Below are 144179 nucleotides of genomic sequence, written 5' to 3'. Positions count from 1 at the left end.
CTTCCAGCCCGTCTCCTTTAATTACTAGAGACTGACTGTTAGACTCTCCGTGCAATTATGGCTGGATGGAAAGCATATGATGCAGCCATTTCGGCTCCTGGCCAGTAGCCATGACAACACCGAGTAATAAAGCTTGCAGTGAAGGACAGGCATGCAAAGAGCAAAACATACAAAACAAAGGTGCATCCTTTCCCCATGAAAAAGCTCCATTGTTCGGGAAAGGTTTGAAGTTCTATTTTAAGAAACCGCACTAATATAAGGCAGGGGGTTATTACTTACACTTGGTTTTAGTTGGCTTGGTGGCTGGCTGGTAGCCAACAACTAACAGCACATTAATAAATATTGCTGGGCTCAGAGTTTCAAGCCATTTGTTTTGTTTTGTTCTTGTGGGGTTTTTTTCCACCCAGTCTTAGAAAGCCTTGAATGATGTGTTTTGGTAGTCAGCATCAGGTGTTTCAAACAGGTACCAGGTGGCTGGGCTTCAAAACAATAATGTTAACCAAGTCTCTTTCCAAATTCTTCTTCCAGGATGCCTATAAAAACCCAGTCTTGCAAAACATTTTGACTTTGTTTAAATACCCAAAGGGTCACATATTATGGTTGGACTTGTAGTCAGTCACACCTGCAACACACCAAGAACACTGCCCTTCTCCTAAAGGAAAAGAGGGCAGTCTGAGTATTTCCTAGGCTCAGTGTGACCATGGGGCACAAGAGCCTACCTTCTTCCCTCACTCTCCAGTTAAAGCTACCATCTTTGCCCTGGCCCACTGAGATTTGGAGTGGTTGAAGCTGTGGATTGCCTTTCTGAGGTTCAGCATGAGTTTCCACTCTTCTCCAGGCTTAGGGTTGCCAACATCCAGATGCTAGCTGGAGATCTCCTGCTATTACAACTGGTCTCCTGCCGATAGAGATCAGTTCCCCTGGAGAAAATGGCGGCTTTTGCAATTGGACTCTATGGCATTGAAGTCCCTCCCCTCACCAAACCCTGTCCTCCTCAGGCTCCACCCCAAAAACCTCCCGCCAGTGGCGAAGAGGGACCTGGCAACCCTATCCAGGCTCCAGCAAACCAGTGCTCTTTTAGTAAAAAAACAAACAAAAAATTGCCTGCTCTCCTATATAAAGTTGTGCCAATTTTCACCAATTCCCCTATCAGGACTTGGGAGAGCCCCCCTTCCCAAAAAGGTGCCAGTACTCAGTACCAGTGAGTACCACCACAAAAAAGCCAGGCAGAGAAAATAAGAGCATGAGTAGAGCCGGATGGATCAAACCACTGATCCATGCAGTCCAGCATACTGTTTCATGCAGTAGCAAACCTGTTGCCCTGGACAGCTAACAAACAGGGCATAGAGGTCAAGGGGTTCCCTGATATTTCCTCCTAGAGCTGGTACTCATTGGTACCTAAGACCATTTTCCAATAAATTAATTGCTTATATTCCCCCTACACAGTCTTCTTATGGAGAAAAAAATGCTAGCAGCCAGTAAAGAGAAGATACCCATGTGTAGCATTCTACGTTAATCTGGATGCTATAAAATCAGATACAGGCAATAGGACAGTCTGTTCTTGCATTGCCCTGGCTGATCATGAATGTCTAGCAACTAACCAATTTTACAAAGTTTCCAGCTTCCTTTTTGTGGCTCCTACTCTTTGCCCTTTGCTTCTGTTTTTCTTCTGTTTTAAAATTACAGTTCCTTCAGAGTGGGCAGATGACATGGGTTATGTCCTCTGCTCTTCCTTGGCGGGAGGTTTGTCTAAATTAGAGACTTTTGTGTAAGCTGCATTCTCTTGGGTAAAATACCTCAGCTGAATTCTGATTGGTTGCCACCCTAAAGCCATAATCCTGAGAACCTTTACTGGCAGTAAGCACCATTGAATGAAAAACTTCTGAATAGACACATTTAAGATTGCTTTCATAAACATTCTTTTTTTTCCCCCATCTGGAGAGATTTCATCCAGTGAAGTCCAAAATATGCAGTAGATACTAGCTAGATACAATGCCAGTGCAGAGAATTTATACTGCATGCTTTATATATCACTTTGTATGTCACCATCCAATCAAGAGGCACGCACAACAATTAATTGGGAAATACAACGGGTGGGCTGCATCCAAGACAACTCCTTCCTCTTATTCTTGCTCAAAACAAATGTGACACGCTACGTTTTATGGCATCTTTGGAGAAATTTTCAAATTTACACTTTCAGTTGCAACCAGTTTTGCTATAATCATCTGAAGGATGAGCAATCACAAAATAAACTGGAAATGCATGTTTTTCTATAGTAAGGTGGCAAACTTTTAAACTGGTCCCGCTAGCTGTCCCTTTAATGTCAGTTACACCTGCAAGCAATTATCAGCGTGGTGTAGTGGTTAAGAGCGGTGGTTTGGAGTGGTGGAGTCTGATCTGGAGACCTGGGTTTGATTCCCCACTCCTCCACATGAGCGGCAGAGGCTAATCTGGTAAACTGGATTAGTTTCTCCACTCCTCCACATGAAGCCAGCTGGTTGACCTTGGGCTAGTCACACTTTCTCAGCCCCACCTACCTCACAAGGTGTCTGTTGTGGGGAAGGGAAGGTGATTGTAAGCCAGTTTGAGTCTCCCTTAAATGACAGAGAAAGTCGGCATATAAAAACCAACTCTTCTTTTTCATCAACATGCCATGAAAAGTTTCAACTGCCCATTTCCACATTAAAGGCACAGGATTTTTTGTTTCCCTGCCAATTGGCAACCTTATTCTTTATACCTTCTAACTTTTACCCTGGCTCTTGCAGAAGACGGTGGGGAGATGATAAACAAAGAGTTTACCGTTTGCCACCAACGTGTTGTGCCTGGTTGTTACATCTATTCTGGTGTTTGGAGTAAAAGGTGCTTTCCATTTTAATGTAGAGAAACAGTGTGCCTACGATGCAGCTATAAGCAGTTTAGGGAACACAGTTTTAAAGAGAGAAAACAGACTCTTGGTTGTCGTTTGCTGTTTCCAAGGTGCCTCTTCTTCCCCTTACTTCGTGAGATAACTCTTCTACTTTGAGACCATAGTTGTGACAATATGAGGGCTTGCTTTGAACCCAGAACTTTCAGATGATCGTGCCTTATACAAAGTACATATTGTACTGTTTTCTTGTAAAAAAAAAAATCATTACATTTTCTGCTGGAAGCATTTTTCAGCTAAACCCAAGAGGTGTTCCTCCCACCCTTCCAAATTAATATCATTTAAATAATATCTCTTTGACGCAGCTCATCTTTATCTAATCCCCAAGTCATTCAAAAATAATATAATAACCAAGTTAAAGATAGATTTTTTTTTCGAAGGGGGAAGAAGTCTTAGAATGTACGCTTGCTTTTTCTTTCAAACAACCGTTTCCTATCTGAAATGTCATTACCGTGCCTGAAGTGCCATTGCTTAACACATCGCATGGTCTTGTGAGCTGTTTCTAAGGAGATTTTTCTATTTTCTGATGGTGCATTTAAAAATCACATTGCTTCTCTTCTCTTGGATGAAAAACCTGGAAGCCATTTTCTTATATAGATCTGAGATATAATGACCTACTTTGTAGCTCATTGGTTTCTTAAACTCCCCCTTCATGGTGCAATTTCTCAGATTTTTGCAGGGTCCCCCCCCCCAATATACAGCTGTTCATTCACAGCTAACCAAATCAATTAATTCTACCTACTTGAAATAAAGGCAGCTAATTGAGATCTGATGGGGATGGTCTCTGAGTATTGTTGATGACTTGGCCTTTATTCGGGCTGAATTAATTCTCTGTCACAGGAGATTTCACCATCTCAGGAAATAGATGGAGTTGCATGCAAAATCAATCAATTAATTACAAAAAAACATTTCTATGCCATCTTTCCACCCAAGGTGGAAAACACTAAAACATTTCAACATTAAAACAGCATTTTAAAAAAAGTATATATAAAATAGGAACCCCGTGGTGCAGAGTGGTAAGCTGCAGTACTGCAGTCCAAGCTCTGTTCACGACCTGAGTTCAATCCCAACGAAAGTCGGTTTCAGGTAGCTCAAGGGAGAGAGGAAGAGGAAGAGGGAGAGGGAGAGGGAGAGGGAGAGAGAGAGAGAGAGAGAGAGAGAGAGAGAGAGAGAGAGAGAGAGAGAGAGAGAGAGAGAGAGAGAGAGAGTTTCCTGTTTTCATTTCCATCACCAGATTGTAATTACATTCTATTACTTCACTTTGCCTGTTAAGTATAGAATAAAAAGGATGTTCACAAGAAAATGGCACTTCTGTGATGAGCAGCTTGTGTGCATTTAGACAGGAGGTGAAGGATTAGTTGAAGTGAAGGTCAGAGATTAAGGATTTGCCATCAGGAAGACAAAAAATATTCATTTTGCCTGGAATGCTAGGAAATCCAAGGAGCGTTTTCCATAGTGCAAAAATGATGAATATTTCCTGAACCATGGAGAATGCACAGCCCATCAAGACATACATTTCTAGACGCACTATCAAAACTTACAATTCATGTAATGTTCATGTATTTACATGTGTCCAATTCATGAAAGGTCCATTGTTTGGGCAAGAATTACACTTTTTTTTTTGCAAACAACATTCTGTGTTATTCAATCTTATATAGTCAAGGTGAACCTCATGTTTTTTAGTTCTTATTCTCATATGCTTGTCTCTGTTCTCTTTGCAGAATTCCTTCTGCAAAGCTCGAATGTTAGAGAGGGGGGAAAGATACATACCAATATTTCAGATTAAAGAATCTCTTTCACATGAAACTAGAGGGCTGACGCTGGCACTACAAATGTTGTGTGTGCTTTCTCTTCCTTTTGGTTCGCACGCTGAAAAGAGAACACCGCTTTGCCGGAGGGATTAGCATCTTCTTCTTATCGAGAATTCCCCTGCCTGAAAATTATTCTTGTTCTGCTAGAATCCAGATGGAAGCAAACCTACCACAATTTCTGACAGCCTAGATTATTTTTTTTTATTAATTTGACAATGATGTCAATCCCTAATGAATGATACAGACAGTACTATAGTTCCAAGGCCTTAAACTCTGCCCAGTTCCTTTCTCCCCAAAGTAAAATATAATATCCAACAGCCAGTATTGTGGAAGTATGAGATCATTTATATTAGTGTCACTCTCTCTGTGTTTTAGGGATGTGTATTCAGATATTAACTAATCAAAGCCCAGAGCAAAAAAGTGCCTATTTGCTAACATTATTATTATAAGTTGGATCCTAGGATTCTTCTGCTCGCACAAGATTTCTGCTGATTGCTACACACAAACACACACACACAGAAGATTCCCCCATATTGTACCCCATGCTGTGCCCAGGGTGACTATCAATTAGGGTTGCCAACCTCTAGGTACTAGCTGGAGATCTCCTACTATTACAACTGAAATGCAGCCGATAGAGATAGTTCACCTGGAGAAAATGGCCACTTTGGTGATTGGACTTTATGACATTGAAGTCCCTCCCCAAACCCCGCCCTCCTCAGGCTCCACCCAAAAAACCTCCCACCGGTAGCAAAGAGGGACCTGGCAACCCTACTATCAATCCCCACATGCTGCATTTCAAGGACTATAACAAGCTGGGGGAAAAGGATGTTAGATTCTGCCTCCACTTTGTTTTTCTCTCCTCCGTCCAGGTGCTAGGATGAGCTTTCCTCTGTGGTTTTTCACCTAAGCAAGTAAACAAGTTTCTGACCATTACAGAATTAAAGGCCAATGGAGGAAGTAGGACCACATCTACTTTAATTGTGCTAACTGATGTCAAGTAGGCATTCCAGAAAGACCCCAGAAAAAAGTCTTGTCCAGTGCTTGGCATTCAGACCATTCATCAAGGACTGCCAATAATTGATCCAGTGTGCCTTCAGCTTCTAAAAGAACCTGTCCCAGATGGCGTTTTCATTACCTAAGTACAGGAACCATGCTCATATTGTCTCAAGTTTCATTTCCCATTTTTGGTCCATTTTTGGGTGATCTGAAATGTGTGATAAATTCCACCTCTTCCCTCAGGCAGAACCTGCTCCCAAACAAACACACAGTGTGGGATCCCTGGTCGGAGCTTCAGGGCCAGTATATATAATCTCTTTCTCTTTTCTCTATGGCATTGAAGTCCTTCCGTGACCCAAACCTCACCCTCCTCAGGCTCCGCCCCAAAAACCTCCCACCGGTGGTGAAGAGGGACCTGGCAACCCTAGTTCCTGAGGAAGGGGGGAGGGAGAGAGAAGTGAAGCAACAGAGTCAAATCTCTTAAACCTGTAGGGTGCATTGAGCATGCATGTGCTGGATTTGTTTGTGTGTGTGTGTGTGTGTTTTAACAGGCATCTCCTCTGTGGGCTTGGTCAGATGCCAACCTACTGGTACGATGGTCATACGCATACTGCAGATGAGTATTTTGGAGCCAGAAGGGATTGTTGAAGCTATTCTGTCTAATCACACAGCCAGGCTTCAGCTCCAGTGTCGTTTCAATTTTCCCTACTTTACATCTTTCCAGATGCTGCCTCAGACAGTTGTCAAATGACATTCATGGCCACTGATTCTTCTGTCTCATGGTGTTTTGTTTTGTTTTTCACATTCAGATGCCCCAGTTTATCGGCATTTCTTTTCCTGATGACTCCTCTGCAGCCTGGCCACTAACTTAAATGCCAGTCTTATAAGGGTTACCAGAAAATGTTGTTTCCCTTTAATACAGACTTGAGGTGTGCAAATGGGCAGGTGAAGCTTTTTAGGACATGGAGGTAAGTTACATCTGACAAATAATGTTCCATTTTTTAAATTATTAATATTATTATTAGCTATCAAGTTGCATTTGACTTATGGCAACCCCGTGGGGTTTTCAAGGCGAGAGATGTTCAAAAGGGGTTTACCATTGCCTGGCTCTGTGAAGCAACCCTGGTATTCCTTGATGGTCTCCCATGCAAATACTAACCAGGGCCAACCCTGTTTAGCTTCCAAGATCTGACCCCATTGAGCTAGCCTGGGCTCTGATGAAGGGACAGTACATTTTTTTTCCTCCTGGCAACTGGCAACCAACTCACTCTGGATGTCTTATATGATGCTGCTGAGCTTATTATTGTCACTTGTTTAAATTTGTTATTTGTTGCTGAAAATAGGGAGGTTGCCTCAAATGCCCTTTCTCAGGCTCCTGGCAATTCAAAGTTTTCTGATCAGCACCATATCTGTCTGTCACATTTCTCTCCTGGTATCTTACTGAGCCACCTTACTCTAGACTTACTCCAGTCCTGTCCAGAGTTACTCAAGATTGCAGTGTTAATTTATTTTTTATGACCCTTTCTGATATTCCTTTAGTGTATAGTCTTCCTTCCATGTAGAGCTGGATTTATAATATAACAGGGTGGGAAAGTTGAGGGAAAAGTTTTAGATTTAAACTTTTAGGAAAAGTTGTGAAACCTGTTGCTGAATAGAGGAAGGTTGCCTCAGATGCCCTTTCTCAGACTCTTGGCAATTCAAATTTCTTGATCAGAACCATATCTGTCTGTCACAATTCTCTCCTGTCCTTCCTCCAAAAACCTCAGGGCAGCATACGGCTTAATACAAAGAGCAGCAGGAACTTTTTATATAGCAGTCACTAAGCCTTGCTCTGGAACCAGCTGGAGTCATGGGGAGGGGGCGTGGCTCAGTGGTAGAGCATCTGCTTGGCGTGCAGAAGGTCCCAAGTTCAATCTCCAGCATCTCCAGTTATAGGGACTAGGCAAGTAGGTGATGTGAAAGACCTCTACCTGAGATCCTGGAGAGCTGCTGCTGGTCTGAGTAGACAATACTGACTTTGATGGACCAAGGGTCTGATTCAGTATAAGGCAGCTTCATGTGTTCAGTTCATCATTAGAGAAACCTAGCCTCCCTCTTAGAACAACTCTGTTGGGGAAAGTGGCCATTAAATTGGTATGAAATTGATTGAAACGTGTGTGTAGACTTGCCTTCGATGCTGTGCCCTCATTGTAAAACAAATCCATCCTTTGCATTTTCTGATTAGAAAACAATTTTAGAAGGTTGACTCAAGCCACCAATTGCAATTATAACTTTCAATAACATTTTTCCTGCCATATTTTAGTGTTATGCTAAAAATGTGTACCTTGTTCATGTAATCCAACTTTTTTTTCTCCTAGAGCAGGCTTTCCAAATACATCAGCACACATTCCTACAGCACACTGTTAGCCAAAATGCTCGGTTATGAATATTTATATAGGGAAATTAGCAAATCAATAACTGGCAAGGGGCATAACCTCGGGATCTAACCTTTGTTTACAGGAGTCCGTTCCAAGATTCAAACAAGAGGTGGAAGCAATGGTTTCTTTTAAGGCACTTACCTTAAAATATGTGCACAAGCAGTCCAATAACATGTACACAACACACAATCAGAGTCTAGGAAATAAAGGAAGGAATACATAGATGGCAATTTTCCCTTTGAAGAGGGGTAATACTACACCTGGCCTAGTAGCGGAGATGTCCTGGGTTCTGTGCGGCTAATAGAGAAGAAGGGGCCGGGGATTCCTGGGGCTTGACCAGCAAGTCGGGAGAGTATATTGGCTGGGCTGCACAAAACCCACACCAATGGAGTGACAGCAAGTATGAGAGGGGTAAAAGAAGGATGGTTTATGGCTGAAAACTACCCCAGTTATACTCTTTTGGGGATGGGGGATGATGGGCTTACCCCCCTCGTGGTTCCCGTGGCAAACAAAGGCAGTCAATAGCGTTAATGATTGGCTACCAGGATGGGGTGATGGGTGATTTAGACGGGCTAACTAGAACCTATGGACCTTGTGCAATTCCGGGAGACCCAGGAGACAATCGTTGATGGGTTTATTGAGTTTGACACAAAGACGTGAACAGCTGTGTCCGGGATGAGGCACTTCCTAGTTGCCTGAGGTGCGATCTTTTTGATGCTGATACCTTGGGGGGGTTTCTGATGGATCATTAGTCATGTAGATGGAGAGGGGGGGCTGGCTACATGTCTAGTTGTTCCTTGCGAAATGGCATCTGATGGACACTAGAACGGATTTGCAGGAAAATGGATTCCCTCTGGTTCACTTGGAAGGGCCGTCCTGCCCGTGAATCTGTGCTGCCTGTCTCGCGGGGTGATGCATGAGTCTCTCCCTTAGCGTCTTTGGCTTGCTGCATGTCTAGAACGGTGGCGACACGTATCTTTGGGGTGGCCAGGTAACACAGTACGGTAGAGGGCCACTGCCAGGTCACACACTACCCACCAACACAGATATCCATATTGGGACAGCAGCCTCTTCCTCAAAGCACATCCCAGTTCACTAGGGAGTGTTTGGGAATGAAGCAGACATGCAGGCAGAGCCGTTATATATATGGGTCTTTCCCATGTAATCATCGTTTGGCCAGGAGAGATGGACACCCAACAGGTGGGTATTCTCTCCTCTAAGACTTGGGCATAGTAAATCTGGGTCCTAACATGCTCTAGTGAACCACTCTGAACCAGTAAGGAGCAGAGACTCAGTAATTTAAAACAAAGTAAAATGGGTTAGAGGAACAATATCCACTCCAACACAAAAATGAGTACAGCAGAGTTGTGGAAACTCAAAATAATATAGCAAAAAGAACAGACGATTAGCAGAAAAAGAAATCTAAAATGCATCTCAGACAGAAGAGCTTATAAGAGTACATTAATTCATAAATGCTAAAAGCAAATGGTTATGTGACAGGAACATTCCATTTCACCTCTAGCATTCTGCTCTTCTAATCAATAGTCCTCCAAAAGAGCTAAGCCCTCTAAATTGCTCTTGAGTTTCAGAAGCAATTTTCATAGCCACCTGTCCGAAGAGCAGTCAAAAGGTCCACTCCAACAGCAGCAGGGAAGAGTGAAGAAGAAGGAAGGAAACTCATTCCACATCCGTTGTATTCTACCTTTTCCCTTGGACACAAGAGGTATCCCTGTGTCCAGGAGGTACAACTATGCTACACTTAAAAATTTCCCACTTCTTTTCTGCGGGGGGACAACATGATCAGCACTCTCAGAACACCCACGTTCCCTTAAACATCATCCATTCATGCTAGGTTTTAAAATCCTGGATTAATTGTTAGCAACTTTTAGTTTAATTGTTAGCTAATTTTATGGTATGTTTTTAATTATTGTTTTACTTTGTAAGCCCCCTCGAGCAGGTTCTTTGGAGCGGCAGCATAAAATTGTCTAAATAAATAAATGTCCCCTGCTGCAGAAGATCATCCCAATTGGCTTGGCTGTTCTGCTTTGATATGGCTATGCCTTTGTAGCACACAGGTGCCATGCAGTATGAACAAAATAACATATTTGCTCAGCAATAGCAGATACCCATGTGCAGCTAATGAGCACAGAGCTATGAAGACTTTGCATTACGCAGACATAATATACGGACAACCGTCCTGGTATCAAAAGCAGGTCAGTGATTCCTAGCAGAAATCCTATGCCGCTGCACATATAAAGCTGATCCATGTGAAAGGACTTTGTGATTTACTGAACGCAAAAGAACAGATCCTCATCTCTGGCTTTCTCTCCCCATTGCATGTGGAAGTTTCATTGTGCAGGAGTTTCATCTGCACATCAAAAGTGACACAGAATCCAGTCAAGAACAATTCATTTGCTGGAGGAGTGCATGCTAAAGTTTATTCATTTTTGTCTTCATTTTTTTCTTCTTTAAAAAAGACTGTTTACATCCTCGCCCATTTCGAGAATTGACTGAATTCGAATTGACAATAACCAAGAACGATGTTCACTTATTAGGAAAAATCTACAAACTCCTCTTGAAATATGACACAGAAGAAGAACAAGTGAAAATCAATATGATCAAGTGGATGCAAAACTTTGGTGAAATGGTTACAATGGAATCATGGGAAAAACTCTGTACGTCTGAATTGAAATATACTGTGTGCCAAGAAGTGAAAGAAAATTGGTATAAAACATTCTACAGATGGTACATGACCCCAAATATGATTTCACAGATGACTTCCTCCGGAAAGAAAGGCGCTTGTTGGAAATGTCAAGAAAGGGATGGTTCTTACTTTCATGTTTGGTGGACTTGTTCTAAACTACAAACGTTCTGGAAAAAGATCCAACGAGAATTACAGATAATAGCAAAAACGAAGATAACACTAGACCCTAAATATTTCCTGCTCAGTATGGTCCCGTCAAATTTGCCTTCGAGATTTCATGATGTTTTTAAGTATGCTACAACGGCAGCCAGAGTGGTTCTGGCAAGAATCTGGAAGCAAATGCAAATACCCGAAATAGAAGACTGGAAATAAAAACTGCTAGACTACGCCAGTATGGCCAAAATGACTTTTATGCTGAACCCCAATCATAACGAACCTACAGAACAATTTGTGGGAATCATTTTACATTTACATGACTTCCAGTTAATCAAATGATTGATATATACCGAATAGTACTAGAATGAGTAATAGGCAATGTTTTATCCATTATGTTCCAACCATTCGTCATGTAACTCCTGGGTTTTCAAATGGTATAATACACTTTTATTATGTAATAGGTAGATAATCTGGTTGATTTTTATATTTTTACAATTAAGTATTCAGATATATTTTATTTTACTTGATTAATATTCATGCTTGTTATATGGTATTGTATTCAACTAAGTTTATTTTTCTATTGAATCTGCTATATTGTTTTTGTATATCAAACGGTTTTTACCCTTCCCTTCTTTTCCCTTCTGTATCCCCTTAATCATAAAAATAAACATTTAAAAAAATAATTTTATTTTTACTATTACAGAGGTTCCTTTCCCATATTTGTTTTCATTTGTTTTAATAGGAAACACATTTCAAGTTCTAGTATGATTGATTGTTTTCCACCCAGTTTAGGCAGACGTTGTGCTCCTACCCTGTGGGATTCTGCCTGCCAAATTTCAGGCAGGATTTCCATTTTATAGGCAATTAAAGGCATAAGACATCCCCTAATCTAACTTCTCCCCCAAAGATTTGGGTTTAAATTCTCAGGAATGGTATCTCTCACCCCTGGGATCCTGCCTGATAAATGTTGAGCAGAGAGGAGAAAGCTCTCACCTTACAGGCAATTAAAAATTCTCATTTGCACAGCAGACACAGGGAGGCACTGGGCAAATCCAGAAGGCAGACAGGAGGAGGACATGGGCAGAGGTGGGTGTTCAGTACTCCATGAAGGGCAGGCCAAGGTAGCATGGCAGAGAGGGCACCGGGTGTTGAATTATGAGGGCTTCGTTATGCCCAAATCCTTGTTACTGTTAGGAGATTGCACAAAGGCTATTGTGAGCAGAGAAGTTCATCCAAACCTCTGTGTGTGCCAGAAACAAAATTGCTAAGTGCCTTTTCTCTATTTAACTAATATACTGCATTTATTGTAGGAAATCCATTTCTGGATAGGATAAAGTATAGTTCCCTATCTATTCTAACTAGCTAGGATGGAGGGAGATCCAGGACATGCGTCCTTCCCTCATGGTGGCAAGATGGAGAAGAGTGCCAGTGTGTGTGAGGAGGTGAGGAAGAAGCAGGAAGGAAGGAAGTTTCCCTAAGAGTAGCAATCTACACATAAAAGGGATAGTTCAGAGCAGTAGGGAAAGGATGCTCCAGTGTCTTGTCCCCTCTATCTCTCTGACTCACTAGTCTTGTCCCCCTCTGGAGTCTGAGGTTAAGAGACAGCACAAAGTCCTTCACTTCCAACACAGGAGCCTGTCTTTGGAAACCCAAGAAAGCTGACAGCTTTCTAGAGCAGGCGCAGGGAGGCCTTTGGCACCCAATAAGTCGGGCCATGTTGCAGAGTTCTGGCATTTGGGAGGTCCATGACAAGCATTCCATCATATACAGCTCAAGTACCCAATAGCAACTGCGCTAGCAAAGTAAACCTCAGAAGAACGTGTAAACAAATTGCATGTCAACAAGAAAGAACGTTCATGGGTACAGTAAAAGGGTACTGCGGTGGTGATTTTTACAGAATCCAGAAAGCCCTCCCTAGGCCACTCTGATAGCCCAACGGCTGGCACATAAACGTATTAAAGTGGGAATATTGGTATAACTGCTGATTAAACAATGCTCCCCTTGAAATATTGGCTGACTCTGTTTCCCCTCTCTTCCTCCTCCTGTTCCTACAGCCCTGGTTAAATCAATGAGCTGCCCATGAACCAAAGATTAATAACCCTTTCTGATTATTTCACTCTGATTAGTTATAATAACCATATTAAAGAACAATTGGGGTTTTTTAAATAAATGACCAAGTGCATGTCATACACTATCGATCCCCCATGCCATGGGTGTACATATCACTTGATTCCATTTTGGTCATTACTCAACACCTGGTGGCTTATGGCTGAATTTGTGAAATCCTACCAAAAAAATGTGTCTTGGGCCTTTTATGCACAGGTTGTTTCTGTTGGATAGCAGCTCTCTCGATGAACAGTATTTGCAGTCAAATTCTCAGATCACTCTATGCAGGGGTATAAAACTGACCAACGCTCACTGTGAAACTGACCAAATAAACAGCCTCATAGGTAGTTTGTGACTATTTCAGCATTCTTGCTAGTTGCAAAAAAAAAAAAAAAAAAAAAAAAAGCCTGTTAGATCAGGCTGAGGTCTGGAACTGACCAAATAAGCAGCTGCATAGGTTGTTTGTGATTATTTCAGCATTCTGTCTTGTCGCAAACAAAAAACCCTGTATGATCAGGCTGAGGTCTGAAACTGACCAACACTCACTGTGAAACTGACCAATAAGCAGTCTCATAGCATTACAGCTTCAAGGGGAGGGGTTTGTTGCGGAGGAAAGACAAGTGGGGGGAGAAGCAAGAATGGGTGTGGGAAGAAAATTCTGAATTAACAAGTATTTGGGCTTGATGGCAACGGAAACAACCTGAGATGATGTGGACAATAGTTCTTTCTGTGACATTTTTATCTGCAATGCCTCATTACCCACAAGACGTGACTCATCAAGTGACAAGGAGATACGGAGCCTGCATGTGTGAACCAGCCCTTTGTCTCTGCATATAAAAAATTCTCGGAAATACTTGAAAACTTGAAACATTTGGCATGTTGCTTCCAACTGAACCATCGCTAGCTATCGACAACTAATTACGGATGAGCTTCTCCTGTGAAGATAGGTGACCCTGACACAACCTTCAGTGCAGCACCTTCTTCTCTGTGTTTTCTGTTCCACTGTGCCTTCTATCCTCCAGAGACATCCTTGTCACATTACACTGGAAATGTAAAAGGGATTTTTCATTATTCTGTCTTATCTAGAGTGCAACAGACATCAGAATACAAATGGACATCTTGCATTTAATTAGCTGAAAGTCTTGTTTATGAAGGAAGGGCATCTTCCAGTAAACCCAGTACAGAGAGAAACTTCTTCATGACTGTTTGAGATAAAAGCCTCACATTGCAGCAGCTTGTTATCAGAATACGTTTGAACGATTTATGCATATGTATGACTGAATAAATAAGGAAATATTAAACTATGAAGTCAAAGCTATGCTGGCTTGTACGGGCTTTTGTTCTCCCTTGGAGTTTGAAGGGGTCATACAGGCCATCTAGTCTAACCCCGGCTCAGGGCAGGATCAACCTAAAGCACCCCTGACAAGTGTTCATCCAGCTGCTATTTGAAGACTGCCACTGAGGGGCAGCTCACCACTTCCCTAGGCAGCCAGTTCCACCGCTGAACTATTACAGTAAAAAAAAAATCCTAATATCTAGCTGGTACCTTTCCACCCGTAATTTATACCCGTTATTGCGAATCATATCCTCTGCTGCTGTTCTCTTAAATGACAGCCTTTCAAATACTTAAAGAGAGCAATCATGTCCCCCCTCAACCTCCTCTTCTGCAGACTGATCATTTTCAAGTCCCCCAGCCTTTCCTCAGTAGGGCTTGTTCTCCAGGCCCCTGACCATCCACATCGCTTTCCTCTGTGCCTGCTCCATTTTGTCCACGTCCTTTTTGAAGTGAGGCCTCCGAACAGCATTCAATACTCCAGGTGTGGCCTGACCAAAGCAGTGTACAGTGGGAGCATGACATCTCCCAATCTGGATGTTATGCAATTGTTGATACACCCCAAGACCGCATTAGCCTTTATTGCCACTGCATCTCACTGACTGCTCCTATTTAGCTTATAGTCCAACCATACCCCAAGATCTTGTTCACACACACAGGAGCTAGAGACTGCAAGCACAGGACTCACCTAACGGAACACACCTCTAAGTTGTGCAGCCATGTATGAGGCTCAGCAAATGTTTTGTTTTTTCTTTCTGCTTGAGATTGCACAAATAACGGGATTGTCAAATACGTGGCAGGCCAGTGTGGTGTAGTGGTTAGGAGCGGTCATTAGGAGTGGCAGACTGTAATCTGGAGAAACGGGTTTGATTCCCCACTCCTCCACATGAGCGGCAGACTCTGATCTGGAGAACCAGGTTGGTTTCCCCACTCCTACACATGAAGCCAGCTGGGTGACTTTGGGCTAGTCTCAGCTCTCTTAGAGCTCTCTCAGCCCCACCTACCTCACAGGTTGTATGTTGTGGGGAGGGCAAGGGAAGGTGATGGTAAGCCAGTTTGATTCTTCCTTAAGTGATAGAGAAGTCGGCATGTAAAAAGCAACTCCTCCTCCTCTTCTTCTTCTAGCAGAATTTGGCTTGGTAGGGCATACATTATGCATGCCTTAATGGGGGGGGGGAGTAGATTCCTTTTTAATCAAAATATCTACAACTTAAAAAATTATTTTGATTAAAACAGATCTCTGCAATCATCATTATGAAAACTTGAATATAACTGAGGAAAAGTAGTTCCACAGCAGATGCTTTCCTAATAATGCCAATCCCCACTAGCAGTGGATGTAAACAGGTTTTTTTTAGAAAGATTGCTTTTAAAATGTCATGAGGCTGCCATCCTCTGGTACAAAGTGGTACTGCAGGCTACGTGTACACAGGATATTTCATCAGTCACAGATTAAAAGGCATTTGTCAACATCCAGCAGAATTTATATTTATTGGAAGGAGAAGTACAGTTAATGCTTGCCAAACAGGATGGTGTAATACAGAATGCACACTGCCTATTAGTGATATTCAGTTAAAGGCAGATATTAGAAACAATTCTGCCCTGTTTCAACACTGACGGAGCAGTCGTGAAATGATTTTGAAGTCTGGATCCAGCTTTCACCAATGTTTTGTACTTTTTGTCCAATATATTTTATTCAGTTTCCTGTCTTTCTGCACTTGGATTCACATGTTGCTTCACAATATGGCAAATTAACCACAGGCTTCTTTCTATCTCATTATTTTCATATTGTGAATATTTTTGAAGATATGCCCCCATGTGATGACAGCTAGTATTTACTGTGCCAGGAGAAAGCCTTGGAAACGAGCAGAATTTCTGTGGCACCTTTGAGGCTGACATTTCATTCCAGCATAGGTTTTTGTGGACTAGAGCCCACGTCTTCAGATACTAGACTCCCTGATATTACTTGAGATCAGCACCAAAACATCCACACAAGGCTGCCAATCATGCCCCAATGACTTTTTCCCCAGAAGATGAGGAAGAGGAGTTGGTTTTTATATGTCAACTTTCTCTACCTTTTTAAGGAGAATCAAACCGGCTTTCAATCTCCTTCCCTTCCTCTCTCCACAACAGACACCTTGTGAGGTAGATCGGGCTGAGAGAGTTCAGAGAGAACTGTGACTGGCCCAAGGTCACCTAGCAGGCTTCATGTGGAGTGGGGAATCAAGTCCGGTTCTCCAGATCAGAGTCCACCGCTCCACGCTGGCTTTCAACACTACAACCATCTCATAAATGGCTCATCTCCTCTCCTCCATAGGACAGAATGCAGGGCTGTGAAACTTTGTCAAAGTCACTTTTCACTTTTCCAATGAGGTGCAGTGGACATGGCTCTTCTAATATTGTATTTAACCTTATCATCAGCAGATACAAAGGATAGAAGAGGGGTGCATAGCCTTCCAAAATTAAAATTTAAGAAAGTGTGAGAAATAGCAAGGTTATTTCTGCAGGGCAGGAAATGGTGGGGGGAAGACGGCAGTGCTGGAGTGTACCATTTCTTTGTGGTATCATTTAAAGGGCTAATTTACTTTTGTTTTTGGAATGTTCGAGAACTTCTGTGCTTGTTTATTTGGAAGTAAATGCTGCTTGAGTTCAGTGGGGTTTCCTACCCAGTGAGTGAGCCCAGAACTAAAGCCTTAACCACTGAGATATAAATGTATAATTATCATTTAAAAGGTACCCGTAATGGTATAGGAGATTCCCCCTTGGCCCAGATCATGAACACTCCAAAATGTTCACTATATCGAGTTCTAAACTGGTTTGCTTTTATATTTATGGGTATGTGTTTTCTCCCACTGATACTTGAGAACTGTAGTGTGGTTGCGTGGAAGGCAAATGCAAAGGTCAGGGTTCTTAAAATTACCAGGGAACCTGATGTTTTTACATTTTAAAAAAAAATCCTGCAAGACTGATCATTGCTTTGAGAGGTATGCAGGATTTGTCAAATGATTGCTTCACTTTTGTTTGAATCTTTAAATTAGTTAGTTGGTTAGTCCTGAAGGATTATTACCCCAGATCACTGAAATGGAAGATATCCCCCCTTTCAATAATTATGCACTTACTTTTGTATGTATCTCATTATGTTTATTTTGCCCTTGGAGCATTTTTTTTAAATTTCCTGACTTTTGTGATGATATGATTGCTGGTTTCAGGGTATTGTACAGTTCCATAAATTACACTCCCACTTGCAAAATGCATGAGTCAGCTTCAACAATCACAGTTCCATCAGAATCAAGTAAAGGGTTGAAATAACCAACTTCCAGAGCATACCTCAACAGTGTCTACCACCCTTGGCTACCTACTATGATGAATGCAGGCCCTCCATGCTCCAAAGTGATGCATGAGCTCATAATAATAAAACTTAGAACAGCAATGGAGCTTGATTCATAATAAAAACAGCAGGTATGAACAGAGGAAGTTCATACTGGAAGTTATCCAGTTATCAGTTATCTTCGGACTTTGACACCATCACTAACATGTATAAATAAGAGTTCTATTACTAATCTGCATTTATGTTATAGACCTGATATGACAGAAGCCAATAAAGGAAGCCACAGCCTTCAATTTGCAAGATCAGAGCAAGGCTGTCAAAGATAGGACATTTTTACGATACCATCAGCCATTTCACCCTCCTTAGGTATATCTGTTGTTGCAAAGATGGCTCCTAAACCAAAGCTAGAAGTGAAACTCAATTCTTTGCATGAACTCCTAACCAAAACATACCAGGAGGTTACAGAAATGAAGCAAGAATTGAGTCAAAATACTGCTGCCATCTCTCAAAACTCAATGACTATCTCACAAAATACAGCTGCAATATCAGCTTTGCAAGATTCAATTACGCCTCTGACTGTGAGACAGGATAAGTTGGAGACCAAGCTGTTAAAAAATGCCCAGGAGAATAAGGACATTAAAAAGAGGGTGGACATCTTGGAAATGTCACTGGAGGCATCTCAGGAGAGAGATGAAAAGCGAGATGACCAAATGGCAATGATTGAACTCAAGATAAAGGAAAATTTCATTCGCATTTGTGGTCTGAAGGAAAAAATAGAAGGAACAGATTTAAAAGGATACCTAAAAGTACTTTTGGCAGATTTTTTGCAAGAAGAGGAAGAAGTTGTTGAAGGGATGATTATAATGACCTACAGGATTAACTCTTCTTTTGCAACCAAAAACAAAGTACCAAGAGACTGCCTAGTTCAACTTTTTTCCAGGAGTCGTGATCTTATTCTCAGCAGCCACTATAAAATTCCACTTAAAATAGAAGGTACCCCTCTGAGATTGATGAAGGAAATTCCAGGAAGACTGCTTAGAAAAAGAAAAGATTTCTCAGAGATTGTAGAACGGGATTCAATTCAGATGGGAATTCCCACAAGGCATCTCTTTTCTCTTCAAGGCTAAAAGATTTAAAATTACAGATACCAGCAAGACTGAACAATTTGTAAGAATATATGACTCAAGAGCTTTTTAAACCAGCTAAACAGCCTCCTGCCAAAGAACCTACTGAAGAGGAAAAGGCCTCAGAAGCAAGTGGTGGGGTTCTGCCAACGGAGCCAGCAGAGGATATCCTGTCAGATGAAAAGGTTGGCTGAGCAGATATGAACTGAACTCAAAGGGATCAGGGGGGGAGGGAGGGGGTACGGGATAGAAAAAATATGGATAATATCTTGGGGATTAAAAAATTAAAATGGGTCTAATTGAATCTTAATATGTTACAGGTATTGTCATGGAACGATCCTATTGAGCAAATTGATAATTGGAATAGAATTTTGGAGGTTTATGGAAAGCTTGCAAGTTTTAAAATAAATAAAAATAAAAACTAAGCTATTAGTCAAAAATATGACTCTTTCACAACAACAAGTATTAACCAAAAAGACAGTTTTTAATATTGAACACAAAATAAAATATTTGGGCATATGGTTATCACTGAATAATCTTAATTTATTTCAGAATAATTATATTAAACAATGGCAACAGATAGTAATAGATCTCGAAAACTGGAAAAAAATATCATTATCATTATGGGGTAGAATTTCAGTTATTAAAATGATGGTATTGCCTAAGATGCTTTTTCTATTTCAAAACCTACCAATTTTGAAAGGAACACAGATATTTAAAAGTTGGAAGAAATATATTTTAAATTTTTATGGGGTAAGGAAAGACATAGGATAGCATATAATAACCTAGTTGAATTAAAAGAAACAGGAGGCCTGGGATTACCAGATTTGAGAATGTACTATCAAGCAGCTTGCTTTACCTGGTTAAAAAACTGGATTCTATTAGAGAATCCTAAAATATTAGAACTAGAGGGGTTTAATTTACGTTTCGGGTGGCATGCATATTTATGGTATGAAAAGGAGAAAGTAAAAAAGGAATTTAATTCCCATATTATTAGAGTTGGTCTACTGCAAATTTGGAAGAAATTTTGGAATGTAAAACCCCTGGTTGGATTAACCCTGTAGAAGCTTTTATGAAAAGAGGTACACAACTAAATTTGGATATTGATATTTATAGAGAAATTACGGAATGTAAAGAAGGGGTTGGCTGTTGAAGAGTAGAGAAGAACTGAAAATTAAAGACTGGTTTATGTATTATAAATTAAGGGATATGTTTAATAAAGATAATTTGAGGGGATTTAATCAAAATAAATCTAAACTAGAAATTATATTAACTAAGGGAAATAAAGGATTGATAGGAAGAATTTATAAGCTATTAATTTAGAACAAGAAAGGATTACACCAGTGATGGTGAAATGGATGAGGGAGTTAGGTTATAATAACGATTTGGAAATATGGAAAAATTTGTGGAAAAGGGAATATAAATTTATAATTACTGATGAAATAAGAGAAAACCTATATAAAATGTTTTATAGATGGTATATAACCCCGGCACAGTTAAGTAAAATGAAAAAAGGTGATATGGGATTATGTTGGAAGTGTGGGACTGAAAGAGGTACATTTATGCATGTATGGTGGTTTTGTAAAAAAATTAAGAGATTTTGGAGATTAATAGTAAAGGAAACTGTGCCGCACCCGGCACTTCGGGCGGAGAGTTCCATTTGGCCTCTTCAAAGGGGGAAGCAGTAAGGGAGACAGAGCCGGAGCAGGAAGAGAGGGGAAAACCGCAGGGGAGATCAGATGGAGAGGAAGACAAGGGATTGCGAGACAAAGGAAGGATAGTCAATAGGATAGAAGAAACACAAGCAGGGAGGGAAGGAGGAAAACAGAGGGTTAAACAGGAGGGAAAGGCAGTTCAAGCAGGTGTGATGAGACAACACCTGAAGGGAGGAAAGAAGGTGAGGCATGTTAATTGGTGGGTGGGGCAGGTCCTGGAGGGAAAAGGTTAAGAGGGAAAGTAGGTTTGCTGGCCGAGGAGGAGACGGGTGTAGGAGGCGACCACAAAGGATGTGTGGTTAACCTCCAAAGAAGCCACGAGCGACTAGGAGAGACGAGCGGTCTCTACAACTCGGAAGTCTGAGGCGAAGCAAACCGGGAGGAGGAGACCGCTATTCGGGCTAACGGAGGACAGGGCAAGGTTAGAGGGAGCAGAGAGGGAGAAAAGGGGAGTGGACGTCACAGAACAGTCTACGGGACAACAGGTGAGCCCTGACAGAAACTAATAATTTGATTATTATAAAAGTAAAAAAAGATCCTGCTTTTTGTTTATTGGGAATCCCTAAAGACAATATGGATAGATCTGATAGAGTTATATGTCAATATAGTTTTGTGGCAGCAAGAATTATAATAGCAAAAAACTGGAAGCAAGTAAATAAACCTTCAGTTAAGGACCGGAGAGAGAAATTGTGGATGTACATGCGGATGGCCAAACTTACAGATTCTTTACATGGTAAAGATATGGAAGAGTTTAAAAAAACATGGTTAAAGGCCGTCGCATATTGGGATAAACTGGCGAAAATGAATTTTACAAGCATAGTTAATGAATTATAGATTAAAAGGTAATGTTTTTTTATTATAATAATAGTATAATAATTTTACATACTGTCAAAACACTTCTCCGGAGGTTTACTGGTGATGGGACACATTGTTAAGGTGGGTGGTGGGTATTACAGCACTGTGTATTTTACATTTTATATTATTTGATGTAATTCTGATTCAAACTTGAATGTAATTTCTAACTTTTACTATATTTAATCCTTCTTCTCTGTACTTTGCATTTTTTTATGAGCAGGGAAAATGCCATTTTCCAGAAAAGAGATGTCGAGGAAAGAAATCTGGATCTCTTGAAATCACCAGATAGCAGCTGTCTATGTTTTGCAATTTTAAAAAAAATTGTAGCCCCTAGAAACATTAGCAATTATATTCTGGAAGAGAAAAATGTTTAAGTGAAGACAATCCCCAGGATCCCAAGTTTGTTAACTGAGGGTAGTTAAGTGTCATTTTGAGCTTAAGCAGTTTAAACGGAGACATAGAGGCTAAGTGCAGTGAATGAAAGAACTAAGTAATTAGATGGTTAGAACTTTTTGAATTCTAATTTTGAGCCAATTCAGGCAGTTCTCTCCCCTCCTCCCACCTACACACCCATGAAGTCTTTCTATTTGGTGTAGTATAGAAATGAGTTACTGACTTGGATAATGGGGTTGCCAACCACCAGGTACTAGCTGGAGATCTCCTGCTATTACAACTGATCTCCAGCCGATAGAGATCAGTTCACCTAGAGAAAATAGCCACTTTGGCAATTGGACTCTGTGGCATTGAAGTCCCTCCCCAAACCCCACCCCCCTCAGGATCTGCCCCAAAAACCTCCCACTGGTGGTGAAGAGGGACTTGGCAACCCTATTGCACAATCAATTCCATTGCTTATGGTTGGCACATGGTTCAAATAAGTGCAATACATCTGCCACCAAAAACGCATGGATGGATTCCACAGACAGAATGCATGCATGTAGGGGTGTATTCATTGATACACAGTCACATACTGTATTCTACATGCAACGGGGGCAAGTAGAATCCTGATACTTGATTCCACTTCCCAGTGTCCATAGAAACAACTCACAAGGAGGGATGCCTGAGCTTGCCCTTTTACTACTTACAATAGCCATTACTGACATGTTCCTTTTCTTTGCCAGCAAATTTATGGATAATAACACTGCTACTGTGCTCCTATCCCATAGAGCTGATCATATCTGAGATTGCAGAGTCGGTCCAGTGAAAAGGGGGCCCTCTGCACACACACAAAAATCCATCTGCAAAAGCTTTTTATCAGTTCATCACACTGAGACATATGGGAGCAGCAAAGGCATTTCCATTTGAACATTTAATACTCTGCAGCTTTTCCTTTTGTGATCAGCAATAAGATGAAGAGCTGCCAGTAAAGAGCTGCCGGTAAAGATTATAATGTCAGATGCAATTGATTTTCCTGGCCTTCTCCGTGATGTACAGCAATTTTACTTTACATTTTTTCTGCCACGAAGGACTGGATTTTGAAATAGTTTAATAGACCAGTTGTCTCAACCAAATACTACTGTAGTTATGAAAAAAAATGGCATAACTTGGGAATATGCAACCAATGCATTATGCAAGATGATTTATTGCTTGCAAGCCCATCTTAATGTCTGCTTACCTGATTCATGAAAATATAACTGTGTTATTTATTTTCGTTTCCGAATAGCTTATGGTGAGATTAATCAGAAGTTACCACTGAGCAGGATCTCATTTTAATTAAAATATTTATATCCTGGGTTGTTTGTGTCTGATCTTCAAAGCAGTTTACAATAAGTATATTAAAACACAGTGGTCTGATCCAGCATGGCTTTTCTTATGTCCTTAATGTACATGTAAGCTGCAGACTTCTCTCAGGTGCAGACCTCATGCCAACAATGGAAATAAATGTGGCTCTTTTGACTGGTGGAAATTGCGGCTCTCTGCAAGCTGTGTACTGAGTACCACTAGCATTGACAATAATTAGCACCATGACTTCAAAACACTGTCCTCCCCATAACTTATCAAAGTTAATGAACTCATGGTTGTCTACAGTGCAAACATTTGCAGCTTGATGGGGTGACATAAATGCTTGATCATGTTCCCAAGTATGAAAACTGTCAGCCAAGCTTATCTTAGCAGCTCATTCTTTATGGGAGCTATAAAAATTATAAAAACATTGCTAAAAATTCTACAAGTATATATTTAAAACTTACATATATGACTATAGATAAAAAAGCATAAACCTCCCAGGCAAACTTGAACATTTATGGGCTTTATCCTCTACTTTTGAGGCTGATGAAGCTATGCTTATGGTGAAAGCGCTACAAGTATCCGGAATAGCGTTTCTTTGATGTAGGTCTAAAGAATCGCTACCATTGACTTGGACTTCCTTGTTTGCGTCCTCTTGGAGACAGCCATTGTGCTAGATGTATTACTGTCTGTCACATTGTTGACAGTGTTGTATGATTTTTGTATATAGCATATGTATCACTGATTATGTCGTTGTGTTGCACTTTTTGTAGTAATTTGAATATAGAATTTTGATATCATTGAGCCTGCACTGTTTCTTTATTACAACCTCCAGGTACTAGCTGGAGATCTCCAGCTATTACAACTGATCTCCAGCTGACAGAGATCAGTTCCCCTGGAGAAAATGGCCGCTTTGGCCCTTGGACTCTATGGCATTGAAGTCCCTCCCCTCCCCAAACCCCGCTATCCTCAGGCTCCACCTCAAAAACCTCCCATCGGTAGTGAAGAGGGACCTGGCAACCCTAGAAGTGAGTGGCACTTGTAGCACTACTAGGACATGGTTCAGTTTGTTCCTGGCAATCATTGGCCCTACAAGACACGCTTGCTGGTCTTCATTGTTTTTTTTTTTTTTAATGCTTTAATTGTGAGCTGCCTTAAGTAGATATGTGAAGGCGGCAGAAAACTTTCTTAATAAATAAATAACATGTGATTGATGCAGAAGTACATATGGCCCCAACTGACTGACAGCTAGGCTTCAATTGGATGGAAGCATTATTGTATGAATCGGCGCCTCTGCTGAGGTGCTATATATAGTTGCTGCTACTAGAACTAGAGCTACTTTAAACCAAGACCCTTAGTCCTGGTAGTCCAGTACTGTCTACTCTAGCAGATCTTTCCAAGATCTCAGCAGCAGCAAAAAAGGGTCTTTTCTGCTTCTGCTACTTGAAATCCTTAATATGGAAACAGATCCTGAGGGCTTCCAAGTGCAAAGCATGTGCTCTGTCACTGAGCCATGACACATGGATTAAATGCATTCAAGAGTAAATGCCCACATGAAGAATAGTCTCCTTTGCAATCTACATATTTAATGGCTATTAATGGGTATTATCAGGAGTTAGTCCCTGAGGTGAAAGCGGATTACACAATGCAAGCCAGTGCAATCAATAAGATGAAGAGACATCTACTAACCAATGTAATAGGACTAGGTTTGGAGAAATAGGAAACAAGGCATCAGTATTAAAGATAAGATGTTAAGCAATGTGATAACTGGAATGATATAAGTAGAAATATAATGCAGTGAGAGCAAGCTAGTTAAAGGAAGGTTTAGCCAACCCGAGGTAGCAATACTAGGCACCAGGTGAACTTCTACTGTGAAGGAGTTTCATCCACAGAGAGCCACTATCGAAAAGGCCTTCTCTCTTGTAGCCGCTCACCTTACTTCTTCATATGGGAAAAGGTGATCCTTTACATAGCCTGGTCACAGACCCTTTAGGGCTGTAAAATTAATGGCCAGCACCTTGAACTGGACCTGGAAGTAAACAGGCAGCCAATTACGTTCTTTCAGAATTAGCTGCATGAATTCTATATAACCAGTTCAATTTAGCAAACTGGCAGCAGCACCACGAATAAGCCGAACATTTGAATAGGTTTTCACAGGTAGTCCCATGTACACTGCAACAATCCAATCTGGGTGTGATCAGAGCATGGATATTTGTGGCCAGATCATGCCTGTTCAAGTGAAGTATATTCTCATTATCACATGTCGGGGATAAATTAGAAGGTGTGGTTGTCTTTACCATGTCCTTCTTGAAAACTATCTGGCTGGCTACTGCTGAAGAAAGCAGTACTGAAAAATAGATGGTCATTTGGTATGATCAGGCAAGATGAGTGTTTCTTTCTTGGAGTTAGTTAGTGGGGTTGACCGGCAGTAGGTTTAGCACAAGCAGATCCTTTAATTGTGAAGGCCAGTATGAAACAGATGCTAAATATATAGCATGAAATGGAATTTCGTTTAAAGAAAGCAACTAATACTTTTAAACACAGCAGATGCAGTCATCCTTTCTATGTGGTTTGTACCAGAAGGTTGGGGAAAGAAATTCCCACTTTGCCCTGGACAGGTTGCAGCAAGTTTTAATAAGGCACTTTATTTTATACCTTGTTAATACTCCTCATGATGACATTCTTGAATAGCAGCCAAACAGCTGAATATTTTTATTTGCAGATTGCCAACAGCTGCAGAAAGCTTCCCGAAAAGCTCTTACAGCAAAGCTGACAGTGCATCTTGCATCTGGGATCCCTGAATTATTTAGCAATTTTTATATACACCTAAGACAAGAGACACAAGTGTTAATGTCTGATTAATAGTCTTCTTTCTTTAGTTGTGTTCCCTCCTTAATCTTTATTTATGACTCAGCTGTTAACTCACACCTGGTTTCTTGAAAGCATACTTTTTGAGACGAAACCACTGAATTGGAATACAAATAAAACCCGGTTGCATCATCAATGCTACTAAATATGATGTTTAGTCTCCTGAACATAGAAAAGCACATACATATTTACCGCTAAATCTCCTCAGCCCATTTCTTCCAGAATGCAATACCCTGTGTATCTTGTGCTTGCATCTCATTGGCTTATTCATGAGGAATCGTTCTGTCACCATCAATCACATTTCTATCCCAGCCTTCCTCCAAGGGGTTTAAGATGGTATATATGGTTCTCCCACTTCTATTTTATTCTCACAAAACGCCATGAGAGAGAATACAGGGTAGTGCTTGAGATAGCCATATGGGACGACCAGTCTGTGCAATTCCTGTCCACCCCCATTTTCTTTACAAAACAATGTCAGTGTCTGTACTAATATACACTTTTTCTTCTAATGAAGAAAATCTTCCAAGGAATCCATGTGAGAAATTGTGTTGTTTTTTGCCACAATGTAAATCAACATGGACATTTGAAGAAGAAGAGTTGGTTTTTATATGCCGACTTTCTCTACCACTTAAGGGAGAATCAAACCGGCTTACAATCTCCTTCCCATCCCCACCCCACAACAGACACCCTGTGAGGTAGGTGGGGGTGAGAGAGCTCTAACAGAGCTGGAACTTGCCCATGGTCACCTAGCTGGCTTCATGTGGAGGAGTGGGAAAACAAATCCAGTTCACCAGATTAGTGTCCGCCGCTCATGTGGAGGAGTGGGGAATCAAACCTGGTTCTCCAGATCAGAGTCCACCACTCCAAACCACCACTCTTAACCACTGCACCACGCTGGCTCTCTGTGAAGCATACTTTTCACATAGGTTTTCTTCATGAAGGAAAAGTGTTATATTATAAACAGCATTTCAAGTGAAGCAGACATTTGTACCTTTTCAAACCAGCATATTTCCCAGGAGAATCATACATCAACATCTTCACAAAATGATATACCACAATAAACTTGCTAGCATTTATTTATTTTTGAGCTTGTATCCCGCCCTCTCTCCCAGCCAAGGCCAGTGTCAGGGCAGCTAACATAAAATCGTAAAACACAACAGATACAAATTGATTTCAGTACATATTAAAACCAATTTTAATTTAAGATGCCAAAGGACTCTACATTGTTATCTCTGAACTGAGATTCACAAATTACAGTATACACAAATTGGGTCTGGGGTTCCCACCTAGTGACAGGGTCGGTTCTGGGTTGCAGGTTCTCCTCAACTCCCATACATGTGGGAGATGACTACAGCATACTTAGGGAAGGGGCATCAGCATAAGAAAGAGGCTACAGATTTAGGGTGCAGGTTCTAAGAAATAAAGTAAAACAGAAAAAGATTTCTAACCTAACTTGGAAAATAGTTACCTGGCATTCCCTTCCCCCCCCCCACAGCCATTATGGGATGGAGCAAATGGGTGTATGCATAGAGGATGCTTCCCCGGTGTCACACACAGAGAGAACAGTTCCTTGTCCATTTCCCCTCACCAGGTGCGTCAGAGGTGCTGAGCCCATCTGGCTCTGAAATTCTGGTTCCGGGAGCCCCCAGACCATAGTGGCCCACAGGCTGATGTGACTCACCTCAGAGAGATTCCTTATTAGCACCCCGAGATGCAAAAATATATCAATCCGGTGCTGATGAGACCTTCCCAGCTGGTTCATCTCCATCCCACTGGTTCATCTCCATAAATGTCAACCCTTCCAACGATGAAACAGTTTTCCCTGCTTTCTTCCACAACAAAAGGTAGGGTTTCCAACTCAGACATGGGTGGTTCACTCTTTCTTATATTACAAAAGCAGGTGTACATGGACGAGAAGATGTCAGCACACAAGAGTTCATCTGGATATTGGAGGTCCTTGAGACCATCTTTGTAAATTAATGTGTTTAAGCTTTAATATATTTGCTGTTTTTCACTTATTTTCGCTCCTGTATTGACTACCTGGAGGTTAGCAGCAATAGACACTTCTGTGTATACAATAGTTACAACCAAATTGACACAGAAACAAGAGCTTGTTTCTGTGTCAATTTGGTTGTAACTACCTGGAGGTTGGCAACCCTAGCTTCCATGCATGGCAAGCAGTCAAGAAGCTTACAACATATCCTTAAAAATCAGTCCTGGAAATAAAATCATCCCACTTTTGTCTCATAACTGTACCTGATCTTATTCTTAAGCATTATTCTTTCAGTACAAAACCATTATTTATACATTTTATATACATACACAGGATTTTAGGCTGTTTCTCCACTGGGAGCTTGATAATGAAACAACGTAAAGTGCATTTTGCACAGTTTGCTCTAGCTTCATACTGTTCTGTATTCCTAAGTACACTTAATAGACCATAGAATTGCAAGGGAGGGAACATGTTTAAGAAAGGTGAGGAGGCGGTAAATAGGGGCATTTTTTTTCTATCCTTGTTTAACCGTATAAGCTGATTGTGGAGCAAGTAGAAGAAAATCAAAAGAATCGCCAATACATAATTAAAGTTAAGGTATTCCAGACTGCTGCTAGCGTGTGAATGACAGAGAATTCATGGCATGGCTCTATCAGTGGATATCATGATGATCTTCTAAAGCCTCTATGCTTTGAGACAGTGTGCCTCTGATTGTCAGATGTAATGGCACATCGCTCTGCCCGTGAGCTTTCTATGGCATTTGGCGAGCAACCACTGAAAACAGAACGTTGTACCAGATGAACCCGTGGTATCAACCAGCAAGGCATTTCTAAGAGGAGCAATGAAGTGTGAATAAAGCTGTGAACCCTGTGAAATAAAACAAATTAATGTAATACATCTTATTTCGTTAGTCATAAATGTAACAGATTCCCCTTTGTTATGTTTTTTAATATTTTGTTACAAAAAAGCAAAATACAAATATAAATAATGTGACATTTGTGGAGTATTTGTTTTTGTTGTTGTTGTTCAATTCACACATGCATGTGCGTCAGCTGTCGTGTGTTAACTTACTTGTGTTAAGTGGTGATTACAGATCAAGCACCATAAAATAGACACAGTTTTCATAGCTATAAAAATACATGCAAAGTGGTATGCACAGGCTGGAAAGAGATTCCATTTGATAAAAACCCTGCTCAGGTGATGAGGCTCAAGAGTGGTGGTTTTTTTAGTCTAAACAATCTAATTTTTTAGTCTATCTATGTCCAAATTTATAAAGTGCCTTTGAAAGAAGGGCTCTCCCACCTAAAAAGAGAACATGAAAAGTGAAAATAAGGGAGGGACACAATGACTGGTGCCCCCATCCTAAGACTTCCTAAACAAACATCCAGGACAAAATGCACTGGAACTGCATCATGAAATAGGATGTTAGAACAAAGAGTTATAGCACCCCCTCTTAAGGAAAAAGACCTTCATACTATGGCAAGGAAGAAGAAGAGTTGGTTTTTATACCCTGCTTTTCTCTATCTTTAAGGAATCTCAAAGTGGTTTACAATCACTTTCCTTTCCCCTCCCCACAACAGACACCTTGTGAGGTAGGTGGGACTGAGAGAGTTCAGAAAGAACTGTGACTAGCCCAAGGTCACCCAGCAGGCTTCCTGTGGGGGAGTAGGGAAACAAACCTGGTTCACCAAATTAAGAGTCTGCCGCTCATGTGCAGGAGTGGGAAATCAAACCCAGTTCTCCAGATTATAGTCCACCACTCTTAACCACTACACCAATGGTCAAATAGCAAGAATCACACATGGTGGTCACACATTTTCACATTTGGACATGGGATTCAATTTGAATGAGCTGGCCTTTCCATACATATGACACACATCCTGAGTCCACCCATCCAAGAGCAGCAACAAAGTGATGCTGCCCTTGTGAACATTGGAATGACTACATATAGACACCCATGTATGTGAAAGCACCAGTTCACCCAGCCATGAATTCAGCAGCAGACCGATTTGTGATTATCTATGGCAATTGTTTTTCGGATGTCTTTATGCATGAACCTGTTCACAATGCATAATAATTGGGTAGCTACCTTAAAGCCCTGGCCTGGATAGACTAGCCTGATCTTGTCAGATCTCAGAAACTAAGCATGGTCAGCCCCGGATGGATAGGAGACTACCAAGGAAGTTCAGGGTTGCTATTCAAAGGCAGGCAATGACAAACATATCTGTTTGCCTCTTGCCTTGAAAACCCTACAGGTTTGCCATAAGTTGGCTGTGACTTGATAGCACTTTGTATTACCAACTACGTTAAGCAGAATCCATTGCACCCCTTCCTGCCATCTTTCTGTATGGCATACGTCTCACACTTATCTAGTTAAGTGCTATATCTAATAGCGGACCCCTGATGAAAGTAACAAAAGAAAGCAATCAACAAAGGAGGAATAGCAACAGCCTGATGAGTGTTGAAAATGCTCCACTGGGCAACTGTCAAAAGGAAAAAAAAAAAGGGAGTGGGAAATCAGTCTGCCCAAATTCCCCAAAAGCTCATAAAAGCCTAAAGAAAGATGGGGGCGGGGAATCAGATTTCCAAGTTCCCTGTACATGATTCTTTCCAGGCCCCGTTTGCAAGACCTAATTTGCAGAGTTGGCTGCAAAAAAGGAAATCTTTGTACTCTTGACACATCAGAACCAGATATCAAAACTTACACAAAGATATAAAGGAAAATTAGGATACACACCAAGTGTATACAGTGCAGTGCACTAAAACCTTGCTAGGAACATTTTGAAAAGAAAAAAACAACAACAAAAATTTACAGGAAGCAACTGAGTAATTTCTTTTGGAGCTGGAAGAACAGTCTGTGGTCTGCTATTACATAAACTATGAAAACTAGATCAATAGAGCAAAGAGCTATCAAGCACAACATCTTACCAATGGACCATCTATACACATCTGCAACTTGAAACCTCAAAAGAGGGAATATGAGCTTTCCTCACCCCAGTCGTCCACACTATGCTTCTCACTTTTAAAAAGTTGTTAAATTCACACTTGTAGGTAGTAACTATGTAATTCAAATGTTTGGAAAATCTATGCCACAGAGTTCTTCTATCCAGTTTTCACTGCATTTTCCTTGCTTCGATTCCCCCCCCCCGGGGGGGGGGGGCTTTTAAGGTTCTTACAATCATAAATTGACATAATACCATAACATTATACAAATGTATTGCCACCATCCACTAGTTTCTCTGGATTCACAGCTTTGTTTTTTTTTAAAGTATGTCTCACACTTTTGTTGCATATCTGCAATGAAAAGGGTTAAAGACTTTGTCTGAGGTACAGGTATATGTACAACAATAAATAAATAAGCATATTATCTAATCTAACATCCAAACACCATTAGTAGTCTGTCCTGAACACTGAAAAAAACAAGTGTTTGCGAGTACAGGGATTGCTTTGTAGACCAATTACAGTTTATATTAGTATATGATTTTAGGACACCAAGCCAACCCTATATACCCCAACCATAGTAGTATAATTAGCCAGGCTTAAGAACCCTGTGGCGCAGAGCGTAAGCTGCAGCACTGCAGTCAAAGCTCTGCTCACAACCTGAGTTCGATCCCTACAGAAGTTGGTTTCAGGTAACTAAATTTACTCAGCCTTCCACCCTTCCGAGGGGAGTAAAATGAGTACCCAGCTTGCTGAGGGTAAAGTGTAGACAACTGGTGAAGGCAATGGCAAACCACCCAGTAAACATAGTCCGTCTAATCAATATCAGGATGTGACGTCACCCCATGGGTCAGAAATGACCCAGTGCTTGCACAGGGACTACCTTTACCCATTTAAAAACCAATAGCTGCTTTCTACAATGTTGTTCGGCAATCTACTTATAATTGTTAGCGCCAAATCTCATTAGCAAGCAGCCTACAGGTCAGGTATGTACTGCAAGGTATATGTGTGTGTGTGGGGGGCTGTATCTGAGAGAAACAGATTTCACTTGGATGCCTTCTAAACCAACCACCCTTTCTCTCCCCCCTCCCAATTCAAACATGCACATCTTCATTTTACACATGGAATATCATCCCATGGAAATGAAGAATTTATACACTGACAATGCAATCCTAAGCAGACTTCAATGGACTTGGAAGGGTATAACTCTGCTTAGAATAGCACTGTGACTTAGTAGCTTCAGTTACTATTGCAGAAGCAAGGACATGCTTCACTTGCTATTAAATGTTGTGGTATGCCGATAGCCCTAGGTTACCCTGGTACACCAGGCAAGGTGTTCAGGACTGGAGCTAGTGTGCAAGGATGGAACACTGCTGTATGGCCAGAGACAAAAAAGGGTCTCCTGGCATTCATCTTGTTTGTGCCAAGCTACAGCAGCCGACTGGGCAAGTTCAGGCTTGCTTACCATATTTCCCCTTGGGAAAACATGTGGTGTTCCTCTCAGAACGCCAAGGGAAAGACAGACCTCTTTAGCATTTCTTTAGCTCTCCTGTAGCAAAGACACACCTTGCTAAATCTCCCCAGGAACAGAACTCCATTCAGAGAATCAGGATGGACACAAATAATCTCATCAAGTTGCTAGCCTAGCCCTGTGACTCACCCTGCCAGTTTCCCAAGCCTCGCTTTCATCTCCAATTCTATAGCCTCCGTGTGTGTGTTAAGTGCCGTCAAGTTGCTTCCGACTCATGGCGACTCTATGAATGTCCTCCAAAATGTCCTATCTTTGACAGCCTTGCTCAGATCTTGCACTTTGGACCTCGCTCCTCTGAAAGGTAAATATACTTTCCCTGGGAACCTCTTTTTTATTATTAGAAACATTTAATCTTACAATAAAAGAAAAAGGAAAAAAAAACCTGGGAACCTCTTATCCTTGTGTGCCTACCCTCTCTTACCTTTTATTTCCTAGTTCTTGAGTGTATTGCATTTTGTATGTTTTGCTGTGTGTGTGTTTTAAGTTATTTTTACAATAAAAACCAACTAATCTTAAAACAAACCTCCTCTTTAATAGGAGTTTTCCACTGGGATTTGACCTCTGTATACAAAGGGTAAACGGTCCTGGTTATCTCTGCCTCTTGCAAAATGTAGTCTCCCCAGCTAATCCCCCAACCAAAAAGGGGAGACATTCAAATTAGGGTAACAAACCTCAGCATATTTTGGCCTCCTCCCTGCTAGCGTTCAGCACAAATTAATGCATTTTGTTGTAGTTATCGTGCACTTATTGTGGAAAATCATTAGGCAAGGTACAGAAAACGTTAATGCATGTTTTTCATGACCTTGTACATGCTATCAAACTGTTACACTTTTAATAATTGTCCTAAGAAACATATTCACAGTAAAGTTGCTGTCAACACATGGTGGAACTAAAATAACTTCAAAATACTCCATCATGAAGGAGTTTACAAAGCTGTTCACAAAATATACATATTGAGAGACCTAAATAGGATAAGATCCAGGTTACTTTGCTGACTGGAATTACTTTGCAAATAGAAACCTTGTTGGCGAAGAGGTCAGCTAGATAGATAGTTTATTTGCAGCTCTTGGCCAGATAAAACAAGATACATGGACTAAAATGGTCTTACTGAGAAAGGTTTACAGTCCGAGTCTTAAATCACTTAAAAAAATAATAACAAATAACATCCAAGTTACATCTGCCATTTGGACTAAGAGACTACTCTGTGGCAACGAATTTTCATTGCAGCCATACAAAAGTTTGCTACCTGAGAGGTGATTGAGGGATTATCTCCTTGTAGGAGCTTTTCTATCTTTTCTCTTTCCCTGTCGGGTCCCATTCTCAGTATGAGGGGTATAGTGTAAAAGTTACAGTTCAGGAGAACATGTTCAGTGGTTTCTAAATCCCCGGATTTGCAGGGGCATAGTCTCTCTGCCCTGGGTATCTTCTTGAATTTCCCCTCTAACATAGCAGAGGGTAAGGCTGAGCACCTAAAAGGTAAAGGTAAAGGTCCCCTGTGCAAGCACCGGGTCATTCCTGACCCATGGGGAGACGTCACATCCCGACGTTTTCTAGGCAGACTTTGTTTGCAGGGTGGTTTGCCAGTGCCTTCCCCAGTCATCTTCCCTTTACCCCCAGCAAGCTGGGTACTCATTTGACCGACCTCGGAAGGATGGAAGGCTGAGTCGACCTTGAGCCGGCTACCTGAAACCGACTTCTGTCGGGATCGAACTCAGGTAGTGAGCAGAGCTTTTGACTGCAGTACTGTAGCTTAACACTCTGCGCCACGGGGCTCCTTAGCTGAGCACCTAGCCAAGGTAAAAACCCTCCTATATTTGTTTATCTCTAAGTAACTGAGATAGGCTGCTGATGCAAGGATAAATTTGGAGTGGGGGGAGCCATAAATAGGGGCACTCTTGCTAGATCTACTTGTCGCTCAATATCTTTAACCCTTTGGTTTATAGTTGACTTAGCTTGATCCCACCCTAACTGAAGTAGTGATTGGGGGGTAAAACCCAGGTTATTTAGTTTGTCTTCAATGGCTATTATCCACTTTGACCTAAAGGTATCACAAAGAATCAGTGGAAGAAGAACCTTGGGGTTGAAATTAATTTTCAGCCAGAGATAAAGCGAGGACAAGACAACCCTTGCCTCCACCTTCATCATGCCAGTTTCTAAACGGATCATAGCATTTGATACACATCTTGGCAATTGTAGGGTAGCTCTAAGAAACTTGGATTGCACTCGTTCCATGGGAATAAGACATGAGGGTGGAGAGTCAAGTTGTGTTCCATATAACATTTGTGCTAGAGCTTTCGCCTGAAAAGGTTTAAGGGTGGTGGAATATAGTGTGCCCCTTTGATCCAGAGAAAATTTATTATTGAACGGGCTGATCTTTCCCCAATTGTCAACATAGGTATTATGGGCCAGCTTGAGGTCAGCAATTGTTCTCTGTCAGACAGTGCCATTAAATAGTAAGTAAAGAGCCAAAGCAATGCAGGTGTTGAACTAAACCCCTGGAAATCATTACTTGCAAATGGTACCAATGACATAAATAGGACTTCAAGAAACGTTACCAGGACTAAGGACCCTGATGAATAAGCACCATCATAAGATATAACTAATGCTTTTTGTTCACAGCAAATGTTAAGTGCAACCTGTAAAGGGTAAGCTTAAGTTTGAAGACAATGGACTAGCTTTGCTGGTTTGTGACTCATGTCTTCTACAGCTAGTCACTGGTTAAATAAACAGGAGCCCACTAAACGGAGATCACTGACAAAGTGAAGCTGACCTATGCTCCTCAATAATCTTTTCATTATTAACTGATCATAGTGTTACAAAAAGGTGGTACTAAAAAAAAAGCAGCAAGCAACACAAAACCGTAAGAGCCAGAAGTGTACTTTATTGTTCTGAACAAACTAATCAAGATTTCTGACAAAAATAAGATTATTTGAGTTCAAAGTAGTTTTGTGCTGGTTCCAACCGCTGTGAAGCATTTTTGTGAGTACATAATTCAGGTATACAAATATGCATCTGTAAAGAATTATGGTACCAATACACAAGCACAGATAGGCTTATTCCAGTCTAGTCAAACCCACAAAGAAGCATCTCAGACTCTGCTATAACCATATGAAATATATTCTTTTAAAAATGTTTACAGATTCCTGAGCCTCTATGACATCTCTGCCCCTTTCTAATTTAATTTATTTTTGATGGAAAACATCTGTCTTTCCCAAGTCTTTTGCAAGTGTTTAAACAAAATGCAAAGAAGAAAGGAACAAGTACAATCTTCACAGCACTCCGTTGATAAAGTGTCAAAGTACTGCACAAAAGGTCTACCAGAAGAACATCATTTGACAGTTGGAGGAAAGTATACTAGGAGGGAATTATGTTGATTTTTAAAGCTTTCATTAAAGAAAAACCAAATGGCTTTCCATATAAAATAAAGGCCACGTTGATGCGTTAGTACCGTAGTATTCTCAAAGAGATTTACTTCCTCCCATTTTGTAAGTCTTATCATACACATAAAAGTGAAGCTGATCTGTGCGCCCCCCAAAAATTGTTTTATTATTAACTAGAAACGGGATTGTAATGGAAGAGCCCTTTTGTTACTGCCAAGGTTGGTAAAGCCGGAACAAAGACCTGCATTCAGCTTGCAAATTCTGTGTCAGACCACTACTTGCCACAATCCATCAAATACTCCACAGTTCCTTTTACTTTGCATATTGCACAGTGTAACTTAAAATTTTATATAAGAGCACTTCAGTCCCACAATGTAGGATTTAAACTTATGCGAAAAAATTATGAATGGCTCCACAACATTTCAGTAGCTTACAAAAATACATTCAACCAAAGATTTATATAAGGTTTCCTTCCCACCTCCCACCCCACCCCTTTAGCCCAAGCTGAAACAGAAAACAAGATAAAGGGAAGCCAAACGGTGCCAGAAATAGCAACCCCCTCTCCCTGGGTTTCTTTCCAAGAGGGTCCCCAGAGAGTACTCAGGGAAACCCTGTTCCCTGTCGCAGACAGGAAAATGACAGTGGGCACAGGGAGAAGCAGCTCCTCCTCAGGAACTGCTTGTCTTGTCTTCCCAGCCCTGGAGGAAAGGCCTTCCCTATATGCTGAGTGCTTGCCTATTCATGGGATATTTTGAAAGCTAAGCACATTCAAACGTACGCATACTTTACACTCATTCACCAGTACTAAAAGATCTATCGTATATTATTATTTAGCCTTATTAACAATGCTAAGCAGAAAAATATTTACCTCAGGGTGTTTTTCTCAGGTTTGTAAAGCAAACTCGAACAGAACCTAAAGTGCAGACTACAGGCCATGACAAGTAGAATAATAAAAAAAGGTGCAGCCAAACTTGGATCTATATTTACAGTTACTTAACTACCTATTGATTCTTTGCAAAAAGTCATCCACTGTGCAATTTAAGAAAAAACCCACCAGCACAGTTTGTGCCACAGTATATCTGTCAACTGTTTGAGATTTAAGTCTTGCTGAGATGCTCAGAGTTACGTCTAGGCAATAGGTTAGGCTAATTCAGGTTCACAACATCCTAATGTAATACTTTGGAAAGGGACGGGGCAGAGGAGAAGTCATACAATATTGATTCCTCCTCCAGAAAATGCAAGCGTCCTCTTGTTGCAAAATGCTGAACTACTGTTGCTTGAATGACTGCTTTGAACAAGCGATGTCTTCATTTCCATTTCACATGCAACAATGGCCGCATTCAGCTCCACTTGAGCCCGGTGGACAACATAAAACATGAGGCCTATACTTATTAGAATCTGTGGACAAAACAAAAGTTATATTGCTCAATACAGTCAACTGCAGTGATGAAAACAAGCAAAAAATTCAATGTGCAAGGAGAAAAAGACATTACTAAAAAGCTTTTCTAAGTCACTTTAGAGAAGCCGCTTTCCTAACTCGGGTTTTGGGAGAGGCTTTAAGGATATGCCCTGGCTGGAGGGTAGGCGGTCTGCCTCTTCCCAAGCGGCGGGCAAAAACACCCAGTAGCAATCGTCCTGGTGTCTTCCTGGCCCACCGTTCCGGTTGCTCACAGCGGGACCACTGTGGGCGTGTTGGCTCACCGGGCCGCATTGGGGTCGGCCTGGGTACCTGACACATCGTACATGCTGCGCCACGGGAGTCGCAGCTGTTGCCAGTTCCAAGTTGTGGCATATTACATTCCAATTAACATTTCAATCTTTCCAATTAACTGTTATGAAAATGTTGTTTAATAAAGTTAAGTTGCAATAAATTGCTAATCAAGAAGTTTATTACTTATAACTTTAGTGTGTCGGCATTCCCTCCCCTTTTAGCCCTGGGTCAGCAAGCTCTGGTTTCCGCTTCAACAGGAGCCATGTTTGCTGCCCACGGCAGGGGGGGGAGAGGCCGGAGCGCAGAGAGCGGGGAGTCAAAATGGATGGACGGCCCACACGTGCGTTTGCTCGCGCTCGTGGGGCTCGTGCCGGTCCTGGCCTTTCCGGCAACAGTATCCCATTGGCTGGATCCCAGGGCTCTTAGCCAATGGGGGCTGTGGGCAGGAGCTTGGCGGGGGCGGGACTAGCCTTCCCACGGATGTATAAAACGGGGAGAAGGGCCCGCCTCCAGCTCACTCCGTCTTTGTTTTTGACCCACCCACCCTCCCTAGCGTCATGTCACAACTTGGGGCGGATAGGCATGGAGATGTGTCAGTTCGGAGGGAAAAGCGACCGGGAGGGGTCGCTTTCCTAACTCGGGAATCCCAAAAGGGGGTTTTGGGAGAGGCTTTAAGGATATGCCCTGGCTGGAGGGTAGGCGGTCTGCCTCTTCCCAAGCGGTAGCAAAAACACCCAGTGGCGATCGTCCTGGTGTCTTCCTGGCCCGCAGTTCCGGTTGCTCACAGCGGGACCACTGTGGGCGGGTTTGCACACCGGGCCGCATTGGGGTCGGCCTGGGTACCTGACACATTGTACATGCTGCGCCACGGGGGTTTCAGCTGTTGCCAATTCCAAGTTGTGGCCTATTACATTCCAATTAACATTTCAATCTTTCCAATTAAATGTTATGAAAATGTTGTTTAATAAAGTTCAGTTGCAATAAATTGCCAATCAAGAAGTTTATTACTTATAACTTTAGTGTGTCGGCATTCCCTCCCCTTTTAGCCCTGGGTCAGCAAGTTATATTGCTCAATACAGTCAACTGCAGTGATGAAGACAAGCAAAAAATTCAATGTGCAAGGAAAAAAAGACACTATTAAACAGCTTTTCTAAGTCACTTTAGAGGAGCCCCTTGGCGCACAGTGTTAAGTTGCAGTACTACAGTCAAAAGCTCTGCTCACGCCTTGAGTTTGATCCCGACGGAAGTCGGTTTCAGGTAGCCAGCTCAAGGTTGACTCAGCCTTCCATCCTTCCAAGGTCGGTGAAATGAGTACTCAGCTTGCTGGGGGTAAAGGGAAGATGACTGGGGAAGGCACTGGCAAACCACCCTGCAAACAAAAGTCTGCACTGGAAAAGTCGGGATGTGACGTCACCCCATGGGTCAGGAATGACCCGATGCTTGCACAGGGGACCTTTACCATTTTTTAGAGGTGACTATATATATTTAGCAGTGACTGCACAGTGGTCTCTCCCACTCTTTGCACCTATTCATAAAGTTGTGTGAATCCAATTGCATGCATGACTTTAGTACAGTCTGGAACAAATGCAAACACTGTGCAATGTTAAGAGCCACACTGATGTCCAAAAAGCAAATTAAGACTAATGGAAGGATTTCACATTAGATGAAAGGGTATGACAAGGGTTTTAAATCAAAGTTCTAGCTAACCATTCAGAAGTGACAGACCTCTTCCAATGCAACTTTCAGCAGACTTGTATCTGCTATCTAGAGCTGACAGGTAAAACTTGCCTTAGTTCAATATGTTCTTTTGACTGAAATCTTATCAACAGAACCAGAGAAGGGGGATCTAATAACACTATGGTAAGACAACCCTATGGCACTGTACTATTTGGTATTCCTGTTAGCGTGTGATTACTTTAACACAAGTTGAGGCCTGAGCTCCGGGCCTAAAATAAGTAGCTTCCTGCCCATCTACTCATGAACCTCAACAATCTAGTGCTACCACGTAACACAGCACCAACTGCTGAGGTTGTGGGCAGAAAGTTGCTTATATAAGCTCAAACCTGAATAGTAAAGTATGGCATAGGGCAGTATTTTTATTATCTGCTTCGGGCTCTGAGTTGTGAGGACAAAGGACTAGAAAAATGCAAACAAGCATAGGTCAAGATTACAGAAGATCTTAGGTCAGACCTTAAGCAAACTTATCTGATTTATGGGAAAGGATTGGAAGAAAAAAAACTAAATTCCATCTGTGTTCTCTTTTTTCTTACTCTGGTAGAAATGGATATCAAAATTATCACTCTTTTTCTTCAATACTTTATAATGAATAAATAGCTATGAGAGTTGGTTTTGTCAGAGATACTTGTAACTGAAAAAAATGCAGATCTTCCTTGGTCTTAACTCTTACACAAGTGACAGAAGCAATGTAAATGTCTAAACCACTTCTATTTCAATACGTTTAAATTAGGATACTGAACACAGTCTGCAAACAGAGCTGTCAACGGAGGAAGTTAAGCATGGAACTGGTGCAAGAGGAAAGGAGGGAAGGAGAGTCTTTTCGATTGGGGTTGTGTCGCTGAGCAACGGTTTGAGTTTCAGCTGTGCTTCTCCAGTTTGCTGCAAGCGCATGGTCCTAGAGGGAGGGGCTTTCACTCTTGCTAACTGAGGTCAGTCTTCTGAGGGCCGAGGACCTGCTATTGTGTGGAGGAGCTACAGGTCCAAGATGTAAGCAGAGGTATAGAGGGCCAAACTAAACATGACAGAGAGCTAATGGCTGCCAAGAGTTTGCCATCGCCATTTTAAAATGATTTTAAAATGTGGCGAGGGCCTGATAGGGCCCGTGGTGTCGAACTCGTCCCCCTGCCTCATGCCTTTTCAAGAGCCAAAAGAGCTGTGTGGGGGTCAGCTCTTTTGACATTTGAAAAGACATGGCTTTGTGGTATTTAAAAATCACTTTAAAATGGCAAAATTGAACTCATGGTGGCCACAAGTTCTCCATCATGTTTTGTTTGGTGATCCATCAACAGTTACTAGCCATGGTGACTGAAGCAAACCTAATATCTCTGAACACCAGTGCCAGGAAGCAGCAGAAGAGGAAAGCTTTGGCCACTAGAACTTATTTGTTTGGCCCTCCACGTCAGCTGGTTGGCCGCTGTGTGAGTCAAGATGCTGAACTAGATGGACCACTGGTCTGATCCAGCAGGGCTCTAACTTATGTTCTAATGGAATTGCTGGAAAAACATTGAGCAACGAGGAACAAATCTGACTGAATTATTGATGGAAGATAATGCAACAATTATTGATGGAAGATAATGCAACGAAAGTATTGATAGTTATATAGTCTCCTATCTGACTCTGGAGAACAAGTTTGTAATTTTCAAAGAAAATGGAACAGAGATTTAGCAGTAAACGTATTAGCAGAAGTAGATTAGATCTAAAACCTGCTCTAAACAGGCATCATCAGATTTAATGGAAAACTTTTACACAAATTCTAATTTTGGCACTGCCACAGGTCTCCAGCAGATTCCCTGCATATATTTTGGCCATGTCCAAAAAAATAAAGATTTTGGAGGAAATATTTGGAATTAATTACAGATATGGTTGGACATAATCTTCCACGGCACCCTCAGGTAATTTTATGATGTATTTTTTAAATGTAGTTCATGAGGAATATTTATAAATTGTCGAATTTAATTACTGCAACTCCTATTTGCATAGCCGCCTGTTGGAAAAAAATCCTCCTACCATAGAATAGTAAAGAAAGCTTTGGGATATCGTGTTCATGTCAAAATTAATTCACCATATAAGGGCAGGTAATAATATACAAAGTAACAAATTTACTGGGAAGTTGGCAAAGTCTGTGATGCATGGGTATAATAAATATCAAGATAATGTTCAGCATGTTTCCTTTGCAGTTTGGAAGATTGTTTCTTTTAATCTGAAGGAGCATGTTATGTTTTTGAAATACATGTTGGAGATACATGTATTGCAATGACTTTTATCTAGAATTTTAAAAAATATACAACAGACAACAGTAAACACTGCAAAAGCAATCACAATTGTTGAATGAAGCCTAGCCACCAACCACTTACCTGTAAACTAAATATGAAATAACCACTAACACTTTGTTCTGCAATAACATCCTCCATTGTGCGCAAAGTGGTGCCCAAATAGGAGTTTAAGAGCTGAGTTGGAAGTAATCCAATGGAAGAAGCCATCAGGTAGTTAGGTAGCGAGAGATCTGTTATCTAGAAGACAAATAAAAGCAATGAGTAAGATTTGCCCAATTAAAAAATCTGTTTGATTACTTCCTACTCTGAAGGACATCATCTCCACTAATGCAATCTCATCTAATGCATCATCTCCATTTCTGCAATCATGGGGGGGGGGGGGAGTCAATTTTGCAGACAACTGGGCCATGCTGAATTATTTAGAAGGCTCAAAACTAGAAAGGATGACCACGTGCTCTGCAGCATCATTCCCTGACTCTACTTAGCCTTCCACCAATTCCAGAACTCCCATGTCCTTTCCTCATTCTTCTCCACCATTCAATGGCTACTATATATGAATATACAGAACTTCTTTATATTGAACGAGACCAGTCCAGGGTCTCATCCAGCATCTGCTGGTTTTTCTCAGCAACTGGTAGCTGAGATGCTTTAACTGGAGATGAACCTGGGATCTTCTACAAGCAAAGTATGTATTCAACCACTGAACCATGGCAATAAAAGCAGCAGAAAAGCAGCAGTTTACAGATACTGATGATACCCATGAAAATGTATCCACAATTCATGTGCAGAAATTAGATTTTTTTAAAAATAGCTAAAATCTTGAACTACCTAAAACTATATACAAGTAAATACAACTGCAATCCATGAAACAATGTTTGTAATTCACCTAATTGTAATTTTTTTTTAATTTGCACTTGTACCCTGGACTAGATCTGCATCAAAACCTAGTAGAGTGGGGTTTATAATTTTTCAGTCTGACTGCTCTGTGAACTGTATGTTGGAAACACAGCATTCTTAAGAAATTCAGATTTTTAAAAATGCAAAATCAAACAACGTTCCTTAAAACTAACCTACCAAGTCAACAAATTAGCCCAACAAAAACAGGTGCAGTGTCATAAGAACTTCTTGGGTCAAATTATCCAACTTCTTATCATGGAACGGCAATGGTATGAGTGTATATTTAGTTTGATATACATATTAACGGTGTAATAATTGGCTTAGCATTATATTGAGGCCTGAGACCTTGAAACATGACTTATTAAAGAAGCCATGTTTCAAGGTCTCAGGCCTCAATATAATGCTAAGCCAATTATTACACTGTTAATATGTATATCAAACGAAATTATCCTGTTCTAGCTTAACCTGGCTAATAAGAGCTACCTTAAAAGCAACAACATCTTAACCGCATTTCCTGAAAATGCCTAAACTTAGACCTTAGCAAGTTTTAGGGAAAACAGAGTTGTAAAGTTCTACATAGTGTGGACATGGCACATATAAGTGAACGGGATGGTCACAGATGATCTTGCAATAAAAAGTAAAGTAAGATGCGATAAAGTATGTAGTTATAAATGCAAGCTGTGGCATTTACATTAATTCCAAAGAATCAGATAAAACAAATTCAAAAATATCACACTCAAAACTAACAAGAGCCATCACCTATTCAACAGAATTAAAAGTACAGTCACAGTGTTCAAAATCTGAACATCTGGGGATTAAAATTTATTCTGAAGTGTGAATTCAATGACAGTACTTACAAAACCAAATAAATCCTTTGGGTGAGATTTTTACACATTTTAAATGGGTTAAATTTTTAAAATAGTTTATAAGTATTTAAAAAAACCCTGAGAAACAATTGACTGAACATTTAAGTATGTTGGATTGCTGTTCAATAAACCCTTTTTTCTGGCACACAGGGCCAAGTAAACAACTAGCAGCTGAAAACAGGAATTATTGAGAAGCACAACCAAAGAAGGCAAAAGATAAAATTCCAACAGCTACAAACAAGCAATAAAGGCAGCAAGAACTTAATTGCATAGGATTTTGATCTGAAAAGGGATGACACACACAAAGCCTTTCTTCAGTGCCTCAACTACCAACTCACTGAAACCCAAAAACAAGCATTAACACTCCATCTTATTTCAAACCAACCAATGGAAACCATACAAGGTAATTTTGGAGGCTGGTTACCAAGATGGGAAAAAAAATCCACCCATTGGATTTATAATGTTAGTTATCCTAGTTAAATCTCTCATTTTTGCTTGTACAGACAGCTGCAAGCAGGCGTCTCCATTTACTTTAATTCCAGGAGGGGCAGATATTTTGGCAGCCAGATCAGATTCCCTAACAATGCAAGCTGCTCAAAGCTGTGCAAACAGATTTAACAATATATTAGAAATGGTCTTTGAAACGCCCTCATGTTCACATGAACACATGCAGCTGCCTTATACTGAATCAGACCCTTGGTCCATCAAAGTCAGTATTGTCTACTCAGACCGGCAGCGGCTCTCCAGGGTATCAGACAGAGGTCTTTCACATCACCTACCTGCCTAGTCCCTTTAACTGGAGATGCCGGATACACAGAGATTTCAAATAATTCATATGTGTCCTTCCCAACCTGACTGGATTCACTGTCATCTATCCCTTACACAGGCAGCTGCCTCCTGATATGACCACGGGTTAACCTCAATTAAACATTTCACAATAAATGATGAAAGCTGAACAGGTTTATGTACAACCACCACAACTCTTATAATATTAAGCCAGCACAGTAAAATGAATAGAGAATTGAGGCTGGACCAGGAAAACCAGAGTCCAAATCACACAAAAGTCACTAGGTGACCATGTACTAGATAGTATCCCTAAGCCTACACTGTACTGATTTCTTTGGAGAATGATTAAAAATACAACAAACTATTTTCAGCACACAGGTTTGTTTACTTATTGAAGAAATTTTAAACAAACCATTTAACCCATTTTAAAGAGATAACGTGTTCTTAAAGAGACAAAAATTGGGTTCTTGGGAAGTTACTTAGAATTAAGGTAAGAGCTCCCCATTACAAAGCAAAGCACTACTCAATCCACATACTTTTCAACACTGCTGATAAGCTCTGAAAATAACTGAGCATCTTTTACTTAACAGCTGGCTTGCTTGGGGGGGGGGGCTTCTGTTTTCCATACCTATCTGAAATGGAAATTAAAAGCACCTATTTGTTAAGAAGAGCCCTGCTGGATCAGACCAATGGTCCATCTAGTCCAACATCCTGTCTCACACAGTGGCCAACCAATTCCTCTGGAGGGCATAGAGGCTGAGGTCTTCCCTGATGTTGCCTCCTAGTACTGGTATTCAGCGGTTTACTGCCTCTGAATGTGGAGGTTCCCTTTAGTCACCATGGCTAATGGCCACTCTTCTATCCTCCACGAATCTGTCAAATTCCCTTTTAAAGCCATCTGTGTCTGTGGCCACAGTATCTTACTACTTCCACTAAGGGTGTTCAGCACTGAGTGGTGGCTTTCTCACTCAATAATTAAGAGTTTTACATTTTTAAAAAAAGTTTAGTTACAGCAGTTGTACACTTCAGAAGTGAAGCTGAACAGGTTTATGTACAACCACCACAACTCCAGTAATATGAACTTAATTTGTGAGCTTGAGTGTATTTTATTGACAAAAATACAAAAGCAAGGTTCTATCCGATGACTTCTGTTGAAATCTAGGACATGACGGAAGAATACACAGGGGAGATTCATTGCCAGGAGTATGCAAAGTTGCACTCTCTCTCTCTCTCTGCCTTTTAAATATTAAATCAGAAACCAGATATACTAAGTAGGACACTCATTAAATTTTATCAGACTTGGAAACTACCACAAAAATAAGCTGAGCACCTCTGGACAACTTACTCTACCAGCAAGTTGTTATCAGCACAGAACAAATGAAAGTGGCTGAGAATTTAATTCAGTACAAGCTTTGTTATGCACACACACGACGAACAGGGGCTGCCAGTTAATCAAGCTTATTCCTCTGCCCTGTCTCATACTCTGAGGAATCCAGTATGAACAATCCCCACCCCCCTGTGAATGCCTGGTGTGACTCTTCCCCCCTCGCCACAAAGGCATCCTCTGCGGCAGGTAAACAAGCCAGTCAGCTGCTTAGAAGCCCTTTGGCAGAGCTGGCTCCCAACAACTTGAAACAGGCTGATGGGGAAGGAGGCACCAGAGGCTGCCTTCAACTGGAAGCCTGGGGTATTAGATGCCCAGCAACAGGTGGAAGAATCAAGCTAACCAGTTGGAGAGGCCAGATGGGGCGTGCACATGTCAAAAACCACAGGGGTATGATGACTGAGGGGGAGGAGCTTGCCCTCTGGGTAATGCATTCTGGATAATCAAGTGCCAGCTAACAATGCTTTTAATGTATTACATGGCAAGAAACAGGCCATATGGGGGGGGGGGGAATTAGAAAGATGCAGTTAAAAATCTAAGTTCAAGTCACTGATGTTTCTAATTACAGATTTTAAACATTGTTAGATCCAAACTCCCCCTTCTACAAGAAAAGCTTTGGGATAAGATGGGATAGAAATTTCTGACTTGTTGAAATTGTCCTTTCCAACTGCAGACCCTCATTCTGCATTCCATGCCACCCATGAACCACATTAAAAGAAATAACCTACATCAACCATGAATTTCACATAAATATTCTGTATTATTACTGCTTCAGAACTGCTCTGGAGTGACCTGTGTTGTTGCTCAATGTTTTCAGTTAAAATGATGCACCCAAAGTTAATAGGTTTGACCAATTAATAAATTAATCACATGTGCCCAACAGCCCATTCCTGGGGGAGGGGGGTTAGGCGGCGGCCGGAGGCTGTACAGCCACGCTGCTTATACAGCAGGATCCAGCTCCTCTGCCGAAGCCAGAATGCTGCCCTTACTTGTGAGCCCCGTGGAACTCCTCCATAGTGTGCCATGGGGCCACGCCACCTAGAAAGGTGGTGTAACTCGCGGTAAGGACAAAGGGGGTGTTTCCAGCCTGAAAGGGGTTAGGAGACTGCCTAATGCAGTGGTGGCGAACCTATGGCACGCGTGCCAGAGGTGGCACTCAGAGCCCTCTCTGTGGGCACGCGAGCCGTCGCCCCAGCACAGAGTTTGCCTGAGTTCGTTCCCCCGGCTGAGGAGGCTGGGGACCAGCGGTGCCTTCCTGGCTCCTCTGGGAAGCGCTGGGCTCCTTCCCAGTGCCTTCTCCGCAGTCGCCGGCTGCGCTCCGGAAGTGAAGACAACGACGAGCCTTCTGCTGAGGACTGGAAGAGGCAGAGCTGGGACGGCGCTGGACCGGGAGTGGGATGCCTGGGCGGCCGTCTGTGGCGGACTGGTTGGTGACTGCAGCGCAGGGGGTTGGCGGTGAGGGCCGAAAAGGGGCCAGCCTGGCATTTGTGCTGGAGCCAAGCCCTTCGTTTAGCTCGGGTTTCCACTCTGCTCGTTCATGCAACCGAAGGTGCCTCTGAGTGCATGAAGAGGGCTGTCCCCACCATCACCCCCCCTGCATAACAGTCTTTTTAAATTCGTATGAACAGTTGGAAAAAGAACCAAACTGAAGGGGTGGGGGCTATGCTCGAGCTGCTTTCCTTCCCCCGCTCAGCCGCCCATGCAGGGTTGCCAACCTCCAGGTAGTAGCAGGAGATCTGCTATTTCAGTTCACCTGGAGAAAATGGCCGCTTCGGCAACTGGACTCTATGGCACTGAAGTCCCTCCACAAACCCCATCATCCTCAGGCTCCGCCCCAAAAACCTCCTGCAGGTGGCAAAGAGGGACCTGGCAACCCCTAGCCCCATGTGGACTTCTAGCTGTGTTGGCACTATGCGATAAATAAGTGGGTTTTGGGTTGCAGTTTGGGCATTCGGTCTCTAAAAGGTTCGCCATCACTGGCCTAATGGCAGCTCTTCCCCCGGAACCGCCATGGGAACGCCTCCCGGGATGCTGGCACAGGGACTTGTGCCAGGTGGATGCCAGCAGGAGGCTGCACTGACGGGAGAAGCCAGTGCAGCTCTGCGGCGCTGGCATAAATGCCCCCTGTGCAGGCGTTAATGCTCATTATCACGGTATAATGGGCACTCATGCTGGCACGGGGGTCATGTCCGCTCCTAAGCCGACCCCCCACCCCTTAGGATTGTGCTCCAAGTATCTAAGAAATATTTTCCAAAGCTAGTTTATCTGATCTGGCTTAGATGCTACTAACCATTTCCCAGACAGTCAAACACCTCATATCTCTGTTGGAGAGCTGTTATAGAGCTGTAGGAGCCAAAAACTCTCCAAACTTTGACCTGGCCTGTTAAGAGACCTTTGCTACAGACTTCATAAATTGGAAGCAGCAGGTTCCAAATAGTGGAAGGCAAATGAGAGTGTGATTCCAATTGTTAGGTTCCCATGAACAAGGTAAGGAAACACACAATATCACACCAGTGCAGAGTAAATCAAGTTTCTTTCCAGACCCATATATTTGTCAAAGGATGACAATTTCTTTCTAAAAGGAAAAAAAAACACAATTGTTTACATGTCAGTTAAATCCAGCTTCTTTTTTAAAAATCACCTGGTTTAAAGCAAACCTAAATTTAACAGAGGCACAGAGTGGTAAACTGCAGTACTAAAGTCCAAGCTCTGCTCACGACCTGAGTTCGATCCCAACGGAAGTTGGTTTCAGGTAGCCGGCTCGAGGTTGACTCAACCTTCCATCAATCTAAGGTAGGTAAAATGAGTACCCAGCTTGCTGGGGGTAAAGGGAAGATGACTGGGGAAGGCACTGGCAAACCACCCCGTAAACAAAGTCTGCCTAGTAAACGTCGGGATGTGACGTCACCCCATGGGTCAGGAATGACCCAGTGCTTGCACAGGGGACTTTTACTTACTTTACTACTCTGAGGTAATCTGTGAACTAGATGACTGCAGGCTGCAACTCTACAAGCCCCCACCAGTGGAAAGAGATGGACAGTCCCTGTCAGAAAACTGACAGTGCTCCATTTTCACATTGCCAGATAAGGGGAAGGAGGATTTGGCCTCTGTTGTGGTCCCCAAAGTCTCTAGATCACAGTTTGGGGAATGTTGGGCTAAATGATAAAAGATTTTGGTATATACCTCCAGGACAGGAAGTACAAGGGCAGTATTTAATAGAAAATCAATCAACATGAATTCTCATTCAGAGGTGTACAAGTTGCAATATCAGAATAACAAAATCAGTTTCATATGTTAATTTAAAATTGCCTTGATATGGCAATTGCACTGCACACTACATTTCTCCTCCACTGTAGAACAGTGCTGTACCCTAAAGGCAACAAAAAGTATATGAATCCCAAGAAGCAAGGCTCTAATGTATCTGCTTCTCACAACTGTGACTAACAGTACAATCCTAGGCAGAATTACCCCAGTATATGTCCATTGATTTAAACTCTGCTTAGGTATACCATTTCAATATATCACTTGTAGCCAATTCTGAACAGGGCCACCAAAATGGGGGGCAAAAATCCAGGCGCCTGTGTCATCCTGAGGAATACGAGGATTGTGATGAGGAGGCAGGCAATGGCAAACTGCCTCTCAATGTCTCTTGCCTTGAAACCCCCACCAGGGGTCGCCCAGGAATATATTTTGTTGGAAAATGCTTTAGAACATCTACAAACTGGGAGAGAGATGTATCGCAAAACAATAAAGCAGTCACAAATATTTCACACCTCCATATGCCAAAAAACTAACAAATGTCACAGCAATATTCTAAAAATATAAAACCAAGAAAATAATACAAAAGAATGACCACTACAAATTCTACTGAGATCAGACCAGGAGAAACAATGGAAGATCCTGAGATTAGACCAGGAGAGACAATGAAAGATCCATAATCAGATCTTCCAGGCATTTAAAATGCAAATACAGTAGACATTTGCCATTCCTGGATTTGTGACTCATAATTTCACTTATTTGTGGTTCGACCACATGATGCAGTCTCCAGCCTGTTTTTATTCCATCATGCCATCATCGTAATTTTTACACTGCCACTTTGTATGAAATGTGTTTGTTTTGCTACTGGGAGGCAGCAGATTTCTGCCTCCCAGTATTTGTAAACACAAGAAGCTTTGCTACAGTAAATCAGACCATCGGTTGACTACAGTCAGTACAATCTACTCAAACTGCACTCTATCTGTGTATTTCACCATTCACAGAGTTCCTGGGAACAGACGAGGGTCTACTGTAGCAGTCCCACAGAACTATCTCTTTACCCTCTGCGGAGGGGTCTGCATTGTGTAAGGGAAGGTTATCCTTGCTGCACTGTGGCCTTAATACAAACTGAGGACCCAAGCAGGTATTAATTCTTTAAAAACAAATACTGGGGAGATATGACACTGGGCTTTCAAGTCATTTATGCATGGGAGTTTTACCTGAGATTCATTGCTGGCTGGACCCACACTTTCCTGTTGAGAATCTATGCACCAGCTGTCTCCAAGCTCAAATCAAGTCCCGCCCCTTTAAATGCTGCTTTGTAATTGGTTTACTTGTAGTGCTTACTGTGAGGTCATCTCTAATAGACAGAAAACTCATGCATAACTCCAAGAAACAACCAATTCAGACCGGGGGCATACATGAGTGAGAGTACCCATGCATAAACTACCCCAGAGTCTCCCCTGGTTTGGCCCTAGAGAGTTTGTTTGTTTATTTGTTACAGCCAGTGGCCAGCATAAGGCCCTAGAGAGTATAAATGTTCCTGTGGGTTTAACCAACGCAACACTAATTCAAATATGATGGTCCATAATTGTTCTATAAATGTGCTCTTATATACATCACAATATGTATTCCTTTGTATTATTACTGCAGTAATTTGCAATATTTATTCCTCTTTGGAGTACCCAGTGTCACTATTTGGTGCATACATACATAACACACATACTTGTCACACCCTTGATGGTGTACTGTCATCATGTTACCTTTTTTAATGCTTCAAAAAAAGGCCACTGAAATGGTGCAACTGTACATGCATATCATGTTTGAAGTGGCAACTCACAGGAGCCTTTCAGATAATATCTCAGCTCCACGGATGTCACTTAACCATGAGTAAGTCATGTGTAAAGTAGGAGGCCTTTAAGATAGCCCAATCACAATAATGCAATATGATTCCACTGATACCCCCTGGAGACTGCCCCCATCACATGATTGAGGTAGCTCCTAGATGCACAGGACTGCTCACATACATGCAGTTCCCACACAGGTGGCATCACGGATTAAGAGGAAGTCACAACAGCCCAGTAATCTGGTAACCTACCAAGCAATCCAATGTATATGTACTCAGACGTAAGCCCCATTACATTCAGAGGGGCTTACTTCCATGTAACTGTGCCTAGGATTACAGCTGCAGATTCTGAACTGACCCAGTTTTTCACTTAAAGGCTACGTGAAAAATTTTCACAAATTAAGTTTGCACTAGTGCATATCTGCCAATGGAATTGCTTACAAATATGTTTATGCCTCTGAAAAAATAGATCTATAGAGAACTGAATATCTACACAATACATGAAAACTGGATTAAAAACTGGGGCAAGCCACAAAGCAGACCTGTGGTTTCCAAAATGTGTGCCTGTCGCAAGAAACTCATATGCAGTCATGCACAAGTTTTCAATTAATTCCTACATGTAAAAATATTGTTACAACAGGCCCTAAACACAAAGCACACCTCGGTGGCTTGTCAAGCCAACAAAATGCTTCCCTTACTAAAAGTATGAAAAATTAACCTTTCCTACATTTTACTTCAAAAGGATTTGGATCATGTGTGTCACATCCAATGTTCCAATTCCCACTTTAAATCAAAGAACGGTTGATTCCCCATGGAGGCTTTTCATGGAATCACAGATACCATGGAATCATTCGTGCAAGCACTGTGCTCTAATCATCTTTTCCCCATCCTCAACATGCTTATTATTCCCAAACCAGTTTTGCTCCAATCTTTTTTGAAAGTGCGCAGTCCAAAACCATTATCATCGCATCAGGATGGAAAGGTGCATAAGAACATAAGAAAGGCCATGCTGGATCAGACCAAGGTCCATCAAGTCCAGCAGTCTGTTCACACAGTGGCCAACCAGGTGCCTATAGGAAGCCCACAAACAAGACAACTGCAGTAGCATTACCCTGCCTGTGTTCCAAAGCACCTAAGATAACAGGAACGCTCATCTGATCCTGGAGAGAACAGGTGTGCATCATGACTAGTATCTATTTTTAATAGTAGCCATGAATAGCCCTCTCCCTCCATGAACATGTCCACTCCCCTCTTAAAGCCTTCCAAGTTGGCAGCCATCACCACATCCTGGGGCAGGGAGTTCCACAATTTAACTATGTGTTGTGTGAAGAAATACTTCCTTTTATCTGTTTTGAATCTCTCACCCTCCAGCTTCAGCAGATGACCCCGCATTCTAGTATTATGAGAGGGAGAAAGGCTTCTCCCAGTCCACTCTCTCCATACCATGCATAATTTTATAGACCTCTATCATGTCTCCCCTTAACCGCCCTCTTTCCAAGCTAAACAGCCTTGGAAAGAAGTCAGATTTAACCGTTGCTCATAGAGCAGTTGCTATTTTCCTGAACTGCGAAGGCCACATCCACATCAGCATCATTATCCTGCAGTCAGCTCTTTGTGCCAGCCATTTTCTACACTGTGCCACTGGAGAACTTTTTATTTTATAAGACTTCTAGTAGCCCTCTTGTGGTGCAGCAGGGGGAAAATGGTAGGAAAGTGGTAGTCTGATGGAGGGGCTGTTGGGGGAAAATTTGCACACAAAAAAATTGTGTGTGACAGCTCCACTGCCAATGCACATGCCTCTGTACTCACAGCAGCAATGAAAGCAACATGCGGGATCCTCTGTGCGTGGTGACAGCTAGACTCAATAGGAATTTGCCCTAGAATTTCACTTAAAACTTCTTTGTAACATGGGACAGACATACTAAGGAGTTGATCCTGTTGTACAAGATTCCTCCATAAGTATACTTTTTAAAAGTCCTCTTTTATTAATTCAGTGTTTTGTGGGACTTTAAAAGCCATATAGAATATTCAAGAAAATTGTGATAAGCAGAGAACAAGCAGGAATTTACTAAGGCTCTTTTGAGGTGTGGTAGCCCACAGGCCCATTTAAATGAAGACAAGAAACTTTCTGTGGTGAATAATGAGGAGCTCTCAACCCTTCTCTTATGAAAAGGTCCAACTAAGTCACACCCGCCGAAATGACTTCCACTTCAGTAAAGGAAAATGTGGATTTGAACCCCCCCCCCATGAGAAAGAACATTTGCTGGGTGGATAATTGAGATGGGGAGCCACAACCAACATCCTCTCCTTCACCTCTCTGCTGGCCGGAAGAAAAAGTTTTTTCCTTACAAAAGCCCTCAAGCTACTATTACACACATTTGCGTGGGGTATGTGGTTTGCGGCCTCACTGATCATTCCGGTAGTTTTTCAGATGTATGTAGTATTTTACATACCAAATCCATCCTTACTGAGGAATTTGAAGCCGTTCCAAATATTAGAAGCTACCTAAAGCTATTCCCACAAGCAACATTTTTATTTTTGCACATTTCCCCATCTCCATAATTTTCCGGTGAAGCAGCTACAAGTAACAATGAAGTTCCATTATTATAATTCTAGTCATGTAATTTGGCCCTAAAAAACAGCTGCAAGGTGAGGACAGGAGACTCATCTGAACCAGGCCCCCAGCACTGGGGAAGGGTGTTCAGCTTTCCCACCAGGGCCATTTCTCCAGTCAAAAAGCGTCAACCTGCTACCAGGGTCGTTGTGCAGAGGAAGGCAATGGGCAAACCACTTCTGTTAGTCTCTTGCCTTGAAAACCCTACTGGGTTGCCATAAGACGGTTGTGCCTTGACCATATTTTACACACCCTTACTTTAAGCCATTGTATGGGGAAACGACAGGCAAAATTTTGATGCCGACCTCCTTCCCACCCCCATTCCCCGGTCTGAAAGCACCCCAAGATAAAAGCAGGGCAGGGCTTAACCTCATTCCCTAGAGCCCTAGCACCATGAAAGCTTTTTACGGCCAGATTACACATTCTGAATTCTAGTAACAAAACCCAATAATTATGTGCATTAGCTCTGAAAGCATATGCTGCATTTAAAATAGGCTGTGCTTTGTTTTCTGTCCTCTATCAACACCTATCGACGAGCGCATTTTAGTCCCCAAAGCACCTCTCCAGCATCCCTCACGAAAACGTCCCAACAGCTTCTTGCGAGCGCCACTCACAGAGAAGATTGCGTTTTGAAGCCCGAAGGGTATCGGGGTGAGCCTGGCCAAGGCCACCACCTTGAGGCCGCTTCCTCCCTCCACCACGCGGATGACTGCGCTGAGCTTCTCGCTGCCCTGGATCCGGGCCTGCACCCACCGGGCCAGCAGCTTCCTGCAGGCCACGTGGGCGACGAAGGTGCCGACGAGGACCCCCAGCACCATGAGGCCCATGCCCAGCACGAAGCCGTAGAGGTAGCCGGCGGCCACGTTGAGCAGGATGTAGCCCCAGCCGCAGGGGAAGGAGACCACCACGAAGCCCACGGTGAAGAGCAGCACGCCGGCCAGGCTGTCCAGGCCCTCGGCCCAGAGCATCAGGCCGCGCAGGTGCTGGCGCACCAGGGCCAGCGAGGCGAAGCACAGGGCCGCCACCAAGCAGGCGCTCACGCAGCTCTTGCACCAGCAGGGGCCCAGCAGGCAGCACGACCAGCGCCACGCCCGGCCCTCGCCCGGCCCGCCTTCGGGCAGCGGGCACAGCAGCCCCTCCGCCGGCGGGCCCTGGGCGGGGGGGGCGAGCCCGTTCTGCTCCCCGAAGCACAGCCCCCCCGCGCCCCCGGGCCTCCCCGCCGCGTCGCCGGGCTGCGGGGCGGCGGCCAGGCGGGGCAGCCAGCGGCTCAGGTCCTGCCGGGCGCCCTGGGCAACGGCGTGCTTGGCCGCCCGGGAGAGGAGCTGCAGCACGGCGGCGGAGCTCCGCATCGCCCGCGGCTCGACGGCGACGGGGGCAGGGGGCGCCGGCGGCGGGCGGAGGTCGAGGCGGGAGGGCGGCGCCGGCCCCGATTCCCCGGCGGCCGCTCGCTCATCGCCGGCCCCGCCGCCGCGGCCGACGGGGGAAGGAGGGAGGGGTCTGACGGCGGCGGGGGGGGGGCGCTCGAGCTTCCCAGGCAGACCTCCTCCTCCTCCTCCTCCGCTCGCCGGCGGTTGGTTAGTGTCGTCTCGCCGGCGATGAGGCCGCGAAAGGCTGGCGGGCTCGGCGGTTGCGGCCTTGGCGAAAGGGGCGTCCCGGGCGGCGGCCGAAGCAACGGCTGCGGAGCTCCATTTCCCGGCGCCCTCGACGACAGGCCCCGCCGTCGGCTCTGGGCCGAGGGCGGCGGGGGCGAGCCTGAGGCGACCGCTCGCCCGGAGGGGAGGGGGAGGCCGCCGAGGTGGCAAGAGCCGGCAGCCGCCGAAAGGGGGCGGAGCCAGAGAGGAGGGCGGGAGCCGGGAGGAGGGCCGCCGCGCCTCGCGTCAAGGGGGAGAGTGGGAAGGAGAGAGGAGCGCGGGAGGGGGGAGGCGGGAGGGGGACGGCGCGCGCCTCTCCTCCTCCCTCACAAACATCGCCGCGCGCGGGACGCGAGCGTCAACAAACGCGTCTCTCTCTTTTTTTTTAAATATAATTTTTTATTGATTTTTACAAAAAAGAAAACATAACGAAGTATAAATCACATAATCAAATGACTAAAAAAAAAGAAAATACTAAAATACAAAAAGAGCACTTATATACTACAATTGTACATCTTCTGTCGGGAAATTATTGAATAAACAGTGCCCGTATACCCACCGCCCACCTTACATGTGTATCCCGCCACCAGGGACGCGCCGAGGAACCCCTCGCGATCGCCCACGCAGCGCCGCTCTCTCTCTCACTCTCTCCTCGCACAACTCCACGCGCCGCCGCCTCTCGCAAGGTCGCGCGCGCCAAATCCGGGACGCTGGCTTCGATTGCACGTGCATGCGGACACGCGTGAGTTTAACTTACTGTGCGTACATGCGGCGCAGGGTTGACCCCCCCCCCCGGCACCCGGGTAAAGTATGCAGACAGAAAAAACGCTCGTCCTTTCTCATGTGTGTGCAAAACGTAGATGGACGGACTCAATAAAGGAAGCCACAGCCTTCAATTTGCAAGATCTGAGCAAGGCTGTCAAAGATAGGACATTTTGGAGGACTTTCATTCACAGGGTCGCCAGGAGTCGGAAGCGACTTGACGGCACTTAACACCCACATTAAAAAAAAAAAAAAACATGAACTGTGAGTAGGGTTGCCAACCTCCAGGTACTAGCTGGAGATTTCCTGCTATTACAACTGAACTGATAGAGATCAGTTCACCTGGAAAAAATGGCCACTTTGGCCATTGGACTCTATGGCATTGAAGTCGCTCCCCTCCCTAAACCCTGCCCTCCTCAGGCTCCGCCCCCCAAGATCGCCCACCGATGGTGAAGAGGGACCTGGCAACCCTAACTGTGAGCAATAGTTCTGGTGTGAAACTCTGGTCATTTACATCGCTGGGCTGTAATACACACACACACACACAATGTGTAACACACATGGTCATTTACATCGCTGGACTGTAATACACACACACTATAAAGATTGCTAAAGACTGAATACAAATGTAATTGGGCCATTTATGTAGTAGGTGTTACAATTTACAGGAGGTGGATCAGGATTTTTTTAACAATATCCACTGGTGTACTGACATTGCAGAATACTGTAATCCTCGCCCTTTTTTGGCCTGTGTGCCTCAAGGACCCAGGGCCAACTGCAGCTCCTGTAATATATACGTTTAACTAAACTGGGGGTAGTGTGACTGTCACGTCACATGTGAGTACATGTAGTGCATAGCCACTTTGCACATGTTTGAAAGATGTGATTCTTTACAGAGCTCTTTTATGCTACCTAGGGTTGGGCTGGAAACAGAAACTGAATCTAGCCTCAGAGTAGAGCCAGGACTATTATCTGTACTATCAAGACATTAGTTTCATTAAAAACAATACCTGCCTTCGTATTAGGCCATGGCTTTGTTGTACATTATAATTAGACTTATACTGTAGGCTGTACTAGTAAATTGGCTGGGTCTGGAATGTAATTGACAATGATAGTAAGTTTAGATTAATATCATCAAGGATTTGCATGCTAGAGATCATCTTGGGAATGGAACTGAATAACATGTCCCCCCCCCTTTCCCCCCCTTCATTAGAAGTCTTCAGTGTTTGACTCTCTTTGGCCTATATGCTATAGGCTGTTCTATTTTTCCACTCAAGTGCATTAACTTGTGGGGGGGGGGGAGAAACTGAGAGCGTTCAGCAGATTCTGATAACTGTGTTTCTCTGAGCAATACTAAATGGCTCACAATGGAGTCCGCGTGATGCTGCCTACAGAAGCAGCAAATCAAATTCAAAATTGATTCATAAGGGGAAAGAGTAGGAGTGCCACCTTAATCATGCTCACTTGGAAAGAAGACCCATTGAAATTAAAAAGATTTACTTCCAAGGAAACATGCTTATCATCTAATGTATCAGTAATTGAATATTAGAGCAAGTTAGGACTTGGCTGGCCAGCTGAAGCGATATTAGGTGTGGGAACAGAATTGTTCTCCCTTCTCAAGGTCCCTCTCCCCCCGCCAAAAAAAAATACAGCTCCTTTCCCTTTTCCATAAATGGATGGAGCAAGGGAAAGGGGCTGCAACTGAAAAGTCATGGGGGAGGAATGACCCCCAAGCACACCTGTTCTTTGGGGCAAAAGTGCCTGGGACTGGGAAACTCTATTCCCATCACTGGAGGATTTTCCAAAGCTATTGGTTTGAAAAGTCCTGGGGTTACTATATGCAGGATTTTTAAAAATCCGATCCGCTCAACTTAGCATGTAGATATGAATGGGTCTGCCACATAGCTTTCCTTTGGCTGAGAAGCTATCAAAATAGTGTAGGGATAGAATAATTAATTTTTAAAAGAAAGTAATGTTCAGACATTTGTAAAGGCAGAAATAATATTTGCTAAATTTGTATTCTGCCTTTATGAGGACCACCAATAATTTAAAACATATGTTTAAAAAAATCAAATGTTAAAACCATTAAAATTAACCCCACCATCTCACATCATTAAAATTTAAAAACAGAGTTAAAATACATACAAAACATAGGACAGCAATTAAAACACTGATTAGAAAAGAGGGATCAATGAGGTAATGCCAAATTAAACAAGAAATGTCTTCACCTACTGGTGGACGACAGCAACGTAAGTGGGCAAATGAGACTCCCTGGGGAAAGTGTTCCAGAGCTTTGGTGCCACGACCAAGAAGGCCCGAGAAGATGTGGCTTGCCAAAAGACCAACCAAATAAAATTATGCTAGGATATCTGACACAAATTTGAATCAAAATATGGCATGATTATTGGATTATAGCAATGTGGACAAAATACTTAGAAAACCTTTTTATTTTCAGTAAGGAGATAAGAGGCAGCATGAAGACATTATAATTAACATGCACAAACACATAGTATGTGTTTCAGGTGATAGCCAAGACAACCCGGGGCAGTTTATATCCCTTCATGTAAATCCCGCCTTCAAACAAATGGCTATCACAGCTCCTACCAAATTCCTTTTAATCTGTAGGATACTTTAAAAAAACGAATATACATTTTACTCATACCAGAAATCTCAAACTAGAATGAAAAATAACATCTCAGTTTATATGCCCAGCATTAAAAAAAATCCCCCCTTGTTCAATTTACCAGTTAATTTACCCAGAAACTTCCCAATGGGCCACTGGTGGCCAAGAGCAGGCATAACTAAGCTCTAGCAACTCTGTCAGAAACTGAGAAGCCTCATGGCTCAGGCCCTTCAACTGCAATGCGAAGTCGTGTCTGTTCTCTAATTATCACTTCCTCCTGAAAACTGGCAGCAGTGTGGGAAAAGGCAATTGGTGGACTTATTTCAACTATTATTGCTAATGGATGAGTCACCATAGTTTGTATCTCTGAGCTGAGTGACCCCTGCAGCTCTGGCTTGTAGGGGTCATCCAGTTTGGTTTGCTCCAGAGCCATTTTCACTTCCCAGTTCGGTCCTGCTTACCCCTGCTTACCATTTACTCTCTGGATGTCCCTTGAACCATTTTCTTTACTCAGTCGCTTACCCCACCCAGTCCCCATTGCCATTAAAGTCACTGTCCCTGAAATCTAACAACTCCCCACCACAACAGCATTGACCCTTTTGAATAGCCACCAAAATGGTTCCACCATTACATGATGCTCTAGGTCCAGGAGGAGTTCCAGGACTCACAGATGAACTTCTGGAGGAAAATAGTGCAGCAAGACCATCCACTCTGAGGTGAAAATAGAAGAACTGATAATTTATAAGTCTCCACTGTGGTGGGGAGTCGGAATTCCTTTCGGCAAAGCCAACTGCTGTTATAGCAGGCCTGCAGAGTTAGCTGGTCCCTCTGTGTTGTAAGGACAGCTGGCACTGGCGAAGGAGAGAATGAGATAAAAATAGTGTATGTATCTGATGTGAAAAGTAATTGTTTAGAATTGGAAGAACGGGATACCGGTAGTTTCACATGAAAGTGCTGCAGGAGCTGACACGTGAAATTGCAAATCAAGTGGTGGAAACATTAATAAATCTACAGCTCTGGTTTGGTATTATAAGGCTCGAAAATTACTAACACTGGGCACAATTCTCCAAGCACGATTTCTGCACAGATCTTTCTTGATATTAATAGGGGTTGTACTCAGGCAGTACTCGCTCAGTGGGTTTTGCTCCAGAAAGGAAATAAAGGTGAATCTGGCAGCTACAATCATACTGTTATGTCCTCAATTATATATAATATAAGGCTTTATGGCAGAAGTTGAAGAAATAATGAAAGGGGAAGGATGCAAATTGTGAAAGATAACGTGCAAAAGATGGGGTCGCTTCATATGTTACAGGGCAACTGAGGACATGCAAATCAGGGTTTTTTTGTTTTTTTTGTTTGTTTGTTTTTTTGTAGGTGTGGAATGGCAGATTTGTAGTTTAAATCTATACAAGACAATGGCAAATAAGGGACTCCTATTTAATTTATTCAGTTGGATTTCTCTTGTGAAGGAGAGTAGGTAACATCAGTTTGTTTCATCCAGCAATGTGTATACGTAAGCACACTTATAGCAATGCAAACCAATGCAAAACAATGAATTAAAAATGTATAATGATCCAGGAGGCCAAGTTTCAACTACCAACCAGAGGAGGGAAAAGAAGTGGAATGAACTTGTTTTGTGGGTCCACCTACCAAACCCAAACATTTTGCGTGTGTAGTTCTTTCCCTGCCGGGCCTCCTACTCTGCAGGGTGAGTGTTACGCACTAGTGGCATCAGCAGGCAGAGGCTGTCCTTATCCTCTGCCTGGTGCTAAACTGATTGAATAAGGGCTGGTAGCAGCTTACCAGCTGAGCTCAGGAGACTCCTGCGCTCAGTGTTTTGTTTAGAAGTAGCTCTTGGACCACCTTTAAAGAGGAACGCCCAGCGGAGGCTGGCCCTCGGAAGGATGGAAGGCTGAGTCAACCTTGAGCCGGCTACCTGAAACCGACCGACTTCTGTCGGGATCAAACTCAGGTCGTGAGCAGAGGTTTTGACTGCAGTATTGCAGCTTTAACACTCTGCGCCACGGGGCTCCCTCCTCTACACATTACTCTTAGGAAAATGTCTTTAGGATTGCAGCCAATATGTCTTAATTGTAGTGGGAATGACTCTCATATGATCTTAGTTCAAAATCACTCATCGAGCCTTCTTCAGCGCAATCCTATACAGAATTACTCCAGTGTAACCTCATTGTAATGTACACTGCAATCCTAAGAACATTTTCCTGGGAGTAAGTTCCATTGAATAGGCTTCTGCAGGATTATGAGTAGATCTGGTTAGGATTGCTCTCATAGTGTATTTGGTTTAAACTGAAGGAACTCTGCCTGGGACTCTACTGTTTATCAAGCATACTCATTGTCAGCTTTGAACCAGCCTGTACAAAAAGTACTTGTGTTCCACATGAAAGAGGCCAGGTGGGTAGGGCCAAGGAATCCCAGAAAATGAAAGGCACCTCAGTTGGCTGAAGAGGAATCATAGAATCGGAAGGGACCACCAGGGTCATCTAGTCCAATCCCCTGCACAATGCAGAAATTCACAACCACCTCCCTCACACACAGCCAGTGACCCCTACTCCATGCCCAGAAGCTGGCCAAGATGCCCTCCTTCTCGTCATCTGCCTAAAATCATACAATCAGGATTGCTGACAGATGGCCATCTAGCCTCTGCTTAAAAACTTCCAGGGAAGGACAGCTTACCACCTCCAGGGAAGCCTATTCCACTGAGGAACCGCTCTAACTGTTAGAAAGTTCTTCCTGATGTTTAGATGGAAACTCTTTTGATCTAATTTTAACCTGTTGGTTCTGGTCCAACCTTATGGGGCAACAGAAAACAACTCGGTACCATTCTCTATGCCCTGACCTGGATGGCCCAAGCTAGCCTGATCTCGTCAGATCTCAGAGGCTAAGCAGGGTCAGCCCTGGTTAGTATTTGGATGGGAGACCACCAAGGAATAGCAGGGTTGCTGTGCAGAGGAAGGCACTGGCAAACCACCTCTGTTAGTCTCTTGCCATGAAAACCCCAAAAAGGGGTCGCCGTAAGTCGGCTACGACTTGATGGCACTTCACACACACACACACACACACACACACACACACCATACTCTATATGACAGCCCTTCAAGTACTTGAAGATGGAAACAACAGCTCATTCCAGGGAAAGGAGGAAGTCCCAGGTACCAGAACCCCTCCTCCTTCCCAATTCTTAGGCTGGTGAAAAGGTGAAAAGCAGAGAGTCAGGGGTGGGGGCGGGGTTGGAGTCTCACATGTAACCTATGCTGTTTGTGTGGGTGTCTTTTTCAAAGCATAAAAGTGCCATTATACATAATAAAATTTCAACACAGCTAATTTTCATTACAAATCCCCAGACCCAGATTAATGTAGCCATGACACCAGGTGTTATTAATTTCCTGACATTCAGTAATTTCTTAGAAGTCCCTCCCATTCCAGTGTTATATGAAATTTCATTTCTGATCCTTACATTCTGCATGTTTTTCTCTCAACCCATCCCTTTCCCGTCTTGTGCGCAAAGACTTGAATTGCTCACACCTCTGCTGTTCCATGCTTTGGGTACTTCCATCAGTTCCAGTCACGGTCTTTGGCCTAGCTTATCTCTGCATTAACTTCTCCATCCTTCCCTTAACAGCTGTCACCGCTATCACTTTACTGTCAGCTGGGGAAACAGGGACACATTTTTTTCTGGGTCCAGGACAGATGCCATTCCATTCCAAAATCAGTGAAGCTGCTTAACTCTCCTTAGTGGGGGGAAAAATCAGCCTTTGATTTCAGCAGGGTGTTGGATCCCGTCTGGCCTTTTATCCTCTCAGGGCTGCTGAATTAAAAATAGTATGTTTTTCGCATGAGTTCTGCATAAGGAGAGCTGTTTGTGCCCTGATGTTGTAGCTCAGATGGTAGAGTAATGCATTATCACATGATGGAACTAATTTCTGCGATGATTTTTTTTTTCCATTCAAGTTTCCCTGAAGAAGCTTAGTAGGAAAATATTAGTGCCTAATCTAAGTGCTGAGAGCTAGCATGGTGTAGTGGTTGTCAGACTAGTTCTTGGGAGACCCAGGTTCAAATCCCCAATCACGGCATGGAAGCTTGCTGAGTGACCTTGGGCCAGTCACACACTCTCAGCCCCAACCCCAGCTAGTATTTGGATGGGAGACTTCCAAGGAATACCAGGGTCATGACACTGAGGCAGGCAATGGCAAACCACCTCTGAACGTCTCTTGCCTTGAAAATCCTACAGGGTCACCATAAGTCAGCTGTGACTTGATGACAAAAAAAGCAAACAAACCTAAGGTTACCAATGAGATGGTTTTGGGAAAACTGCAGAGAGCAAAGAAAGGTTGATTCCAAGGAGCGGCATCAGCATGTCACAGTGGCTATGAAAGAGGACTATGAGAAAGAAGTCCTAGATTGCCCAATCACTTTCATAGCAAGTGAGGATTTGAATCTGGGCACCCACAGTCCATCCAATACTCTAACCACCACCACATTTGCTCTATATTGGGCTGCAACCTCACACAAGCTGGACTTCATCAGAGATTCTGTGTGAGAGCGCAAGCATGTTTTGAGTATATTTATTATTATTTATTATAGCCAAAGGCCAGCATCAAATATAAAATATACATCCTATAATAAAATTATACAACTTCCACTTACAGCATCTCATCCATACTAGTTAATCTGAAGGTTTGCCCATAAGGTCTTTGTTCTTCATAAATGCCTTCCGTTTCCAGCAAACACAGGAGCAAGATCTTGCTACGGAATATGAGATATAACTCACCCTATCTTCCAGTAGATATTCTACCAATGAGGCCTCAGAGGTGTGAGAGTGTACAAATCGAAATAGGAGGGGCGTAATGAAATGATTTCTGGCATCATTATAATGTTCACAATGGAGCAAAATATGTGCTAGCGCCTCCACCATATCCATGGGACAAGAGCATTTGTGTGTCTCTCTTGGGCAATGAAGAAACCTTCCTGAAAGTACAGCAGATGGAAGGGCATCAAATCAGGCCCTAAAAAAGGCCCATCTTAATGTTGGGGAAATAATTGAGGTTAGATAAGGGGCTGAATAACTGCCTATCCATGACCTGAGGTTTTAAAGTAGATAGGAAGAACAGCATTGTAATTTTGAAACTCAATATCAATGAAACGTTGATGGACCACAGACTTGGCTTTCTTCAGATTTTGAGTATATAACTGTTACATCCGCAGAAGGACTATATCAACTAATTCAAAACTATAAAAGTGGTTTTGAAGTGGCATGCATGCACTAATTTCTACTTAAATTAGTAAATGAATCAAATGCATAATTAGGGTGCACAACAAAAATCTGATTTGTTTCCCATGCCCAAGAAAGCTTTGAAATTGTGTCTCTCCTGTTGCTCAGAAGCCTCCTTTGAAATTATGAATAGGGTTGCCAGCTCCGTGTTGGGAAATAACTGGAGATTTTGGGGGCGGAGCCTGAGGAGGGCAGGGATTGGGAAGGGACTTCAATGCCATAGAGTCCAATTGCCAAAGCGGCCATTTTCTCCAGGTGAACTGATCTCTATCAGCTGGAGATCAGTTGTAATAGCAGGAGATCTCCAGCTAGTACCTGGAGGTTAGCTGCCCTAACTATGAAGCAGTTTGTAGCATTGCATAGAGATCTGTAATGCAATGAGATAAAGTCCTACTGGGCATGCATAAAGCAGCTCTTTGAAATGCAGACTAGATTTCACTGGTATTTTGAGGCAACTGGTGAATCTGCATAAGATGCTAATTACATTTTTCTGTGTTGATTCACAAAAAGAGAAATCATTCCCCTTGGTCTTTGAGACCAGCAACATGGTTTTTCTTCAAGGTAGTTGTTGTTGATTTGTTTGGTATCTAATTGTGACAGAGGTTGCTGGATTGTTCTCCATTCTTGCCTGCCCCAAAAGAACACCTGGGATTACAACTGATCTCCAGGCAACAGAGATCAGTTCACTTGGAGGAAATGGCTGCTTTGGAAGGTAGACTCCGTGGCATTGTAGCCTATTGAACCACTCCCCTCCCGAAACCCTGCCCTCCTCAGGCTCCACCCCCAAAACTCCAGGTATTTCCCAACCTGGAGCAGGCAACCCTACCTACCATCACAACTGGTTCCTAACTCACCATTTATTGATCATCAATCCAAAAGTGTCACACATATCTGATAATCCCACTTTTCTCACTGTGACACCATGTTCAGAAAATGGGGCTCCTCTCCTTGATTTCTCTTCCCTGCTCAGAGCATAATGGGAGACTTCCCTTACAACAAAGAATTTCCCAGCCCAGCTGTTTGGAGAACATAATGGCCAGTAGGGATGAACAAATATTCCTCTTTCATTGATTTTTATATTTTTATATGTTTGCCAACAGTTTCCGTTCTATGCTTTTCACAGTTGGCTTTGTAGTTTTGATTGTCCTTAGGACACATATTGAGGAACATCATTGAAAAAAATTGAGCATAAGATCATAGATGTATCTTTGGTGGCTCATTTCCGGGTCAAGTACATGAATGTCTCAATATTCCGTTTGTGGTTAAGGACAGACTTTATGCACACCAGAGCTAGCGAGAGCTAGTGAAGGTTTGTTCTCTGGGATAAAAATCCATATGAAGTTAAATTTAAGGTTTGGATTGGGCTAAAAATATTTTCCACCCCCTTCCCTTGATTTACTGAAAAATCATTTTGTGTTGGTCTATAAGGTGCTACTGGCATCAAATCTAGGTGTTCTAGTGTAGACCAACACAGCTACCCTTTGAAACCATCATTTTATGTGTTTATTTGAAAGATTAATTAAGTACGTAATTTTGAACGTGCTGACTTGAAAGGAACCAGTCTAAAGCTAATCCAGTTTGACTGGTTAAACAGCTTAGGAAAACTCCAGATCCATGAAATATATTATTGTGCGTTTGTGTTTAAAGTGTTGGTTGATGCTTTAATTGCCTTTCATTTAATTTGTGGCTGTCTGAGCAAGTTGGGTTTCTTTGATTAATATGTATGACAGAGATAATTTAGACCAGAATATTATTTGATTTGATACTTCAGATAATAATTTTGTATAATTATAAGAATTTATCCTCTTAATATTATCCTGTATCCATATTCCCCAATATTTTACTAACATAGTTTTACAAGGTATCTATAATTGCTTAGACAGTTCGATCCACATAGACAGTTGCAAAACTAGAGCAATCCATTCTGATATGATGCGGCTGATCTTATACCCAGCTATCAAGCCAAACATTTGCAACATCTCCTTGCATGACTTAATTGGGTCTGAAAGCATCAAAACAGTATCATTCATATATAAACTTAATTTCCTCATCCTTTTTCTGTAATAAATGCCCTTAATACCATAATATTCATGAATAGCCAATGCTAGGAGCGCTATTGCTAACATGAAAAGAAGGGTTGACAATGAACACTACTGCCTAGTGCCCTTACTGGTAGCAAATTCCGTGGAATTACAGCCATTCATATATAGGCTTGAGTTTGAAGATGCATATATTATTTGCATCCAGTTAATACATTTTCCTCTGAAGTGATAAGATTCCAAGATCTTCTACAGATACCCCCACTGTACCTGGATTTGATGGACCTTGGTCTGATCCAGCAGGGCTTTTCTTATGTTCTTATGAGCCAGGCAACCCAGATGACCAGAAGAGTTTGCCATTGGGACCCTTGAAGGCAGAGAGAGGAACTTTCCAAGGGTCCCTCGAGAATGTAGTTTTCTGCTTTTTACAATTGTTTTGTTCAGGAGAGACTTAGCAATTTTATTCATGCACTGATCTTAGCAGATGAATAGCTCATGATAGACTATGATTTCCTTTTTGGTACTTGAAGGGCTGTCATATAGAGGAGTACTTGAAGGGCTGTCACATAGAGGAGTGTGTCGCGTTGTTTTCTGTTGCCCCAGAAGGTCGGACCAGAACCAATGGGCTGAAATTAAATCAAAAGAGTTTCCGTCTAGACATTAGAAAGAAATTTCTAACAGAGCGGTTCCTCAGTGGAACAGGCTTCCTCGGGAGGTGGTAAGTGCTCCTCCCCTTGAGGTTTTTAAGCAGAGACTAGATGGCCATCTGTCAGCAATGCTGATTCTATGGCCTTAGGCAGTTCATGAGAGGCAGTTTATGAGAGGGAGGGCATCTTGGCCATCTTCTGGGCATGGAGAAGGGGTCACTGGGTATGTGTGGGGGAGGTAGTTGTGAAATTCCTGCATTGGGCAGGGGGTTGGACTAGATGACCCTGGTTGTCCCTTCCAACTCTATGATTCTATGGTGTTTGTATTAATGCATGCTAGAATTCTGTTATTATGCCAATAAAGGTTTTACCTATGTATGTGAATTGTTTTGTTCCCCTGAAAAGGGCAAGGGGCTTCGTTGACCTCAGAGCTAGGAATTCCCACAACATGTGAGCAGCATATATAATACTTTACCAGGATATGAATTTCTTTCTGCTGGGTAATGACGTCTGCAGAACCCGAATTTTTTCTGAGCATCCAGCCAACTGGGAACATAGAAGGATCTGCACATCTGTACAGATGGCTGATCCCTCCACGGAAGGTGGGGGCTCCTATCTCTGAGGGCCCTAGGCCCCAGGATAACCAGGAGCTGTCTGGAACCAGGCGGACCATGCAATTAGATGGCATTTAGAGTTGCATTAGGGTTGCATTATATCCAAGGTGGCCAGCCGGAAATGTGATAAACGTGATGGCGATGCCACTTATCCCTTTTGAAAGCAGCCCTCTCTGAAGTCCATAATTAACATCTTTCTTTCTCTCTGACCCTTCGTTGCATACCCAAATGGGGCCGAGGGTGCTGGGAGCTGCTTGGCCCCTCCAGGCCTCCATAGAGTGACCCCCCCACCCCGAAATTGTCCAGCTTCGCTTTCCATTGCCAAAAAACTAAAGGTGGCTGGGAGCTGTCTCATGCTTCCACAGAAACTACTTGTTGATTTGTTTCCTCTTTTTCTTTATCCTGATTTCTTACTTTTTGAGGCGTACTTATCCAAAAAGAGGTGATGTTTTCCTGATTATTCATATCGTTATCCCCCTACATCGAACATTTGACATTCATTAGTCCCTCAGAATCATCAACATAGAATCCCTTTCTAATTCCTGAATTAAATCTTGACTAATCCAATAAAAAATAGATAGACCAAGTGTTTAAGTGAACAGATTAACAAGCTTCACTTTAAGTAGTCAACTAACAAAGTCTTAATAGACTTAACCAATGAGATAATCACCTCTTGACTATATTAATCAAATAATTCTCAGATATTTCAAACAAATGGCCACCTTGCAAGTGGCCTAATCAAACAGATAGCCAGTCTTTAACTCAATTAATGAAATAAATAGTCAGTCACTAGATGGCTGAATTACACTGCAACCCTATGCAGAGTTACTCCAGTCTAAGCCCATTAAAATGAATGGGGTTAGACTGGAGTGACTCTCCTTAGGATTGTACTGTTAGTTGAGTTGTCAATTCCCAGATGAATTAATCATCATATTTTCCTATTGCGTTAAGCAGAAGGAGGGAGTTCCTGCTTGGAAGATACCTTCCCCAGAGAAGAAGGTACTGGCTGGTCCCATCTCTTTCTATGACAGGAGAGCAACCAGGAAGTATAATGAATGTCTTCCAGCCTCTTCTAAGAATAGACATTCGAAATAAGGATTTCCTTTTCCCCCCCTTTTAAAAGTAAACACAATAACCACAGCTGCACATCAAAGAGCTGCTAAAGACATTTTCTGCTCCATATCACATTAATTCCCTTTCCAAACTGGAATGCAGCTGCACATTTTTAATGAACTAATATTTCCATCTAATTCAGTACAATGTCTGGTGTTTATTTTCTCCTGGGTCTCTGGACGGAAGCTTTGGTACAGTCCTCTCACCCCATCTGCTGGCATGGTTTTTTCATTACAGCACTAGATTTGTCCACAGTACAGTGAAAATTAAAGAAGAAGGCTGCTGGAACAGGCTCCGGGATGCCCTGCACCTTGGCTTCAAGAGGATTTAAGCAACCTTTTAAATTTGTAACAGTTTTTAAAAAATGCCATTTAATCAAGCAGTTAAAATGCATCATGTTTGTATGAATCACTAAAGTTGAAATGAATCTCCTGTGTTCTTGATTACCTGTGGGGAAGAGAAAAGAGTACATTTTTCTAAGCATTGAACACAGCCAAATGGGCGGATTAGGAAAAGAAGCTTAACTCAAAGTAAGGAAGGGAGAAGGAAACTGTGATTTGCAAAACCCAATGCCACATTGCAGTTCAGTTAACAGGAACTAGAGGGGAATGGAGAAAATTAATTGGATGTCTTTAGAGTCATGTGGACTTATTGGAGAGGATGAGCAAGCATTAGTGAAATTCCTCAGCAGATTAATGCAAGCCTCTACAAATTAAGTGAGTGAATACAAACTTTCTTCAGATAGGAATGAAATTTCAGGACAAGGCAGTCCGGGAGTAAGCCCCATGGAATATTGTTGAACCTATTTCTGTGTACTTCATTTATATCCCACCTTTCTTCCCAATAGGGAACAAAAGCAGCTTACATCATTCTCATCGCCTCCATATTGTTCTCACAACAGCCCTGTGAGGTAGATTAGGCTGAGAGTATGTGACTGGCCCAGGTAGGGTTGCCAACCTCCAGGAGTTGACTGGAGATCTCCTGCTATTACAACTGATCTCCAGCTGATAGAGACCAGTTCACCTGGAGTAAATGGCCTCTTTGGCAATTGGACTCTATGGCATTGAAGTCCCTCCCCAAACCCCGCCCTCCTGAGGCTCCACCCCAAAAATCCTCCCACCAATGGTGAAGAGGGACCTGGCAACCCTAAGCCCAGGGTAACTCAGGGATCTCCCATGGCAGAGTGGCAATTCCAACTTGATTTCCCAGCTCCTAATCCAACACTTTAACCACTACACCACGCTGGCTCTCTTTCTCATTTTTTTGGAAACCATTCCCTACTGCTGCTGTGTGGCTACCTGCATTGGGTGCAGGGAACCCCAGACCCAACTCTTTAAAAACAGTAATGTGTAGTATGGCCCTGAGTGCATGGTTCAACTTACATTCATGTTGTTTTGAAGACTTCAGCTGGTCTTCATCTGAGGCATAGTTTTTCCTGCACATAAATGTGTCCCTTCCCCACAGGAGATGTATTAAGCCTAGAGTGACGAACCAGACAAGATTATGGGGGTCCTGTGAACAGCTTTCTGGTACCTTTTATTGCTAAAAAGCAGTCAAGGGAGGCTTGAGTTCTTTGCCCCCATTCATGTCATTTCACTGACTTCAGTGGCCCCCCACATCTGCTAATTGCTCCACTGGAGGAAATCTGTATGTTGCCTGTTGGCTCCCCCAGTGGGGAAATAGCAGCTCCTTGGAAGGCATTTATTATCATAAAAATAGTGGGGGAAATACAGAGAAAAAAAGGGGTTAAAGGAATTGGGGAATTCACAATTAAGTAATTACTTAACCTGACCTGGAGGGCCCAGGCTAGCCTGATCTCGTCAGATCTCAGAAGCTAAGCAGGGTCAACCCTGGTTAGTATTTGGATGGGAGACCACCAAGGAATACCAGGGTTGCTATGCAAAGGAAGGCACTGGCAAACCACCTCTGTTAGTCGCTTGCCATGAAAACCCCAAAAAGGGGTCACCATAAGTCGGCTGCGACTTGACGGCACTTTACACACACACACACACACACACAATTACTTGACACTAATCAAGTAATTCCTTCTTTAAACCAGAAGAGGGCACAATTGTTGAAGAAAATTTTTGTTACCTTTGCTTATGAATTAAAGAGGCCCAAGTAGCAGTCCAAATACTACCAAATGTTTTCTAAATAGGCATTGGTGGATTAAGGCAGCAAAAACAGAATCGGAATTAAAGAAGAAACAATGGTGTGCAAAATGAAATAATATAAATTGTTTACAGTGCAAAATAGGTATTTACTAGGTCTGTCACCTGGTTAAATAAATCTAAGTTGGTTAATTGTGTAGGTTTTGCATGGGGAATTCATTGTGTTTGCATATGCATGAACCTAATAATTCTTTTTGGATCAGAAGGCTCAGAAGTAGGTATCACCGATTCCAAGGAAATCTGCCAGTTTGCATCCTTATGGTTTGCTTGGGAGTGCTCAGCGTGATGTCTCACTGATGAGCAAACTAATCGTGATTCCCCCCACCCTTGCTAAGCCACCTCCTCCAAGAGAGGAGGTAAGGACCAGTGGTGTTGCTGGCAAGGGGAAAAGGTATACACCTCTGTGACAACATCTAACACCTTCTCCCCATTTGATGCCTATGGGGAACAGAGGTGAGAAAGGAAAAGGGCAGGTGCCAATTTGAAAGGTAAGGATGGGGGAATCCTCAGTTATTTGGGGGCATTTTAAAAATCATTTGGAAGGTCATTAATCAGTGTATTGGTTTGATCAATTTCATTTTTCAGTCTTAGTATTTGCAGAGTGGGTCACTGTATTATCCATGGGGGGGAGGGTAAGGGAAACTGGTGTGTTTTTTTTAAAGAGATATTTTTCTGCTCCACTTGGCTCTCAGTTAGGGTTGCCAACCTCCAGGTACTAGCTGGCGATCTCCTGCTATTACAACTGATCTCCAGCTGATAGAGATCAGTTCACCTGGAGAAAATGGCCGCTGTGGCAACTGGACTCTATGGCATTGAAGTCCCTCCCCTCCCCTCCCCTCCCCAAACCACACCCTCCTCAGGCTCCTCCCCTAAAAACATCTGCCGGTGGCAAAGAGGGACCTGGCAACCCTACTCTTAGTGGCCTTGCTGACTCCTGATGTTCTCCTTGACTATTAATCTTCAACCCATTCACTTGCCTGGCTGCTGCTCTGATGAGTCCTGCTGTATGGGTGGCAGAAGAAGAAAGGGAGCCCTGCTTTAGATGGCCCAGGCTACCCTAATCTCATCAGATCTTGGAAGCTAAGCAAAGTCAGCCGTAGTTAGTACTTGGATAGGAGACCAGAAAAGAAGTCCAGGGTTGCTACACAAATGCAGGCAAGGCAACCCACCTCTGTTCATCTCTTGCCTTGAAAACCCTACAGGGTCACCATAAGTCAGCTACAACTTGATGTCACTTTCCACTAGGAGAAAGGGAAGCCTCCCCTCTCCTCCCTGCCCTCTTCTTCTCTTTGAACCCAGCTATGGTAGCACAAAGGGAAGGAGGAGAGAAGACCTTCATCCCTACTGCCACAGCAACAGTTGCTCCAGATAAAGGAATTTGGAGGAGGTAGGAGGGGGATGGAGAATCATAGAGGGGGGGAGCAGACCGCACCTCTAAGTCAAAAATGCAATTGATCTAATTTGGTTCAGAATCAACTGATAATAAATCAAATTATTTTCTGACTTTGTTTTGGAAATGGGCCTGGTTTGCTTATTCCAGGCAAGGGGTGGGAAAGCAATGCTGGACCAGTGTCCCAGTCACCTCTCACTTGCCAGGTTTCAAGGCAAAGAAGACAGGTACTGCTGACACAGCAGCCAAGATCCACAGTCCATGGGGTGATGAACGATAATGGCTTGCTTGTTATGAGTTGGTGATCCTTGTCACAGATGGATCTGCTTTAAATATCAGCCTGCTTGTTTATGTTACAATGTAAAGTTGACCTGTTGCTGAGTTTAGAGTGACACAATCTACAAGCTGGTGAAAACCAGCCACTTCCTTTGATATTCCTGACTTTTATCCTATATTAATTCCTGCTACTATAAGTAAGAGGGGAGGTAGGCCTTGGGGGGTGGGTGGGAATTTTTATCTCCTCAAAGTTACAGTTACAATCAATGAACAATTATTATACATTTTACAACCAATGGGTCAGAAGGGCTGTTTTACCTGGACATTGACACATTTATTCCAAACCAAATATGAAAAAAAAAACATTTACTGTATTCTTCTGCAATGAATGTACTGAAAAAAACCAACAAGGAATTAGCTGGACCACCTAGAAGAAGGTTGGTTTTTAAATGCCACTTTTCTACCTTTTTAAAAAGGAAAATCAAACCAGCTTACAATCTCCTTCCCTTCCTCTCCCCACAACAGACACCTTGTGAGGTAGGTGGGGCTGAGAAGAGTTCTGAGAGAACTGTGAGTAGCCCAAGGTTACCCAGATGGCTTACGTGTAGGAGTGGGGAAACCAACCCAGTTCACCAGATTGGAGACCTCTGCTCATATGGAGGAGTGGGGAATCAAACCCAGTTCTCCAGATCAGAGTCTACAGTTCATGTGGAGGAGTGGGGAATCAAACCCAGTTCACCAGATTAGAGTTCACTGCTCTTAACCACTACACCACACTGGCTCTCTTAGAGCCACCTAGAGACCGTGGCTGAATGTTTGTGTGTTCTTTCATAAGATGAGAAACCTGGGGGCAATGAGTCAGGCAGCCGGAGGGTATTAGCTGAGGGAGGGAGGGAGTGTGTGTGTGTAAAGTTCTGTCAGGTCATAGCTGACTTATGGTGACCCAGCAAAAGGCTTTAAAGTCAAAGGAGAAGCAGAAGTGGCTTGCCATTGCCTTCCTCTGCAAAGTCTTCCTTGGGTGTCTCCCATCCAAGTATCGACCCTGCTTAGCTTCCAAGATCTGATGAGATCAGGCTATAGTATACCATTTCCACATCCCTAGCAATTTACTATAAGATCATACTTTGCACGAGGCCCTTTGCATAGAAACTGCAACATGAAGTGATGATCTACATGTGTGAAGGAATCACTGCAGACTAAATATTACAGTAAGAAATTTTATATGACTTTAAACACCATTCTCTTCACAGGGACCAGTGTAAGCATTGAGCTGGGGGAGGGGGGTTATCAAATGCTGGGTAGTGAAGGGGTGAGAGCTCATGTGATGTGCACGCATATGTGAACCAGCAATTGATTGTTAAGAATGTGAGTGGAGTCTGCCCAGCATGGTGCTCAGTCACTTGACAAAGAAGGTCCTGCAGAGCTTCCGTCTTCCTTGTAGAAGCAGAAAAAGTAATTGTCTCTGAGCATCATGGTCTGCTTTCTGCATCTTCCATAGCTAGTGGGTGAGTGTGGAGGGGGATCCTGGCATCTCTACCCAGCCCAAAGGCAGAAACAGGATTTGACCCTAATCATATCCCATCTTGTGTGCTTGATATGACCGTTGTGCGGTGCATGTTCCAATCACGTAAAGGCAGCATGCAGCTCCACCTACTGAGAAATGATTTGGGTGCCTCATTAGAGATGGAGATTGTTTTTTAAAAAAACTTTTAGCTGAACAAATTTTAAACAAACCAAAGAACACCTCCAGTAGGTGGCACTTCAGTTACAAAACCGCCAATTTCATATTCAGTTCAATTGCAGTCATTTTTTTCCTCCAAGTAGGAAGCACAAAATCATTACATGCAAGCAGCCCACCTCTTCTTTCAAACAATTTGTACAGAAGGAATATCTGGATACCGCAGCCTCCTTTTTCTAAATGGAAGTTTAATGGCCTGGCAAACTGTAGGAGAAAGAGCAAGCAAATTAGACTTTGTGTGTGTGTGTGTGTGTGCAAAAGGAAGGAATGAAGGGACTGAAACCTAGCTATATAGCCTCACCCTTTCTATTTGATCATACCTGACCATTTTGGAGATTCGGCTTTGTGGCATTTCCCCTCCCCTCTGTTATTTGCCCTTCTGCTTTCTTTTTCATGCAGTTATTGACTGTAGTCTTAAATTAATTGTTGTTTTAATTGACAACCAGTAAGGGTTCTTACTGGGTGACCAGTAAGGGTTCTTGTAGGGCTGCCAGCTTCGGGTTGGGAAACACCTGGAGATTTGGGGTGGAGCCTGAGGAGGGCGGGGCTTGGGGAGGGGAGGGACTTCAGCAGTGTATAATTCCATAGTCCACCTTCCAAAGGGGCCATTTTCTCCAGGTGAAGTGATCTGTCACCTGGAGATCAGTTGTAATGGTGGGAGATCTCCAGCTACCACCTGGAGGTTCGGAAAAAAGGAGGCTCTGTGCTGTTAGATATAACAAAGGAGCAACAGCAGCACAAAATTTTCAATGCAAAAACATATTAAGTGCAAAAGGTGTAAGGTGAATACATAGAAGACAAACAATATACAAAATACAATTTTAAGCTAACAAGAAAGATTATTAATCTAGGTAAGTATTTAAATTGTTACTAATAATTTTCTTTTTCTTTTTCACAGAGTTCCAGGTAAGTATAATTCTTTCAGGAATATAATAAGAAAGATATTTCACAATGAAGAAACAGCCGGAAAATGATGGACATGTTGTCTAGATCGGTGTCCACGTTTCGCCAAGGCTTCATCAGCTGGTCAATTTCTCAACCAAGACAATACATATATATCATAACCATAATAGGTACAGTTTTCAGCTGCCTGGAGGGCTTGATATCAAGTCAAAGTAAAGACTGCCATTAGTGGATTTTGACTTTTGAATGTGTATTTTCACTTTACCTACTTGTGTGGTGTTCTTTGTGAGCAGACAAAAAGGTTATACAAGGCAAGAGATAAACCTAAACTGGTGTTTTATTTATTCAATTTATTGGGGCCATAATTTTCAAGATAATTGAAAATAAAGAGGGGGGGAGTCACTGCTGTGAAGTTACAAGTTAAGAGAGTATTTAATTTAAAGTTGCATGTTTAAATTCAGCCTGAAGCTGCCTGACATGCTTGAAATGGACTCAAGGATTTCAGCATGTCTTTAATTCTCCATGAAAAATCTCTCAGGGGTTCTATCACATGTTGTAGCGGTAGCTTTCCTGGGGGTTCAACCTACATCATGACTGCAGTGTTTAAAGTCAATAACCTCATGGATGAGACCAACTATGTACCAGGACCACAGCATCCTCACTCAGCCAGGATCAGAGGCAAGGATCCAATCACAAGATTGGCTTTGCCTGTGTGGCTGAGAGATACTGTCAAAAGCAATGGATCAATGCAGTTGATCACGGAAAGGAGATGGTGCTGAGCTGGAAGGTACTGTTTGCTATAGAAGTTGTACTACCCAAGGGCAAAAGAGTAATCACAACAGTAGAACAAGCCAAGCAACTGGCAGAAGAGCTGTCAACTGAGAGTGTGTCCAAAGACTCTGAGAGAAAATCTTCAAGTTCAAAAGTGAGACCAAGGATGCTCAAACTCCCACGGGTTCAGCTCACGGTCTGTTTGCTAGTCATGAAAAAGGAGCCAGGTTTTCATTGCAAGACAAGGAAATGAACTTCCATCCCTATTGCTATGCCACAACTACAAAGCTGTCTGATGACCCCTAAATATCCAGGCATTTCCCATCCTGGAGTCGTCAAACCTGTTCTCCAGCCTTCCCAGCCACTGGAGAAAGGAATACACTCAACCTGTATCTTGTAGGGGTTGGAATTAGCAATGTCTAGCATGCAAAGGAATGAGACGAAGACTCAGCAGGGAATGGGCAAGTGGTCAGCTAGATAGGAATGATAGGTTAGAGACCTTCCGCCCTTTTATAGCACCGCTTGTCTGTCCTTAGACTGATATTCTTAGGTCTAATTTCCTCCTTCTTGGAAGTTCTCCTCTCCCTCCTTAGCCACTTGGACAGATAGGAAAGCTAAGAGACAGAGATAGCCTCTAACTAAAATGTAGTTCCCTAATAAACATGTAACTTTATCTTTAATCAGTGAGTCTGCTGCTTCTCTGAGTAACTAGCACTCCGTCAACAATAAGCTGGAAGCTATTTACCCACAATTCCCCCTCCTTCTGAAATCAATAAGAACTAAGGAGAACCAGTATGGTATAGTGGCAGAAGTGTCAAACTGATACCAGGGAGAACTAAGTTCAAATCCCTACTGTCATGAAGCACACTGGGTAACCTTGGTACAGTCTCTCTTTTGCGATCACAAAATGGAAAAGGGGAAAACATGTATGCCAGCCTGACTTCCTTGGAGAAAGAGCAAAACAAAAATGTGACAGTTTAATAAAAACAGTTGTATTCTAATTTAAAACTTGCAATAAACATTGCAGAAGAATCAGCAGAGCAGGGGAAATAACTCAACAAAAGACCTGAAAAAAATTAAATTGGCTTGGCACTATAAAATAGTCTGTCCAAAGCTTGTTCTGCCTTTATTTTCAGTGGCCTACCCTTCTCTGATGTCTGCTGTAGGAAACTGGACTATAGTTGTATCTCACAGGAGAAAGGAGTTGTCATGCTAAATCACCGCTGATTCCACTCATGTCCTGCTCAGCAGTTGCAAGTAGGCAGCTGATTATCTGATGAGCTGTTCAAATATGTCCAAGAGAATTTGACTGGATTTGTATTTGATTTGCATAATTACACAGCTTTCTTGCACAATTGGACTGCATTCTCACAGCTCCCCATATTGCTTCCACCTCCTTAAAATCCGTTTGAGATTTTAGAATTGAGACTTACTTCTTGGGTGTCTCTGTGTGCTTTCACTGACTGCCCAGCTAATCTTGCAATTAATTATTGAAATCACTTCCTGAGCAGATGTTACTAATGATGCAAGCGCAAAAAGCAGGCAATACCATATATCTGATTTTGGTCATTTAAAGGATGCCTTCAACTGTACATGTCCAAAGAGGAGACAAACTGCCAGAATGATTTAAATACAAGTCAGTCAGTTTAATGACCTGACCATGAGCCCAAGAGATATTGTTCCTTCTCTGATTTCGTTCTTGAACTAATTCTTGAACTAGTTCTTGAACTAGATGATTTAGTTCTTGAACTGAGCAAAAGCAGCCACACACTGCAATGACTTGGCCATGTAACAGAAGTTGCTAGTGTACAGGTGCAAAGCGGTTTGGCATGATGCTGTACTTGGAACAGACTTCGGCAGGGAACATTGAGACAATCCAAATAGGAGCTTGTCTCACGTGTAACAGAAAGAGTTCAAGTTAAAGCAAGATAAGTGTACCTTGAGATTATGTTCGCATTGAACTTCTCAGAATGCTGAGGAGGAGGAGAGTTGGTTTTAATATGCCAATGTTCTCTACCTTTTAAGGAGACTCAAACCAGCATCCTCTCCCCACAACAGACACCTTGTAAGGTAGGTGAGGCTGAGAGAGTTTGGAAAGAACTGTGACTAACCCAAGGTCACCCAGCTGGCTTCATGTATAGGAGTGGGGTATCAAACCCGGTTCTCCAGCTTAGAGTCTACCACTCTTAACCGCTACACCACACTGGCTCTCTTCTGTAAGGAAGAGAAGCATTAAAAGTGTAGCACAAGGAGTGTTGTGAACTTGTGATGACCTTTCTTGGAGTCCCTATGGCTCTCAAGCTCCTAAAGCAACCAAGTCTCCAGGTCAGGACAAGGCATACCCTGTAGCAAAGAACCAGGTGAGGATTCCCTCCATGTTGGGAAATGTCCAGATTATTTTATAGGAAGAGCTGTTGCTTGGCTGGGGCTCAGTAATTCAATTTAGATTCTTTAGGATGAAATTTCCTTCTTCAACTTATCCTTCCTGTTCCTATTATTCAACATTTAACTCTTTCCCAAAGCACAATAATGGGCTCCACTGCAGATTTTATACCAGACAGCCCAAATCAACAGTATTTCCCCTTTAAAGACCTTTCAAACAAATTAAGGAAGAAGGAAATAAGTTCTGTTCTGGATGATGAATGCTAGATTTCTCCCCAATCTCCGTTTCAGCAAAGGGATATAGCCTGATTTGGATGCATAAGATTTTTTCTTGCTCTTTTCCAGCAAAAATGGTCTGATACTCTGCCTCAAAGAGGTTTTGTGTAATGGAAAGAAATGGAATTTGGGGGTTCATATTACTAACTGCTTTTATCTTAAAATCTGAAACCATTGTTTCGCATTTCTTAAATCTTCAGCCACTGTAAAAGAAATCATGTTTTTATCTTCCTTTAGTAGACTTTCATGAGATTCGCCCATTTTATTCAAGATCTTAAATTGCTCGCATTAAAATAGATTTGAGGATGCATCAATTCATCACTGCCTGCCAGTGAGGAAAATGGGCTGTTAAAGCATTCTGCAAAAGAAAATGAGTGAATTTAATTGTTTTGAGTGTTGAGCTATTTTTGCAGAAGAATATGCCTGCCTGTTAGATTTTTTTTTTACAGAATCCCTACTGAATAAGGCTTGGTTCCTGTCCTGAAAACCTCCAGACTAACAAAGACTACAGTCCACAATAGCCATGCAGATTAGCTTTGGATTTCACACATTAACAGATCACTTCAGGATACAATGGTTCCATATCAACATACCACACCCTCATTAGCACATTACCTTTGATACTTTTTGCAGGACAATGATACAGCTCAAACCCAACCCCTTTCTGACTATATATTACTCTTCCTACACACTTGACACTGAGAGACACTGTCCTTCAGTGTTACTCCTCTGAAGATGCCTGCCACAGCTGCTGGCGAAACGTCAGGAAAGAAAATACCAAGACCATGGTCACACAGCCCGGATAACCTACAAGAACCAAAGAATCCCTACTGTTTGCAAGAGTTCTAAAGTTTGCTAATGTGGTTGCTTATGTTCTTCTCTGTGTGTGGATAAAGTGCTGTCAAATCATAGCTGACTTCTGGTGAACCCATCAAGGAGCTTTCAAGGCAAATAAGAAAAAGAGGTGGCTTGCCATTGCCTTCCTCTGCAGAGTCTTCCTAGGTGGTCTCCCTTCCAAGTACCAATCCTGGTTAGCTTTTAAGATCTGACAAGATCAGGCTATACCATGTCACCTTCCCTCACATATTCCTCTGTAAACCACCACAATAATCATGATAGAAGTATGACTTTGGGGGCATCAGAAAAAGCTACATTGGCCAAAAATCCCCTCTTACAAGAGAATGGTAGGTCCCAGACAAGCTGAGGGAGGCATTCTGGTGCCACCACTAAAGAAGCCCTGTCTCTAGTTGCCACACATCTCACATGCTGCATCACTCAGGGTTTGGGATTTCTCCCAGCTTTTTCTTTAATTGACAGATGAACCCATTTTGAGCATCTCTCTTCCTCCCCCCCCCCTTTAGTTACTTTACAAAGCCATGTGTTTCTGCATAGTTGGGTAATCTGACGAGTAAAGATTCCTATCCTGGCTTGTGGGAGGCCTGTTTTTGTTGCTTTCATCATCCACTTTACTCTTAGTGATAATTTAGTCATTGTTGAGGGCTGCCATTACCACCTTGGGCAAACCAAAAGATACAGCTGGGAATAGTGAAGAAATGGGCATTAAGCCAGTAGGTGGAAGCGAGGGGTGGAACCTGCGAGTCTCTCTCTTTTTTTTTTTTTAATGTTCAAACTTGCCTATGAACCACATCCACCGATCCAATATCATGCCTTCTCTAAGAACAGGTATGTTTAAGAGGGGGATATTGTCCTTAGTCCAGGATAAAGGAAAAATACTCTGCAGTGCTCACACTCTTCAGTTATTGCTTCACCTGTCCCCAGGTTTGTGAGTTGAGATCGGTTCGATTATCAGACAAGCTAGCAACTATTGAGCCTTGGAAAGAAGCCGGGGTTGGTTTTTCTTCTTTCCACCCCTGAATGCAGCAGAGAGGGAGGAGAAACCCTAGGCAGACTGATGAGCTGTCTCTAGTCTCCTTGGCTAGCCAGAGGTGGAGAAGGCAAGCGGGTCTTTTGTAAAGTAAGTGGCTTTGCCCGAAACTGACACGACTCAGACGCATCTGTCAGAGGCGAGGAGGGGGAGATCTTACACCGAGGGAAGAGCAGCCAGCCTCCGCCGCTCCATCCTCCGTCCCATTCCTGCGCACCGGCAGCAGCAGCAGCCAGCCAGCCAGCCAGCATGGACGGCGACAGCGCAGAAGCGTCTCCTTCTTCCCCCAATAATCCCCCCGAAGAATTCCGCTCTGCCTTGACGATGACCAAGGGGCTGTCCATCTTCCTTGATGTAAGCATGAAAGGGTTAAACAAGCCTGTCCTCCCCCCCCCCCCTTACAGCTCCTTTCTACTGGGAAAGTTTGAGAGTCTTTGTCTTGGGGAGTGGGGTGGGGGTGAGAGGGGATGGTCTTTAACAGCTGCATGGCAGAAATTCAACAGGTGAAGCTGCACCTTCTTGGCCAGAAAAAAAAAATATCGCACCTGTTGAATTTTCTTTAAAGCACAGGAAACCTTTCAGGCAAAGGGGAAGGGGAGATACTGCTGTAAATTTATTCTTTGACATTCTGATTCTAAGCACTTTAAGGCAGGTGATCCCAAAGAGGAAATTAATCTGGCTGGACCCTCAGTCCCACTCAAGTCAGAGTTATTCCTCTAAGGGAAAGTTTTGGGGATTTCTCTTTGGGGATGGAGAGTGGAAAAAAAGGACATGTTGGTGCTCATTTGCTAGTTGAGGCAGCTACAGAGTCTAGAAAGGCCATAGTAAAATTGTGCATGTAGAAATAGATCTCTGGAGCAGTGTAGGAGAGCAGTGGAGCAAAAAAATTGCTCATTGTATCATCTTCAGACTTGAGCCGATGGAAGTATTTCTAATGTGCAAAGCATCGGGGACGTACTGGGGGGGGGGGAGATGAAGCTCCTTTTTTTTAAAAAAAGAGAGAGGCTTTGATATATTGTTGACACTTTGAGTATTACACTAGACAATGTTTCTTCCCCACAAAATAAATCCCTCCCCAAGCAAATGTCAAAAGAGAGGCAAGTTCATTTGTTCTCCTTCCCCATTTTCATTTGAAAGACAAACACAAAAGAAATACTCTCTCTTATGAAGCTCTAACGCATCATGAAAAACAGTCATAGGCAGAAATTCTAACCTTAAACTGTTCTTTTGTTCATTCATCTGCAACATTCAAACTTATGTCTAATATTAATGGCTTGCAATGGAAATCAGATCATCTGCTGCTTTGATAAAATAATCCAGCCGACATGGCTAAAGCAGATGACACCCAAATATTTTGGCTCAATTGCCTCTTTGTGGATCAATTTGACCATCTCTTAATGATATCAGTTCTTTTAGCCACTGCAAGTCATACTTTCAGCTCTCCTACATAATAGCTACTATAAATATTGTAAGTTTTTGAACAATGTGATCAAACGGATTCATTAAATTGAAAGTAGAAAATGCATTTTAATTGATTCTGCCTCATGTCAAGTGCTGATGGAAATATTGTAAATGATACCTACATTTTAAAAATTCTTATGAGAGAACTATGAAATATTTGTAAATGTTTAAATCATCAAAGCTTTCAAGCCCGTCATTCACATTTCAGGTTTTTTTTTAATGTTGTTGTTTTTTTGCTTTATCATGTCATGATGTCTTATTGGCATCTCTCGATTGCTTTTATGTTTGGTAGTCACCTAATATGTAATCTCAAACTGTCTAGTAGTAAATACACACCGCTTATCAAATGTAGACAAATATTTTATATCACAATCAAGTATATTTATGTCAAATTCATATGCCAAATATTGTGTTGAACATTCAACAAAAGTTGCAATGGAGGTTCCAAGGAGCATGTTTGTGTGTTAATTCGTGTCAGTTCTACAAAAAAAAATTGAGTCCATGGTTTTGCCGAACCCAAAGTACTTCTGTGTGGACTGATATAGCACAGCAGCTAACAGTATAATCATATGCAGAACTACTCCCGTCTAGGCCCACTGATTTCTGTGGAATTAGACAGGAGTAACTCTACATAGGGTTTGCTCAGGTTACAGAATCTAGGAGATCGCAGGTTCAAATCTTGCCTCTGGTGTAAACTCACTTGTGGCCTTAGGCAAGTTACCCTCTTTACTAGCCCTCCATCTGCAATACTGGGATAATAACACTTGCCTGCCCAACAAGGCTGTCATAGATTATGGCAACATAACAGGTTGGATCCAGACTCAATCTTTCATAAGTGAAATAGAACTTTCCTGCCTCCCCTGCCCCATGGCTTCCTACTGATCTCCATGAAATGCTGCTCCTGGGAGATAGACAACCCCTAGGAACAATAGAGGGGAGTCTGGGGTGGGAAGGAGAAGCTGGCAGGAATTGCCCCTCCCCTTCTGTTAGCAGAAAATTTAGTCTGGATCCAACCCAATCTGCATGAAGCACTTTAAACACAAAAAATGCTAAAAATGTTAAGTATTATTATAATTGCATCAGAGAGAATGCAGTAAGTGATCCAGTACCATCATCTGAACACAGCCACAGCTTGCTAGTAGTTATTTGCACAAGTGAGGCAGCTTGACCAGTACATGCCACAATAGTGGAGAACATATACTGGGGAAATGTGGGCATGGAAGGGGTTGAACTACACCCTTCATACATTCATGGATTGGCTTGCAACTCTGGGCTCAGTCCCTCTCCACATTGCATGGAGGTACCTTTTAGACCATACGCAGTACCCTAATCAAGAAAAAAAATGCAGCCTTGGTGCCCTCCAAAATATTGCTGGTGTTAAGATAATAATCAGAAATTATATTGAATTTGCTGCAGAGCAAAAAGCAATATATGAAATGTGGATGCTTTTTAAGAGTAATTTATTTTATTTTACTTTTTAGATTTTGAGAAGGGCAGACAAAAATGGTAAGTTGAACTATTAGTTTTGTTAATTATTATTTTTTAGAGCATTGTTGAAATCTAGGGGATCTTGTAGGACAACTAGTTCTGATTCTTGACACATACCCCCAAAGCAGTTTCTCTTCTTATTAGTTCCATGTCAAACAAATTGCCTTGAAATCACTTCTCTGCAGGGCTGGTAACCTTAGATTCTGTAGATTTATCTGCTGGGCTCTGGTGACTGGATAGGAATTCCTTGGGCAGGGCTTATAGTCCAGCATTCTTTCCAAAATGATTCCATTCTATTGTCTCTGTGCACACATGGAGCTCCTACATGCCAGGATGTCAGAAAAGGGTTGGGATGAAAGAGTTGGGTGCAGTTGCTTCAGCAGAAGGGTCAGCTCTGTTGTGCAAAGGCAGCTGAGTTGTCCTCTTCATTAACATAAATAGGGAAGGTGTTTGAACACTCAAGCTCCATGTACTTGGGGCTTCTTTGAGGGTAATTGTGCAGCAGAAAATTTGCTGGATTGGGATACATGGTTATATAACTGCAATGTAGGAGCCCCATGCCGCAGAGTGGTAAGCTGCAGTACTGCAGTCCAAAGCTCTGCCCACGACCTGAGTTCAATCCCGACAGAAGTTGGTTTCAGGTAGCCGGCTCAAGGTTGACTCAGCCTTCCATCCTTCCAAGGTCGCTTGCACAAGGGACCTTTACCTTTACCTTTTTGACTGCAATGCAGGATGCCACGTCTAAAGCGAAAGTATCTCCAATAGATACCAATCCAACATCCGTAGGCAAATCTATCTTATTTTTCTCATCCTGTATGTTCACTTTGTGTGTGTGTGTATGTATGTGCTTTAGAAACCTGAAACCCCCATTTTGACCAGAGAGTGGGAGAGAAGAAACCAGTGTGTAAATTGGAAGAACCAATCCTACTAGCATTAACTAATTCTAAAAATTATTTTGCTAGGTCCAGGTCTCTGGACGATAGGATCATGGGTGGGTGTCAGCAGCCCTGTAGCGGGCAGTGTAATTCAACCGCCACTATTCCTAAGAGTTCTCTTGCATTTTAACCTACATCCTACCTCTATATATGTAAGCTTCTGCTTATAGTGTCTCGCATGAAGACAGTATGCGCAAACAGGTTTCACGGATACTTGCAGATAAGGAGTTCACTCAGATCTCTGCGCCAAGCTGTGCATTACTGGAAAAGGCTGCAAAACACCACCAATTTCAAGACAGCCTCCAATTTCAGCTCACCTCCAATTTCAAGACAGCCATTCTGAGCAAAGGAGGGGCTGTAATTCCGTGACAGAACATCTAGTTTGTACACTGAAGGTCCCAGGTTCAGTCCCTGACATCTCCCATTAAAAGGATCAGGAGGTAGGTACTGTGAAAGATTCTGGGGAATTCCTGAGATCCTAGACAGGTTATGTGAGCAGCGGGAAGAATTTTTTTCTGGTTCCAGTTTGCAATGGCCATGTTGAACCTTGCATGTGAAATGAAGGATTTCCACTGAATCTTTCAAGAGCAAACATTAATTGCCCATTAATTGCCCCAGATGGCCATCTTGTATCCTTTGTTTCATCATTACAGTTTTGATGTTTCACCCTTCCAGACCTCAGCAGACCATAACTAAAACTCCAGTTTTAAAATAATGAAATAGAATGGAGTTATTTTTCAGTTATGTTAGAAAACTGTTGCTAGTAGTTGGCAGAGATTCTGCAAGAACCCTTGTTACAGATCTGTTCTATCTTCATCCAAAGGATGGTCTGGACTTCGCTGTGTATGCAAATGTATAAGATGGGAAGTGGATTCAAGGATAATATCACTGTGCATCACTTAAATCTATATCCTTTGCACCAGTCTTGATACGTACTATGACCACACACAAGGTTTACATCCAGAATGTTGCTGCATCGGTTCCTCTGTGTCTCAGGTACCAGGGCTGAGGAAGCTCAGTGTCACAGGATGCAAAATGTCCCAGATTCAGTCCCTGGCATCTCCAGTTTGATCAGCTCATGCAGCCCATATTGGAGAAGATCCTTCTGTGCCTGAGTCTTTGTAGAACTGCTGACAGCCAGAGGAGACAATATTGAGGTAGATCGACCCGTGATGTGGCTCACAATGAGGCAGCTCCATGGTCTAAGTTATGGCCGAAATAGACATGATCCTGGAAGACCCATAATTGGATCTAACTACCATATTTTTTTCCTGTGCTGCTACAGAAGGAGAAGAAGAGTTGGTTTTTATACCCCACATTTCTCTACCTTAAGGAGTCTCAAAGCAGCTTGCAATCTCCTTCCCCACAACAGACACATTGTGAGGTAGGTAAGGCTGAGAGAGTTCTGAGAGAACTGTGACTGGCCCAAGGTTACCCAGCAGGCTTCATGTGGCAGAGGGGGAAATCAAACCCAGTTCTCCAGATAAGAGTCTGCCACTCTTAACTGCTACACCACGCTGGTTTATACCCCTTAAAGGAAAAAGATGGGCCTTTTCCCTTCTACTGATTTCTTTAAAATATTTTAATCCCACCTTTCCCCCAGAAAACAAAGACTCTAGGTGGCTCACAATATATGCAAAGCATACAAACATGAGATGGAGGTAAGCAGGGATGGATCTGATTAGTGACACTGTGTGGAGGTGGAAAAGTTCAACCTCCACACACACCCTCCACTTTGTCCAAGCCTGTACTTTGCCTTTGAAAAAGGCTAATAGAGATCTTGACCCTTAGACAGTTTCAACTCCTTCCTGTGCAGCGCCCAGATCTAACTACGTGCTTTGTATTCCAAAGGGTCTCAACAGAGAAGAATGAATTGAATGCAAAGAGCCTTTTGGCATTATGAAGAAATACCTGTGTGAAGATTCATTTTGCTTCTAAAATAAGCATAGGATTTTTGCAGGCAAGACATTCAAAATGCAATACTAAAACAATTAGGGAATGCTAGGGCTGGGATTGCTGAGAATTCATTACTTGGGTGACCCTAATATATATTACGCAGAGTGGGACAACAGTGCCAAAGGAAAACAAATGGTGTCTAAAGCCAAAGGGGTCGATGTATCCTCTGAGCATATCTGCTGTAGAGATTCCTTTTCTTTAATGAATCTTCTGATTTAGTGGACCTGATGAGGAAAACTCATTGCCTACCTTGTCTGAAGTGAACCTCAATCTCGGGAAGGGGGTCAAGCATCATCCCTTTCAGTGAGATGATGGGAAAGGTTTCCATGGCAGAAACCACCACACTGATTGATTCATAGCTAAAAATGCTCACATTCTCACTGTTTTGTTGTAAAGCTATTTGCTTATTGCCTTAAGCTGTTCCCCCTTTATGATAATTAAATAATTGCTCCCAAGGTGTATTTGTTCCGCTCCCTGAAAATTGCTGAGCTGCTTTTAGATGTGATTTCCTTTAATATGTAAAAATGGGCAATTTCACTTCAGTTACTTCTCTTGTGCTTTTAGTTCAGGAGCAGCTACTGCTAGTGTGTTATTTGGAAGTGGCTATTAAATGGGTAGAAAATTTGATCAAGAAAATTACATATTGTGTGGGGGAGACTTCTAAAAATTGTACAAAGAATCTGTTTTTGTCATCATTAGCATACCTGTTCTAAAGCTGAAGTTCTGTAGCCTTAAGTAATGTTTGATTCTGTGTAAGTGGTTGATTGATCTTCGAAAGATCAATACTTGTATAGTTGGAATCAAACTGATGAAACATTGGTTGGCAAGGTGCGGGCTGAAGTTTCAATAGGCTTTAATTATGCCTTAGCTAAGTTTCACAATTATTCTTCAGTTTAGGCAGGTGTTGGGCGGGGGGTAGAGAGAGAATGTGCACTTAGAGGGGCATAAAGAAACCTGTGTGAATTCTGTATCATTGTTGTTCTGAAGCAAGAGCGGAGGAAAATAATTTGTGTGTACATGCGTGCTAAATTTGTTGCCACCTTTCAATATTTTAATTCCCAACAGAGTAAATTAAATAAGAAAATAGCATCCACTTTGGTTCTGTGGCCTTTCATGATATAATAGCATCAGATAACAAATATCTAAGGCAGGGATGGGGAACCTCAGGCCCGGGGGCCGCATGCGGCCCCCGAGGACATTTTTTGTGGCCCTCGGGAGCTCCAGGGCCCTGCCACAGAGGTGGGGCCCAGGGCGGTCCTCCCCGAGGGTGTTCCTGGGGCTGCAGCTTACAGGGGCGCTGCAGTGCCCTTTGGACCTCCTCTCGCTGACTGTCGGCTGTTGGTCAGCGAGAGGGGAGGGGGAGGGATGCTTCCCATAAGGCTGCCCCCTACAGCCGCGGAGTGCAGGAATGCCACGGCACATTGTAAGCCCCTCTCGCTGCCTGTCGGCTGTTGAGCAGTGGGTAGGGGAGAGGCCGGCGGCTCCCGGCAGCAGAGCATGCATGCGGGAGCTGATCGGGCTTCAGGGGGGCCTTTTATGGACTCTGGGGGGGGCATGGAGACTGGGGCCTAATCACTCGGGGCTCTGTGGGCCACAGGGTGTGTGTGTGTGTGTGGGCGGGGGAGGTGGGGAGGCTGGGGCCCGGTTGCGTGGGCTGGCGTGCGCAGGAGTGTGTGCGTGGAGGGGGGCGGCTTTTCTCTCTTTTCTTCCTCTTTTTCTGTCACTCTTTCTCCTTTCTCTCCCTCTCTCCCTCTTTTTCTGTCTCTTTGTTTGTCTCCCTCCGTCCTTTTCTTTCTTTCTTTTTCTCCGTCCTTTTTTTTTCTTTCTCCCCCTCTCTCCATTTCTTTCTCCCTTTCTCTCTCTTTCTCCCTCTCTCCCTTTTCCTCTTTCTCCGTTTTCCTTCCTCCCTTGCCAATCGACTGCGGGCTGCACCCCCCTGGCGCCTTGTTTGCTGGGGCCCACCACTGGCTGCCCTCCCGCCTGAGAGGGGGGAGTGGGGGCGCCCTGCAGGCCTTCTGTGTGGCCTCCCCTGGGGTTGCCAACCTCCAGGTGGTGGCTGGAGACCTGGCAATCCTAGCCTCTTCCCCCCCCCCCACCGGGAGATCTACACCTGGTAGGGCCCCCGAATGATTTTATAAATGTGCAAATGGCCCTTGGCAGGAAAAAGGTTCCCCACCCCTGATCTAAGGCCTACAGGGTTACATAATGAATGTTGTGTAGCTTGTTCCTTTCCCTTCTGTGTAGCTTGTTTCTTTCAAGATGAACAATCACAACTGTCATGGCAGACGTTCAACGGACCATTCTGTGATTTCACTCCATGCTGTCATTGTTTTGCTATGATTACTTTCAGTTTCTTCCTTCTTTTTTATGAAATTCTCTTTCTTTCTCTGTCTCTGAATTACTTGAGGCCAAACCATGCATGACATTTGCAATCCTTGATAAGATAATTTAGGTGCCCAAAGCAGCTGCATGAATACCTGTTATGATTGGGGCTGGGGAAGATGATGTAGGGGTAGGGGTTGTAACTAGGGTTGCCACCAGTGGAAGGTTTTTGGGGTGGAGCCTGAGGAGGGCAGGGTTTGGGAGGGGAGGGACTTCAGTGCCATAGAGTCCAATTGCCAAAGTGGCCATTTTCTTCAGGTGAACTGATCTCTATCAGCTGGAGATCAGATGTAATAGCAGGAGATCTCCTGCTGGTACCTGGAGGTTGGCAACCCTAGCTGTGGCTCAGTGGTTTGCTTAGCAAACAGAAGGTCCCAGGTTCAATCCCCAGTATCTCCAGTTAAAGGAACCAGGCAAGTAGGTGATGTGAAAGACCTCAGCCTGAGACCCTGGAAAGCCACTGCCAGTCTGAGTAGACAATACTGATTTTGATGGACCAAGGGTCTGATTCAGCATAAGGCAGCCTCATGTGTTCATGTGTTCTTTCTCCCTGTGCAGTTTCCAGACCAAAAATTCCTCTCCTGCTTTAAGCCCCCCCCCCTTCTGGGGGGAGGGAGACACACACAGGTTGGCAACCCTGTCCTTTTTTTCCTTCCATAGTTTTAAGAAAAGTGGATTTAGATGTGGTTAGTTGGTCTACATGCCCAGAAAGACTGAGGTTTGTAGACCCTGAACTAAGAATATACCTTCCTCCACATCCCTTGCAAGTGTAACCTGTACCTTGAGGGACAAGAAATAGTCCTTAGAAGGTTAGAGGCAACTGATCCAACTGTGAGTGGCCCAGAACAGTAAGCTCAAGTCAACTTATGTCAGGTGATGCCCCCTTGGGGAGAGCTGGCTTCATGATAACCTTGCCCAGCATGAATGGAATATTGAATATAGATCCTGTTGTATCCCATGATTTCCCAGACCGTGAAACAGGAGTAGGGTTGCCAGGTCCCCACTTACCTTGGACGGGAGCTTCCGTTGGGCGGAGAAGGGTGGAGGGAGTCTTGAGCGCTCCCAATTCCACTTTTGGTTTCCTAGCCCTGCTGTGCAGCGGGGCTGGGAAGAACACTGCAGCCTCCCTTTCCATGCTACAAGCCCGATTGGGCTTGCAGCGGGAAACAGGAGGCTGGAGCCTTCTCGGGAGCGCGCGGGGGATCCTTCCCCCCTTTCTGCTTCCTCCCACCGGCCATCAGCTGGTCGACGGACATCCCGGTTGATTGGCGGGCAATTGCCCGCCACAACCAGGCAGTTGGCAACACTACACAGGAGGAAGCAGAGCCGCCAGGTCTCCTAAATCACAGGGTGGGGCCCCCTGCTGCAGGCCCTAGTACCTGGAGGATGAGCTGCCAGCAGACCTGTCCCTTTAATGGAGGTTTAATGTGTGGAAATGGGCAGATGAAGCCTTTCATGACATGGAAGTAAATACCATCACTTAGTAAATAACATCCTATCAAACCTCAAAGGGATTCCCCCCCCCCTCCAGGCAGGTTGGAAACACTGCTGAGGGACCAAGAGGAGTAAACACATACCTTGAGCTGAGTGCAATCTAGGGTTACCAGGTCCCTCTTTGCCACCAGCGGGAGGGTTTTTGGGTGGGGCCTGAGGAGGGCGGGGTTTGGGGAGGGGAGGGACTTCAACGCCATAGAGTCCAATTGGCAAAGCAGCCATTTTCTCCAGGTGAACTGATCTCTATCAGCTGGGGAGCAGTTGTAATAGCGGGAGATCTCCAGCTGGTACCTGGAGGTTGGCAACCCTAGTGCAATCCTGTGCAGAGTTCCTCTAAGACCACTGATATAAATGGGCTTAGATTGGAGTAACTCTGCTTAAGATTGCAGTCCCGTGAAATAGAACCAATGGACCCTGTTGAATCTTGGGAGCCAGAGGTGACCCCATTGCTCCTTGCTTGGGTTACAGAATTCAGATTTCTTGAGGCAGGATTTAAAAAAAGAATCAGCTCAGAGAACACAACTGCCCTGCTCATCCGAATTAACCCTGATGGAGATGCAGCCAGTTTTTCTATGAGTTTCCGAAGTAGAAGATTCCTATGTTCTACTCCTTGAACATTTGAAAAAGTTCACTCTTTCCCACAAGTTAACAGGAGGGTGGATGATTCATGGAACAGAAACCTTTTTTTCCTAAAATCACACTTGCTTCAGTCAAATGTGAAAGTTAACCAACTACAGTATCATTTCCCTTGGCAACACAGCCTTCAAGAAACGATTTTTCCAACCTCTCTGATCTTGCATACCTTCTCTAATCTATTTCATTAGCATGCTCTCAAGTAGTCATAGAAACCTGTTTCGAGGATGGCTTTTTCCACCGGGAAATAAATTAAACTGTAAAATATAGTTTTTGTTTCATATGAAAATGGCACTTATCTTTGACAGCTGATCCACCACCAACAAGGTGCTCAGTGAAGTACCTAGATTACCCAGGCCTGCTTAGCTGGCTGCAATCCAGAGCTGTATTAGGTTAAATACCCATTGATAGATCCAGTTTTTAGTGAAGTCTTTAGGCTCAGCGTTAAGTAGTGTGGATGGGTTGCTTTTTATGTTTAAAAAGTCTTTATAAACAGAAAGTGCAAGTGTCTGGGAAGGAGCAATCTTCAGCTCTAGCTGAACTTCTTGTGACGTTGAACAATCACTAAGATCACTACTCAGTCTCAGGGCAAGGAACCTACTTTTACACCCCAAGCCAAAACGCTTCCTTTTTCTTAAAGCCAGGCTTTAAACTGGGGGGTTCCATCTTTTTGTGGTCTGTTTCTAGCCTGGGGACTGTTTTATGAATACCGATCAATAAGCAGAACGAAGTAACCAACTCTGTGCCCTCTTTGAACTGGTTATTATTGGGCGCCATTGGCAAGGCTGAAAAGCGCATCCTTAGAAAAAACAGTGATACACACTTATGAAGTGGTAAGTATCTATGGTGACACTCAGGAACTAACCACGCTGGGATGCTGGAGATGCTCTCCAGAGGTGTATTGTAGCTACAAAAAGCAGTCTCGAGGGCAGGGGAAGGGCTGATACGAACTATAGATGGGAGATGGGCATCTTAAGCAGCAGAAGAAGAGTTGGTTTTTATATGCCGATTTTCTCCACCACTTAAGGAAGGCTCAAACCGGCTTACAATCACCTTCCCTTCCCCTCCCCACAACAAACACCCTGTGAGGTAGGTGGGACTGAGAGAGTGTGACTTGCCCAAGGTCACCCAGCTGGCTTCATGTGTAGGAGTGGAGAAACAAATCCGGTTCACCAGATTAGCTTCTGCCATTCTTGTGGAGGAGTGGGGAATCAAACCCGGTTCTCCAGATCAGACTCCACCACTTCAAACCACAACTCTTAACCACTACACTACTCTGGCTTAAATGGAAATGTCCTCCCAACAATGGCTTTGCATGGTTAGTGGCTTTGCATGGTTAGTGGTCGGACGGTCGCCCCACAGTTTGAAAGAGTGACTGAAAGGAGTGGCCCAATCTAAGACCGGGCTCAATGCCTCGTGGTAAATTAGGTATAGCAGACGCTACCTGGATTTCCAGGGTCAGGTGAATAGTAATTCCCTCCCAGAAGCTAAAATTTCACATAATATGCTCATAGTAGAGAAATGGGATCCTCTACCTTTGTTTTCCATATAAGATTAGAATTCTAACAGGCAAGTAGGTTAAACACCACAGGAATTGAGCCAGCAAGATAAGTAGCAGGTGATTGTTTATCAAAAAGAGTCCATTTACATTTGAAAAATGCCCCCCAAGAGTCCTCAAACAGTGATAACCTCAACAAGAAGGAACATCCATAATTAACTGGAAATCCATATCCTTGCTAAAAGGGGCTGTTTGTCCCACAACAAACAAAAGAAGTCCTAATTTCTACAAATGGGTTGTTTTCCCAGTTAGAATTGTGCACTTAGTTCTATTGATAAAATCTAGTGTGCTGAAATTGGTAGAACTTAGGAAAGTTTGGCTTTGGCTGGAACCAACCTGCACAATGTTTCATTTACTGCAGCCTTACAAATTAGCCTTCAAAAGTTCCTCCCTGTGAGAAATACACTAGCTCATTTACCACATGTATCTGCTAGCCTCTTGAGCGTCAACAACAAACGACTGTGTGCGTGTGTTAAGTACCATCAAGTCGCTTCCAACTTATGGTGACTCCATGAATTAATGCCTTCCAAAAATGTCCTATCATTAACAGGTCTTGCAAACTGAGGGTCGTGGCTTCCTTTATTAAGTCAATCCATCTCATGTTGGGTCTTCCTCTTGTTCTGTTGCCTTCAACTTTTCCTAGCATAATTGTCTTTTCCAGTGACTCTTATCTTCTCATAATGTGACCAAGGTATGATAGCCTCAGTTTAGTCATTTTTGGTTCTAGGGAGAGTTGTCAGCTTTTCCTAGCTTTCTTGGGAAAAGCCAAAGGTCTTTCTGAGTGATTTCCAAAAATGTATAGAAAAAATCAAATCGAGGGGAGATCTTCCCGGACTTTTCCTGCCGGTCTGCTCTTTCCCAAAATTTCCCTTTGCAAAGTGCATCAGGACGAGCTGGTTTGGAGGGCTTCAGCCATAGCAGAGACCTCATTTTAAGGCTTGGATGCCACTGTGGAGTATCCATTATTATTACCAGGGAATCTGGAAAATGGAGTTTCCAGTGTTTTTCTGCTAGACTGAGGCAGAAGGTATTGGAAGCTCCATTTCCAAGGATCCCCAATGACAAGGGACACTCTGCACGAGTATCTGGACCTAAAAATGAAAGTGTTATTGAAATTGTCTACATCAGTGGTTCTCAACTGGTGGTACATGAACCACTGTGGGACACAGAAAAGGTCTGGGTGGGACACAAGGCGTTCATAACAATGACTAAGAATTCACTCTCCCTCAATTTCAGTAACATTATTGCAATTTTTTTAAAAAATATGTGTGTTCTACAGTTACTTGAGCAGTAAAATTTATACTCAACAGTATTGTTATCATTTTCAGCTACTAATGGAATTATCAGTTTTGTTTGTTTTCTAACTCCATAGCAATTCACTCCCAACAATACTGCAATTTTTATGTCCTTAAAACTTACAATAAATGTTAAAATACAATAATAGCTTACCTGTAAACATATGAATGTATTCCTTAGTGGGGTTTGTGTTTCTGTCATGATGGGACCTAGGTACTTTGACAGATTGATCAGTGGGGTGTAAAATAAAAAATCGGAGAACTTCTGCTCTACATCAGCCCTCCCTGCTGTCAACTTCCTTTGCAAGTGTACCTTTTGAAAAACCGAAGAGTACAGCAGCAGGAGGGGCTTTCTGTCAATGGAAAGGTTATCACTAGGCAAACTATTACAAGCTACTCCTGAATTTCAGCTTCCTTTAGGATTGGTTCATTGCAACTAGGTGCTTTCCAGTCCTAAAGTATTTATATCCTAATAGGAACCCTCCTGTTCTAAATTTCAATCCCATCACTACTGGAAAAGAGAATCGATCCTGCAACTGGAATGTCTAAGGCAATTAAGAAGCTCAATGTGTTTTGCATCTTTCTTCTCACATATAAACCCCTGCTACTGTGGCTTAATTGACTTTTTTAGCACCAGAAATGAGTCGGGCAAATGAGAACTGAGCAGAGCATGTCATTGAGAAGATTCCTGCTGATTCAAGCTGCATCCCTAGGAACTGTGTGTTAAGCCACATTTGTTCCTGGCACTCTTCAGTTTTTCATATTCAGTCTCTGATGCCAAATGACAGACATGTTTAGTTTTTCAATGTGATGTTTAAGACAGCTCTGCCAAAGACAATAGCCAATTTCATGCAAAATGTTGTGCCATTATACGTAGGAGCTTCTTGTGGCTTTTGATGTTTTCACTGTATTACAATGCTCATATCTGCATTTATAATTACCCTCTTTTAATTGCTATTGGCAAGCAAGCTTTGAAGCATGCAGAAAGCCGACTTGATTCTTCCCAGCTTTGGACTGATTAGAGTTTACAAGCTGCAGAGATTTTATTGCAGCTGCATCTCAGTTAAAGGGGGTCAAGATGATGGTTGTGATCATGCTAGATGATAGACTGGATGAGGACGCTCCAAAAGAACTACATTTTGTCTTTGCTGCCCACCCCCAGCTAAAGAGGGCTCAACTCAATTGCCCTTTTCAAATATTTGGTGTGAATAGGCAGAATGGGGAGGGGAGCAGGATGGCTGCAGTCCCCATCCCAAACCTTGCATGCATTGACTTTGCTATGTACAGGCTGTACACAAGTACAATTTGTATGCACATAGGGTCTCTATGCATGATCTGAAACCTTGCAAAAAAGCAGGTTCAGCCATTTTGTTTGATGTGCACAGGGCCTATCTGACTGAATATGCATAGGGTGAAGACTTGGCCTATGCCTTATGTCACCATACACTGGTGTTCAGTCTATGTGGATTGTCTGACGGAGATGCAGTTTTGTGAGGAACAGAGCTTTTTTGTAATACCAGATCAGAAGATTTCCCTTTTCTCAGCACCATCAATGCAAATGTAGTTCAGGAAGTTTCATGTCACAGCAGTGGTCTCTGCTTCCTAATATTTGAATAATGGGTTCAAATGGGACCAAAGAGTCATGTTAGAAGTTGACATACCAAAATTGTACTGCCCTGGAAGATGGAAGCACTGACTTAAAGATTTCCCATCTAATCCACTAGAGACATGTGTTTGAATTATTCAAATATAACAAGGCGTTTGGCCTCCAGCCAGGACAAGACGATCAATCTTCTGTCATGAAAGTGGGCAGAAATTAACAGGTATGGAATTTGTATCAGGATATCACTGATCGTATGAGACCTAAGGTAAAATTATGGACTTTACTGTTGTTATGGTGCCGCTATTGGAGAACAGGGAAGGAATCATATAGGGTTGCCAGGTCTGTGTTGGGAAATACCTGGCGGTTTTGGGGGCGGAGGAGGGTGGGGTTTAGGAGGGGAGGGACTCCTATGCCATAGAGTCCAATTGCCAAAGGGGCCATTTTCTCCAGGGGAACTGATCTCTATTGGCTGGAGATCAGTTGTTATAGTGGGAGATGTCCAGCTACTACCTGGAGGTTGACAACCCTAAGCATACATGAGGCGAAGGTAGGCAAGGAAAGCCCCAGTCAACCTGGGAAGGCAGTCCAAGTGATAAACACATTAAGCTAATGATTACAAGGGAGATCAGTTGTGGTAGAGTGATTAGGGTAATAGAGACCTGGACTGGAATTCCCACTATGCCATAAAGCTCACTGGGTGACCTGGCGCCAGTCACTCTCTCTCTGTTTTGCGAGGATCAAATGGGGATGGGGGAATTATGTACACAGTTCTGAGATCCTTGGAGGAAAGATGGAATAAAAATATACTAGAAGGATAGATACTTTGATCAGGATTTTGTGAAGAGTGCAAGGGTCTCGCGTATAAACCCCTGTGGTTGGTTGTATGTTTATTGGTTGCAGTGGTTGTGTAGGGTGGCATGAAGTGGGGGGTCCCTGTGCATGGTTGCTACTAAATCACCCCTCCCTCTCACAGTCTATGCAGCTACCTTGAGTCAGACTACTGGTCCAGAAAAATCCATACTGTCTGGAGATGCTAGGGAATGGATCTGGGACCCTCAACATGCAAAGCAAGTTGCGTATCATTCATCACACACCTGACACTTCTTGCCCCTGGTGCCACTGATGCCCATACTTTTGTTTGCTTATTATAAAACAGGGTTACCAACTCTGGATGGGGAAATTCCTGGAAATTTAAGAGTGGAGCCTGGGGAGAGAACTCAGTGGGACACAATGCCATAGAGTCCGCTCTCCAAAGCAGCCATTTTCTCTAGGGGAACTGATCTCTGTAGTCTGGAGATCAGTTGTAATTCCAGGAATTCTCCAGGCCTCACCTGGCAATTGACAACTCTACATAAAATTATTTCCTAAACACCTTCATTAGGTTACCTGATCAGAAAGCCTGGGTGCTTAGGTATTATTACTGCTGAACTTAGCTTTTTAACTGTGATCTTATTATTGAGAAATCTGAAAACTAGAAACCCCTTGATCGATTATGTTTTCTTTTAAAATGCTATCTTAAAAGCACCTCTATTTCAGGGGGAAACCAATTACATATGTAACTACTTTTCCTTCTTCATGTTTGATTTCAGATGATGGCAAACTGTCCTTCGATGAATTCAAAGCTTACTTTACGGATGGGATCCTGAGCAGAGAAGAGCTGCGTGAGCTTTTCAATACTATCGACACACACAATGCAGAGTGGGTAATGTTTCCTTAAAGATAAATCAAAGGCTTTTGGAAAAGCAATATGCCTTCCAATGTGAATTTATCCAGTGAAATCGCTGCATTGTAAATATGGGCTGAGAACATATGAAATGTCATACTGGATCTAATCAAGAGTGTGTTTAGTGACACTCACCATAAATATTAGGTGCCTCTAAGCAAAGAAAAGTCATGGCATAATCAGTTTTTCCTTAACGCATGCATGGTAATGTTATGATCTGAAAGATTCCACCTGAAGAAAATGCATGCAAAACGCATATGGGTGGCAAAAATTATTAAAGGATTTTTTCCCCTCTGCACCATTTGTTTCCTTGACTTCACTTACATAAAAGAACATCTATGGACTATAATTCTAATCTCCTGTAAGGGTTCTGTGGGTTAGATCCAGTATTTCCATTCTGCTAATGGTGGAGCCTTTCTCTAGTACAAGAACCTGTGCTGCAGCCACTTAGGTGTATTCTGCCAGCAGAAGGCGGCTCCTAGCATTGAAAGAAGGCTATACCCTTTGCAGAATGGAAACTTTGATCCAATCTCATCTCTTTATCCATAGAGTATGCTTCCTCTCCTGTGTATTGGTCATCACCCTTCGGTCTCTGCTTCAGAGATTCCATAGGAATCCTGGACTCTGTCCCTGGAATGACAATGTCCTTATCTGTGATTCTGTCTTGAATTTGTGGAGCAGAAGCATTCTGATCCCTCCCAGAGGGGCTTCTGAACCATTAATACTTCACCCAGATGATGCTAGTGACTGGGCATTGTAATAAAATTATGCTGGCACTTTCAAGGAACACCATTCAAATGTCATGCCTCTGTATACTTTTCAAGACACGGGACAAAACTGGCCAATAATTGTAGCAGCAGAGCACAAAGTGGATCACAACAAATAAAAAATACAATTAGGTACAATTAGAGAAATACAAGTTAAACATACAAAAAGGAAATTCACAGTGGGTAGCCGTGTTAGTCTGTTTGCAGTAGTCAAAAAGGGCAAGAGTCCAGTAGCACCTTAAAGACTAACAAAAATATTTTCTGGTAGGGTATGAGCTTTTGTGAGTCACAGCTCACTTCTTCAGATACAAAAAGGAAAGATGAGAACAAATTGTATCCTGGGGCTGGTCTGGGTTCCAACAGTCCAGTTATCTAGGCCACGGGGGATTAGGCTAGGACTCAAAGGTCAAGCACCCTTTTGCTCATACCAAAGGACTCGGCACCTCCTGGCCATGCCCAAGACACATAGGGCAGGAAGAGCAAAACACAACACAGCTAAGACGCTGAACCTGCCAGCAGTGTCCCTCCCCTTCTGCCCTCCTCGCTGTTTGACATCATGCCACACATTTTGCCAGGGTTACATTAATGAAACCTCATTTGTCCACACAAGACCCTCTTGGTGACACAATGCAGTGTGTGTATGTGTGTTAAATGTGTGTTAGAACTTTATGCTAAATCTTTCTTCCCTGAAGAGGGAGAAATATGAGGTTGGTTCTTTGGTTCTTGTAGGTTATCCGGGCTGTGTACCGTGGTCTTGATATTTTCTTTCCTGACGTTTCGCCAGCAGCAGCTGCTGGCGAAACGTCAGGAAAGAAAATACCAAGACCACGGTCACACAGCCCGGATAACCTACAAGAACCAATGAACTCTGAAAGCCTTCGACAATAGTATGAGGTTGGTTCTCTTTCGAGGGGACCAAAGTGGGGAGAAAGAGGGAGAAAGAAATTGCCCTCCTTGAGCCTATAACAATCTATAATCTACTTGAGGGCTTGCGGAACACATTCAGTCCAACCCCCCCCCCAATATCTTTCTACCTGTACTGTTCAGGAATAGAGCAATTGCATCATACACTAGATTGTTGAGGTCTAGGGATAGGTGATGAGAAAAGTGATTGATTTCGCATCAGAGCTAATCAGTGTCATAGTATTGTGGCACAGGGAGGAGGAATTTGCTATTCATCTGTCCCCCACAAATTCCCTCTAGTGGCAAATTTTCCAGTTGACTGTCTGCCATGAATGCAAGGGGCCCAACCACAGAAAGTCCATTTCTGCATGCTCAGGAGATGTCCTTGATATGCAGAAACATATTAGTTTGTAAATTTTGACCTCCACAGCTTGGAGGACAAGTAGGGTTGCCAGGTCCCTCTTCACCACCAGTGGGAGGTTTTAAGGGCAGAGCCTGGGGAGGGCGGGGTTTGGGGAGGGGAGGGACTTCAGTGCCATAAAGTCCAATTGCCAAAGCGGCCATTTTCTCCAGATGAACTGATCTCTATCAGTTGAAATAGCAGGAGATCTATAGCTAGTACTTGGAGGTTGGCTACCCTAAGGACAGGGCATTCTTATTGGCCTCTGGGTGTTGTGAGCTGACAAGACTCACTTAAAAGGGGAGAAATGAAAAAGAAAAACAAGCAGCTTCTAGAATCAGTTTTTAAAAACACTATTGGCTGAGACTTAATGGTTGATGTTTGTATTTTGGCTGGTGATATTCCTCTGCTCTGATTTGTTATTTTGATGTTTTAGTTTTGATTATTAGTTTTTTATTATTGTACACCGTTTATAGGTAGGGTTGCCAAATCCAGGCTGGGAAATTCCTTGAGATTTGGGGGTGGAGCCTGGGGAAGTGAGAAAACTCAGCGGGTTGTAATACCATGCAGTCCACCTTCCAAAGCCACCATTTTTCTCCGGGGGAATTAATCTCTGTAGACTGGAGATCAGTTGTAATTCTGGAAAATCTCATTCTTTCAAAAAAACCCAAAAAAACAGGAAAAAAACCAAGGGGAAAAACCTTAAAATCTAGCAACTAAATAGCATTTTTTTTTAAAAAAAAAGAAGAAAAAGGGGGACAGATATACATAATGACAAAAATATAACAACAGTGGTGGCGGATCTACACATAAGTTTCTTTAAACATTCTTTAAACATAAGTAGGGGTGTGCATTCAGTTAAAGCTGAACCAAATTGGTATTTTTCGGGGGGGGGGGTTACGGTAAAAAATTGTCTGCAATAAAAGGAAGCTGAAAAAGCGGATCCCAAATAATGCTGAATTTATTCGGCATTATTCGGGGGTGTTTTGGTCCAGCTGCCATTTTTTGTGCCCCCTCCCCCTCCCTCACTTACCTGCTGTCTGTATTGGCTGCTGCCGGGACACAGAAGTGAAGGCTGGATTAGCTCCGAGCTCTGCACCCCGTATTTTTGGAGTTCAGGTTTATTAACCCGAAAATTTTTGATTTTTTGGAAAAACCCGAAGTATTTAGCTCTTTCCAGGTTTTTTTTTTTTTTTTTTTAATTTCGGGTCTATTAAACCTGAACCCAAAAAATACAGAAAAAAATGGTACATGCCGCTAAAAATAAGTCCATATGCAATTGCCGTCCATATGCCATGCAGTCAAATACTGATAGAGTTTTAAGGACCTCAATCCATTGATGTACCAAAGGTGGCTTTTATCTTTCCAATGTTGTAGTATGAGAATTTTAGCTGTAAGAGTTTGGAGGGTCCATTTTCATTGACTTATAAGTCTCTACCAGTTCAAAAATGCAGGGCATAAATTTAATAGCTCAGGCAGAAATTTAATAGCTGTGCCTTTCCAAACAATTGTGCTATTACTGGAAAAGTAGAAAGCCTACAATATAGGGTTGCCAATTCAAACTTTGTAGGTGGGGTTTGGAGCAACCCAAGAACTGATCTCTGTAGTCTGGAGATCAGTGGTAATTTGGGGAGAGGCCCCACCTTAAGGTTAATAACTCTATGCTGAAGGCATACAAGGCTTACCAGAAAAAAGGAGAAAAACAAGCCAGGCCAAAGGTTTAGGGGTGAATGCTCTCAAATAATAGAAATAGATGCTTTAATATTTTGTATTGCTAAGGAACTTAATTCTCTGAATTGTATCAGGGAGAAACATCTAGAAAAAGACTTCCACAGCAGGTACTGTTATATTTAACCCAGCGCAAAAGTAAGAATATGCAAATCAGAACCCTGTCTCGGTTTTCCTACATTTTTTCCTGTAGTAAAGCTAAACATTCCACATTAACAAGATTTAAAATTACAACTGGAGATTTGGGGCTCAGCTGGTGCAAGCTGTGCCTCTATCAAGCCCAGAGCTACCTTTACCAGGATATTTTGATTACACCGATTAACACCAGCTGCAGCTTTCAAACTCTCCTTGTGCAGTAGTGGAATACTGATTTTGTCTCCTTAGAAATATGCTTACTGGGGAAGCATACAGCCAGGTTCATTTACTCACAGAACAGGCCCTCTGTATTTTGGATTGCTGGTCTCAGGTTTTGGCCCCAAATCTCAAATTCTGAGGTTCATTCCCAAGACCTCAAGTAAGGCTGCCAGGCTCGAGGTGTAGCCTGGAGACCTTCTGGAATTACAAATGATCTCCAGACCACAGAAATCAGTTCCCCTGGAGAAAATGGCTGCTTTGAAGGGTGGACTGTATGGCATTATACCCCACTGAGGCCCCTCCCCTCTTCAAATATCACCCACCTTAGGCTAGGGCCCCCAAATTTGCAGGAATTTCCCAACCTGGAGTTGGTAATCCTAGCCTCAAGCCCGGGGCAGCAGGTTAAATTTTTTGGCTGTTGGCTAGCCCATACTCTCAAGTACTGTTGCAAACTCTGGGTTGGGAAATTCCTGGAGATTTTGGGGGTGGAGCCTGGGAGGGGGGGTTTGGGAAGAGGCGGGACTTCAGAAGGATAGTGCCACAGAGCCCACCCTCCAAACCAGACATTTTCTCCAGGGCAACTGATCTCTGTCATCTGGGGATCAATTTTAATTCCAGAAGATCTCCAGGCCCCACCTGGAGGTTGGCAAACCTACTCTCATAGGCTTCTTTTGAGACTTCTGTGCATTGTGGACTGACTTGTGTTAACACCTGTACATATAAATTGGAAACAGGAGGTAATACTCTGGCATTAACTTCATTTTACATTTAGCATTATCTACCTGTATGAGATGTCCATCTCTTCTAAGCCACATTATTTTGATTTTACACAATCATAGATACCACGTGATACAATTCCTAGTGGTGGATGAAAGGGCAGAATCAGCTGCCTCCATCATAGGAGGCTCCACAATTTGAGTTTTTCAAGGATGCCCTGACCTGGATGACCCAGGCTAGCCTGATCTCATCTCATCAGATCTTGAAAACTAAGCCGGGTCAGCCCTGGTTACCATTTGGATGGGAGACCACCAAGAAAGTCCAGGGTCATGACGCAGAGGCAGGCAAAGGCAAACCTGTTCAACTCTTGCCTTGAAAATCCTACTGGATTGCCATAAGTTGGCTGCAACTTGAAGGCACTTTCCACCAGCACCTGATAGGTAGACACAGCTGGAATATGTTACCATGCATAAGAACATAAGAAAGGCCCTGCTGGATCAGACCAAGGCCCATCACGTCCAGCAGTCTGTTCACACAGTGGCCAACCAGGTGCCTTTAGGAAGCCACAAACAAGACGACTGCAGCAGCACCATCCTGCCTGTGTTCCACCGCACCCAAAATAATAGGCATGCTCCTCTGATACTAGAGAGGAGTATCACCCTGATACTAGAGGGAAGTATGCACCCCCCCACACACACACACATGATGACCCAATCACATTTCTGGCTATTGGCCCCCAAAAGTTACAAGTGTACCTAAGGTAAATGGGGGTGGGATTTAGGCCATTTGCCTGCTGGCTGAGGGCAATCCCCCACTCTTGATAATTTGAGAAGTGGTAGAAAAGGGGGAGAGTGATGATGATGATTGTCTAGGAATTTCCCCATCTCTATGTTCTTTACCATAGAGATACGGGGAAACTCCTAGAGTGTCACACAAAAGGGACATTATATGCACCTGCAACTCCACCCTCTCCATGTATTGCCTCCTAAATTTAGGAGATCTCGTGGGGGACATTACTTTTCTGGCTGAAATATGGCCATTAGCCAGCTCCTGAGGATGAGCAAAAGCCTTCTATTCAGTCTTCTCAAGGGAAATTTTATATGCCCATCAGTAGCCAATCTCGAGTATTTTCTTAATTGGGTATGTCATTTCTGTCAGCATCTGGAAAGTTTTAGTCACTTTGTCAAGCACATGCATCTGTACATACATAACAATCTCCACACTGCTCAGTATAGCTACAGTTCCTGCCATATTATGGTCTTATTAGGTAAGAAGGAAGAATAATTTAATGGGTGACATTATGTGCATTTTTAGCAGTCAGTCCCCCCCCCCCCCCCCGAACTAAAGTACAGGCATGTCTGTAATTTAAATATGGTCTCAACTGAGACCTCTGTCTGAGAAGCATTTTTCTAACAGTTATTAAAGAATAAACAGTTTGAGACTCATTAAGGGTGCAAATATTCTCCTTACTGAATTTGCACTTGTATAAGAACTGTTTTAATTATGGGATCCTCGGGGAAATAATGTACAAGAAAAAAAAGGCCACACCAAAACAGGAACACAGTGTTTACAAACAGAAAGAAAAAAAATACTAAAGAGCACCACACGGTGTATCTGTAATGGAAAGGACACATCAGCCAATGAATAAAATCCTTAGGATAGTATTTCAAATTGAGAAAAAATATTATCAGAACACAATTAAATTCACATGTACTAAATACATATTCAAAAAGAGTCTCTCAAGAAGCACACAGAGTAATAACTGGGGGGGTGGGGTGTACAGTGCCATCAATTCGCAGCCAACTTATGGTGACCCCATAGGGTTTTCAAGGCAATAGATGTTCAGAGATAGTTTGTCATTACCTATCTCTGCACAGTGACCCGGGACTTCCTTGGTGATCCCCTATCCAAATACTAGCCAGGGCCAATCCTACTTAGCTTCTGATGAGATTGGGTTTACTTGAGCCATTCAGTTCAGGGTGGGTAATAATTAACGTGCTAAATGCACAGAAAATCCATTATACGTCCACTGAAAGGACAGGTGGACAGGCATCTGGGGTATTGCCCTGTTTTGAAATATATCTTCATCGGGAGAACGCAAAGTAGAAAACGATCAGATGAATTTTCCAAGTGGTAAACTTATAGTCCCAGACAATAAGAAAAACACAGTGTAGGAAATTCTGGCTCTCTAAGCAATTAAGAGTCTCTTCATTCTCCTTAACATTACTGATTTAAAAAAACAACCTTCATTATCTGCTGTAGTGGATCCTTAATTGGCTGATGTGTCCTGTACATTACAGGTATACAGTATAGAGCAGAGGTGTAGAACTCAATTGTTACAACGGCCGAATATGACATAAATGTCACTTGGTCAGGCTGGGCCACGCGTCGCCAGCCCAGATTGGGAGTGGGGGAAGTGGCTGCCTCGGCTGGCTCACAGATAAGAGCTCTCAAGGGGCCGGATCCGGCCCTCAGGCCTTATGTTTGAAACCCCTGGTATAGAGCACTTCAGTGTTTTTTCTTTTTTCTTTTTCAGTATGGTTACAAAATAAGAAGTCAAAAGGGCTCAGTGTTCATTCTTGAATCCTCAGGGAAATCATCCTGTGACAGCTGATTGAAAGAGAGCAACTGATAATCATTCTTGAACTATGTATTAACATTTGAGATATGCGGATTCTCAGTCCCATTCAGTTGCTGTAGAAGGCCCTTGATATTGGCGTGAGGTGAAATGATGAGTGATCTGTCTAAAACTGTACAAGTGTACAACCAAGGTGGTCAGTTGCCCACTGGCAGGGGAGACCACCCACCCCTGCCACTGTTGCCTGCTGCTGCTCAACTGGGCATCCGGAGGAAATCCCCTGTTGAAACGGGGGGGGGGGGGCTGGCATTCCCAGTGTGATGACATTGTTTCTGGTGCAACCCAACAATGAGAAACCACAGGGAAAAGTGGCCGGGGAGGAAAGCTGCCTGAGAAGCCTGGGACACCGGGCAGAGCGCAACAAAGAAAGCTCACACGCTGGGGCGCCAGGGAAGTCACGGAGATGCGGCAGAGCAAAAAAGAAAGTCTGCACCCCCGCCAAACAGCTGTGCGGTGGTAGGGCAGGGGGGAGCGAAACTGCCTGGTTAGAAACTTAAAATAGGAACAGGAGGAGGCAGGGAAAGCCTCACGCCGGCAGTTCCAGTTACACTGTAAGTGATGTTATCACTTAGATGACGTTGGTCACTCCTCCTCTCTTCCCCCACCTACTGCCTCCCGTCGACCAGCTGAGAGTCGGCAGGCAACAGCAGTAATAGATTGCCTGCCATAAGCGGGCAGTTGGTAACCCTAAGGCCATGCCTGGCAACCCTATGTTCAACTTCAAAAGAGATTTGTTTAATTTGTGATCTGTTAATGCTCAGAGGTTAACCTTAAACTAACACATTAATATTCAGAGTATTTTTGTAATTTGGTCTCCAGCATAGTAGATCATTGTGATACATGTAAATAAGTTCTGAAAAACTGATTTCAAGAGCAAGGTGAATAGTGAAAATAATACTAAATTTTTAAAAGCGTATGGATATGATTATGTCAATACATACTTTGTACCCTGCCTGTGGCTTGTCATTGTTAATGTTTACCCACCAAAGTGTGTTTGTGAACTATATGTTCTCGAAACAGACATGTTCATCTAAGGCCAGTGCAACACAGCTCTGCCTCTCTAATTTTTACATTTTTCAGTGCCTTCATCCCCCTCCTGTATTCTTTAAAGTATGTTCTTATGTCGTGCTTTGTGCACCACCCATGGCTGGCCTTCGAACATTATTCTTTAAATTCTACTGCCTGCCTCAAGTGATCTCTGAGTCTCTTAAGGACAAGGGTTTGTCAATACCGTTGCCATTTTGATAGAACACTTCTTTTTTTTCTTTCTGTAAAAAGCTTGTGGTTGGTGTGGATCGTGTGGAACTTCATTGAACAGAAATATTGCATTCAAATTCATGCAGAAAATATCGAGATTCTGGAGGCCAGAAACCATTTCTCTTAGAATTTCCAGGCCTCTTGAGGGTGGAGTTTTGGAGGGGGAAGCCGTCGCTGACACTTGGACATGTGCCCCCACCCATTTTTTTCCTGCTGCTGACTGGATCCTGCAGGAGGGCACCTAGCCACTCCACTTTCTACACAAAGCACAGCAAAAGAACATGTTTCAAATAATACGTGTGTGTGCAAAGCAAAGGCAACCCTTTGGCTGCATTCGAGCATTACAATAAATTGTAATACATAAACCATCATTCAGTGTGACGCCTCCATCTCAACAAGCGTTTGTTGCTTAGACTAGCAAGAGATTGACGCACAAACCACAATTTAGCATGAGAACTGAATGAAGCTTTTATGAAGAGAGGGCCCGCTGAAGCTTCATTGCTTAGGGCCAAACAGCATCTGAAATGCCCCAAATGCACAACACACCACAACTCAGTGGCATTTGGCAGATTTCTTGAGGCTCTTATTGCTGGCATTCTGAGATTTGAAAAAGCTGATTCAACACTCACGTCACCAGCTGTGCAGTCAATGTAGCCCTTTGAATTCTCCTCTTATTCAGGGAAGCAAGTCGTGTGCCTGGTTTCTAGATGCTATCTGTGACTTGAGAAATTATTCCTGTTATTATCTTGCTTTATTATTCACGACTGCTCCTTTCTGCATTTGATGGCACTGGGTATTTCATACATTCTGAAAGCGCAGAAAGGTGATTTGAGTTGCATCCCAATAAGCATATTCCTCACGGGATTAAGAGTTCCGGTCCCCAGAATGAGACTTGCATGCAGGCTTGCACCACTCAATGGCAGAAGTGAAGCAATGCTTCCACAATCACCCTGGGAAACTCTTGTGTGTGCGTGTGCGTGTGTGGCTGCCCCCAAGTTAGAGAACTCCTTCACACTGCAGATTAGCTGAATGCCAGGCCCACTGAAAGAACAGTACAACCAACTTCTTTGGGCTGGTCTTTGTGTCATCTGTAGTAAAGATGGGGTGAATGCATCGACTAGGACTCTTATTTTGCAAATTTTTGCTATTGTAACTAGCCCAGAGGTTTTGGAATAGGGTGGGCTATAAATCTGAATAAATGTGTGAATAAAACTGACAAATGGTACAAAATTGAAGTATGTCCCTAATCTTGTGATATCCTTTTTCAGCAACATTGACACAGAAGAGCTGTTTGGTAAGTTTTTAAAAATTATTATTTGAATAAGGAAGCTGAACTGATAACTTCTGGGGGTCTAATAGACAGGGCTGAAGCAGGGGTGGGGTGGGGGTGTTATGGTTTAATAACCCACTTATGGGAGAGCATTGTTTCAAACAAGCTACTTTGAAACTAAAACTTCAGGGGTAATAGGGTATGGCTTTCTTAAATGGACACTATTATGCAAACCAACACATTAGTTTATTAAACCTGTTGATGTGAAACGGCTGAAGGCTTAATTTGATGCACCTCTGAGCATACGATGATACTTTCTCAATGAATACTTTAGCAACCCCTGTCCTATTGATCCTGGAGTTGTTCTGGGCATGAGGCCATTTATTCACCAACACACTGGTTTTTAATAATGGTCAATGGATCTGGCTTTTGTCTGAGTTGTCTCTTCCAAGGCTAAAAATCTGACTGCAACAGTGAGAAAAAAAATGCATACTTGCAATTTTACACAGCAGGGTGAAAGGGCCTAGAAAGCTGACTGACATCAGTTCCGCCCCTTGCAACGCCCTGGGAATGCCCCCCCCCCATGCCAGCGTGGGCTTTCCCTCCCTAGAAATCACTGCCGGTGTGTCTGCACTGGCAGCTGGGGCCGGCAGAGCTCTGCAGCTCCTGGTCACTGGCGTGTTTGCCCCCATGCTGGCATGGGTGCCACCTTATTGTGTGATAAGGAGGCACCTACGTCGGCATGGGGTCATGCTGGCTCCTATGGAGCTTCGCCCCCACCCTCCAGGAATGTGCTCAAAGTCTTTTGTGGTGTGTTATTTTTTCAGCATCTTCGATATGGTTTGGTTTGCTTCGGTTCAAATCCCCGCTCTGTCGTGAAAGATCATAGAGTGACTTGGAGGCAGTTGTTCCCTCTCAGCCTAACCTGACAGGGTTGTTATTGTGAGGATAAAATGGAGGAGAAGCTGCAAGCTGCTTAGGAGAAAAAAGTAGGGTATGTGTGTAAAGTTCTGTGAAGTTGCAACGGACATATGGCAACCCTTTATGGGGTTTTCAAGGCAAGAGATTAACAGAGGTGGTTTGCCAGTGCCTTCCTTTGCATAACAACCCTGGTATTTCTTGGTGGTCTCCTGTCCAAATACTAACCAGCGCTGACCCTGCTTAGCTTCTGAGATCTGACAAGATTGGGTTATACCATGCTGCCTTCCCTTCTAAAGTAGGGTATAAATATCATAAAATAAATAAACTTGCTAGGTGGCTTTAGACAAGGCTTCTTCAGACGTTCTAAGTGTGTGCAATCAAAATAACTGATGAAAAATATTCATTTGGAAGACAGATTCTTATGTTTGTTTGATACATATTACCATATGTTGTTTTAATTCCTGAATCGTTCCTTGCTTTTAAGCTGTGAATTTCTAATTCTTCTAGAATATTTTTCCCAGCACCTGGGAGAATATGAAAATGTTCTGTCTGCTTTGGAAGACCTCAATGTATCTATTCTGAAGGCAATGGACAAAACCAAGAAAGTAAGGAGGAGTTTTATTTATTTTCATGTTAAAGGTTCGGTGGTGATTAGGGCTCAAGTATATGGGAACTTGGCTTTGTCAAGAAACGTGTCTCCCGAGTATGCTTAAGGAACATGATAAATCCTAGTGTGGGCTTGAGATGATGGAGTTTCCCCTCCTGGTTCTCAGCACAAACCATTGTAAGGCATTCATTACTGTGCATGTGCAGGATCTGAGAGGCTGCAAGCAGAGTAGGCAGGCTGGGATAGAATCGGTAGACCAGAAAGGAGGGTTGTGTTATCACCACCATTCTCGAGGCTGAATAAGAAAGCTGAGCAGTGCATAGAGCTGAGCCAGGAGGCAGATCCTGGACAGGCAAACAGTAGGGAGGCAAGCAGAAACCGTCTGGACACATGAGCCTTGAGGTTGCTGTGGCATGAATCAACCTGGACAGATTAGCTGAGCCAAACTGGGGTAGGGTTAAGGTTGCCAGGTCCCTCTTCACCATCTCTGGTTTGAAACTCTTTCTGCAGAAAAATAAAAGGGGAAGGGCCATGGCTCAGTGGTAGAGCATCTGCTTGGCGTGCAGAAGGTCCCATCCCAGGTTCAACCCCCGGCATCTCCAGTTAAAGGGACTGGACAAGGAGGCGATGTGAAAGACCCCTGCCTGAGGACCCTGGAGAGCCGCTGCCGGTCTGAGTAGACAATACTGACTTGGATGGACCAAAGGTCTGATTCAGTATGAGGCAGCTTCATGTGTTCATGTGTTCACCAGCAGGAGGATTTTGGAGAGGAGCCTGAGGAGGGTGGGGTTTGGGGAGGGGAGGGACTTCAATGCCATAGAGTCCAATTGCCAAAGCGGCCATTTTCTCCAGGGGAACTGATCTCTATCGGCTGGAGATCAGTTGTAATAGCAGGAGATCTTCAGCTAGTACCTGGAGGTTGGCAACCCTAGGATGGAGGTTCACTCTGTACCAGACTTAGGTAAAAATAGGAACTTGAGGTTAATCTCCCAAGTACCACTTTTATATGGACTGCAAGTTCATCGCTTTCTATCTTGACTGCATAGGTGGAGCACTATGGCTAATGAGACATGTGAGGCCAATGCCAAGAAGCTCTCTTTCTTTTTTTACAATGTATGGGTTCGGGGGGAGGTGTTGGGCATGGAATAACAGTATCTCACATGATCAGGCTCCATGAGTGTTTTTCTAGGCAGTCTTTCAGACACCTGGCTCATTAATTCATAAGCAACAAAAGAAAATGTAAATGTTGGCCAACAGGCCTTAGCAGTGCAGCTTGGAGTCAGATCAACAAAGAATGCTAGGTCAGTTCAGTAGGGAAAGTAGACCCTCCAAAGCCATAGAGGACCTCATTTAATAGGTGTTTTTCCTGAAGAGAAATGCTGGGCCATTCATCTTTGGTATCCAGGGTAACCAAGTAAAGGGAGAGAAGGGGGGGAGTCAGTCTGCAGCTGAGAAAAACCTGATCAGCATTTCTTGGAAATGGAAGCAAAAGCTGAACTCAAGTGAAAATATTTCAAATTTAAAAATATTTATATCCCTATATTTTTAACTGATTTGAAATCGTGCCTGAAAATACTTTCAGTAACAATGGTTTAACAGATGTGTGAAGACAATAGAGTGGTGTTGAAAGAAAAGTTAAATACTCCAACTAGGGTTGCCAACTCCAGGTTGGGAAATACCTGCAGATTTGGGGGGGGGGTCGAGCCTGAGGAGGGTGGGGTTTGGGGAGGGGAAGGACTTTAGTGGAGTTTAATGTCATAGAGACCACCTTCCAAATTGGCCATTTTCTCCAGGCAAACTGATCTCTATTGCTTGGAAATCAGTTGTAAACTCAGGAGATCTCCAGACACCACCTGGAGGTTGGCAACCCTAACTCCAACCCAGTTTGTGGCCCAAAATACAGGTTGAAGAAGGAGAAGAGTTGGTTTTTATATGCTGACTTTCTCTACCGCTTAAGAAAGACTCAAACCAGCTTACAATCACCTTCCCTTCCCCTTCTCCCCACAATAGACACCCTGTGAGGTAGGTGGAGCTGAGAGAACTCTAAGAGAGCTGTGACTAGCCCAAGGTCACCCAGCTGGCTTCATGTGGAGGAGTGGGGAAACAAATCCACTTCACCAGATTAGCCTCTGCCACTCATGTGGAGGAGTCAGGAATCAAACCCAGTTCTCCAGATCAGAGTCCACCGCTCTTAACCACTACACCACACTGGTTGGAAAAGCACATGGTAGCCCTTGAGATCTTGCACCTCCACACCAAAGATTTGTGATGCAGAACTGATATGCTTAGTGCGTTACTGCCCCCCATTCACTACATTGGCTACTGCCTGCTGCAGGAGGGATACTCTAAACCTGATGGCCTTTAACTATAATGTTTTCTTTAAATAAATATTACCAGGCAACATGTGTGAGGGGGGGAGTTGTGGGGCTGCCCAGGAAGCAGGAACAGGCTCATTGTAATATATAATTTGAGCCAAAGGATTTGTGATGCATCATAGACATGGATTGACGAATATGTATGAAACATCACTTTGATGGCACTAAATTCAGTTTTATTAATCGAGACAGAATCTCCCTCTCCCTCCATTTATTTGAAACATTTATATGTTGCCGCTTCAGCAACCTGCTTGAGGCATTTCACAAAATAATAGAGAAAATAATAAAAACATAAAAGCAGGAGGTGCAAAATTACTCTTGAAGAGTTTCCCAAAGTTTACAGAAAGTTTATGGCTTCCTTCAAAATTCCAACGATATTCCCCAAGCAGGAATCTCCAGTCATCTCAAATCAACTCTAAATGAAATTAAGTAACATAACCATGCTTCCCATGTGAAGCAGATCCCCAGCTTTTAACCCACCCCCACCGATAACTTTGAGTGGTATTTGGTAATGTGACATGGATATGCAGAGGGTGAAAGATCCCAATGGCACAAATGTTTCCATCAACATCTTTGTGTGCAACAATCCCCTGAGAAATTTAGCTTCTCTCAAAATTCTTCCGATGTCCTTCCTCAAGCAGCAATCTCCAAAGTTAGGACCACTTTGCTCTGGCCAGCAACTTTTTTCTGACCAGGGTTGCCAACCTCCGGATAGTAACAATATTATACAGCACCCTTGCTCAATAGTACTTCAATACAAATTAAATAATCTTGAATCCAAAATATGGCTATAATAATACTGCAGCAAAAAGTTCCTGGAAGGCTGCTAATGTGTTAAATGCACACAAATAATTGATATCAAATATATAAAGAATTCCCGTTCTGTAAATACAAAAAAGAAGGGTTATATTCACCCAACTACACAAAAGTGTAGCTATTAGATAAAGTCCAAAGTCGTCAAATCCAAAACGTTCTTGTATGGGTTGGAGAAAGCAAGCCGCTCCCGTAGGACGTTCAAGTCATCGATGAGGCTCCCGCCGGAATCCCCGTGGAAAGCTATCTAGTCAGTTTCACATATGTACTTGATGGAAGCATATAATTTGTGCCAGAAGCACTTTATCCCTTAACTGCAGGGTAAACAAATTCGTGATATTCCAAAATAGGACGAATCGAAATATCAAATCCCAAATGTGACAAAAAGCCGGTGAGGACGTGTTTTCCGGATAGCAGACACGTTTCAATCCGCTTTCTTCAGCTCATGGTTAGGGTTAATATTGTTAATATCTTTTCCAGCACTAATATAGTGTGTATTTCTAGATTTATATAACCTCCGGGTAGTAGCTGGAGATCTCCCGCTATTACAACTGATCTCCAGCCGATAAAGATCAGTTCACCAGGAGAAAATGACCTCTTTGGCAATTGGACTCTATGGCATTGACGTCCCTCCCCTCCCCAAACTTCTCTCTCCCCAGGCTCCACCGCCAAAACCTCCCGCCGGTGGTGAAGAGGGACCTGACAACCCTATTCCTGGCCTTCCCTGGGTTGGCCTAATAAAAGCTTGTCTGGGAGTAGACTGGTGTTGGACTCACCCCATGCCCTCTCTTCAGGGGTGGGCTCATGGTGATTGAAGGGAATCTGGGCCACTGGTCTCTCTGGCTGGGCCTTTTCCTCTCTTGCCTGCCCTCCCCTGAGGTTTCAAGAGTCTGCTCTTCCCACCTGCACAGGCCCCAGGAGACCTCAGCCGCTTCTTCCTCTGGCCTGTTCCCAGGTGTAGCCGGCTGCCTGAGCCCCACCTCACATCTGTGGCCTGTGCTGGGCCAGGGCCTGCCAGGCTCTGAAACTGTTGCTGTGGGACTGCCTGCCTCAGTAGTACCTGGGCAAAGTTGTCCCCTGCTTGAGTCTGTTCTGAAGCAGGTGAACGTAGGGGTTGGGCAGCCACCCCCGGACAAGTTTATGATGTCTGCTTTGCTTGAGAGCAGCCATCCATCTACCTCTGTGTCTTCTGCAACCAGCTCCATGTCACTGTAAATGCAGCAAATGAGATGGCTTCTTTAATTCTGCTGACAGAGCCTTGGAGTTGCCCCCTCCAGGCCCTATCGGCAAGGCTTTAATTTGGGTTGGAGGAGGCAACCATAGGATGATCATTTGGCCCTCCAGGTGATGTGGGGTGGCACGCTTCCATCCTCAGACACCCTGATGCACTTATCTAGGGGAAGTTGTCAGTGTATCCCCCTGGTGACCATTTAGGCCAAATCTTAAGCAGGCTCCAGTGCCTGTAGGATGTATGCCAACCCGATTCCTCTTTGAGATTTGAATGTTGTGTGTTCTAGTAGTCTCATGTCCTGTCACTGAGAGGGAGACAGAACCAGCAACCATGTAAAATAGTACATGAATTAAATACCAAAGAAGTTTGATTAATGCCACATTATTGTGTCACTGAGACAGAGCATACAAGGCAGGGGGTGCAAACTCTGGATATTTATAGAGGAGAGTCAAGGGAGAGGAAGGAGATGGGATAAAATGTGGCATATAAATCCCATTTCTTCTCTCCTGGAGACGAGCTGCTATGAATCATTGTGGTTGCAAAATAGAACTGTGACTAGATTAACAATTGGTTTGAGAGAGATTTTTCTCATGTCTGTCAGGTTACAATTTGCCTGGTTCAAGTTGAAACAGGGAGAAGTGTGTTTTAGCCATCTCTCTATCTGACTTAACAACCTATTGTGCTGAAAACTGAATACTTAGAGATCATTCTGAAAGCCCTCTTGGTTCTTGTTTATCTTTTGCTTTGTTGTATGTTTATGACAGATGCAAAGGCGTAACGAACTGGGGTACCTCTTCATTACTACGTACAGACCAGCAGACACCATACAGAATTGTCTCCTAAAACTGTCAAATATCCACTTCTCACTTCATGTTGCAATCTTGTGTACCACAACTTCACTAAAGCTTATTGCAGTAAACATGAAGGATAAAATAGAGTTGCCAGGTCCCTCTCTGCCACCGGCGGGAGGTTTTTGGGGTGGACCCTGAGGAGGGCAGGGTTTGGGGAGGGGAAAGATTTTAGTGCCATAGAGTCCAATTGCCAAAGCGGCCATTTTCTCCAGGTGAACTGATTTCTGTCGGCTGGAGATCAGTTGTAATAGCAGGAGATCTTCTGCTATTACCTGGTGGTTGGCAACCCTAAGGATAAAAGCATGTCTTAGAAAAACATGTCTTAGTAAAGGCGTAGTTCAAATAAGAGTTATGCACAGAAAGTTTGTTTGTTTTTGGCTCATTTTGCTTGTTAAAGTTTGGCTTAGATTCTCTTAAGATTAGGTCATGTGTTTGGGGTTCTTAATTCAGTGGCCATATTAATTGGTTTCAATAGAAAACCCATTGCCAGGGTTAACTCCCTGCCCCTCTCTAATCCAGATGAAATTCTCAGGAGTTGTGCCCCTTATCTGAGGGAGTCTCTCTGTTAAATTTCTGGCAGATAGAGGAAAGTATGCCTGTTCTAGGGCACAGCAAGACTGGCTTCTAGCTCTTTGGTAGCTCAGCTTGCCTTCCGGAAGATACAAGCAAAGCCCTTGCCTCTTTCGCTAAAAGTGCCCCACATGCAGCCAGTTTGGTGGGCAGAATTAGGTTTTGAGCCAAACCTCTGCCTGTATTCTAAACTGACCCTCACCCAACCCACCTTCAGATGTGCTAATGTTGGCTACAAGCAAGGCATTTCCCTGCTTCTTCCATCAGACTAAAGCCCAATAGCTAGAATGGTTCAGGCTGGTAAACTGTGGGCACTTTCACACAATAATTTTCACCAAATAATGCACTTTCAATCCACTTTGAAGGTGGATTTTACTGTGAGAACTGGCAAAATCCATTTGCAAACGACGTTAAGGTGCACTGAAAGTGGATTGAAAGTGCATTATTTGGGCTGAATGAAAGAGCCCTGTGCCTCTGATTATGTAGCGTGTGAGTCCACCCCAAGCCACTGAGTTGGCAGTGTGATTGTGGAACAAGCTCTATACCGATACGCCCGCTTATTTGTATTTATTTTATTAAAATAGTTATACCACCTTTCTTTTGTGGTGCAAGGCAGCTTACAAATATAAATTTAAAGCATTAAAAATGCAATAAAGCCACAAATAACTGTGCCCCCAAATGCCTGCAGCTAGGGTAACCAGGTCCCTCTTTGCCACTGGTGGGAGTGGAGCCTGAGGAGGGCGGGGTTTGGGAAGGGGAGATACTTCAATGCCATAGAGTCCAATTGCCAAAGCAGCCATTTCCTCCAGGGGAACTGATCTCTATAGGCTGGAGATCAGTTGTAATAGCAGGAGATCTCCGGCTAGTACCTGGAGGTTGGCAACCCTACCTGCCGCCTATATCCATTAAAAGCCACAGTGAATAAAACAGCCTTGCATTTAAACCTGTTAGATTTTCTTTATGCTTGGGTGCTGTAGTCTTTTGTTGTTCAAGGGAAATTTCCTTAATAGTGGCAGGCCCTGTCCACTTCAGGTTATCTTCATCTCCATCGGGGTGGTCACCTCTCTTCAGACCCTGGGCCAGTGTGCCACTCCTTTAGAGTTCCCACAAAGTCTCTCTATACATCTCCTTGTCTTCCCAACAAAAGCTGGCCTCTCAAGCATGTCTGCCCCTCTTCCAGAATGACTACGTCTCTCAACATGGCTGCTTCCCTCCAAGGTGGTCCAACCTCCCAAACCATTCTCCTGTAACTTCACTGGAGGGTAGTAGAACCATTCAGCACTTTGATGCCCTAAAGACTCCACTGGGTACATGCAGCAGCTCTTGACTTGCCTTCATTGGCATACTGATGTCTTTGTAGCCACCAAACTCTGCAGCTTGGAAGTCAGAAGGAACTGAGAAAGGGGGTTGGGGAGAACTGACCAGGTTACCTGTAAGAGTAGTTGGAACGTAATCCTTGAGCGTTCACAGAATAACCCAACATTCACAAAGCAAAGTAAAAAATGTCATTTCATCAAGAAGAAGAAGAAGATGAAGACGAAGAAGAAGAAGAGTTGGTTTTTATATGCCGACTTTCTCTACCACTTAAGGGAGACTCAAACCAACTTACAATCACCTTCCTTTCCCCTCCCCACAACAGACACCCTGTAAGGTGAGTGAGGCTGAGGGAGAGTGACTTGCCCAAGGTCACCCAGCTGGCTTCCTGTGTAGGAGTGGGGAAACAAATCATGTTACAGTAATCCATCCACAAGGTTACAAAATGAGCACAGTCAGGGCAGCTGAGTCTAATAAAGGAAAGACTTGGCAAAGCAAATGCAACTGATGAGAAGGCTGCCACTCCAACTGGTTTTATGAACACTAAGGGCGCTTTCACACATTTCAAATAATGCACTTTCAATCTACTTTCAATGCACTTTGCAGCCGGATTTTCTGTGTGAAACTGCAAAATCCACTTGCAAATGATCGTTAAAGTGCATTGAAAGTGCGTTCATCAGGGTGTGTGAAAACGCCCTAAGGCTGGGTTCATGAGTGCCAGTTGGGGACAATGCTGCTTTGCGTGAACATAGGCTAGGTGCCCTGGCTGGCAGATGCACCTGTCAAGTACATATGTTCTGAATCACTCTCCACGTGGCCCCTCCACTTCTCCACTGAAGCGGAAAATTAAGACACCAAAGTCAGGAAATTTCATTTGGATCTGTCATCCTTCTAAGAGTGTGGTCAACTCACTGATTATGTGAATCCTCTCCAGTCCAAGTAATTAACTGAATGAATGCAATCCTCCATTCCATCAAATTGTTATATTAGATTGGCTTCTCGCACTGCATTTAATTTTTCTGAGATTACTGGTATCATTTATTATTTCTATTTTATTAGCATTTAGTTTTATCTCTTGGAATCTCATTTTCTCTGCTGCTCTTGCAGTTGGAGAGTTGGTAGTCGGCAAATTCCACAAAGTCCCCAAACTGACAAATTTCATTTAGCTCATTGCCTACATTTTTCACCTCCAATAGTCCCCTCGGTTACAATGCAATATGCATTACTGACTGTGTAGAAGGTACAGGGAAATAAATTGCTGTGGAGATGGATTTTATTGCTTTTCTGTCACTCAGCAGCAAGCCAAACAGTTCTAGGTGGATAAAGTCAGACCACCCTTTTGGAGTATAAGCTGGATAATATAAACAGTAGTAGCAGATCCTGAATAAGAACTAATTCTAAGCATTCCCCTTTCACTGTAGATTGACATCTGGAATGGTTTTTGCATGCCTTTAACAAAGAGTTTTTCATATATAAGGCTTTACAACGCAAATCTGTGTACAGCTAGGTGGACGTAAATGTGCACTGAATGCTAATTTCAATGGATTTTACTTCCAAAGTGTGCTTAAGATAGATGCCTTAAATGAGATTCTTTTAAATTGATCTCTGATGCCAATATAAAGACTATGTTGGCCAGACAGTACATTTGATTTAATGGCTTCTCTTAGCTTTTTATTCCTGCAAAAGAACTGAGGAAACTACCATATACTGAATAAGACCATTGGATATTAGATTGCAATTGGGAAGGGCAGCCATGAAAGAGCTAGAAAAGATTCTTAAGTGTAAGGATGTGTCACTGGCCACCAAGATCAAGTCAATTCATGCCATCGTATTCCCTATTACTATGTATGGGTGTGAAAGCTGGACATTGAAGAAAGCTGATGGGAAGAAAATAGATGTCGTGGTGCAGGCGAGGTGCAGGAGCGAGGGCTGTAAGCTGTAAGCGTAGTCTGGAGAACAGTCCAAGGTCATTCACAGTGAAGGCAGAGCCCGAGTTAGCAATACAGGCAAGGGAAGTCCAAGGCATTGTCGAAGGCTTTCACGGTCAGAGTTCATAGGTTCTCGTAGGTTATCCGAGCTGTGTAACCAAGACCACGGTTACACAGCCCGGATAACCTACGAGAACCAATGAAGTCCAAGTCGTTAGTCAGAGCCAGTCCGAGAAGTCAGGATACCAGGAATCCAAAGGATAGCAGGGAAACAAGACTGGTTGGTGACAAGTTGCTTACACAACAGCCAAGCCTAACTGATGGCTTAAATCCCTTCCCCTGCTGCTGTAGCAGAGCCAGCTGATGCTGATGAGGCTGAGTTCACAGGTGGTGCTTCAGCCCTGCTCTTCCTCATCACTGCTACTGGGGAGGTTCCTCTGTAAAGCCTTCACTCTAGCACTCTGCCGACTCTGCTGCATTGCCAGACGAACCTGTTTTCTTCTCTGCTCCAGTGGCCTTGGCGAGGCCTCTGGAGACACTGCATGTTGCAAGGTGTCAGGTCCAACTGGAGTCCTTGAGCTGGCAGGCTGCAGGCATGGTGAGTCATCTCCTGACTTTGGCTGATCCTCCACTCTGGCAGGCTGTAGGCCCTGTGGTTGTTCCTGTGGGACTTCTGCCTGAGGATGTCCCTCTGTTCTGGCGTCTATTTCCTCTTCATCAGAGGAGGTCTCTGCAGGCTGACTCATGACACCAGATTCCTTTGAAATGTGGTGTTGGAGGAGAGTGTTACGGATACCATGGTTGACCAAAAAAAAACAAATCAGTGGGTTATAGATCAAATCAAGCCTGAACTGACCCTAGAAGCTAAAAGGACTAAACTGAAGCTATCGTATTTTGGTTACATTATGAGAAGACAAGAGTCACTGGAAAAGACCATCATGCTAGGAAAAGTTGAGTGCAGCAGGAAAAGAAGAAGACCCAACAAGAGATGGATTGACTCAATAAAGGAAGCCACAGCCCTCAATTTGCAAAAGCTGAGCAAAGCTGTTAAGGAGAGGACATTTTGGAGGACATTGATTCTTATGGTCGCCATGAGTCGGAAGCGACTTGACGGCACTTAACACACACATATTAGTACTGTCCAGTTTGCCTAGCAGCAACTCTCCAGGACCTCTCAGACTGTGAACTTTCCCATCCTTACTACTAGTATCCCATTTTAAGCCAGAGATGCCAGAGATTAAACCTGGGATGTCCTGCATGAAAAGCAAGCACTACTGAGCTGAGCCATCACCCTTCCCATATGAAAATGGATGCATGAAGCGGCTGAAAACAAGTCACAGCACTAGTCTAACCTAAGCATTATCTACTCTGATTAGCAGTGGTTGTCTGATAGTTGAGGCGAAGAGTTCTCCCGTTGTTGCTGCTAGATATCCCTTTGCAAACTGCATATGCCAGGGACTGAACCTGGGACCTCCTTGGATATGTCCCAGTATTGTAGGGAAATGATGTTTGTGTGCTTCTCTAGCACCATAGCCTACAGTTGCCAACCGCCAGGTACTAGCTGGAGATCTCCCGCTAGTGCTACTGATCTCCAGCCGATAGAGACCAGTTCACCAGGAGAAAATGGCCACTTTGGCAATTGGACTCTATGGCATTGAGGTCCCTCCCCTCCCCAAACCCCGCTGTCTTGAGGCTCTGCCCCAAAAACCTCCCGCCGGTGGCGAAGAGGCAACCTTACCATGTTGGGCACAGCTACATTTTAGGGCCAAGTAAGGGATTAGATCCTAAATTGCCATTCCACTGATGTAAAAGCATGGTGGGCACCACAACGAAATGGCTCCCAAAAATGGCTGCCACAGGAGATGGAGCCAGCCACAAAGTGATTGCAAAAAAGTAACTTCAGCAACACAGTGCAGATCTTTGTGCTACAGTGGCAGCTGCTGCCAAAGCAACATTTAAAAAAATGTCCATAGCCAGTCAAATCTCCAGTAGTCAATCAGAAGCCCTGCTGGACAAAAGCCCTACCTGGCCCCACCCACTTCCTAAAAACACTCGGCAGGCACCGGAAAAGGTGTCAGCTGAAGCACCACACCATAGTCACCACATTGGGGATCACTGATCTAGCATGATTCTGCTTGTGCGACTTATGAACTAGGTCAATATGTCTGGGGTAGTTCGGCCATACTAGATATATTTTTTGGAAATCAATAAATGGATCAGTCCCTTTGTACTACCTGGTTGACAGATCACCTCTAGACTTCATAAAAGACCAATTTTTCCAGCAAATCAAGTAGAAAGTCTAAGGTTGCCAACCTCCAGGAGGTGGCTGGAGATCTCCTGCTTACAACTTTTCTCCAGCTGATAGCGATCAGTTCACCTGGAGAAAATGGCCGCTTTGGCAATTGGACTTTATGGCATTGAAGTCCCTCTCCTCTCCAAACCCCATCCTCCTCAGGCTTTGCCCCAAAAACCTCCCGCCAGCAGCGAAGAGGGACCTGGCAACCCTAAGAAAGTCACATCTTATCTTCCCAAATACTGCAACAGGTATTTTAAATTTTAATCATTTCGTAGCAACTGTGGAATAGTGCGTCTGTGCAATGTTTGGTATTTAATATATTTATAAACATGATGGCCCAAAGGCCAAAACCTGCAAGACTAATGAAAGAAATATCAAGGACAGGAGCTGGGAGGCAAGCAATCTGCGGATGTTTTCTTTTGTGTACTGAATGGATGATGGTGATGGTGTAGCAAGAACTCCTGGGGCTTCCTTTGATTTCTTGCCCACGTTTTACACCCATGGAGGCCGATGAAGCCAGCGCTTAGATTTTGCAGCTAACAAGGAATAATGCTCCCGCATTAAATCAATACCTACAGCTTTTAATATAGAAGCACACACAAAGTTTTCTATATAACTGCACTCTCTTTTTTTGTCAATAATAATCAAAATACATCTTCTACTGTTTCTCTGTTTATCCGAACTGGAAATATTACCCCTCTGGAACAATGCAATTATGTGCATATCTGCAAGGCCTTTATAAAAAGCAGCCACAATACCATCATTTGCTTCTCTGTTATGCTCTCTTAATTCTGTACCCAGGATCAGAATGCCCAGAAAGAGAAGCATATGAGACAGCTGTTGCCTCAATGGTCTTGGAACAAAAAACCAGAACAGAAATTAACCAGTGATATTTATTTTTATTCCTTATATTTTTATCCCATCTTTCCTTCCAAGAAGGGGATGGGAGTAAACATAGTCTTCTCCCCATCCCTGCACATCTCTCATTACCCTTTGACCCCCGCCCTCCCCGGCCCCGCTCTTCTATGTTCTTTTATGTGTGATATTTTATTAGTGATCCTCTGTAACTGGATGGAATTATTTGCCTGAAGATGATTTTTTTTAAATTGATCACGTGAGTCTTTCGGATGTATGTGTGTGTGGGGAGAAACCTTAGCAAATGCTCTCTCGGGTCTACTAGTATGTCCCCAGACAACATCTTCAGAACCTCCATTCCTGAGAGACATCTGTAATGTTGATAGAATTTGAACACTCTTTGATCATTCATCTTTGCGAAGCTGTTTTTGTGTCATTTAACGGACAGCAGCAAGGCAGGTCTTCTGATAATGCCGTTGCCAATATTTCATGCCCCCGTTTCCAAGAACGCTGTGAGTCAGAGATGAAGGTGTCAACCTGCTAGATGTCTTCCGGTGATACTGAATTCAATTGCCCATCGTGACGCCATTGTAACGGATTGTTCTAACCTAGTGTCACCGAGAATCAAAGCTTCCAGCAATGAAATTGGGTCCGCCAGACATAGCAGCTTTAATCCAATTAGGGCAAGCATGTCAAATAATTTAGGGGGAGGCGAAATTAGCCTTACTGGTACAAATGAGTCCTGTCATTTCCAACAAGGCCCTTGCAAATGCTTTCACACCCAGCTGGTGTCAACCTCCAAGTGGAGCCAGACAATCTATCCTGCCAGGATTTTTTCTTTGCTGTAGAAATAGCAGCTGTTTGGACTGGCATATGGCAGGCTTGATTAATGCTCATGAATGCAAAATAAATTCAGGCAATGTCTTTAATACCGTCAGGTACATAGTTAACATGGATGATTCGTGGGTGGCCTCACATCTGGAATAGCAACAACTGTTTGATCATAATCATAAAGCAGGGGAGAGAACAGGGTGAATGGCATGCTGCTTAGAAAAATATATTTGATACATGGCACTCTGGTAACAATGATGTTTATGGCATGGAAGAAGGTTTCTGAAGCTAGGATCCCCAAATAATTTCAGATTTATAATTTGCCTCCCCTCCAACAGGGTCTTGGTGATGCCACCCTTTATAACAAGACTACCTGCTACTGTCTCTTGTTCATGCTCACATGCCTCCTTCCCCAGCAGGGAAGGCGTCAGGATTTGGCATGGCTGGGCAGCCTCTGATGTCCCAAGAAAACTCTGTGCTGGCCTCTGACTGCCAGGTCATGAGGTGGGACATTTAATCACTTACAATACAGAAGACAACAAGAGTCCAGTAGCACCTTAAATACTTAACAACATTTCTGGCAGGGTATGAGTTTTTGTGAATCATTGCTCACTTCTTCAGATACAGCTAGAATGTGAGTCCATCTATCCTTAAGTAGAGAAGAGTGAATTACCATGCATTCCTGAGGGTGTGTGTGAATCCCCTCAGGAGGCGGCGTGACCTCCCCCGCCATCGTGTGATTACACGCACTTACGCTGGTGGGGAGGGTGGCTCTGCCGGCGCCCAAGCGTCGCGGAGCCACACCTCACCCCTCCACCGGCGCGGCCTCTCCGTGGTGCAGGCCACGGTGTACAATGGTTGCGCCGGCACAGGAGGGTGTTCCTGTGGCGGGGCGGGGGGAGGAGCCGCCGGTTAGGCGGCTTCCTATCCCTGTTTGGCCTATTACGCCGGCGCCGTGAATGGCAGTGCTGCGCCTGCTTTTTAGCAGGCGAGGCCTCGCTGTTTTCAGTGGGCCTTTTAGCCCCGTTGAAAACAAAACAAAAAGCCTTTTCAGGCTTTTTTTTCCCGTTCTTGCGGCATGTGAGAAATGGCTTAGGAGGAGGCGCGACTGCGCCTCTTCCCCGCCAACTCCACACGCCGCCAGCTCAGGAATGGGCAGTCAGACACACAATGGCAATGTAAATGTCAAAAGCAAGTAAATGACATTAGCAAGCATGATTGGATTAGGTGTGATATGCAGAGGGGTAGTAGGCGTGGAGATATTAGCATTGGTAATGAGACAGGAATCTCAGATCTCAATTCAGTCCAGGAGAATGCATAGTCTTGAGTTTCATTATTAGTTGTAATTCAGCAGTCTCTCTTTCTAATCTCCCTTTGATATCCCTTTGTAAGAGAACTGCCATTCTTAAATCAGCGACTGAATGTCCTGGAAGGTTAAAATGTTCCCCCACTGGTTTCTGAATGTTGTGGTTTCTGATGTCAGAGGTAGAGTAGTATTTCATTCTTTGAGTAGAGGCTGACTGGCAGGAGGTGAGGTCAAAGCAGTGAATTATAGATATACAGTGTAATGAGCCTGTGTAGTATAGCAGAGTATTTTACTAGGATCAGGAAAACCTGGATTCCAATATTAGCAACTGTCATGTGGCACACAGGTTAGAAATTTACAGACTTATCCCCCCCCCCCAAAAAAAAATACCTGCTTGAATTGTGGAATAATACAGCAGAAGTAGAATTAGAATCACAGTTAGGGTTGCCAGGTCCCTCTTTGCCATCGGCGGGAGATTTTTTGGGCAGAGTCTGAGGAGGGCGAGGTTTGGGGAGGGGAGGGACTTCAATGCCATAGAGTCCAGTTGCCAAAGTGGCCATTTTCTCCAATTGAACTGATCGCTGTTGGCTGGAGATCAGTTGTAATAGCAGGAGATCTCCAGCTAGTACCTGGAGGTTGGCAGCCCTAATCACAGAACATGTGTCTTACTATGAGAGTGTATATTTAGGGGTTGTGTCAGCTGCTCTTTGGGAGAAAATGGCATGGTTGTGAAATCAGATGTTTCTTCTGTCCACTTGGTGTCTCTTTCCCTCTTAGAATTATCAGGAGGCTTCTAAGTTGGAACAGTTCGTGACTCGCTTTTTGCTGAAAGAAACACTGAATCAGCTCCAGTCTCTCCACAACTCCCTGGAGTGTGCCATGGAAACTACCGAGGAGCAAACCCGTCAAGAAAAGTGAGAGAGATTATTTTCTCATGATGATAGGATATCAGAGTGGTTCTGAGTCGACTGATGTATGGTACAAAGTTTATATGGCCTGGTGACTTAAAAAAAATAATTTATTACATGTAGAGCAGTGGTACTCACTCTGTGGATCATGGAGAGCTTCATCTGCAATTCCCATCTACCAAAAGAGTCCCATGACTCCTGTGTACCACCCCAAAAGTGCATGAACAATAATATATAACCTTTTAATTACCAGAGTGCCTCAGAGCATCTCGGGTTATCTTTCCCCACTGTGTGTGTGTAAAGTGCCGTCAAGTTGTTGTTTATTTGTTACGAGGCAAGAGACTAACAGAAGTGGTTTGCCATTGCCTTCCTCTGCGTAGCAACCCTGTTATGCTTGGTGGTCTCCCATCCAAAAACTAACCAGGGCTGACACTGCTTAGCTTCTGAGATCTGGCAAGATTGGGCTACATCATGCTGCCTTCCCTCCAATCTTTCCCCACTACTGAGAGCTTTAAAAAGGGGGGGGGTAGACTACCATTGAATGCTACCCCCCCCCCCCATTTCACCACCTTATTGGGCTGCATATGTTGATCCGGCCTCAGGACCAGATTTTCACACTTACCTCTGCACAACCTTGACATAATCATCATGAGAAAGCTGTGTTGTGCTTTTAAAAGTTTTATCTTGTAGCAATGATTAAATTATTCTGAAACATGGGACAGGTGCCACATTGGGAACCACTTGTGGCTCCAGAGCCACTATCACTGACTGAGGCTAATTTTTAATTAAAATTCGGTCTGAGCTTTCCATAAGACAAAGTTTCCTTCCAGAAGAGACCTGAGACTTGTCTCATAACCCCTTTTTTTTCAATAACCTTACACTTCCTTCCACATAACAAAGTGCCTAATAAGGAGCAATCTTAAAAGTAACACCTATGTTTTGTTAGATAATTTCTTGTGTGTCTAATTTGTCTATTTATTAGCAACACACTGGGAAGGGCCAACTTCAAAGCTAACTTCCGTTGACTGGTCCAAAATATGTAAGTAATGCTAAGTCCCAGCTCCCATTAGGCAAGAGTAGTAGTCAAAGCTCTCTCATCCAAGGAAAATTTGTCAATTGCACTTTCAAATTCACCTTTAAGTATATGAATACTGATTCTTAGCCTCATGTGTTTTACAGTCTTAAATGCTGACTCTAGAAACTATAGTGAATGCAAAGCCAGACTACAGAAATTAATCGTATTTGTCTTTTGATTTATTTTTTTACTTGCTTGCATTTTTATTTCATTCATTATTCTGTGTTTACCAATACAAACACCTTTTTAATTTAAGTATTCTACACAGGTGCAGTTGAATAGTTAGAATATTTGTGAACATGCTTAGATTTGCAATAGCTCAGCCAAGGCACGACTGGGCTGAAATCAGAAATCAGAATAAAGAGATGTACATTTTTTTTCAAGACAAGTGCCAGCTAAGCCAGAGGTGCTCACAGTTCAGCAACCAGGAAGACGTTCGAGTCGAAGACTCCAGAGGAACAACAGTTTTTCCCCAGTCAGCCCACTTTTTAACTCAGGTAACATTGTATAAGAGATGAATTGCATGTTTTACTTTGCATTGTTTCAAAATCTGCAAATGAAAAACAAGTGAGTTTCTTTAAATTGCAGCCTACAAGAACATGACACATAAAGTGAAACAGGAATAGGATTACCAGGTCCCTTTGCTCCACTGGCGGGAGCTCTTCAGCAGCACACGATGCATGCAACTGCCTCTCGCGTCCTGCGCAATGCACGAGTGCGACACGTGCACCGCGCCTATGTCACTTCCGGGTTTACTCAGAAGCGATGCGGACGCTCTATCAATCTCAGCTGAAACTCTGTGGTTTCCATAGAGTTTCGGCGGAGGTTGCTAGAGCGTCCGGGTCACTTCCGAATAAAACCGAAAGTGACATGGGCAGGCACGCAATACCCGCTGGCCCTCAGGTGGTTGGTGGGCAGCCCGGTGGATTGGCAGGATTTTACCCGTTACCACTGGGCACTTGGCCACCCTAAACAGGAAGTTAATTTTAATACAATATAAAAGATACATCAGTAGGGTTGCCAGGTCCCTCTTCGCCACCAACATTAGGTTTTTGGGGAGGAGCCTGAGGAGGGCGGGGTTTGGGGAGGGGAGCTAATTTAATGCCATAGAGTCCAATTGCCAAAGTAGCCATTTTATCCAGGTGAACTGATCTCTGTCAGCTGGAGATCAGTTGTAATGGTGGAAGATCTCAACCTAGTACCTGGAAGTTGGCAACCCTATTCTAGGTGTGCATTCTGACATACTTTAGATCCCATCATACTTCAGATCAGAGTAATTGCCTACAGGGATGTTTCTTAAATAAAACATTACTCATCTTTCGAAAAGAAAAGAACACAACCTTCTGGATTAAGATTAGATTTTTATTGTTATTTTAGTGGACAACCCTCTCAGGACACACTGTAGAGATGCTTGTTGTGCTTCTGCTTGGGACATTTTAGCATTGCTTTGAAAAGTACCTGAAGAAGCAAGAATAGTGTTCTGTGGGAAAATCTCATAACAGCATCACTTTTCTGGCCTTATAAAAGTTTGTCCTCACAATTAAACAGAAATCAGAGTGACCCTAAACTACAGCCGAGTAGAAAGGTTTAAGATTTTCTAAATGCACTTCATAAAGACGGTTTGAGTGGCGGGAAGTGCTTCCTGAACAAAAATGTGCTCCATTAGTGATGCTGAGAAGAACACTGACTGTGTTAAACACAGCTAAAAGCTCACATAGATGGAAATGTACACATCAAAATAAATAGATGATCCTAGCTTTCAGTGTTATCACTTTCATTATTTATGTCTCCCAAAGGGTGGCTGGAAGAAGACAACCAGTGGATGACCCAGATAAACAGGCTCCAGAAGTTGATTGACAGGCTGGAGCAGAAGGTGTGTACTGGGCCCTTTAGTACTCTACAAAGACCTCAAGTGGTTCTATTAAATGTTCCCACTTCCCACCCCTGACTGAGACAAGCAGTGTATGATAAATATAAGTAGACCAGACCCTATCCCTATGTTTCTTTTCATCAAAGGAAGGATGGTTCACTGATCAATTCATGCTTCCTTTTTCTATACTTCAATGTCCCGTGAAGTTAGGCTCACCTTAGAGCATGGACAGTTCCAGAGAAGTCTGGCTGTTTGCCTTGTATGATGGTAACTGAATGAATGAATGAGTTTTATTTGCATGTAGCCATAGGCCATTACAAACATGTCAGTGATTACCTCTGATAGTTATAAATATACATAATAAAAGGAAAAATATTCTAAGTTAGTAAAATGCACAACAACGCTAACTAAAAATTGCAGCGATATCCCAATAAACCAGTAAGACCTATCAACCATCAAAATCAGCTCACAGGATCGGCTCTCTTAGCAGCTATGTTGAACCTTATTTTCTTTGCTGCCAAGGCAAACAGGGAAGTCTTATAGGAAACAAACCCATCAGAGTCTGTTAACAAAAACATTAATTTCTCAGCACTGGAGCAAATATTTAAACCAGAAACCATCCTGGCAAAAAATTTAGCCCTAGGTTCCACATACAGAAGGCAATCAAGCATATAGCGATGTAAATCCTGCAGAGCAGGCGATCCACAAATACAAAAGCGTTGATCTTTCATTATTCGACAATAGCGCCCGGCCAATACAGCCTTTGGCATTGATTGAAAGGGTAGGGACGTAAAAGCTGCTCTAAGCTTTGGATTTGAAATACTAAGTACACAGCTCTAAGATGGTCAGTTTAAAAAAAAATTAAACCAGGGGACAGTCACCGATTTCAATATCAGTGATCTATCCATCAGGGCATATAGGATGGTCCTGGAGGTTGCCCACTGCAAGTTTAAGGACGAATTCTGCCAGTTGACTGCACTGAAGCTGCTGACTTCACTTGTTCTTTACCTGCAGCCGAGTCCAAGTATCCAATACACTTTGATTGCCTTTCATCACATGGTGGTCTCCAAATCTATTACATGAATAATAGGTGGTATTAAGATCAAAGCTCCACTGTCAAAGAGATTATTGTTAATAGGAATGCGTTGTTCATTAGTCATCTGAATCCATCCTCCTAAAGTAAACCCAAAGAAGGTCTTGGATTTATTAAGAGTTTTTTTAATAAATGAAACGGTTTTAGAAGATCAGGATTTAGGTTTAATCCCTTTGTTTGAAAATGTTAAGGTCTTGCAAATGAATTAATTTAGGCCAATGACCCTCCAGCTACAGAACCATAGCAAATCCTAGTTCATTAATGCCTTATTCACGCACTTCCAATTGCCTTTGCATATCACTGAATATCAGGTTCTTTTTTTTAAAGTTTGCCTGCAGTGTCACACCAGCTATCTGCTTTATAGCTGAGGCACTGGAAGAAACTAATTACTTCATGTTTAATTGCAGGGATTGTCTGTTACCAAGCCTGGTTAGAATTATGAGAGGCACATTTTGTTTGGTGCATTTTTAAAATTGGCAGGAGAGGTAGATGTTTCCTTAAGTTGGAAGGGTTTAGTGACAGGCCTTTTCTGCCAACTGGGTGGACTCGCATAGCCTCCTTTGATTTTGGGGGACCAGGTTGGTTTTAAACTATGTACCTTCCCCTCAATTACCAGGTGTTCTTAAAGTGGCAAGTGTATAAGAACGGGTTTGCTGCCATGAGGTAGATTTTGGGTGCACAAGTAAAATACGGAGATCACTGAGGCAGGATTTGTAATAACACAGAAGATTTATTTATTTGCAGGTTGATTTCAAAGAATGAATCAGCAGCGCAGGCCTTCAGGCAGTCAGAGGAGAAACCTAGCTGAGGCACATAAATTGAAGCTAGTTATGGCTTCAGAGTGCAATTTAAATTTTCTTCAATGCTTTCAGGCACAAACAGGCTTCTACTGACCAGCTGCTACGTTGGATCCTCTCTCACACACAGGGTTACATCCACAACAGCCTGCCCTTCCCCAAGAGTCAGACTCACTGGCACAAGGTCTGCTCATTGCCAGAGACAAGCCTAACAATCAGGTACTCTGTTCTCTCCCAAAGGTAGAGCAAAACCACTCTGCCACACTACCAGGCACAGATATCCTTCAAGGTCTCTGCGCTTTTGCTGAGGCAGACCTGAGCTATCTCCGCTCTCTCCCTGAGGCAGATCTGAACTAGCTCCTCCCGTGCTCCCCTCCAGCATTCCATCCCCCCCAAAGGTAATTGGATGCTGGAGCAGCCCTCCCATAGGCACAGCCGAGTGGCTGTTTTTCCCTTCAGGGGCAGGACAGCCTCCTGTCCATCACATCATCCCCTTTTGGAAACTCATTGACACAAGTGAGACCTTTTTTGGGTCTCTACCTGGTCGATGAGGCACACTTACTCTTTATTACATCATAGTAATAATACCAAAGGAGCCCTGTGACACAGATTTGTAGGCTGCAGTTCTGCAGTCCAAGCTCTGCTTACGACTTGAGTTCGATCCCAATAGGGCTGTTGAAAAAAAAATTCAGTAAAATTCGGATTCGGGAAATGCCAAAGTCTGAACTCCCCCACTTTGGGTCCGTGCAATTTGGCATGAGGTCCGGAGTTCGGGGGAAAATTTGGCAGAATAAAGCCATTAAAATCACAACTGCACCTTTCCATGGCTCCGGGGGGGGGGGGCATTTTTGGGGGTAGAGGTCCCAAACTTTCAGCGTAGCTTCAAAGGACCCTTCTTGCAATAACCTCCATGTTTTGTAAAAATTGGATCAGCGGGGGCTGAGATATGGGCCCCAAAAGGGGTCCCCCTTCCTTAATGTGCATTTGCAATTAGCAGAGCTTGCCACCCACTCAAAGCTCCCAGCCCCGACAAACAGCTGAGCTGCGGGAAGCAAGGGTGGGGCAGGTGCGAAGAAGTTTGCAACCATACAAAGCAACACCTGACGCCTGGGAGTTTGCAAACCATGGAAAGGGACAGAAGAAGTTTGCAAACCATGCAAAGCAACACAACCTTGCAAAGCAACACCTGACGCCTGGGAGTTTGCAAACCATGGAAAGGGACAGAGGCATGCTAGCTAAGCATCAGGAGCAGGAGGGGGTGGAATTTTCCCTTTTGCATCAGACTCGGGACCAGGCAAATGCATTCTTTAAGTCACAATTTGAAAACAATTTTTGAGCAAGCATCAAAATAGACCTAACCGATCTTATGAATGAGGGAAAACCTGAGGAGACACAACTGAAACCCCCCTCAAACCAGGGAGAGAGAGACTCGAGGGGGCACACACCCCCAGACAGAACAGGCGAAAAACCCCTTTGGCTTCCCCCCCCACCCACAGAAACTGCTCCCTCCCCACACACACACAGACTCTGCTTTCCCCCCACACACACACACACACAGGAGAAAAATTATAGATTAAAGCCCCAAAAGGGGTCTTACTGTGGATGTCTTCTGTTCCATCAGGAGGGACTGGGAGGACTGGATAATCCAATACGATTCCATTTAAGCACGGGAGGTTTTGCCTTGGATTTGCCGCTCTTGAGATGCACACAGGATTGGCTGATCCCATTCATCCCAATAGGGAAAGGGGGCGACCCCATATCTCGGGATCCCGTCTTATGAGAGAGCATGCGTGGACGGCCTGGACATGATCTTGGCGCACTCCACAAGAGCTTATGCTGCCTCCGTCGTCTTTCCGTCTAGAATTGACCTCTGAGACATCTGCTCAGCGTCGTCGTCATCGACCCCTTCTACTTTCATTAAGAACTATGCTGTCGACGTGGATTCATCTAGAGAGGCAGCAGTGGGACGCGCCGTCTTGTGGTCATTGTTTTGGTGTCTGTCCCACACCCGTCATCCGGGTAACCGAGCTCGCTATTCTCCCAATGTGGGACTGCATAGAAGCCATTCAGATGAAAAACAGAGTTTCACTTACCTGTAACTGTTGTTCATCTGATGGTTCTTCTATGTAGGCACACATCCCTCCCTCCTTCCCCGCTGTGGGACCTCTCCGCTAGACCAGTGGTTGGTTCCGTGGCGGCAGGTTGGAGAACTGGAGGGAAGAGTGCTCCCTCCTCCTTGGGTCATGTGACCGATGGGCGAGGAGATTGCATGCCCCAAGGGGAGGGGAGCACTCTCTTTGGATTTTGCTAGAAGCTGACAAATCTTATCCGTGGCTGGCCTGCGCCTGCGCAGTCCCAATGTGTGCCTGCATAGAAGAACCATCAGATGAACAACAGTTACAGGTAAGTGAAACTCTGTTTTTCTTTGATCTAAATTCACCCACTTGCTTGAAAATTAGGCCTTTAATGGGCTGTTCATTAATAAAGTTAGGCCAATAATAAGAACAAGCCTGTATTTCATTCAGTGTACAATCTCTCACATTTTTCCCTTTCCAAACTTACATGGCTGCAGAAATACTCCTACAACTAGGTTTCTCATGGATCTAATCATTGCTGATGCATTCTTGACATTTACATAAAGGCTAGTTTGAATTATATGAACACAATGGACCTAAACCACCTTTCCTGTGACACATGTATTCCATGAAGGAGACTTCAGTCCTTGCATTTAGTATGCTGAGCCACAGCAAAATAATTTTTTGAAAGAATCACTATCATTTTAATGCTCATAGCTAATCCATGATGTACTTGTTTGCATTTTCTGTTCATCCTGTTGACCAGGATCTAAAGCTTGTGCCAGTGGAAGAAGAGGTATCAGAAGGAAACACAAAATCTGTAAGTGTTTTTTGTCCAGATGATGAATTGAGGAAAGTAAATTATGAAGTTTAGTTGTGCATGAAATCTGCCTTCCACAGCATAGCAGCTGGAAAAGTTTTGGAAAATCCACTCAGGTCTGGTCTAACAAGGACTGCACTCGTATACACCCTTACTTGGGAGTTAGGTCCTACTGAGTCTGTGGGGTTTACTTCTGTGTGCACATGACTACATACATAGGATAATGCTGCAGATCATAAATATGGGTCCCCCAACTTATAGAACCATGTTTTACTACAATTAGTTTCATTGTTACTTTTTGAAATATTGTTACGGAAATAATTTTAAGCACTAAGGATATGAACACGATTTAAATCAAGACATGACCATTTCTATTTAAAAGCATACACATCTTTGCCAAAATCTATTAAAGCTCACATTTACATATGTTCCAAATGGTGAAGAACTGTTGTGTTGATGCAATTGAAAGTCAATGCTCTGTTTCACAATCAACACATAAATTTTGCAGAAAAAAGACTGGTGTTAGGCCCATGCGTACTGACCTGTGGCCACAGATTTGGCTAGTTAGCTTTGCTACTCTTTTAAAAAGTAAGCGTGTCATCAAGTCGTAACCAGCTAATGGCAACAGTTTTCAAGGCAATAGATGAGCAGAGGTGGTTTGCCCCTGCTTTCCTCTGCATAGCAGCCCCAGTCTTCCTTGGTGGTCTTCCATCCAAGTACCGGCCCTACTAAGCTTCCAAGCTCTGATGATTTCAGGCTAGTCTGGGCTATTCAGGCTGCTACTGATACTCCCTTAGGAAACAATATAGTTTTTCTTCACTTTGTTCTTTCCCTCTTTTTTGACATGTAGGAAGGTCTCCCAAATGGAACTGTACATAGGCTGTGTGTCATTTTGCACTGTGTCACTAAAAAAAAGAGACATGACAATCCCATTCCCTTATCGGCCTCCACTTCCCCCCTTGTGCTGGTTCTAGCATCACTTTTCTTCCCCTCCCCACCTCCTCCTCCTCTTCCTTGTGATTGTTCCCATTGCTGCAATGATCAGTGCAATTTTGGGTTGAAGAACCCTACATTTTAGCCATAGCTGGCCTCATTATGTGGATTAAAAAAAATCTCTCCAGGGGTCAGATATAAGAATAAAATAATAAAAATAAATAACACTGATGGTAAAAGAAATGGCAATAATTTATAGAAACAAATATGTCAACGACTCCGTTTTCCAGAAAGAAAATTGATTTGATGGCAGGAGTATGATGACACTGTGTGTAACAGCAATGGGTGGCCTCCCCCAAAAATCCAGTGGATCAAAAGATCCACAAATAGTGCATCTTTCAGCCCAAACTAAGGGTAATCTGCAGGTTTGCACATTTTTTAAAGTTTTAAAAATTTGAGAAAAAAGGTAGCTACCAATGACTGAGCTTGTGCTGCCATCATATAACAATCTGGGCAAATTCTTGTGTTACCAAGGTAAGGAATGGCCAGTGTCTGTGTGTGTGTGTGTGTGTGTGTGTGTGTGAGGGGAAATCAACTGATTGGGTTGGCAGCGGAAGGGGAAGGAAATGGGTGGTTGGGCAAACTGGGGAGATTAACATAAAATGTGATTGGGGAAAGAAAAACATGATTGGGAGGGAAGGCAGAAAACAGGCAACTGGGAAGAAGGAAGGAACAGGATGACTTGAGGGGGAAACTAGGCAGCTGGGCAGGTTGAGGGGTAGAGAAGAAAACTGGCTACTAGGCAAGTTTGGGAGGGAGGGGGAAAGACAGGCGACTGGGTAGGTGGGCAGGCAGAAAACAGAAGAAGGGAAGAAGCCGGCTTTGGCAGAAAAAAATGGGATTTCTCCTGCCCCAGGAGTCCTTGGGGATCCTTTTTGTTGTGTGTCTAATTGCACTGTCTTGCTTTTTTGTCAGCACATAATGATAGTTCAACGTCAGATGACGGTGATGGCGGAAGAACTAGAGCAGTTCCGCTTTTCTCTGAAGCAGTATGTGGACACAGCCTCATCCCAGGATGGATGCCTGCAGTGAGTATCACATTCATTACCCTCAATGGATAAAAACATGGAAGACTGAGGGCGAAAACGCATGGTTGCTTTGGCCTCCTTTATTCTGTTTCAGCCAGGATTGAATGCATGTTCGGCGAAATGCATGCGTTCAATCCTGGCTGAAACAGGGAATAAAGGAGGCTAAAGTGACCATGCGTTTTCACCCTGAATTTACATGGGACACTTAAAGTCCTCCCCAGCTCCTATCCTGCTGTTGTTATTCAGGTATGAGAAACAGAAAGGCAGATTTCTGAACTGATTAACAATTGCAAAACAATATTTTGTTCTAAGTCGACTGAAATGAGGAAATGCCGTGGACCTTCTCTGGGAGAGGGGCTGTGGCTCAGAAGGTCCCAGGTTCAATCGTTAGCATCTCCAGTTTAAAGGATGTGAAAAGACCTCTAACAGAGATCCGGGATAGCTGTTGCGAGTAGACAGTATTAACTGTAATGGACGGATGGTCTGATTCAGTATAAGGGAGCATCCTGGGTGTTGTGCCATGTGTGTGCTCCTCACATAAGGACAGAGTTAATTATCCTTAAGTTCCATGAATTTAACTAGTGATTAACTTAGTAATGCCCAACTTTGCCCTTTATTTTTCAATGGAACGTGTGACCATTTTAGGGTTGGGGCTGACAAATATTTAGCATTATCTTTGGACATTAATGATATGTGGAACACAAGCCTGGGCAGGTTAAGAAATCAGTATTTTAACAGTTTAAGTTTTTTCTACTATTAAGAACTTGAAAACAGCAATGTTTATTAAAAATAATCCAAGTTATTCAGAAACCATTCATGTATTATGGTCTTCTGTAATATCAAAAGGCAGTTAGAAATGTAGTCTAGCTATGAGAGTATGAGGATCTATTGATTTTGGTCTCATCTCTGCCCTGGCATCAAGGGCAATACTCAGTTTCACTTTTTATTATTGCTGCTGCAAAGCCATCCACTTCAGAACAATTACCATGTCTGTGTTTGTTTTTTAGGCTGCAAATGTGCAGTTAATGGTGAGAGAGGGATATATAAACTAGGTGATAAGTTGTGCTCACTAACTCCGGGAAGCTGTTCGGCTTTGTCTAATCAGTCCCTTGGGCTTAGGGTTGCCAGCTCCAGGTTGGGAAATACCTGGAAATTTTGGCGGTGGAGCCTGAGGAGGGTGGGGTTTGGGGAGGGACTTAAATGCCATCGAGTCAAATTGCCAAAGCTGCCATTTTCTCCAGGTGAATTGATCTCTATCGGCTGAAGATCACTTGTAATAGTGGGAAATATCCAGCTAGTACCTGGAGGTTGACAACCTACTTGGGCCTAAACAGGCATCTGTGGCCAGAAAGGATTGTAGGTGCAGAGAAACATTGGGAGGGGAAATATGTCCCCGCCTGCACTGAAGACACGACGATGAACAAATGTTGCTTTTTGTTTGCTATGTACCAGCAAAATAGTGCTACAGAATGAGAACAAGATGAGAATCAACCCATTCTTCAACATCCCAACCTACATAAATGGCCAAGTAAATTCATTAGAACATAAGAGTAAATAATGTTTTTAACTATCCACATACTAGGTAATACTGTCCATCATGTTAGGGCAACTGGTGAATTGAAGGAGTCATTTCTTATAAGTAGCTTCAGAGCAAGCAGCCAAAGAATCTGATTTGGGATAAAGTAACTGTGGAGGTAAGTCAATAAAAGTGCTGCTTCCACTTTCTTGAGAATAAATGGGCGTACTGGAATGGTACTCTTTCTCTCCTCACTGATGGTCCTTATTTGTAATTGGCTTGTCCAGCTCAAACCGCCTTTAGCCGAGGAAAGAAAGAAAATTCTTGCAATCTCTGGGATGCTACTGATGTACAATAAACAAAGCCACCATGCACTACCCATGCAGATGTTCAGCAAGTCAATGGTTTTATTAGGAGTGATTAATTATTGGTGTCATGAGGAAGTCTGACATAAATGCAAACTAACTTGATGAGCCAACCGCCCCCCCCCCACACACACACACAATGTTCTTGTTTGGCATGCTCTTTTCTGTATGTCTGTGGGGCCACCTACTGGTTCCTTTCAGATTTAGGAAGATTCTTGTGTCTGCTTTCCTAATCTTTATGCAATCCAGTCCAGCGATGGGCACTGTGCACATGGATGCAAACTTTCTTGCATGTATCCTTAGCTGGCTGAAGAACTACATGGTCAGCATCTATTGTACATTTCAATCTCTTCTAAAATCCAGGTGCATGCTTGACAAAAAAAACTTGAAATCCTGCCAGTTGGCTACTGAGGAAGCTGCCTCTTTTCCTGTAAGTGCCTGATCAGCAGGATTTCATCTTTTTAAATTGACTGCATTCAGTGATCACACCAAGCTGCAATTTAAACTCCCAACTGGGCACACAGTTTGTTGCTGGGCTGTCATGCAGCCCTCTCACTTAGAAGAACAAGAGTTGGTTTTTATACCCCGCTTTTCTCTACTCATAAGGAGTCTCAAAGTGGCTTACAATTGCTTTTCTTTCCCTTCCTCACAACAGACACCTTGTGAGGTAGGTGGGACTGAGAGAGTTCAGAGAGAACTGTGACTTGCCCAAGATTACCCAGCAGACTTCACGTGGAGGAGTGGGGAATCAAACCTGGTTCTCCAGATTAGAGTCCGTCACTCTTAACCACTACACCATGCTGGCACTACACTTAGTCTGGTGCAGCCAGCATTAGTACATTCAGACACCTTGAATCAATACAGGAAGTGTTCAATCATGCTCCATGCACCAAAGAAAGGGAGAGAAGCAATGGGAGAGAGCACAGCAACAAACTTATTGTGGTTCAGCTACTGTCTCAATTAGGGAGCAAAATAAATTCATTTCTACAACTTGAATTTATTTATACATGTATGTCCCATGCAACATCTTTAGTTAGTCCTGGGTATTTGAAAAATAACTTTGAAGTGTTTTACAATAAAATTGTTGAATCAATTCTGTCCTCACTTCCTTAGTGTTTCCATTCAGAAGCTCGCAAATGAGTCCCGCTTCATCATTTATGAATTCTGGAAAAACAATGCCTGGAACAGGTATATGATTACTAGTGTTATTTCTGACCGTTGACAGTTATAAATCTTTAGAAATACCAAATCCCAGCCTCTCTCAACTATTTAACTAGAAATGAAAGCTGATTATCCAACACAGACATTGAATTGTATCTTCCAATGAAAAGGATAAACGTTAAGTATAAGCAAAACATTGCCATTTGGTTTGTATTAGTTAGTGGCCCACATTATATTTTTCTGCACAGTAATGACCCGACATGTTAGTTACATTGCTGATACTAATAGATCTGAGAAATACAAGGACTGATGTATCAATACACTGAACACTTGTTTTAACAACATATGGCAATCCTTTAAGAAATGTTTTTGTTTGTTGAGGTAACATTTACTGACAGGGTTGCCAGCTCGATTGGGAAATATCTGGAATTTTGGGGGTGGGGCCTGGGGAAGGCAGGATTTGGGAGGGGAGGGACTTCAGTGGGGTATAATGCCACAGAGTCCATCTTCCAAAGTGGCCATTTTCTCCAGGTAAACTGATCTCTGTTATCTGGAGTTCAGTTGCAACAGCGGGAGATCTCTAGCCACCACCTGAAGGTTGGCAACCCTATTTACTGATGACCACACACACACACACGGCACAATCATCAGTGACCCACCCCCAACACAACCCATTGCATTTGTAATCCAACTTGAAAAAGAGGCACTTAGTGAAAGTCACAGCCCTCCTGCCTGGAGGCACCATTCTCTTCAGCAGCACCTCTGCATCCGTGCTGCCCAGCCAGCGGACATCTGGGTTTTTGAGGTGCTTGCACATGGACTGAATTGGGTTATTGTCACTAGCCACAGTAAACTCAGTAGTAAATATTTTGCCTAGACACATGCTATGATGAGAACTGAATTATTTTTTATATATGAATTGATATAGAGCAGTGGTTCCCAACCTTTTTTTGACCAGGGACCACTAGGACTTTTTTGTTCGGTGCAGGGACCCCAAGGTTTAAAATAAAAATTCTAGATATTGTCGAAGGCTTTCACGGTCAGAGTTCATTGGTTCTTGTAGGTTGTCCGGGCTGTGTAACTGTGGTCTTGGAATTTTCTTTCCTGACGTAACTGTTAGTTAAACAATAAACTTAGAATAATATTTGAATATATATATTTTATAATAGAGAACTTTTAATTGAAAATATTAATTTATTATGGGTTTATAACTTTGTTTCGCGGACCTTAATTTAGTTCTCGCGGACCCCTGGGGGTCCACGAACCCCCGGTTGGGAACCAGTGATATAGAGGAAGGCAGATGGCTAATCATTAACATCTCTCTTGTTTATACAGCCACCTCCAGATGAACTACAACAAGACATTCCAAAGGAGTAATGTGGACTGCCTGGAAACGCCAGAACACATTACAACTATGCTAGTGCCTGGTAATATCGTATTTTTAAAGCTTTACAAATAATTTCCCTCTTACTAATTCTCTCCTTCCTTCTGCTTGCATCTCCTTCCAGGGGCAGCAAAGTGAGACCCCTTTTTTTTGTGGGGGGAGGTCCCCTCTTTTTAAAACAATCTTGACATTTAGTTTTCCACAGGCAATACCTTTCTATAAAAACAGTGAATTCAAACAACCTTTTCTATAGCTCTGCTTGGCAAAAGATACTTTATCTTCACAATAACTGGCCACAATGATGCTGATGACTTAACAGAATGTGAATGCAATTCTATTCCAGCTCATTGGGTGTTTTGCCACCAACTGACTTCAGTAAAAGATAATATTATGCCCTTTCCTGAAGCTTTTGTAATTTCACATTGAAATGCTAAAATGCAGCCGGCTCCAAAACCAGTACAAACAAGAATCCTGACTAAAGGACAGAGTAAGCCATAACCATTTTCATGCTCCTCAGGACTTAATGCATGAACAGAACAGGAAAAAAATATGAAAAATGTCACTTGTATTTTGCGGAACAAGAGGAGAATGCAGAGGAAGGCAAACCTCTTCCACCCCACAACAATTGTAGCAGCTCGAAAAAATATCTAGATCTCTAGTAGTCAAGTATCCCTTTAAAAAAATCAGAAGCCATAACAGGCCAAACAGGGACTTACTGATGGATTTCTCAAGTGTTAGGTTTCACCTGCTTAAGATTAAATTTAAATGCTATACTGTCAACTGCCTGAATTTTGCAAATTGCTTGCTGCTGCTCAGGCCTTATTAACAAGGCCAAGAAAAATAGGATTTCATATTATATTAAAAGTACCCATCTTCAATACACTGAAGTATAAATATTAAATAAAGTTAAATGTAGTCGGGAGTGAAGGTGTCTTGAAACCCTCTCTACCAAGCAGCTGACTCGGTATGTAACCATGACAACAACATTACTTAACTCACATCTTGACTTGCAAAGCCTCAGGGACCTATTAAAAACATGAATACTTCTTTTAAAAATGGAAAAGTTATCATTTTTGCCCTGCCTTTGCAAATTAGTGTGACTCCTAAACCAATTATAGGATTGAAAAAATCTGTTTGAGTCAAGGCACTTACAAGTCCTCAAAAAACAACAACTTGGTTGCTACTCCCTTTCCACTTTCATTTCTTTACGTCAACAGTTAAAATATTGCACAGGCTGTCATCTCCGGCTTGTTTAACAACTTAGCCTTTATGCAAACTTCATGTTTAGGGTGACTTTTAGAGAAAGAGGTCAAAGTGAGAATGGGGGAAAGATGTGATATAAAGCAGAGCTTCTTAAAAAAATTTCTCTTGTGACCCCTTTTCGCCCAAGAAATTTTTACACAACCCCAGGTACATAGGTATATAAAATAGATATACAAATCAAACTTTTACTGATAATAAATTGTAAATAAATTTATTTTAAAACAATTCTTTGGTATGCAAATAATTTTACCATTTATTAGATGAAAGCACATTTGCATACTAATTTGCATACTGTTGCCGAATTTTTCACGACCCCCACATTCAGTTAGGCGACCCCATATGGGGTCGTGACCCACAGGCCATTTATGCATTGGACGTTTTTCCTTGGATTTGCTGCTCTCTAGACCCACATTTTCCCCATCTGAATCCTCAAAACTCTGCATGGGGGCTTATTGTTCAGTTTTGAGAATTTGGATGGGGAAAATGTAAATCTAAAGAGCGGCAAGTCCAAGGCAAAACCTCGCATGCATAAATGGCCAGTTTAAGAAGCTTTGCTATAAAATACTTTAACCCTGTTTTCTGGGTTTTATAGTCTTATGCCTTATAGTCTATGTGTTTCGGTAACATTGTGATTGCCTTGCATCTTTGGGCTAATAGCCAAATAAGTTATCTGCTTAGAGCAAGGTGGCCCCGGAGCGTCCAGCAATTCAGAGGCTCAACAAGAAAAGTAGCTAGAACAAGGGAAAACTGTTATTGAACAGAATAATCATGTATACTTTTTTTTCAGCTTCCTGGTGTGTCCTGAACAACTAGAAACTTCTGTGGTCTGCAGATGCTGCAACATTACTCTAAATTGGCATCCTATACAGTCATCGTAGTCTCTACAGCTAACAGATTAAGCACAGACACAAGCTTCCACTTGATTATTGGGTAAAGTTGTGTAAGTTTTCAACATCTCCTCATTACTGCTATTTTAGGGAATGATGTTATGATGTGGACTGATCTTTGTTAATTTTATTCATATGATTATTAATTCTAATTGTATTTGTGTTTTTAAGTGGGTTGGGTTTAAATATTCTCATTATAAAGTGAGCAGCTTCCTCTTCCAGAGACTCTTCCTTAGTGGAAGGGTGGCTCTAACAGTGCAATCCTGAGCGGGGAGTTAGTTGGGTTGGATGCGGGGATGGCACAGCCATGCTGCCTCCTGAGCCGTTTGCCAGCCTGAAAATACAGGTAAAAGTTTAAAAAACAAGCAAACAACCCTCTGTGAAACTCCTCCATAGTTTCATGGGGCTATGCTTGCCTTTTTGCTGGCACAAGTTCATGCCAGCTAGAGGGAGAGTTCCCAGGGAGAAAGGGCTTTAGGAGCTGACTAAAGTCAGACCCTGCTCCTGGGAATGCCCCCTTTGGCACTGGTGCAAGCCTTTGCACCAGGGAAACGCTGCCAGCAAGGCTACGCTGGTGCCTGTGGTTGGCATCGCCACACTGTTACCTGGAGACAGTGTGAGTGTCCCTGCGGCAGCATAAATGCAACTGTAGTTTAGCCACTGTAGGGGTCATGCCAGCTCCTAGGCGCTTTCATCCCCACCCCACCCCTTCAGGATTGCTCTGCCCAGCTCATTAGGTTTTGCGTATTAGACTTCTTCTGAGAATTCAGGGTTTGGATAGAAGGCAGGATATAGATGTTAAAATAAATGCTATAGGATCATCGTATCAAAAGTTGCTGTCCTTGCTTACAAAAATGTATTACATAGAACACCTGTAAGAAACAAATGCAATCAGTATTTTTCATCTGTATATCCATAAATAACTCGCTTATCCAGTTTCTCAGTATTTTCTTCTTCTGCATTATGTGACATGAGTTCATCATGCACTGCTTCTAGAAACTGAAGACTGATGCACAGGCCCACAGCAAAAACATTAGTAAGAAAATGTCTACCATTCCAGCAGGACAGCACAATCATTCACATTTATTTAGAGAAACAGAACGAACAAATTTAAGGTCCATTTGCAGCATTTAGCAAGAATGGGAACCAAGATGAAAAGCCTCATTACTTCCAGTGACAGTCTGGTACAGTCCCAAAGGAAAGTCAGTCTGTTACATAACAGCAAGTAACCAAAGAAACGTGATCAAAAGTGTCAGGAGAAAACAGTAACAACTATATTCAGACTTTAGCTTTTGTTTGAAATTCTTTTCCTACAAACTAAGTCTCGGAATGTGATGGCACATTATCATTATTACAAAAATAAAAACATGCTGTATTTCACCCTATCCACAATACATTTGGGTCCAAACCAAACATTTACATCTCATATAAAAATGCTACTGTCAAAGCTATATTGAAAACAGTGGTGAGTCCTTTTGCCATTCTGGACTTAACAGACATAGTACTGAAGTGCAAAATATTAGAACAAGTGGGCCTTTCCTGCTAACTGTTATCTATGTAACATTTCTGAAAGTCCTTGTAGAAAGACATTATATAATAGACAATGGCAGCAGTTGATTGTTCTTATAGGAATATATTCTGAAGTTTTGAACCTTCCTGGAATTTATCTAAAATCTATATTTTATTTCACAAAGTCAAGTTTTCATAATCATTTAATTACATGAGATCCTATTTTCTAACTTAAAATTATGCAAATTGTATAGCATTGTACAACTGAGAGTCTGAAGAATGTAAAACTGTTTTAGAAAAGATTCTGATGGTAAGAGCAAAGAGAGGAATGAAATGTAGGCTGTTTCATTTTTCTTTATTTGCATATAAGGGAGACAGTTCCCATCAAGGGTGGCATCCAACAGACTAATACAATTTGTTTTAACCCAATCTGACTATGGCTGCAGGATTCCAAAGCATGTATTAAATATAAAGAACTGCAATAATGGACCATCTGAGCTTGAAGTCCTTCTAAAAGATGTCAAGTTATCAATTACTGCCCCAATCATTGGGTTACTGAGCTTAATACAGTCTCTTGTGATAATTTTTGTTTTAGAAGCATACCATGAGATATAAGGCAATGGAATTGAACTACATTATTGATTTAACTTAAACCAAGGTTCTTCTTGGTTTAAGTTAACCACTTAAACTATCCACTTATGAATGGCCTTTAACATTGCTGCATGATAATTTGTTGTATTTGGACATACCAACCCATCTTCTAATTTTCCTCTTTGTAAAATTTGTAAGGCTACCATTGTTTTTGTAATTAGTCTATATAAATTTTGTGAACTCTTTTGGCCATGAATTTAGTATGTGTCTTGTTAATTTTATTGGAACGTTTTCAAAAAGGAAAAAAGTATGGGGATAATAATCATTTTTAAGGTTATTTTTCCAAACTATACAACAGACAGAAGCCTGAACTCTGAATAGTCAAATACTAAAGACTTCGTTTACTTCATTTATTATTTGCCTGTCACACTGACTCAAGTTACATTTTTGGATTTCAAAACACCTGCTGAAGACTAGAAATGTTAATCACAAAGGGTTTGATAAAAAATGCAGAAAGGCTATCAATAGCAAGGTAATTTTACTTACATATGAATCTACAAAGAGCCAGAATGGTATAGTGGTTAAAGAGTCAGACTAGGACCTGGGAAATCCAGGTTCAAATCCCCACTCGCGCCATGAAATCTTGCTGGGTGACCTTGGGCCGGTCACACACTTTCAGCCCTGACCCTGGCTAGCATTTGGACGGGAGGCTTCCAAGGAATACCAGGGCCCTGATGTGGCAGGCAATGATAAACCATCTCCAAATGTCTCTTGCCTTGAAAATCTTATGGGGTCGCCATAGGTCAGCTGTGACTTGATGGCAAAAAAAAAAAAATCTACATTACAGACCACCAAAGGAAAATGCTAGAACAAATGCCATTTTTAAGATCAGCCAAAATGATACAGGAGGGTGACAGAGAAAATTCAAGGCCTGTGTGTTCCACATGGTTCTAGGGGAATTTGTTGAATATATTAACAATGGCAGCTGTTACTGTTTTCACCTTCTTCCCAGAAGGCCAAGGGTGCCCGAAACAAATTTGGCCCACCATCCTGGCACATTGCAGTCTCCAAATAGCTGCCTTGAACCAAAAGGAAAGGTTGAATATACATATTTTATTTAAAATAAATGAACAAATAGGAGAAGCAGTATCAACATCATGGTCTGAAACATCCCCCCTCCTCCAGCAAGCACGCAGCTTGATGAAGATTCCAGACAACTCAAAAGCCTACACCATGGTATCAATTTTTTTTGGTACTAAAGGTACTGAATGCCTTTTGCCTATGGAATAAAATTGCAAATACACATGATATTGGGAGGTCTGCACATTGGAAAAACCAAAACTATACAGGGGAGCCATGCTGTTTTCTCAGTCTGAAGCAGCCCCTGTGAGATGCTATTTGTCCTGTCTGGGAAATGGCATGACTGGTACGAGTACCCGTATGTTTGCTTGAATAAGGCAAGTGGCAGCTGCCTGGGGCAGCTTTCAATTGAGCCTACTCTCCCCCCCTTCTCAAATCTCTTCTCCCTTTGTGCTAGTGTTTGTCAGAGTTGGGCCCTCCCTTTGTGATGTTTGTTTTTTTGGAAAATACACTGGAAGCTTTAGAAACAGAACTCCAAGCCGTAAATATAATTGCACAGAGGAGTAGGCTGTGTTCAGAAGTTTAAGGTGATTCTCCGTTCTCCTGAGCAGAGGAATTTTCTACTTGTTGATTCTTTTTACCATTATTTTATACCTTTTCTGTCTCTTGTTTCTGCTTTTCATTTCTTCCCATATTTCTTTCCTTGCACAGACTCTGCAGATCATGTAGCTTAGTCATTGTTAAATCTACATAGTGCTTAAAATCAGTATTGCCCCAAATCAAAGCTTCACCTTGTTTATTTATGAAAACACAGTAATGAAAATATTTATATGGAGGGGGGAATTACCATTTATAGAGTACATTTTTATACTCTTTGTTTTTATTTGCTATTTTATAGGATATATCATAAAGCTTGAGGTTGAAGGCAAGTTTTAAAGAAAACTTAATTCAAACCATTACTGTACCAAATATTTAAGACATTAGAAATGGATACAATATTTTTTTAGAGGGCATAATCCAGCAAGCATCAGGTATTTAACACGGTGTTTACTTTAAACCCACTGAAACCAATGGATTTGAAAGTACTCAATTTTTGCTGGTGTGTTTAGATCTTTATAGAAATAGTCAACATTTACTTTACACATACTTAAGAGTCAATAAGGGTGCCTATAGATTACGGCAACGCGGCAGAGCTGCTCATAAACGTACTGTGGGCGTTTGCAGCCAGACATAGAAATCTATGTAAGGAAGCCTGCTTCCCCACGCCCACTCTCCTCTCTGAGCCTCTTCTTCTATGATGGCTGCTTCAAGCCCTTCAGGATCAAGCAGGAACAAATATTTAAAATAAAGATATCAATACCATAAAGGAGTTACCTGAAGGAAGACCTGAAGGAAGACGGACTACACAGACAGAGCTTGATTGTGTGACTGCTGAACAGTCACAGTTCTATGGAATTTATACCATCTTCCAGTTTAGAAAAAAAAGTTTGAAAAACTTTTGCATACAGTCAAAACATACAATAGA

At 43.0% G+C, this 144179-nt stretch overlaps 2 protein-coding genes across 2 annotated transcripts; one reads left to right on the top strand and one right to left on the bottom strand.

Annotated features, from left to right (window-relative positions):
• Positions 1-37090: 37090 nt before the first annotated feature.
• On the bottom strand, positions 37091-54617 carry TMEM64 (transmembrane protein 64). The gene is made up of 3 exons (XM_056854892.1): positions 53883-54617; positions 41702-41857; positions 37091-37297 (listed from the first exon to the last, which is right to left on the bottom strand). Exons 1-3 carry the CDS (start codon positions 54615-54617, stop codon positions 37106-37108), a joined length of 1083 nt encoding a protein of 360 aa, XP_056710870.1. The 3' UTR covers positions 37091-37105.
• Positions 54618-80028: 25411 nt separating this feature from the next.
• On the top strand, positions 80029-139400 carry NECAB1 (N-terminal EF-hand calcium binding protein 1). The gene is made up of 13 exons (XM_056854393.1): positions 80029-80133; positions 82722-82746; positions 96174-96282; positions 106340-106365; positions 107770-107867; positions 123017-123153; positions 124607-124719; positions 126019-126095; positions 130824-130877; positions 132786-132898; positions 135893-135967; positions 137276-137367; positions 139375-139400. Exons 1-13 carry the CDS (start codon positions 80029-80031, stop codon positions 139398-139400), a joined length of 1050 nt encoding a protein of 349 aa, XP_056710371.1.
• Positions 139401-144179: the final 4779 nt, after the last annotated feature.

This window comes from Euleptes europaea, chromosome 8, assembly GCF_029931775.1.
Source record: "Euleptes europaea isolate rEulEur1 chromosome 8, rEulEur1.hap1, whole genome shotgun sequence".
NCBI classification, from domain to species: Eukaryota; Metazoa; Chordata; class Lepidosauria; order Squamata; family Sphaerodactylidae; genus Euleptes; species Euleptes europaea.
Note: the sequence above shows the minus strand (reverse complement) of the source record. Positions and strands in the feature narration are given on the sequence as shown.

Bases quoted from the DNA above. Each gene is read 5' to 3' on its own strand.
- TMEM64 (XM_056854892.1), bottom strand. From the start codon at position 54,617: ATGCGGAGCTCCGCCGCCGTGCTGCAGCTCCTCTCCCGGGCGGCCAAG. The intron at 41,858-53,882 runs GTGAGTGGCGCT...TTTGTCTTCTAG, and splicing joins TTCAAAACGCAATCTTCTCT to ATAACAGATCTCTCGCTACC. The intron at 37,298-41,701 runs GTAAGTGGTTGG...TTTTGTCCACAG, and splicing joins ATTTCATATTTAGTTTACAG to ATTCTAATAAGTATAGGCCT.
- NECAB1 (XM_056854393.1), top strand. From the start codon at position 80,029: ATGGACGGCGACAGCGCAGAAGCGTCTCCTTCTTCCCCCAATAATCCC. The intron at 82,747-96,173 runs GTAAGTTGAACT...GTTTGATTTCAG, and splicing joins GAGAAGGGCAGACAAAAATG to ATGATGGCAAACTGTCCTTC. The intron at 96,283-106,339 runs GTGGGTAATGTT...ATCCTTTTTCAG, and splicing joins ATCGACACACACAATGCAGA to CAACATTGACACAGAAGAGC.